We start from the raw sequence: 144,179 nt of genomic DNA, 5'->3' as shown, positions 1-144,179 counted from the left end.
CAGCAGGAGTCTTCAGTGTCCCTTATGGAACATATGTAGATGCTACCTGCAACTTTGAGTGCACCTGAGCCCACTTACAGGAAGAGCCCTCACAAACCAGCCTGCTCCCTGTGGGTCTGAGCCACCTACCACCCCTGCTTGGGCCTTCCTGGCACCCTGGTCTCTCCTGCTCATAGTATCTCCTCTGAGTAGTGCTCCACAGAACCATTTCGTCCTCTTGGCTTCTCTCCATCTGCCACCCTTCAACCCATTTCTTTTCCATTTTTTAGATAATTGTTTTATTTTTTTATAATCATATAATGTATTATTAGTCCCAGGGGTACAGATCTGTGAATTGCCAGGTTTACACACTTCACAGCACTCACCATAGCACATGCCCTCCCCAATGTCCATAACCCCACCACCCTCTCCCCACTCTCCTCCCCAAGCAACCCTCAGTTTCTTTTGTGAAATTAAGAGTCTCTTATGGTTTGTCTCCCTCCCTCCAAACCATTTCTATCTCTCAAATTCTTTCTCTTCTTTCTCTTCATATATATATATATATGGCACTCAATCACCCAATTTCTGGAGGAAGGACAGTGAGCTAAATATTGAGAGTTTTCATTTCTTCCAAGCTTTCAGGAAAACATAATTTCCCAGGATGCAAAGCCACACCATGATCTGTCCATTCTGCCCTGACAAGCCAGTGACTGCCTGGAGATAGCCATTGGACAAAAGGGGGATGCATAGGGATCATAAGGGCTTTGAGTTCCATCCCAAAGTGGTCAGATAAATTTACATTTAGACTAGCTCACCTTTAAAGAGTTTAGACTATGCTATCATTTTGTTGATTATAAGTGGAGCTAATTCAGTTGTCAGACCATTTCCCCAGGGGCAATAATTTTCTTCCAGTTTTTCTAGATGGGGAAACTGATACTGAAGGATTTGTCTTAGGCTGACTCAGGCAGCAGAGCAGGACTCTCATTTCAGTGTTTTTCTAGGCAAAGTTGTCCATAGGAGAAAATTCTAGGAGACAAAATCAAAAAGAGAATAATATATGATCTAAAGAAGTGAGCGAAAGGTGGTGGACAGTAGTTGAAATGCACAAACAGATTCTTGTGATGGTTGCATTGATGATGATTTTGATATTGGTGATGATAATCAGTAGTGATGTTGGTGGTTTCAAGGATAAAGTTTAGGTATCAGTCACTTACCTCTCTTCTGTAGTGTTCTGGCCAGTTGGGGGAAAATACTCAGTGCTACTTAAGTGGTTATAAAGTATCAGTCCCTTAGGGGTTCCCTGGTAGGGATAGTCAGGTGGAGCCTGGAATGTCCACCAGCAGTGTATTTATTTTTAGGCTCAACTAGACACTTAGACTCACAGAACTACTGGAGAGTACACTTGGCACTAGATTCACTTAGAGGAATTTAGGACAGGAGCCACAGCCTCCACAAGGCAGTTTCAGCTTACTTCTGCAGGTGAGTCCTTGCTGCACTCCATATCCTAGTCCAGAGCTCATCTCTCAGTGCTCAGATAATAGCTCAGGAAGAAGGAGATGATAGCCACAATACCACCTTGACATAATCTCCCCACAAAAGTCATATGCAGTTACCAGTGTCCCTGTACTCAGGGACACCCAAACTACAGCCTCCTACCAGGAATTCATAGTAAAGCAGCCACCAATCAGGGGTTACCTCCACCCTAGGGAATGTTGCAACACAGCTGATGCTCCACCTTCCTCAGAATTCCAGGGAAACAAGCCAGAATGGCAACACAGGGTCTAGTTTGTTTTGAGAGAAGGAGCAAGTATACCGTCATCTCTATCCTACCACCTCCTGCCTCTACCCATGAATCTTGACTTCTTGACACACAAACCTGTTTCACTGAACCAATACAAGACAGAGGAGCTGGAACGTGGAAGGAGACTGGGTAGGTAAACCAGAAGGAAGCAAAATGTGGTATTCTTAGTGCACAAAAATGAACAACATGGACAAGAGAGTCACAGGGCAGCACCTCTATTACTATAAAGGGGGTCATTAATTCTAAAATTCAGTCAATTAGCTTATTCCTATGGGAAAAGTGACATTTCCCATCCAGAGCTCCTAAAAAAGTAGAAGACGGTGATGTGACAGAGAGGACAGTGGAAGAGATGATTCCTTACCAGAAAGTAGATGAAGTGATAATGGGAGAGGTGAGTATTCTCAAGAAATGTTGGTTGAAAAAAAAGTTGAATGAAAAACTCCATACCCATAGATCCAAGGTCCTTGGATGGATGGAGCAATTCAGTGCTTGGATAGAAATTTATCATCCGAAGAAGGAAAATGAATTTAGTCCTAGGAAAATGAGTGCTAGCTCCAAAGGCTGAGTAAGAAAGGAATAGGACCATCTGTTAAAATGAGTCTTTGGACTTTCTCTGTTTTTCAGACACCAATAACAGTTTGTCTATTCCCTAAGACTGTTAAATGGCCTCAGACAGTAAAGAATCTGAGTAAACATGAAATCTATAGCTTTAAGTAATCCTTAAAAATAGACTTAGCTTTGATCAGAGCAGTCTTCTAAGGGAAGACTCGCAAGAGTGGAAAGGACATAAAGAGACACTCCATTGGGTGCCAACACCAGCTGAGCAGATATTCTCTGCCATTATGCCAAGAGAATGCAGAGCGTGGGACATGGTCACCTTGCTGCCCATGAAACCACATTGGCTCCATCAATGGCTATGTCTACCTGGCTGACCTCCTGGTTCTCACCAAAGAATTTTGCCTAGGATGGTCTGAATTTTGCCAGGAAGGTCTGGGTTCTCTGTTGGATACAGCTTGGGTCCAGGGTTGTGGACAAGGCCTCTAGACTTAGTTATATCAGAAGGTTGTCCATTCTGGGAGACAAAGCTGGCCCTACAGATTAAACGTCTCTTGAGTAAAGTCTTAACTACTAGACCAATCCATGTCACTGTGAAGACTAAAGCTAAGTTACTGTGGACAGAACAAACCACCAAACCCCTGCTAGGGCAGAGAAGAACTGAGAAAGGTCACAATCTCCCTAAAAGATGAGCAGGGTAAGTATTATGATCCGTATTTAACAAGTGAGGAAAGGCTTAAAGTAATCGTGCTCCAGGTCACATAGCTAAACAAATGACAGAGCTGAGACTTAGACCAAAAATCTTGGACTCCAATTCCAGGGCACTTTCTACTGCATATTTTATCTCTGACTGCTGTGAAATTGTATATGCAGAGCTTGGATGGGGAGGCAGGTTGAAGGGAAATTGTTCCGGTAATACCTTGACCCATAGGGTAATGACTGAGCAATAAGAAATTTAGTGAGCCCTAGCTGCTCCTGTCGTTTATTCAGGGTCTTGGAGTTTAGTCATTGTTGCACTTCTCTTTTGATCAGTGCTATTCTGACACCAACTGAGTGAGAGGATTAAGAAATTGAGGTGAGGAGCACCTGGGTGTCTCAGTCAGTTAAGCAACTGCCTTCAGCTCAGGTCATGATCAGGGTCCTGGGATGGAGCCCATGTCAGGCTCCCTGCTCAGCAGAGAGTCTGCTTCTCCCTCTCCCTCTGTGCTTTCTCTTTCTCTCTCTAATAAATAAATAAATTCTTAAAAAGACAGAAATTGAGGTGAAATTTGGGTGGTTTGTCTCCTTGTGAGACACTCTGGTGGAAGGAACTTAGGGCAAGGGAAGCTACATCTCTTGGTTAACATGAACTTAGGGAACCCATTCATCACTAAAAAATATTTATTGAAAGGGCACTCCCAATAAGATAGTCACTTGCTCTCAAGGATCTTATATTTCACTGGGAAGGCAGACAAGTTAATCATTTATCATTTATGAGTCAGAAGATCCTCAGGATGGTCATGTTCATTCACTCGGTAGCATTTCCTGGCCAAATGTTTTGTTCCGGAAACTAGGGAATTTTAATAAAGTAATGAACGAGACACAGTCTTTGCCCTCAAGGAGCTCCCAGTCTACAAATAAAGTACAGCACAGTGGAAGCCACTATAACATACAGAGAAATATGGAACAGAACAGAGAACAATTAACTCCCTTTTGGAGGGGTCCAGCAAGGCTTTTTGAAGGAAGGAACTCTATCCTTCAGCTATTTTTCAAAAGATAGGGCAAAGTTTTTCCAGAAGAGAGGAAAAGAACATTCCAAGCAGAGAGACTAGCATGTATAGAGGCACAGAGACTTGAGAGAACCAGGGACCCTTGGGAGACTCTGGGAAGGTATGTATGGTTCAGCATCAAGAGCCAGAGTGGGAAGGTGTGTAATGGGCCATAGGGATGTGGAGGTTGGCAGAAGCCAAATCCCACAATGCCATGAATCATGGGCTAAGCAGCTCAGACTTCACCCTGTTGGTGATATGGAGGCATTGATAAGATTTTACCCTTGGAAGAAGTGTGGTCAGATATATGTGTGCTTTAAAGAGATAACTCAGGCAATGGTGGGGAGGATGGACCAGAGCTGGAAAGACTAGAGGTAGGGAGGGGCCAGTGGGAAAATGCTTGTAAAAGTCCGAGCAAAAGGGAAAGAAGTGCAAAACAGCACAGTGGGAAGAAGTGTATGGCATGACCTTGAGAAGCACTTAGGATGTGGATGAGGTAAGACTGTGTGAACTTCTCTGAAGTAAGTAGGAACCCTTGGGTCTGGCTTGAATGGGGATACCACAGCTGAGCACGAGAATGGGGTTGGCGATGGGAGAAGCAAAGGGGAACCAAAGGTAAGTCTTTGGCAAAAGCATCAAATGAAAAGTCCATCACAAGCCTAAAATCCAGGCAGTGAGGTAAGAGGCAGTTCCTAACCAAAGAGTTTGCAGTAGAAGAGAAGCAAGAGACAGGGGGTACATTATGGGTTGCAAAGAGGGGAAGGCATTGCCAGGAAGGAGTCTCTGTGGGGGTAGAAAGAAGGAAAGGGCATTTTACGGCTTCCTGTTGATAGAGGAAGATTTGAGGGCACTGGACTGGTTCTGAAGAGGATCGGTGACTAATGGGAAGAGGGGGGAGGAAAGTAAGGAAAGGTTTCTGTAGGCAGTTGGCTAATAAAACTGTAGGAAGTTAGATAATAAAACACGGGTTTAGGGGTCAACAATGAGGTGGGTAAAGCTGTGGGTTTTGACAAGACAACTTAGAAGGAGCATTCAGAGAGTAGGTGGATAAGGATGGAGACCTGGAGAACATTATACACTGAAGAGATGGATGCTGAGAATGAGAAAAAAGGGCGGGATGGAGTCACAAAAGCCAGGGTGGTGGCTCTCTGGAGCAGCAGGAGTGTGCGACATAAGGGTCTGGACCCCATGCTCCTCAGTTTCTTACTAACCTTAGGACCTTGAGTGATTTGTGTAACCACTCTCTGGTTCCCTTCTCTCATCTGTGCAATAGGCTAATAATACCATCTTCAGAGCATTGCTGAGAGGACTGAATACAATGGCATATGGGAAGGAGCAGGCATCATAAATATCAGCGACCAGGCTCGGGGGGCACTTGATCTGGATAGATTCCCCTTGGAGTAGGCACTCATTAAAGGTTTGTGGAAACTGTTAAAACTAGAAACCAATCACAGCCTAGAGAGCCTGACCCCCTGCCCTCACATAATTGAAAGTCTGCTGTTATATGGAGCAGTGCCTCTTCTTGAAGGCTTTTAGTTCCCTCACCCATGTCCCTTCAATGAGAAGATCTGATTACATAGAATGTCCTCCTGCCACCTGGCTCCTCTTCCGTCACCTCTAACGACGCTGTCTGCCCCAGCAGAAAAGCTGACAGAGCCTCCCAGCAAACAAATGGGACAGTCTCTGCTCCAGTGGGTCAAGTTATTAGGATTTAACAAGAGCAAATTAATTAAGGTCTTTGGCACCAAAAACATTTTTTTTCACTCCACAGACTCAAGAGATTGGCCACCAAAAAGTCAAATCTGCAAAAATGAGGACCTCATCCTTATCATGTTTATTTTTTCACTTGTGAGTGGGATGTGGTCAGGGAGGAGAAGGGGAGCATTTCTGAGATTGTTCCAAATCTTTAAAACAGTGGAAGATGGCAATTTGCAGAATTATAGAAAATCTTTTGTTAAAGCTTCTTCTGTCTGCTGTCCATTGAAGTTCTTTCCTATAATTTAGAGATACTTGGTGTCTGCCCTCTGAGATAAAGGAATTCAAATTCTAATTTATAGTAAATGGGCAAAGGGTAAGGGTGGCAGGACCACAAAAACATGATTTTTCAAACTTAATTTTTTTAAAAGATTTTATTTATTTATTTGACAGAGAGTGAGATCACAAATAGAGAGGCAGGCAGAGAGAGAGAGGAGGAAGCAGGCTCCCTGCTGAGCAGAAAGCCTGAGGAGGGGCTTGATCCCAGGACCCTGAGATCATGACCTGAGCCAAAGGCAGAGGCTTAACCCACTGAGCCACCCAGGCACTCCCAAACTTAATTTTAATTCACATTAATTGAAAAACAACTGGTAGAAATATTCCTTCTTTTCTTCCTTCCCTTGGGTTAGAAATGACCCCATCTGTCAAACCTTTTAATTCCCTGATTAATAAACTGAAAATCTAGAGAAGACAGCCTGGTACCCCCAAAGAGACTTGAAGGTAGAAAATCTAGGTCTGAAGACTAGATTCTCCTTGCCTTCTGTGGCCTTGGGCAAGTTGCTTCTTCCTATTGTAATTCAGTTAAGTCATCTATAAAATGAGACAGTTGAACCTGATAACTTGCAGGGTACTTCTAGGTCTGACATTTGAGGATTTTGAAGTCACTTCCATGATAAGAAGATGTCATAATTCTCAGAGGTCGACCACCATGGTGGTGGGGGGATTCCCAATCATGTTTGGCTAGACCAAACAACTGATAAGCCTCAGCCATGTAAATGGGCAAGATGATGTTCAGTCTTGGTTCCATTAAATGCATATGGCTTCTCCAACTCTCCAGATTAACTGTTAACTCATATTCCACCCACCCCCTACCTTCCCCGACCGGGGCTTCCTATGCAAGGCCCCTTCTCTTCACTGCTGAGCTGCTAACTGCTCGGTAAATGCAGATGACTGATTTAGAAGCAGACACACCAAATGAGCCCTGTCCTTCTCAAAGGAGACCCCTTGGGAAGCAATTCATTTACTCCAGTGTGCCAGTGGGGCTCAAAATAGTGTAGAGACACCTCTTGGGAACTGTCTTCAGTGCCTATAATACAGTCATGGGAACAGCTTCAGGAGTGGCATGTCTGTCTGTTGACAGTGGGTCTATGGCTAGGAAAGAAAGCCTAATCTGGTAATACAGTTCAGTGATGACATGAAACATGCCATTGAACCCAAAGCTGCTTTTCTCTGTGACCTCTACCCTAGCACATGTATTTTAGAGTCACCCCAACAGATATATATATAATTTCAGTGGTTAATACAGTAGAAGTTCCTGATCAGTGGGAAGTTTTCCTCCACAGAGAGACTCAGGGACCCAGGCTCCTTTCATTTTGTGACTACTGTCCCCTAGGCTTTTTAATCTTTAATTTCCAGTGAATAGAAATTAAAATCAAGAATGGATAAAGCGCGCGCGCACACACACACACACACACACACTCACACACTTTCTCCCTCAATACCCATTCTTCAACCTTGACCTGACTCATGCTCACATGTTAGTCTTGGTCACCCTGCTCCCCATGGGTACAAAGTGCTGAAACGTCATTCGTTCTCTGTGGCAACTCTGGACTAAGGAAGAGAAGAGTTGGGATTTGGTGGACAGACAGTCATGTCTGTCACAGGCTACGTCTTTGAGAAATTTCCAGAGAAGCTCTGCACTAGTACAGCCTAAGAAAGAATACCCAGTTCCAAGGGTAGTCCTTTTTTTTTTTTTTTTTTAGATTTTATTTATTTGTTTGACACAGAGAGAGAGAGAAAATACATGGAGAGGGAGAGGGAGAAGCAGGCTCCCCACTGAGTAGGGAGACCGATGTGGGGCTTGATCCCAGGACCATGAGATCATGATCTCAGCTGAAGGCAGATGCTTAACCAACTGAGCCACCCAGGCACCTCTCAGGAGTAGTCTTTTAAAATCCTGGGATTTTGAACTATTTTTAATTATAGAATTCTGGCACATTTGCTTAAATAAACTACTTTTGTAACTTTAACATAACTTCTTTAAGATGAAGTCATATTATTTCATAATATGATAATAAAATAATTAAAATTTACTATTCATTATGTACCAAATGTTAAAAGTGTTTTATGTGCATTATCTTATTTCCTCCCTACGAACTTATATGTAGGTATTATTAAAATGCGCATTTTCCTGATAAAAATAATTAAGGTTAAGAGGTAAATCAACCAAGGTCATACAACTAGAACCTAGTTTCATCTGATTTCAAAGCCAATATCCTTAACCACTCTAACACGGTAACACGTTTTGTAAATGCATAACACAAAAGACATCTTATTGTGAACTGATATAGAAATTGTATACTCATACATAGAGACTATAAAAAATTATCTCCACAGCTTCTCTCTCAGGGAGCCCATGACCTGGAACATAGAGGAGGAAGGAGTCCAGACACATGGCACCATTCTGTTTCAAGATGAACCTAAGTTTATGTCCCATTACATGTACAAGCTGTGTGTCTTTGAACAACACCTAAGCCTCTCTGAGCTCAGTTTCCTCTTCTGTCGAGTGGAGATAATACCACCTACCTACGGGGATTTCTGTGAGATGTAGACTATATTTGCAAAGCCCTTTTAGCGTGACAAAACATGGTAAGAATTCCATAAGTGCTATCATTGCCATCACCATCATCACCATGACCTTCATCACCATCATCCAGAGTGGCTGAGAAATGCAATTCTGTCTGTATCTTTCCAGATAGTGATAGCTCTGAGCTTTTAGATAACGCCCACAGAAAAAAATCCATAGTTTCTTGGGACATAGCTTCACACACACACACACACTTCCAGGAATGGATTCCTCACTTATACCAATGCAGGGTTATTTGGGGCCCCAGGAATATTTTTCTTCCCTACCCAGTCCCACTGAGTTGGGTTCATTCATTTCAAGGAGTCTCAGCGCTCTTATGATTTTCCTGCTAAGGTCTTCTAAGGGTCTCCACAATGCCTTGAGTGGGATCGGGATGGTCCTGGCTCTGATGTGCTTAGAGGCATCCTGTCCAGCTTTACCAAGGTCAACCAGTCCAGCAAGAACCCTGCTGGGAAGGGAATTCTAATAGAAGGGACCGCCAAGGGGACAGCCCCTCCCTGGACATGGACGAGGCATCAACAGGATAGAAACACAAAGGGAAGCTAGTTTTGCTTCACCCACATTGAAATCTTTCATTGGGTCTTTATTGCTGAAAGAGTAACTCAAACTAAGACCCAAAGCATGTGGGTCAAGGTGAGCCTGCCCAAAAGAGGCCTGTGGATCCACATCTCGCCACCTCCTCAGAGGGGCTCCCAGGAGCCCAGCCTAGCTACACTTGTGAGGAGCACAAAGTTGTGACCATGGAGAATGGCAGATGGCATCTCATGACAGCACCTCCTAGTCCCCGGCCCCCCAGCACTAGCCAGTTAGATTGATTTCTTTTCCACGCTTGCTTGATAAGTTCTTCAGTGAAGGTTCTGACAGGGCCAGGCCCTCAAGGGGTTGCATCAGGAAGTTGAGCTTGGCAGTGGTGAGGCTTCAGGGTGAAGCCTTGCCCCGCAGCCGTGTGACAGCAGGGGACTCTGCAGGCGGGGAGCACCCCTCCCCTGGCACTGTGGAAGGCTCTTCGTGGTAGGAGAGGAGCCAGGAGTGCAGGCTAGTCACCACATCTGCAGAATCAGCTGGCCCCTAGCGCTGTTCTCAGCTCCAGCATCTTATTCATGTATAAACAATGACTCAGACTGAGGATTGGGAAGGGCAGTTTAGGAGTCAGAAGAACAGGTGTTTGCACTTGGGAACCAGGTTGGCTATAAAAGAGGAGGAAAAGATACCAGTGGGCTTTTTCTGGCTTGTAATTTCCACCCCCACCCCCACAACAATCAGTATCACATGGCTTGGGCTGGCTTGGGCATAGCCCCAAGCAAGAGCACACAGGACTCATTTCCTCTTTTTAATCTCCTAAGCAAGGAGGTATCAGTCCCATGGCTGAAGAGCCTGGGGCTTGGGAAGAGGTGGGGCTTGGGAAGAGGAAGTGACTTGCCCAAATCCCTATGGCTAGTACGTGGCAGAAACTCTGAATGTCCGCTATGTGAGGTGACTCTGAACTGTGCGACCCAAAGTCTTCTGGGTCTAGAAGGGAAGTATCCATTTCTTTAGCTGTCTCGTGTTTCCATGTTTGTCTCATCTGGAACTAGAACATTTTTTTAAAAAATTACCTATACCTCTTAGGGCGCCAGACTGGCTTAGTGGGTTGAGCACCTTGACTCTTGGTTTCAGCTTGGGTCATGATCCCAGGATGGTGAGATCGGGCCCCACACTGGGCTCCATGCTCAGTGGGGAGTCTGCTTGGGATTCTCTCTCCCTTTCCCCCTTTGGCCCTCCCCTCCCCTTGTGCTCTCTCTCCCCCCAAAATAAATAAAACTTTTTAAAAAATTACATACAGCTCGGGCGCCTGGGTGGCTCAGTCGTTAACCATCTGCCTTCAGCTCAGGTCATGATCCCAGGGTCCAGGGATCAAGGCCCACATCAGGCTCCCTGCTCAGCAGGAAGCCTGCTTCTCTCTCTCCCACTCCCCCTGCTTGTGTTCCCTCTCTCCCTGTGTCTCTCTCTGTCAAATAAATACATAAAAAAATCTTTTAAAAATCTTTAAAAAAAAATTACATATAGGGGTGCCTGGGTGGCTCAGTGGGTTAAAGCCTCTGCTTTCAGCTCAGGTCATGATCCCAGGGTCCTGGGATTGAGCCCCACATCAGGCTCTCTGCCCAGGAGGGACCCTGCTTCCTCCTTTCTCTCTGCCTGCCTCTCTCCCTACTTGTGATCTCTCTGTCAGATAAATAAATAAAATCTTTTTTAAAAAAAATTACATATAGCTCTTTCTTTGACCAAAATTCAGATCCTTCCATGAGGTAGTAGGCCAGGTAAGGACCATGTTCTAGGCAGGGCTGCTCAAGTGTGGTCAGTGGGCACACAGGCAGCAGTGGCTTAGAAATGCAAATCCTTAAGCCTCATCTAAGACCAACTGATTCAGACTTTCTGGAGGTAGAGCCCAGGACCCGGTGTTGTAACAAGCTCCTTGGCAGATTCTGATGCATGCTAAAGTTGAGAAGCACTGTTGTACAGTTGTCTGTAACTTTTTTTCCACCGAAATCAGGATACCAGCAGGACAGGAGGAGCGCGAAGGAGGATTTGGGCATTGGTGAGGGGACAAGAGGCTTCTCTGCAGACTTCTCAGTTAGCCCTCGCCTGTTAACTCCATACGTGATAAGAACCAGTTCTTTTGTTCCATCACATATGCTCAGAGAAGCACATAGTAGGTACTCAGGAAATATCTTAATAGAGTTAAATGGTATCTCACCACTTTGGACACAGCAAGAGCCATTAGCCAATATTCAGCATGGCAGGACTGGGATGGTAATGCCAAGCAGGGGTTGAGGACTTCCTGAGAGTGCTGGGTCAGCAGTGAGTTAGGGGCAGGGGGAGCCAAGCAGACAGGACCACCCACTCACAGTGGCCATTTTGCCTCCCTTTTCATGAGCTAACCAAAGGGCCACTTCCACTGGAGGCTAGTGGGAAGAGAGATGATGACAAGCAAAGTGTTCTGAGAGTTATGGAACCTCCAGAGATGTGAAGAAGAGCTGCCCCCAAAGGTGGGGAGATGTCAGGGAGATGAAGGTGGAAATTCTTCTGGAACTGGATTTCCCACAAATACAGTCCAGGGTTGGGCACCTTGGAGGTGGTTATGAAGTCATTGTTAAATGAAACAAAAAATGCCAGAGAAGGACCAATCAAAACACACTGAATTTCCCATATTGCCATGTGTTCTAATGATCTATCTTTTTCTATTGCCTCTCTGTCTCCCTTCACCAGTAGTTTTCTTTCCTCCTACTCTAATTTCAGCCTCTCTCTCCATCCGCTGCCACTTCCAACCCATCTTCCTTCTCTCCCATCTTGTCAACTTGCCTATTTTCATCCATCCCAATCAGATGAGCCCCGCCCACCTTACTCCATTTTTGTTTTGCTTTTATTCTGCCATCCAAGGAATCAATAAGTAATTTGTAGATCAAGAAGCAGAGAGAGCTAAGAGGAGTGGGTGCGAATGAGGTAGTTCGTGCTTTTCCCATTTTTGCCAAACAAGCATTATCTACAAAAACAGGTGCACCTTCCCCCCTTCAGCCATCTATCCATTAAAGTGGTTTAATTACTTCCTGAACACTAGACAGTTAGATAATTAGAATGCAGCATTCAGACCAAAAATTTAAGCCACCCTCTTCAATCAGGGTAAAATTGTCTGATCAAGAAGCTAATTAAGAATCAAGTGTAGTGGCTGTTATTGGAAAGAGTTAGTTTGGGGCTTCAAAAGATCCTGCTTCTCTTTCCCCAAGGCCCCCATCTCTTCCATTGTCACTGAGGCTTTGTTAAGCTCCTGCTACTGTGCTGACTGCCCAACCCTCAACCATTCCTGGCCTCTGTCCTCGAGGGTCTTGCAGTCTGGGAAAAGAACATTGAAGTGCTTAAACAGGCTTTTGGAAATAATGAACACAGAACACATATTCACAAGGTTGAAGGAAGTAAGTGGGGTAGGATGATGAAACGGGGCAGAGAAGATGTCTCCTTGTCCAGTATCAGACAGGCCATATCAAGGAGCCCATTGGTGGTCTTCAGATTTATGAACTCCTAGATTCATCTGTGTGGCTTTTGTTCCAGGGAGATGGTCCTTAGCCTTCATCAGATCCTCAAAGGGGCACATGACCCAAGAGATTAGGAACAACTGGGCCACAGGGAGATTGTCTCTCTAACAAACTCTGGAAAACTTGATGCCAGAGTGCAATTTCAGGAACTGTTGTCACATTAGAGGAAAGAGTGGCAGTGGGTGGCTATCTTGTCTCCTAGAATCACAGTGTGTTCAAGATTGGAGAAGCTTTGAGATGTTCCATCCCATCTCTGCTTGACATTGAGGAGGCTGGAGTGACTCATTGTTATTTGCTGTGAGTCAGCTCTTCCCCCCCCCAGAGGCCAGGCCAGCAGCCTCCCTTCCACTGACAGTTGCTACGGGGTAAATGCCCAGTCTTCTCACTCCCCAGCACAGGGCCCAGCCTCCCAGACTACCTTCATGATATAGACAATCACCCCTTTCCTTTTATGTGCTTCCCTTAACTGGCTCCATCTTCCTAGCCCTTTCTCTGGACCTCACGGTCCATCACTAGCAGCTTCTGTGAGTGTTTCTTTCATTGAAACAGCTGTCTTCTGAGGACACTGTTTCTTGCTGTCTCAAGTGGTAACTGCTTTTTCTCCCATATACTCTATTCTACGGGTCCTGGAAGTGAAGTCCACATCCTCCTTCTCCCCATTACCACTTCCATACTGCTTCTCTGCCTTTATCCTTCAGAAGCTTCAGTCCCTTTGAAGTGCATGTAACCATATTTGACGACACTTTCCCCTTCTTGATGCTATTGACTGCTGGGTGCCTACTCTTTCCTCACATTCCTGGGAGCACCTGGTTCATACACTCCCTCCCACCATTCCTGTCTGCAGCATCTCTGTGATCAGTAGCTCTCAGGAGAGGTGGTACCATCCCCTAGGGGACATTTTGGAAATCTTTGAGGTTTTTTTGTTTGTTTTCTAATGTAGTTGTGTCCCAGAATTTGTGTTGAAATTCATACTGTCTGGTTATAAATGACTTCTCCTGTGTTTTTGGTTTTTTACATTATCTGTTTAGGGCATCACATTAATTTATTTTTTAAAAAATCATGGTAGCTTATTTATCTTATGAATTTCACTTCAGGATAAGAAAGGGTATATTAAATTATATTTGTTTTAAAAGCGGGGCATTTGGTCTGATAGCATTGAGGATGGTTGATGCAGATAATCTGTCCAGCTTTTTGGTTACCTCATTACGCTACAGGTCTTTTCCTCTAGCCCATCTCAGCCCCTGCTCAAGTGGACATTCCCTAGACCTCATCATCACCAAGAACCACACCATTCCCAAAGTCTGGATTTAAACACCCTACTCTCTGAGCCCCAACCCCCCAATCCCATTCCCATAGTTCATTGACTCTAGCAATTCTGTAACTTCAAAGAGACCTCTTGGCATTGACCCTATCACGTTCCATTTTTCCTTATCCCTTTTGTGTATCACTTTCCTCCTCTCCAGCCCAGACTTCATGGGCCAGTGTGACAACCACTCCCTTGCAAACATCCATAATTCTGTGTCTTCTCTTGCCTGTCTCACTTGCCTGGGAAAAGTCTATCCTGATTAAACTCAGCTTTCTCACTCCATAGGTGTACCTAGCAAGCAGTTGAAGGAATGGGGAAAAACCATACAACTCTTTTCAAATTTGTGGCCACAAACCTCAAAGGGACACTCAACACTGTTAGATAATTATTTCATATCTCCTTTGTAAATTCAGTCTTCCACTTTCTAAGATAATGATTTCCCTCTTTTCTTCTATCCATAAATCTTCAACACTTCCTCCCATATCCCTTCCATCTTAGCTGATGAAATTATAGAAGAGACAGAGGTACTTGGATGAGAACTAACTGATTTGTACATCTATCATCCTTCCTCCACCTGTGCCTACTAAGCCAGTGGCCACTCCTGATTCCACCTGAGCCACCCGCTCAACAGAATCTGAGAGTTAGCACACATTCTTTCTTGAAATGTATCCTTCTCTAGACTTCTGGGTCTACACACTTGCTGGTCTTGTGTTTATATCACTTATTGCTCCTTCAGAGCCTCTTTTGCTGGCTCTACCTCCACCAAACCTCTACACACGAGAAGGCCCAGGATTCTGCCATTGACCCTCTTCTCTTATCTGTCTACCTTCTCTCCCCAGAAGATCTGGGCCATTTCTAAGGCTTCAGAGTCTACCTCTACACTGATGACTTCTACCTCCAGGCCAGGATTCTTCCTAAACTCAGACTCATATGTCCAACTGCCCACCTGGACCTTCCAGTGAGATTTCTATCAGTCATTTTAAATCACCATAACCAAAATATAACTGCTAATCACTGTGGCAGGCTGAATAATGGCCCCCAAAGACATGCAGGTCCTAATCCCTGCAGACTGTTAATGTTACCTTATATGGCAAAAGGGACTTGCAGATGTGACTAATTTAAGAACTGTGAACTAGGGGGAGAATCCTGGATTATTTAGGTAGATTGAATGCACTCCCAAGTGTTCTTATAAGAGCAAGACAGAGAGAGACATTGACAGAAGAGTAGGAGACGTAACATTTGAACAAAGATGCGGAGCCCTATAGGTAAGAGACAGGGAATGCAGGCAACTTCCAGAAACTTAAAAGCAAGGAGATGGATCCTCTTCTCAAAGTTACCAGAAAGAACCAGTCCTCTGACACCTTCACTTTAGACTTCTGTCTCCAGCACTATAAGAGAATACATGTGTGCTGTTCTAAGTCACTAAGTATATGGTCACTTGTTACAGCAGCAACAGGAAACTAATACAGTCATGACCACTGCCATATAAATCCATCCCTCCTACCCTCCTGCCATCAACATATTAGCAAATGGCACCACCACCAAAAGCTCCTGAGTTGTCCAGATTTTTCTCTTGCCTCCTCCTTACCTGTCGGCAAACCTGTGAGCTTTACCTCTACATATGTCCTGACCACACGATTTCTCACGGAACCCTCTGCTAGAACCCTAGCCTGGGCCACCATCCCTTCCTGCTTGAATCACTGTCACTTCCTGCTCCTGTTCGTTTCCCTCATCCAGTTCCATAGGAGCCAGGATGAACTTTCTGAAGGATAAACCAGATCACATCACCCTGCCGCCCATTAAAACCCTTCAGTGGCTTCCCATTATACTTAGGATAAAGTAAAAAATCCCTTGCCATGGCCTATAAGGCCTTATCATATTGGCCTCTGCACCCCCTTCTCTCTCTTTGTACTTCCCACTCATCACTGCACCTTGGCCACACTGACCTTTCTTCTGACCCATGTGCATTCCATTCCCATTTCCTGGCCTTCACACTTGCAGTTCCTATCACTAACATGGCCCCTCTCCAGATTTTTGCATGGTTTCTTCCTTCTCATCATTTACATATCAACGTAAATATCACCTCCCCTCAAAAGGCCTTTCCTGCCACCCTCTCCTCTTGATGATAAAGCAGGACCCTCAGTGTCTGCAGCCAGTGCCTCTTTAACCCTATTTTATCTTCCCCGTAGCATCTGTCAGTGCCTGAAACAGTCTCATGGGTTTGGTTATGAGTCTGCTGCATGTCTCTCCACTAGAATATAAGCTCTCGGAGGGCAGGACTCTGTCCTGCTCACTGCACCAGCCCTAGTGCTTGGCACCTACTAGACACATAATCAATCTTCATCTGCCTGGTTGTCTGCTGTGGCTTCTTTCTGGCTCTACACTGCTTCTGGCCATTATAATTGTGTCCAAGTTGTCTTTCCCAGGGATGTAGTTCAGTGCCACTGGGCTATTTGTTAAGCAGCAAAGAGTTAACTGGTGGAATTCCAGACATCAATTGGCAGATACGGAATGCCCGTGGGTACCATTCATGGTGCCTTTGAGAGTACATGGTTTATTCAACATCTGCCAAGTGCTGGGGGCCGCAGCTATGTGGTAGAGGTAGGAAAATTGTCGATGGATGACGATTTGGGGTTTTGTCAAGTCAAGAAGTGGGAGGGGTGGAGGAGAGGTAGGCAAAGGCATTGCACATAGGTACGCCACCATTTCATGAACTAGGTATGGCAGCCTTCCACCTTCTCCTTCTGCGGATTCACTGAGCCTAGAAATACAGGGATGGTAGCCCTATGGCTCAGAGCTGAAAGAGAGGCTTGAAAAGAACAAATCAAACTGGTACAAATCTAGTTTGCTCCGACATCTCTCAGTTGATACGCACAAGGAGACACTTTTTCCAGCAGTGACTTCCGGTCTCTTACTCAGCTTTTGCTTTCCTCTCTCCCTGGTGCCTCAGGTCTCATCGTGCATGAGGGACCCTCTGTCTACCGCATCTTTAAACGCTGGCAGGCTGTCAACCAGCAGTGGAAAGTGCTGAACTATGACAAGACGAAAGACCTGGAGGACCAAAAGTCAGGAGGCAGGACAAATCCCCGGACCTCCTCAGCCACCCAGGCCAATGCCCCCTCCTCGGAAGAGGAGGCCGGGGGCACTCCGGGCCCTGAGGAAGGCCCTGCCAGGGTGGCCAGCTACCCCTCAGGCCCTCTGTCCGATCACCACTGTGCTTATACCATCCTGCACATCTTGAGTCACTTACGACCTCATGAACAGCGGAGCCCCCAGGGCGGGAGCCGGGAGCTCGTCATGAGGGTCACGACAGTGTGAGACGAGAGACCTGGAAGCGAGGCCGTGACCATGCACAGAGATGGGAAGGCTGGGCCGGGAAGGGGCCGGGGCCTGCTGGGGCCGCAGTCTGGGGAGCAGGTGTGGGGAGGCCAGGGGGCACCCCAGGGGCTGGAACAGAGGACAGGCAGAGAGCGGTGGGCCTTGAGGAGGGCCTGCATGGCAGGGTCAGAGTGGGAGTGAGTGAGGCTGGTGGCCAGTCAGTCGAGCCTAATCTCCCAGAAGAGCAAGGAACTCCAGGACAGACTCCACAAGGAAGTGTGATCCAGCTGGAAACGAAAGGAAACACAAGGACAACAATTTCGGACGTGCCCGTGCACACAACACCTGGGCGAAGAGGGGGCTGGGGAGGGTGAAGCCGGGGAGTTGTTGGTGGTCATGCCCTTGTGGGCATGAGGGCTGGGGAGGAACAATGCAAAGGGTGCGCGAAGGAAAGGCACTGTGGCCTGCCTTGTTTCCCCCTCGAGTTTGCTTTTGTTTCCCCCCCGGGGCTGTGTTTGGGGCCGTGGTGGGGAGGGAGAGGGACGGGTGTGAGCTGGCAAGGATGACAGGCAGCACTGGTGGCCTCTGAGCTCATCTGGGTGGGCAGGATTCCCGACTCAGATGGCTTTAGGGACTCTGGGGCCATGTGCAGGGAGGGAGGTGCTGGAGTGAGCCCCCAGAGGGAGGGCGATTTTTGGCTTCTCCCAATTTCAGAGGGGCTCAAAGGGGGCTTAGGTTTGGAGATGGGTGTCTTTTTGTGCCCTTGTTGCTTTATTTTATGGTGGTTTGGCTCAAAGATGTTTACAAGAAACACATACACAACTAGAGAAAAGTACAGGTTTCCCGTGGGTATCTCAAGCACAGTCCTGCTTTGGCTTCCGCCTTCAAAGTTGTCAATCGAGGAGTGACTTTCCCAAGTACCCAACCCTGCCCATGGCCAGGACACGCTCAATGTCATGCCTTCTCCTGCTTTGGCGCATGCAGAGACCCAGGGCCCCCAAGGGCAGGGCACCTCCCATCCAGGATAGCTGCTACAACAGATGGGAGAAAGTTGGCTGGACATGCCCCAAGGAGTGGAGTGAAGACCAATCTAAGTATTCCTTGTAACTCGGGACCCTCCCCGGAGGGCGGTCATCCCTCAGTGCTACAAACTCCCTGGTCCCTCCCATGTAGCTAGGCAGGGTGCAGGGACCCTAGCAAGGAGCACTGCCCTTGAGCCCACCTGCCAGTTCCTGGGACCTTGCCAGGAAGGCCATGGGGGGCGGTCACCTGCAGAGTTTCTCATTGTCAATGCACAATGGCCGCGCCATCCATGGGTATTGAAGGGACACTGTCAAGTACTTTTTTAAACTAGTTTTTAGGGTTTTTTAAAACTCTCTGTTGTTTGTATTATTCTCTTAAGAGCTTGAAAATAAAATTTCTTTCCCTATCATTAGTGTCCTTTTCCATGTGGGAGTTTTTCCTTCCTTCTTGATTCCCCTCTTTTCTTTATCGGCTCCACACCTGGTGTCTTCTTCCTTGCAAGAAATCATTTCTCTCTGAGGGTCCAGAGGGGGCAGGTGTGGGGGTGTATGTGAATCAGTGACTCTGACCTCTCACTGTCTTCCCAGCACATGGATTCCTTCAAGTCAAAAAAGAGGACCAACTCCCAAACTCTCTTTAAGTTTCTGCCTAGGAGTCCTAAAAGCAGAAACCATTAGTGCTTGAGGAAATCTGAAGAGACTTTTTACCCCATCGAGTCATTTCAGAGAAGCTGAGAGAACCACGGGAGAGAGGTGTGTTAGGCCTCATTTCCCCTGACAGTCTTCCACTGAATATCAGAAAAAAAGCTTCCAGTGCACAGCTCTGACACAGGGCAGGCACCAGGCAGCAGACCCTTCCTCCCTTCAACTTGCCTGAGCCCTCCGCCTCAGGCCAGCAGTCGGTCAAGCCAAGTCCTCAGTGGGATGTGAGCTAGGAAGGTTCTTCCTCTAATGAAGCTCACAAGCCAGCAGGTCAGAAAAGAAATAATAATTGGCACGAGACCAAAGAACACATGCAAGGAAAACATAAAAGTGAGAGAAAACCATCAAAATGGTACAAGTAACTTTTGTAGTGTATGTCTACTTCTCCCTGTGTTCTAGGAATGGACCATCCAGTTTAATTCAATAGTTGTGGAAAATATCAATGTGTTGGATAAACCATCTATTTCTAAAAAATATCAGGATGCAACAAAATATGCTTGTCACTATAGTGACCATCACGTCATCTTTTTTTTGGTAATTCACAGGGCACCTCAGAAACTTATGGCCATCTGGGGACATCCAGAATATGCTATTCTGAACAAGAGGTGACTAATAGCATTCTGGAATTTGTTGGGTCTTGTTTACTGTCGGCACCTACAGTAGTACCTGGCACACAGTAGGTGCTTAACAAATAGTCTGAATGAGGGGCACCTGGGTGGCTCAGTCAGGCATGATCGCAGGCATGATTTCAGGGTCATGAGATTGAGCCCCACGATGGGCTCCACAGTCAGCAGGGAGTCTGCTTGAGATTCTGTCTGTCTCCTTCTCCCTTTGTCCATCCCACCACTCTCTCTCAAATAAATAAATCTTTTAAAAAATTTTTTTAATATTCTGAATGAGTAAAACTCCTGGAACAACACAGTCGTACCTTTAGCATGGTGGAAATACACCGCCTCCTTTGTTAACTCACACTCTGGCTCTCCATATCAATCAGAGTAGAAAAGAAATGTCAGCTTTTGACTTCTCTACCCAATAGTCTGGTAAATTCCCTGTGCCTTGGGAAATGGAACTTATGGGTACAAAGATGAATGGACTGGGTTTTTATATTTTATATGCACCCCTGAGGAGCAAGTAGAAGAGCCCTCTGACAACCAGAGACCATTGCCCCCTGCCAAATGTCCAAATCACCCTTCATGCCATCAGACAAATGTCTAGACTTCAGAGAACTCACTGCGTGTCATCTGCAAGTATGGCCCCAGGCATGGGATAAGATACTAGCTAATACCTAATGCTCTCAGTATGTGCCAGGCATTAAATTAACTATGATATATGTATTGACACACTTTGCACGCCAGCGACTGATGAAGCAGATACCATTATTACCTTCATTTTATAGATGCAGATGCTGAGGCAAAAAGGTGAAGGAACTGGCCATAATCAGACAGAATTCAATCCCAGGCAATCCACTCCACTCCACTCCTCACCCCTGCAGGACAACAGACACTAATTTAAGGGAAAACTGGATCGGCCCAATGTAGGGAGGTCGTCATGGTGGAGGTCTACTGAAAAATTTTGGAAGTTGGGGAAACTGGGGATAAATAATTATAAACTATTTCTGTCTCCTACCAAAAAACCCCAAAACCAACAAATCAAGCAACCAAAACCCCATAAACTTGAGTGTAATCAAAAATCAATTTTTGATGCTGTCCAATCATATTGTAGTTGAATAGATATCTATGTAATGGAGAGTTGGCTTTATCTGGGCACTGGAGAATTCTGAAAAGACAATGGACACAGTTCAACCACATTTTTATGGACAAAGGGCCATAAAAAAAATCACAAAGTACTCTCCTTCTAGGAAAAAAAAAAAGTTAAAAAGTATCCTATTTGAAAATTAGATTTTTGGTCCTGGTTCCAGGTGAGTGGTACAGAGTGGATAGACTGGGGGCTCTAAGCATAGCCACAAAATTTTGAAGAGCCCCAGTCAAATCTATCACCAGCTTACAACACACACACACACATACACACACACACACAAATCATAGAATTTTTTAGTCTACGAGATAATCTGCTGCTAATTTTGTTGTTCTGCCCACTGGATCCAAGGACTCCTAGCAAAGAGTAGGGGCTTGCTTTGCCTATAACAATAACCAATTCCTAAGAGTAATGATGTGCTTTTATAAGCAGAATTCATTATACTGTGGAGGTGAGGAAGCTAGGAAGCAGGGGAAAAACACATCTTGCATTATTCCTCCTCACCTTTTCTCAATTACCCTGTTCCCTAGTAATAAGCAATCAAGAGTGATTTTCACCTGTAAGGGGCTGAAGCTATAGCGGTGATATAATGGTGAACCTTCCCCCTCACACGTCTCCACCCACCTTTATCGGCAGAATGACAAGTGGGAACTGGGAAGTTCTTGGGGAGCCATGGACAACTGGATGACCCTCCAAGATAACTCAAAGCAATCTGAGTCCAGGGTCTGGGCTGTGTTGGGTTGGTGACCAGCTGCGTTGCTAAGAACCCACCTGTGGCACCATACGGAGCCACAAGTCCTTCTTCCTTCTGCCTCTTCCCGCTCAGTGGCATCTCCTCTCCACTCTTCACCCAGCCCACCATGGAAATGAGAACCCATGGGGCGAAGGTTTTCCTCCTGCCCAAGCTCCAACCCGATGAGAACCACAGCCCTCATTACCCTGTCGGCCTCTGGTTGCCCGGCTGAGTCTCTTCTCTTTAAACAGGTAATGCATAACCAGGTACCAAATACCTTACCATCACACTCAGTTTTGATCCAAAGCCTCAATAAACAATCAGGGAAGAAGAGGAGCCATGGTCAGGGGGATTCCAGGAAGAAAAGGAAGTGGGCTTACCCTGTGCCTGTGCCCTCTTTGTCAGAGAGGGAAGAGTCCTGAGAACAGAGCAGCCTCCACGCCCCCGGTGCTGGTCCCAGGCTGGTCCTCGGCATGCTTGCAAGGCCCGGCTAGCAAGGAAGTGCATGGCACCTTGAACCGTCGGCAGCACGGCTCAGAGCACCGTCAGAGCATCCGCAGTCCTGGGGGTCCTCCGACCGAGGGGCAGTCCTCTGCTTCTGGGACTGTTAATTAAGCGGAGACTTGGATTCTGCTTCTGAGGATACTGCCCTTTCCCCTAGTCATGTAGGGGTAGTAATAAAAAGAGCAAAATGAGTATCGCTTGCCCTATGTCAAGACTTATCATGAACTTTTTACTTATGTTAACTCATTGAGTTCCCCCAAACCACCCAGCAAGTTGAGAACTACAATTACGCCCATTTTTCAGATGAGAAAACTGAGGACCAGAGACGTTCAGTGCCAGGCTGGGGTCGTGTAGCCATAAATAGCTGTGCTGGGATTTATACCTTAGGGGGACTGGTGCCGTGTGCTGGGCTGTTAAACGCTACATTATACTGCCTTTCAGGAAAATGGGAACGCATATAAAAGGTTTATCCTGATTTGAGGGGCATGGGAGGGGAATGAATGAGCCCTATGTCAGCTGGGTGTAACCCAGATACCATCTGCATCACCTGCCTCTAAAAGTCAGCAAACGTCAGCAGGATTCTTAGTAATTTAGATCTTCATATTTCTTCTGTTGCTTCCTACTCCCATTTCCAGAATCTCCTGAATTCAGGGTTTCTGTCCCATTTTACAGTGATTCCTTCCCTGTAACTCTAGGTTAAACTCCACCCTAATGGCGGACAGGATCTCCCCTCTTTGGACCCAAAATACTACCACTTACCGTTCTGTATATGATAGCTTTACTGGGAATTTGAAGGTAATTGAAGAGTATTCATATAAAAACCAGTAGTGAGTAACAGTTATGTGGAAGGTTCCCCTGAGGTGGACATCTCCAATGCCGATCAGATACGGCTATCTTCAAGGGTCTCACGGCCTAGTTACTAGACACTAATAAGAGGCTCCACATTTCACATCAAGAAAGCTTTGTTCATGAAAGAGCCTGAAGAACTCACTCTTACTAACTGTAAATGAGTAAATTAACAATATTGCCTCTCCTGGGGAATTATCACTTTTAGGAGGATATCTTTTTTTTTTTTTAAGATTTTATTTATTTATTTGACAGACAGAGACCACAAGTAGGCAGAGAGGCAGGCAGAGAGAGGGGGAAGCAGGCTTTCCACTGAGCAGAGAGCCTGACGGGGGGCTCGATCCCAGGACCCTGGGATTATGACCTGAGCAGAAGGCAGAGGCTTAACCCACTGAGCCATCCAGGTGCCCCAGGAAGAGATCATTTTTAAGGAAAAACTCTGTAAGTGGTGGTATTTCAATCCCCATTGAGCACGTAGAGGGTTGTGCTGTGTTCTTTAGGCCAGGTCGATCACAGCCGTGTACATGAATTTGGCCCAAAGGCACACATGCAGAAGGACAAAAACACAGGAAGTCTATGACAAAGGCATTCTCTTGAAAGTGACCCCAATTCGAGGCCTGTTGATGGAGCTGCTCTTCAGATGTCCTCAGGAAGATGGACGGACCCCCTGTAACAGGGGGAGACTAGCAGAAGAGGAAGATTTCTCTCAAGCCCCCTGAGCTCTGGAATGTCACTTGGTTTGAACAGCCTTTGTGCTGAGGCTGGATTTGGGTTATTACTACTCTGTCCCAGCCAGTGGCCATTCCAAGGGATAACTAGTTGAGAGGGGGACCCTCTATACCTTCCAAGACAGGCTATTATATCTTTTCAAAAAATAGATGGAGAGGGCACCTGGCTGGCTCAGCTAGTTAAGCATCCGACTCTTGATTTAGGCTCAGGTCATGATCTCAGGGTCATGAGATCGAGTCCTGCATCAGGCTCCATGCTCAGTGGGGACCCTGTTTGAGATTCTTTCTCCCCCTCTCCCTTTACCCCTCTCCCAACTCTCTGAATATGTACATACATATATACATACATACAATCTTTAAAAAAAAAAAAAAAGAGAGAGATGCAGAAATTCTATAGTTGCCACATCCCTGAACATGCTGAGAGCCTACACCTGGTGAATCGTGGTGACATTATTGTAAGACCTAGCCCCCTTCAAAGCCTCAGGGCTGAAGTATTATCTCATGTTATCCATCAGTCCTCAAGTCATTTTGGTGGACACATGCTGCTTTTGTCCATCCAGTGCACAGAAATCCTCTTTCCCCCATAATGTGTGGTTTTGGTAGGGCTGAATCCCTAAACCCACTCCAGCCATAGCAACGGGACTGTGACTCTGGCTTAGATGACCAAAGTATCTTATTTCTTGGTCCGTAGGAATTGGTTCAGAAATGCGCACGTGCCCAAAGCCAACCCAAGTCTTCCAAGGGATTGTTCCATCAAAGCTGGTAGGAGACACTGTTTCTCTCCACGGTGGTTGTTAGGAACCTGGGAGTCTGGGAAAATGAAAGACCCCACTTTCTGCTGCAGGGGAAGCACCTGTCTTCAGTACAAGGTCAAGCAGGGATGTGCAACACCAAGGGCAGGAGAGACTCTTCAGTCTGTGACTGAGCCTGTCCCTTCACTGGATTTCCCGGGACATTTGCTGATTAATTGAATTTTTGTTTATATTAGTCTAAGCTATGTTTATGTAATTTGCAACTAAACAAAAAATTGATGAATACAAAGATTTCCATACATCCCAAAACAAAGCTTTGGCTTAAATCCATGGCACATTGGTTGAGGGGCCAAAGGAACCAGAGTGGGTTGCTTCTCTCTCCTATTGATTAGGGCCCCAAATTTGCATTATGACAGTGTTCGCAATTATTCTCCCCTAATCTTTAGGAATCTGCTCAGGGGTATCCAATGATTAAGTAAGAAGATAATATGCATGCAGAGAGGGTTCTTTTAAACAGCATCTTTTAAAATTTTTGTTAAGATTGCTTGGGGGGGTGGGGGGAGGACACAGTGAAAGGACCTAAAGAGAAAAACAAGCCGGCCTTAATCAGAACTCTGACTTAAGGGCTTAGGAATGGGAAAGACCCAGGTATGAGGCTATAGGACCGAGCCAGGGTGCCAGGATACATAGCAGGAGCTGGGAGGCAACCCTGAGAGCAAATCTTGACCCACTGGTCAATGCCAAAGGGGCTTCCATTATCCTTGGCATTGACTATATATGTAGTACGGCCCCCCACGTGTGCCTCTACGTGTGTTGTTAGTGCTATTGTTCTTACTGGATTAAGAACACCTGGTTCTGCACTTCATGAGTGGGGACCTACAGAAGCAGCCAGAATGAGACCATAATCCCTTGCCTTGTGGGCAAGTAACTTACTTTTTCCAGTCTCTGGTTCCTTACTAAAATAGAGATAATTTGTCTCTCAGGATCTTTGTAATATTGAAGATAATGCATATAAAATTGGCAGTGAATAAGTTATTGCTATCATCATTTTATTGTTCAACAGCATTTTAGGAAAGTTATAGCATTACCATAATGTATAAAAAGCACGGCTAAATCCAAGCAAATATGGGTACCCATCACCAACACACAGTGTCTTCATTTCAGTTTTCATTCAACTACAAGTAACAGATACCCAACTGGCAGGATCTTAAACAATTAAAGGTGTTTTGGTTTTGGTTTTTGGGTTTTTTTTCTGTAATAAGGTATCTAGAGTAGGTGGTTGCTGGCATTGTTCCAACTGCTCAGTGATGACACAAGTGACCCAGACTCGCTCTTTCTGCTCTGGCATCATTACCATGCTTCTTGGTCCCCTGTGGGTGTAACCTCACCATCTCAAGTGGGCAGCTGTAGCTCAATGCAAGAGAGAAAGGACAAGGGCAGCCCTGGGCACATCTTTCCTTCCCATCAGGAGAGCAAAAGCTTTCCCAGAACCACGCTTCTACTTCTGGATGCTTTTGTGTTGGCGTGTGCATGCAGGCATGTGTGTGTGTGTGTGTGTGTGTGCGCGCACGTGTGTGCGTGTGTACTGGCCAGAAAAGTATCGCAGAGTTCCTCTTAGCTATAAGAGAAGCTGGGAAAGCGATCACTTGTCTTTTTCAGCTCCTGCTGTGGGTTGCACCAAGGGAAAAGCGGAGGAGGATGGGTGGTGGGAAGCTGGCCAGCGCATCTGCCCCACCCGGTGGGTAAGCAGATGAATTAGTGCGCTGCTTTGGAGGGCCATTTGGTAGTATTCTATTGAATTTAAAATGCACATACCCTTCAAACCCAGGGATTCTATTTCTTTGGAATTCTCCTGGAGAGAGAGTAGCAGATGTTGCCTTCTCAAGTAGCTTGGGAAATGAGGATCAGAGCGGTATCATTGTAATCATGAAACAAATTGGGGGGGGGGGGGAAACTAAGTGTGTATCAACACGGGAGTGATGAAGTGTGAGATACTGAAACCATGGGATGCCATCCACTATCGGAGAAAATGTCATAGACCTTGAAGGACTGACAGGGACAGAGCTCAAAGTCACGCCCTCAACCAGAAAATATAATCCGCAAAATGACAGGCACAATGATCACATATGTATAGAAGAACCAAAAAAGAACCCTACCCTTGTTTCAATTTTAAAATGCTGTGTTCCAGAGAAATGTGGAAGAGATACTACCAAGCTGATCAGAGTCCTTTATTTCTGGGAGAGGATGAGGTTGGGAATGTGGAGATCACACTTTCCCTCTGTTTGTGTTATTTGCATTTAATAATAGGGATGGCTTCGTGTAGTATTTGTGTCATTTTTTTTTAAAGATTTTATTTATTTGACAGAGAGAGATCACAAGTGAACAGAGAGGCAGGCAGAGAGAGAGAGAGAGAGAGAGGAGGAGGAAGCAGGCTCCCTGCAGAGCAGAGAGCCCGATGTGGGACTCGATCCCAGGACCCTGAGATCATGACCCGAGCCGAAGGCAGAGGCTCAACCCACTGAGCCACCCAGGTGCCCTGTTTGTGTCATTTTTAAAATTATGGTACATATTTCACAGAGCGAAATTTTGTCAAGCAACCACTGAAAAAAAAGATTAGAAACCTTCTAGAAAACAGGTGCCTTGTCGTTGGAGGAAATCCTGGCCCATCCTTCCTGAGAACCTTGCTTTGGAGGAAGAGCTGCTTTGCAGGCGGTGGGGGGAGACGCAAGGCAAAGGATCCCAAGGGGCTTCCAAGTTTCTGTGCCTCTGTCGTTCTCCAATAAGGAAATCTGAGCACAAGGAAATTTGCCATTGAGAGTTCTTTGCTGATCCAGTGGAGGGCAAGGATGGGGAGAAGGATCTCAAGTTGGATTCAAGAGTGGCCTCCCCTACCTTCACTTTGGCGATGGGCCTCCAGACCAGATGTTTTCTGGAGAAGCCTCTGCAGCAACTGGAGATGGGGAGTTTTTGCTGCCAGAAAACATTCGAGAGAAGATCCTGCCTGGCTGAGAGCACAGAAGACATCTGACGAGGTGGCTGTGAGAGTGGCCCAGCCCTGCCTCAACAGAGCTGTAGGCAAAGCCGGCCAGCAGGACCAGCAGCCTCCAGGAGGCTGCTAGTGGGTTCTTTTCCCCTCTCCCATGCTTCTCTCTCTTCCCGCCTTCCAAATCCTCGCCAGGCAAGAGTTTTCAAGAAGCAGCCAGACTATGCCTTCTAATAACAGATGACGGTGGACAGAGCAGACGATACCAGTACCCCGCCTCCCCAGGCCCAGAGCAGGCTCCAGCCCTCGGGAGCCGTGGGGCTCCGTTTGCAGGAGCCAGTCAGTCCTCTGTCCCGGAGACGGGTCAGCTGGGCACAGCCCCTGAATGCTGCCCCGTGTCCGGCTTCCCAGGCGCCAGTCCTGGCCTCAGAGCCTGCCGGGTGTGACACAGGAAAGTCACTCAAGGAGACTGACGATGTGGAGAAGCCGGGGAGGGCTGCTTTCCGGGCTCAGAGGCAGACGGAGAACTAGGGACTCAGGCCGAGAAAACCAACAAACATCCAACAAAGAGTTCTCCAGCAGCAACGCCGAGAAGGGAAGGCACAGTGGGTGTTTCAACATTTTCATAATAAAATTGGGAAATTTTCAAGATAAAATGAACAAAATAGCCCCCCATCACAGCACACGGGTGTGTCCGTGTGCGTGCCGTTTCTCTGGCCTGGAAGGCCCTTCCCCTCATACTCTTCGTGCATAAACCCCGCAGGTGACACGTGGCCCCCTTGGAATGCTACTTTCTCTAGGAAGCCTTCCCGGCTGCCTCCTCCTTCTGCCCCCACCCGGAAGAATCAATCATGGGTTTCCCTGGGTTCTTATCTCATTTTGCTCACATCATTGTGATAGCAGCGATTCCGTTCTCATTTATAAAACAGTGATCTGCATGCTGATCCCATCAACCACCCTGAGAGCGCCTTTGAAGTCGGGACCGAGATTCATTCATCTCTCTACCTTACACGTGGTCTAGGACCACGGGAACTGATCACTGAATAAAGAGCTCAATCATTCATTCCTTTTATAAATCTCTATGGGGAATCGGAATATAATGGGCACTGTGCTGGGTGGTAATATTAACAAGATAAATAAGACGGTGAACTCGTTGGCCTCTTAGGGTCTACAGCCTGGGAGGAGAAGGCAGCCATACAAACGGATCATTCTAGGGAAGGGCAGTTGGTGCAATCATGCAGAGTATGCACAAGGTGGGAGGGGCTGTGAAGGAGAGAAGCTTCAGTTCTACCCCAGCGAGCTTAGGGTAAGTCTGCAAGACAGAGGGGCTACTAATTTAGTACTTCAGTTCAGGTCGGTGCAAAGAGAACATTAGAGTCACGGATTCGCTGGTGCGGGGAGCAGAGGGTGTAAGGAAGAGCCCTCAGACCACAGGGCAGGCCTGACACCTGTGAGAAAGAGGAAGGGGTAGAAAGAGCTTCAGACATCAGGTTAGTTTCAAGGATGGTGTGGCCAGACCAACGAGGAGTCCCTGAGCCAAAAGCTCCTTGCTGGAGGACTTTCACATCCCATTGGACGGGGCTGCCTTCATGACCCACTGTGCCCCGCTGTTGGCCGGGAGCAGCCCACAGGACTCACGGCCTTGGCACGTGGCGGCCACTGCTGAGGGCCACAGGAGAGATGACTGACACATCTGTGTATGTAAGCATCAGCAGGCCTACAGGTGAGGGTATGTGGGAGAAGACAGAAGGCAAAAAATGCTCCAGGATGATGCTTCCGCATAAGCAAAGACCCCAAAGCATGGAACGGGGTGGCTCATTCGTGGCCTGTAGGAGTTGGGCATGAACGCGGTGTCGGCTAGGAGCGCTAGGAGCGTGGGGAGGGATGAGGAAGTGAGAGACGAGGCAGGCTGGGTGGCAGCGGCTCCAGCTTGGAGGGGGCTGGTGAGGAGTCATTGAAGATCGGGGGTCTTGGAGCAGATCAGGGCTTGGAAGGAGGCCCTGGCCACCACGTGGAAGAGAGTTCAGAGGAGGCAGCCTGGAGAGGAGGCGCTGGCACACGTTTGGGAGTGACGTACTAAGGAGGTAGACGGGGAGAAGGAGAGGGAGAGAGGGATGCGTAAGTGGCGGGATGGAAGAGCGAATGCAGGCGGTCAGGTGCAAGCCAGTGGACCGCAAGCCGGTGGTGCCTGTCCCTCGGAGACTCCGCTGTCTTCAAGTCCCTGCCCCCGGCTCTGAGGCGAGATGGAGACGAAGCTGCTACTCGGACTCCTTGCCACCCAACAGTTCCCATTAGGTGAAAATATGCCCTGATGTATTACCAAGGAGGAAAAAAACCTCTCCCCAACATCTTGCTCTGCAGAAACGCAGGAACACTTGGCCCCCAACGCCCTCCACTCTAAGCAGACATGAACATGACTCCACTCCCAGTCCGAGCACGAATCCCCAGGAGGCGAGGCCCCCTTTCTCGCTCCATTCATTTTCAGGGCCAGATGGTGTTTGCCTCATTGACTTTCACTGCTGATGTCGCCTTGTTTGCTGTTTTCACAGGTTGCCACGTTTCGTTTATTGCAATCCATTCTTCCACTTGCCCCACTTTGGCTCCCTGTGTCACGTTCATCACGACCGCAGGGAGACAAGAGGGGCTCCCAGCAGGCAGACACCTCCAGGGAGCAGACCGGATCTAGTTTCCGCAGCTCAGCGCCCAGCCCCCACTCCACCCGAACCCACCTTCCCGCTCTGGAAAACACGGTGGTGGGAGCCCTGACACCGGTAAATGCAGGTTTTTGTTTTTGTTTGTTGATGGGTTTTGTTCTTTTTCTTAAACACCGCTGATGAAGTAAGATGGCCAGGCCACCAGTAACAGCCATGATCAAAAGGATGATTTCTGGTCCAATCTCCTTCCTCTGGGCAAGCTCTCTATTACCATCTTGTATAAAACAGAGTCTAAAAAGCAACGTCAAGGATGTTCCCCACCCAGGTGCTCCGTTTGGTGTGCCGCAAGGACAGTCAGCTTATCCACCGGCTCACTGGGACCCCAGGCCTCAAGCGCCTACCCCGAAATCCAGAGGCTCCATCCTCTTTCTGGTCAAACAACCAACAAACATCCAACAAACAAAGAGTTCTCCAGCAGCAACAACACCGAGAAGGGAAGGCGCAAGCAAGGCATGTTCTACCTTCTGCTAGAAGCCATGTTTCCAGCAGTCCTGTTACATCTACCCTCTGTCCACTTGCGCCTCGTTGTTACCTTGACTTGGTCTGAGTTCTCTTGACTATTAGGTGTTTCTGTTCCACCTTTTCCACCACCTCAGATCCTCAAGAGTGGGAACGGAGGCTCTTTCCTCCTTTTGTGTCTCCAAGTGTCTGGGGAATGGCGCATCGCCAGTATGCGATCGCAGGTGACTTGCAAGGCTTAGCTTCTATTTCTCCTCTAGGTCTGCTCTGAGTTCTCAGGCCAGCCTCTGACCCTGTCCCTCCATGGAAAGACCAGCTTCTGCTTGCCTACATGCCTTCTCAGGGCTGGGCTTCAATGTGTGTGACCTGTGAAGTGTTCGCAGATCTTAAGAAGAAATAGGACAGTTGGACACCTGGGTGGCTCAGCTGGCTGGGCGACTGCCTTCAGCTCAGTTCATGATCCTGGAGTCCCCAGATCGAGTCCTGCACGGGGCTCCCTGCTCAGCAGGGAATCTGTTTCTCCCTCTCCTCCCTGCTTGGGCACTCTCTCTCTCTCTCTCTCAGAGAAATATATAAAATTTAAAAGTGTTAAAAAAAAAAAGAAAGAAAGAAAGAAAGAAGAAAGAAATAGGACAGAGAGACTCATGGTCATTTTCAGAAAGTGACCAACACTGTCTTCCATTTTTTTTCCATTTTCAGCATCCTTGTACACCCTGGTCCTTCTTACTTGGCTCTGCCACTTGCCTTTCTCAGCCCTCCTCCATGCAAGTCTTCGTGACATTATGTAGCTATCTCACTTGACTTTAATTGACTCTAAGTGTATTGCTCAAAATCTCTTACTGAAGAACCCATGGCCCCCTGGGCCCTGAGACTGCGCTTCGGTGGCAGTGGCGGTGGTATGTGTGCGTATGTTAGTGGAACTCAGAGAAAGAAACAATCCAGCAAATGCCAACTGGCAGCCTCTCTGGATCAATAATATTAACGATTTCAGAGACTTCCAGAGAGCGATTGCCAGCTCTTTTGGCTTTTTTCAATACCATTATCACTGTTACAAGGACACCCTAAGGCCCTTTTACTTGAAGTCATGACAAAATGCCCCGAGTGAGAGTGCTGTCGAGTTCTGTCTGTAGGGGCTACAACCTCAACGTTTCTTAGGGGGTGAGTGGTGGAGGCCAGGCTTGACCTTAATCTGGGGTCAAGGTTTCAGAGGGAGGGATGACACCATCTTCTGAGAGCTCACTGCTTGGCTAGAACCCATGTGACCACTTGCTCTGCCTCACCCTGAGAATCTCCTCTTGCCTTTATGAACATGTGCTTAAAGAGACCTGGGGGCTCCCTGGCAAAATGAGGTGGTGTTTAAGTGCCCAGTCTCTGGCCCAGACATTCTGGTTCCACACTCTGCTCTGCCGTTTATTGGCTGTGTGCTCCTCTCAAGGCCCTCCATGCCTTGGGGCCTTGTCCCCTGTTCCATGGGGTGTGGCCATGGGAGGGCCTAATAATGAATGACAGCTGAGAATCTGGGCTGGTCCTTCACTGTGGGAGCAGGGGAGCCTGAGGCAGGGCATATGACCCAAGTGAGAAGACGAAGGCCTGAGAAATCTATGGAAGTCATTTATTCTTTCACCCTACGGGCACACGTTTCTTGAGGGCCTGCTCAAGGGCCCTACGGTTCTGACTCCAGGTTCCAGACCAGTGCTACCCAATAGACATTTCATGTGAGCGACATACGAGCTTCAAACTTTCTAGTAGCCACATGAGAAAAGTAAAAGGAAACAGGAGAGATTAATTTTGATGATCTATTTTAGTCGACCCACGATACCCAAGGAATCAAGTCAACATGTAATCAATACATAGAGTCCGACCAAGGTACCCTATGTTCTCATTTTCATCCTGACACTTGGAAATCCCACGTGTCCTACTCTTACGGCATGTCTCAGACGATGGCGACACAGGCTTTGACATCTGAAGACCTGCACTTGGACACGGCGACGGCTAACATTCATTGAGTTCTCATTAGGCGAGAGACATTGGGCTAAGCACTTCCCATACATTAAATCATGGCCTCCCACAACACAGCTAACAGGTATTGCTTCCCTGAGAATGACAAAAAATGGAGGCTCAGAAACTCGAAGTTGCTCCAAACCATATGGCTCCTGAGCGCTGAGCCAGGGAACCCGGTCCGTCTGACGCCATGTACTTGGGCATGAATTTACCATCCCATTTACTGTGTCCCTTTGGGCCAGTTAGCGCATGTGAATCTGTTAACAGCACGCAGCTGCTTCTAGCTCGCAGGGCCATGGTGAGGGATGAAGGAGGACTGTTGAAGGGGGCATGAGTCACTTCATCTCCCTCACTTGGGACAGCCAGAATAGTCAAAGCCCTTCGGGTCCTCCAATTTATATGAAAACTACCCATACACTAATAGGCAGAAATTCCGTGTCAGCCTTTTTGGGGCCTCTTGGTCCCCTTGGTCATGGAGTTCTAAAGGACATCACCCTGGCCCCATGGCCACCTGCCGCTGTCCCCGTGTGTCCTGCGGGGCTGTGGAGTGCTGGGCTTCCCCCAGAGCTCGGCTCACCCTGAAGTCGACCCGAGCTAACGCCACAGGACACCACCCTCCACGGTGGGCTTTTCAAGCCACAGCTCAGGGGCAGCATGTGAACTTAAAATTTCAAACTTCGGAGCCCACATTAAAAAACCACATTAAAAATCTTTCCATGTAAAAATTTAGATTTATAGTTTCTCTCAAAAAAAAAAAAAGAAAAAATGAGGACACTAAGTCTCTAGTCCCACAAGACTACCACTGAGTAGCAGCTGTCCCTTTCAGAGGGGGCATGTGTCACCACAGGCCACCGTCCTCACCACTCCCTACTGATTCCTGGCACCAAAGAAGATGAGACTTTTCATTTATCATCACACGTTCGCCATCACTTTAGCTGTGGAGACCCAGCTGTCCGTGCCCGGGTCTCTGCAAGCTGCGAGGCCCCTAAGGCCGGCGGTTCTACCCTTCCCCCGCGTCCCCGGCACACTGGCACCTTGCTACACCTGCCTGGTCCCCGGGCCTTCAGCTGCACACACAGCCCCTCTCCTCCCCCTGCGCTGTGCCAGGGATTCAGCCATGCATCCCTCCAGAACCTGCAAAATCGCAGCTTCCTTCTGAAGAGCCTTTAAAACACTGAGCACTTGGTCTGTTCTCCAATGATACCATGAGTATGTGAACACGTCTCTATGGGGGCTGACTGGAAAAACCCCGGTGGTCCACCTCTCCTCTGCGGGGAGTGGGGGGAGCAACCACGGTGCCTCACGGAGTTGTCCTCCGAAGGAGACCACGCAGGGAACATGCGAAGAGCACGTATTCGGAAGCCAGGCCACCCAAACCTGAACTTGACTCCCAGCCCTCCCTACGTGTGTGAACTTGGGACAGTGACTGGGTGCCTGTGGACCTCGCACCTCCCATAGGGGACTGCTGAGGTAGAAGGTGCTTGCATCGGTCCGTCCGTGGAAGGCAGCACCCTCGTTCTCACAACAATGCAGATCAGGCGACCTGCTGTGCTATTGCAAGTGCCTGGCACATGGGAGGCATAGACAAATTGCTCCTGTCTTCTCTCCTAGTACCATCGCCACTGAATGCCAACTCCAGGAAAGGCTTCTTTTAGAGAGTTTTATCTCAGAGCAGGGAGGAAAGGCACTTCATTGCTTTCTTACACTAGGAAATATTCATGACAGTCAGCAAGGAGACAGGCTCAACCGAAAGTCCACGTGTCCTCTGTGTGGGCCCAGCAACACAGGAGAGGTGGACCGCAGGGTACGGACACTCGGACTCTTTGCGCAAAGAGAGGCCCAGGCCTACCTCCACGTGCGAACACACACAAGGTGGCAGCCCGGCTTGGTGCCCAGAGACACCCACCGAGTTCAGGCTACCGCAGGCCAGGGGGAGCTGGGCAAAGGGGCTCTCCCCTGCACATTCTAGAGGGAGACTAGAGGGATTCCTCCCTGCAGACAGAACACAGGTGCCAACACGAACGGCAGGCTAAGCACAGTAAGGGACCAAGGTCAGGGGCACCCAGGTGAGCAGGTTGCAAAGGGGATTCAGGAAGCCTGGAGGTCTGGGTCCGAGGTGTCCCAGTGCCGCCGACTAGGAGAATGACTTTAGTTAGATGAACCCTCCGCTCTGCTCTGCCTCCTCAGCCATGAGGGAATGGAGTAGGCTTCCTCTACTGTCCCTCTGGCTGTGACACTCTGTGCTCGTTCCCTGGTCTTCCATACTCGAGTGGCCATGTTTGCTGTGTGTTCTGTCTGCCTCAGTCCTGGCAGAGGCATGGAGTCATCTCCCCAAGCAAGAATTAGGTCTGTAAGGTCAGGGGCTCCTTCGAATCGCAGACCCAAAATGGGCTCAGTAGAAGCTCCCCTCCCCCACCCCCCGCGTGGCAGCTGGGCACTCCACTCTTCTTATTTATTCATTGATCCACCCCCCCCCCATTTCCTCAATAACAGCACATACTCGTCACACGTAACATGGAATGGACACTAGGGAGAATGTGTAAGACAACCCGGGACATAAAATCCAGCAACTCGTCCACAGGACACGACCCCGGAGCTCTGCGAACTGGCATGTCAACACATCCCGTCATGTCCTTGCTTCCGAATACATGTCATGGCTACCCCACGCCGCCCGACCTTCATGAGGCACGTGGGTGCAGTGGGGACCGGACAAACCAGGCCAACCTAGCGCCATCGAAAGCACCAGGCTCTCCGCTCGCTTCCTCCAGCCGGAGCCACCGACCCTGTCCGTGCCACACTCTTCCTCCCTCCTTAGCGCCCGGTGGATGGTCTGTCACCAGGGCATTTCCAGAGACTCTCCCTCCGAGGCCCGTGTTGTTGTGGGCTCTGGCGTCAGGAGCCTTCTCTGCTTTTCCCAGAAGCCTGTGTGGCCTCCCACTGACGGAGGCCGGTAATAAATGAGTTCATTACCCCGGCTGCTGGGGCCCATGACAGCCCATCTGCTCGCGTGATTAATTAAAACTTTGACTGGCGAAGGAAGTGCCATCTCAGGGCCGGCAAGTAATTAGCTGGAGCATCTTCGAGCCCGTCGTTTCAGACCGATGCCTGAAAGGGAGTGGGGTCTTGGTGGGTCAGTCCTGTCGCCTTCCTCTCCTTTGTGTTCCCCGCAGTCTCCTCCTCCAGAAGCCCCCCCGCTCATTAAGCGAAGGCACAGTGGCGAGGCAGATCTCGGATTCTCCAAGTGGGGCAGGGAGGCCATTTCCTGAGAAATGGATTTTTGCACTCCTCCCAGGAGCGGAGAGTATTGGGTTTTGAAAAGAGGGTCTCACCCTCTCTTCTCTTGACCTGTGTGTTCGGGGACGTTCTCGTCCCTGTCTCTGTCTGTCCTGCCGACTGTGTGGGAAGCATGTCTGCAAGGTAGGCCTCGGGCGCAAGCAGAGCTCTTCAGCCCACGGCACCAGAAGCCTGCATTTGGGGGGATGTTGGTGTCTTCCTGCTCAGAAATAATGCTGCCCCTTTGGGCCCCCATTATCTGTGATAATGGTCTGCTTCCCTCCACGTCAGAACCCAGAGAAGCTAAGTCTCGGACTCCAAGAATGAACCCCACTGCCTCTGGGACAGAGGCACCAGACTTCTTTTTTGGTGTAGCCCACAGGTCCTGCGATATTGGACTGAGATCCAACCTGGGCTTCTGGCTTGAATGAAACCTTAGTACATACTGATTTGCGCCCTCACAACCTAGAGCCACCTGTTGCCTTTGGCCCACAAAAATTCTGTGTCTGTTTCTCTATCACTTCTTCCCCCACGTCTGAGGCCCCAGTACTGTCCCACTACCCCTGAGACGAAATTTGCTTGGGATCTATCATTCGCGCCAAGATAGAAACAGCTGGTAACAGTTTAAACCATTATCTCTATTAGGAGCGTCTCCATTTTTAAAGACCAAAACCTTGAGCTGTGGGAATGAGACAGGTGCACTTTCAGAAAAGGAACCAGGGAATGGAGGGAGGCAGCCTTGGTCTCTTTTGAACCTCCTAGGAATGAACTTTCATTTTCGAAAACGCATTAAAACGGCGCCTCTGTTTCTCTATATCCTCAACGGTGTTCTCCCGCGAGTGGGCATCATTTCACCATAGTACTACCAGGAAGAAAGGGGGGTGGCTGGGTCCCTCCTCTGGATGGCCTGTCATGTGAGGCTCACCTACTCTCAGGAACAAAGATGGAGATGTCCTAGAAATGACCTTGAATTATATATTCAGCTGCTTCCGGTCGGTGTTTGTGCTTTTTGCTACTTTGAAGTGAAAAGGACATGGCTGAGGGGCAGGGTGGGGGTCTGGGCTGAAGCGAACCGTGAGTGTGGTGAGGGAAGGTGGGCAGGAAGCCGTGGTCATCCGTGTGGGACACTTGGACTCACTGAGAGATGGCTTCAGCGGTCCAGTTTTGCCTTCCCTACAGGGTCACTGTGGGATTGTAAGGAAAAGTCCCGAGCTCTCTGCATCTGTATCTTTTATGTGTCTGTTTGCCTCCTTGTATGGAAATGGGGTGACAATCAGGGAAACGGCATGTGATCCAAGGGCTGAATTTTAACAGGGGAGACCTGTTCCTTTGTTACAAAGCCTCAGGGGCTCCCTGAGAATGGTGAAGGTGCTCAGTCTTGGATATTGGGGTATTTGTCAGTTTTATTTATTGATATGTCTAGAACAGTGCCTGGCACACAGTAGGGACTCCATAAATCTTTGTGGAGGAAATGAATGAAAATCAGTTGGAAGTACCTTTCAAGCCTTCAGGTACTCCAGTGTTTTTGAACTTTGTAAAGTCACGGAGCTCTATGATCAGGCAGTATCTTGCGCATCCTCCCAGTAAAGAAAGTGGAGAAGGAGCTACTCTGGTTCAAATGTGGATGGGAGGAGGGAATTCCCTCTCCCGCATCCCATTCTGAGTTTACAGGTAAGAAACTTGGGGCCAACAGACGGCGTGACCTGTGGAGCTAGCTCCAGACCCAGGGGCTCCTCTCCTCCCCTGGTGACTTCCCCACTACTCTGAGGTTGCCCCGCTGCCCGGGGGCGGGGGGGCGAGACCGGGGGGGTGGGGGGCAGAGGTACCCTGCCTGGCCACCAGGGATTTTCTCAACGGGAACAGCCCCACTGCTATCTGTCATAGAGGTTAAGCTTCTGCACAGGCTTTCATTTGAGGGGAAGGATTACAACGCTTAAAAAAGAAAATCATTGCTGGGGAACCAAAGTTGGAGGGAGACAGTATTGAAACAGAGGTTGGTTTCCCTTTACTGTAATAGGACTGTGTAGAAGTCAGAACAGACATGCGCGAGGCGGGGACTAGACAAGCATTCTCCCTCTGCTTTCCTTAGGTGTGGGGGGGTTGCTTTATTCTGTGTGGGGAGGAGAATACTCTTGCCTCCCTGGCCAGGATTTAATTAGGTCGGAGAAAGGGAAGAGAAAAGGAGAAGCCAGGAAGGAAGGAGACCAAGGAAGAATCCCGACCTTGTGCCCTCCCGCTCTGAGACACACAAGACCAAAGGCCTCCAAGCTACCTAAGGCGCAACCAGCCAGCCTGCTGCCAGCGTCCTCCGGGCAGATATCTAGAGGCAGATATTGCCAAGAGTAGGAGGAAAACAGCAGGAGATGGTGCCCAAACTCGGTCACATGTGGAATCAGCTGGCGATCTTTATGCACAAGGACGCCTGACTCCTGAATTCGGATTCAATCAGCAGGTCCATGACCTGGGCCATGGGGTTTCTAAGAGCTCCTGGGGGTGGTGGGGTTTCTATGTAGAGCAAAGTTTGGGGCCCACTGCCGGGGGGAGCAGGGGTCTGTAGCCCCGCCCAAAACTTCCCCAGTGAGCAGCCCCTGTGATTCTTACCCCACTTCTCACGAAGCCCAGGGGCTTCTCATGAAGCGTGGACCCCAGGGGACAGGACCCCAGACAGGATGGAGTACACAGAGGTGGGGCGGGCCGGCCAGCAACCTCATGCTTATTATTCTGCTCCACAGACCACAGGGAAAGGTAGAGAAGGGTGACGCACAGCCAAGAGTTTTGCAGAGGTGGCAGATTGTAAGCGCGACCCTGAAAGGGGGGGAAAGGTCAGAGAAGGTTGTGGCTGAGGTAGGAGGGGGAGGGACAGGTGTGTCAAGGTGGAGCAGTGAGCAGCCAGGTGGCCCGGGGAGAGGAGGAAAGGAGAGAGGCTGGGGGACAAGCGAACTCCACCTGGCACCTGCACAGAACGGCGCAGAGGGGCACATGCCCTTGACGCTGGCCCTGGTTCCCCACCATGTCAGGACCCAAGGGGGAGGGGAGAGATGGACTTCCACTGCCACGTGGCTGTTGGTGGCCGCCCACGGCATGGGCTCTCGGCCACCCCTCCTCCCCACTTCCTGGGGGCCTGTCTGGACCCGCACTCTCTCCCTGCAGGCTTCCCCGTGGCTGCCCAGCAGTCCGCCCTGCACTCGCCCACCCTTGCTGCGCGCCACTGGGCTGCACTTCTCTTTTCCAAGACGGCATTTCCCCACCACTGCCCATCCCCCGGCCAAACCAGACCTTCCCGAACCGGCCTGAACCCCGCCCCGCTCTTCCCTCTTTACTAGATTCTGTCCTATTCGTGGCCCGGCTGACACGCCACCAACTCCAGAAAGTGTCCCCGCTTACCAAGACTGAACGTCATGTCTCCTTCAGCGCCCTTAGAGCTCTCTGGGGTCCCTTCTGCAGCCCTTCTCAGCGGGCAGATTCTGGCTGTCCGTGAACTTCTTCAGGACGAGCAGTACGCTGTCCCGTTCTAATCTCCTGGGGGCACAGGGGTGTTTTGGAGACCATGGGTGCTCAGTGCATGTTCACTAAACTGAATATCGAAGACAAAGATCCTAGGACACAGGTCAGGGAGAAGACATGCATGGGGACCTGCTTGCAGGGTAGCCGGACTGTCAAGACAGGCACCCCCTCTCGCCAGATGCAGTCCCGGGTAAGATCCCACACGACGCGCAGAAGAGCAAATGTGAAGGGACAGGGCCACAGGGCTGGGACTAGACACTGACTAGGTGACTATCTCCCTCACGTGCAAATTCATGAACATCAGGACATGAACTCACGTGCACAGCAATCACCGCCAGCATTTATCGAACACTTGGGCTCACACTCACGTTCTCAATAAGCCCTTCACAACGGTAGATCCTTCATAATCCAGCCTTCTGACCCCTTCCACTCACACAAGACGCACAAACATTACCTCCCCATTGAGCGAGAACAGCAAACTCATGAGTGTAGGCACACGCTTTTTTTTTTTTAAACATACAGACTAAACTTACTGAGTGCCTTCGGTCCTTCAGGTGCTGTCTAGATAGCTGACAGACACAAAAACACACTCCCCAAAGGCCCCACTCACACATGCCTCTGTGTGGGTCCGACTCCACCCACCTTCTCTCCGCGCCACGCCGCTCTTTCCTGTTGACTCCACGTCTGTCCCCTGCAGACATCACACCCAACCTCCGTGGCTCTTATGGGTTGACTCTGGTTTCCCACGAAAGCGAGGTTAAAGTCTAATTCCCAGTATTTCAAAATGTGATCTTCTTTGGAAATAGGGTTGTTGCTGGTGTAATTAAGATAAAGTCCTACTGAAGAACAGTGGGCTCCTCACCCAAGGACTGGTCCCTTATAACAAGACGCTCTCAGAAATGAACGCAGTGGCCCAGCAAGGGAATGTGTGCAAGGACGCGTGCCTGCGGGCACAGGCATATACCTGTAGGTGTAGTGTGTGAGTGCACGTGTGCGTGGTGCCTGTTAAGTCAGGAACTGTTGTCACCCCTCTTCCTTCCCTCTCTCTCTCTCTCTCTCTCTCTCTCTCACACACACACACACCCACACACCCCTTTCAGTCCTAAAACTCTGAATGTCTTCTTGGTCTAAACTATTAATAAAAGTCGTGTTCTCCCTTGCCTCCCTTTGCCAGGGGGCCCATAGCAGCTCAAGAGTGGTGCTTAAATCCCTATCGGGACACTAACCAAAATAGCCTATAAAAGGCATCCAACCCTGAAGCCGTTGGAGGACCCAGGGCCCACGGAGCTGGAGATGGGGGAGGAAAGTCGTTAAATCAAGGAGCCAAGTGACACATTGTGATGTGACCAACCTGCTGAGGTGCCAAGACTTGAAACACATAACACACACACGTGCACACACGTCTCTGCCCATCTAGAACCCAAGTTGCCCTTTCTCTGAGGGAGCTTCCCATTCCTTGTCTTCTCCAACACTCCTGGAAAGGCAGGTGTCCATTCTGTAAAAGGAAGCAGATGGCGTGCCAGGGGATGTCCCTAGACCACAGAGCAAGGGGAGGACAGAGATGGAGTCGTTTCTCTGAACATTGTCACTGATCCACGCAGGACTGGGATGCCCAGTAGTGCAAGTGCCGGGCAGTTTAAAGCCGGACAGATGCTGGCGTAGAGGAGGAATAGAACATCGGAGAGGCTGGTAATGGGGAGTATGTACTGTGCACTTACCAGGTGCCAACCATTCGTGGGGGTCATCCTCCTTCAGCCTGGCCATGGGGGACCACAAACCCTGTCTGATGGCTCAGAAACCAGGGCTAAGAGCCCGTGAGTAACAGGGCCACAGTCTTAAGACCAGGCGGTGTTAGTGGCAAGATCTGAAACGTCATCAGTCTGATGCGGGGCTCGGCTTTTACTCGTGACTTCTGGTAGAAATTAAATTCTAGGGGGAAGACGGATGGAAAAGGACTTATGAAATCACCGAATGCCCAGACTGCAGGCGCATGAAGCCCTGGACGACAAAATTGAAATCCCAGGTCTGTATGCTTTCCTCCCTGGTTCTCCAGGTCCCACAGGCACCCGCCTTGGGCTGGTGGCTGAGACAGGCGGGACAGCAGCCTCTCAGGGCACTCACCCACGCCCTGGTGCAGGGACAGCACAGGTGGTGAGGGACATGGCACGCCCCCCAGTGGACCCTAGGGACGGAGATCCAGGAGAGGCCTGGGTGTAGTGGCAGGACCGGCTGCAGCTCTATCCAGAGACCTCGGCAGACTCTCTCTCTGGCTCTCACACAGGATGTGTGGGTGTGTGACCAGGAGGCTGGGAGGCCTGAAAGGGAACAACAATGGCTTACTCTGTGCGGAATGTGACTTCAGTGAAAGGAGTTTAAATCTCAAAGCCACCAGTCGCTATACATCTAGCAAAATGGAAATCTAGAAGGTACAGCCACTTCTCTTGAGTTCAGAGCTAGTAGGTAAAGGAGCTGGATGAGAGAAACTTCTGGCTGGCTAACGGTTCTCTTCCCACCTTCTTTCCTGCTTTCAATAGGAGCAAGGGGAGGAAAAGGCCTCAAGAACCGAGGTCGCTCCCGAGACGCTCCTGAGCCACAGAACTACCCACAACTGCCGGCTGGTGCCAGCCTTCTTGTAAGCAGAGAAAATAAAGCCTAATTTTAAGGCAGTGTTAGCTGGGATTCCCAACACTTACAGTCCGAAGTTCTCCAGACTGTTCTGTGAAGCGCACATCTGTGCTACCGTGTCAGTGAGGGGAGCAAGGCACAGGTCCTTTATTCATTGCTCCCAAGAGAAGATTTTAATATTGTAAGAAGTGGTATGCAGCCTAAAGAAGACACGGTTGGTTTTTTCCCTTTCTTAACATAATTAATGGTATTTTGGATTTGAAGAAATACTGTATTTGAAAAGATCTCATGCCATGGACTGCTAGACCCATCAAGCTTCTGGGTCCCCAGAGATCTTGTTGCCTCTAAGTTGTCCAAACCGAATGGACAGTGGGATGGAAAGTTGAGTCTTTACTTCTGGGATGGGAGTCCACACATCTGTTTCAACAAGGCCCTAGCAACCCTCCTGCTGCCTTGAGAACGAGGTCCTTTTGAAAGGAAAACTTAAGCCATTTATGCCAAAATATTTATGCTACCAGTGATAAAACTTTTTTCAAATTGTCTTTGGGCCTGTGATACATCCTTCCGGATACCTGAGGTGTGGTCTCCAACTTTTGAGAGTATAGTTGATGTTTGAAAACACGGAAAGGTCACCTCTGGCCAAACCCTGTGAATAAGGATCAAAACAGGGCAGATGGTTTGCTCTAAGTGGGTGACTAAAATGAGCATGTTGCCTCCCAAGATGACTTTGAAGAAGACCAGAAGTCTAGCCCTTTGCTTCTCTCTTAAGTCCCTACCCACCACCACTGGCTCTGGACAATCTGCAAACATTTGCTCCTAAGTGTCCCAGCTCTTTCCCCTTGCAGGACCTGGAGGCACAATTATCTTGGTTTGGAATTATTACTATTTTTAAACTTTTATTTAAATTCAATTTAGTTAACATGCAGTACACTATTAGTTTCAGGGGTAGAATCAGTGATTCATCAGTTGCATGTAACACCCAGTGCCCACCACATCCCATGCCCTCCCTAATGCCCGTCACCCCGTTACCCCATCTCCCCCGCCACCTTCCCTCCAGCCACTCTCAGTTTGTTCCCTTGGTTTAAGTCTCTTATAGTTTGCCTCCCTCTGTTTTTACCTTATTTTTCCTTCCCTTCACCTATGTTCATGTTGTTTCTTAAATTCCACATGAGTGAAATCATATGGTATTTGTCTTTCTCTGGCTGATTTATTTCACTTAACATCATACCCTCCAGTTCCATCAAGCGGCAAGATTTTTCTTTCTGATGGCTGAGTAATATTCCATTGGGGGTGGAATATTCTTTATCCATTCATCTTTCAATGGGCACCTGGGCTCCTTCCATTGTTGGCTGTTGTGGACGTTGCTGCTATAAACACTGGGGTGCACGTGCCCCTTCGGATCACTGTGTGTATCTGAGTAAATACACAGTAGTGCAATTACTGGGTCGTACAGTAGTTCTATTTTAATTTTTTAAGGAAGCTCCACGCTGTTTTTCTGAGTGACTACACTGGTTTGCATCCCCACTAACAGGGTAAGAATGTTCCCCTTTCTCTGCATCTTCGCCAACATCTCTTGTTTCCTGACTTGTTAATGGTTTGGAATGATTTTTCCTCTTTTAGTAAAAAAAAAATAAATAAATGAAAGCCAGAAGTAGACTAGTATTTCTATGTTACTTCTCACAGATCTCATTCCTCAGCTTTCTGTCTGGTCCAAGTTAGACTCTCACCCTCTCAGAAGTGAGTACGTTCTGTTCCACCCACTTCATGGGGAAAACGTTGTGATGCAGGCCACGGGAAGTTGGGGTTGACAAAGATGGTTCTTGGGTGTTGAAGCTGCGGAAAGGATGGGTCACACTCAGGGCAACTTCTGCTGGTTTTCTCCAACCCCCATCAGACGTTCTCAGCCGGGGCTGGGATTTCATACCACTGGCAGCAGAAACGCCCCATGACTCCCTTTGACCCCCACCTCTGCCAGCTGCCGTCAATGCTAACGGATAAGAAATGGAATAGACTTTCCAATCTTTTTACTAGGATTGTGATGGAGAAAAGTGACACATATTAGATGGTCTAGATTAGATGGTTTTGCTCTGCCTCTGAGCAAGAGTGTTTCTAAGGCAGACCAGCAGAGAAGGGAAGAAATCTCCTTCCTGTTTTTGGAATCCCTGGAGATCCCTCCACAGGGTGGGAAGAGTCTTCACACCGAAACAGACACAGCGTCCCAGGAAATACACAAAAGCCACGTGGCCGCAGGGAACGTGCGTCTGCCTCTTTGATGAGGTATCGGATCTTGCCCCTCTTTCCCCCAGTTAAATAAATCCACACCCAACAGCTTGGAGTGAAACTTTCCAACTATGAGCAGCAACAAATGTGTCACACACGCTACCCTTCTGTGTTTTCCATGCCAAGCTGTTATGGACGGTTACTTTTAAAGATAGAAGTCATCTGCGTTCTCACTTCTGGAAGGGGAGTTACAGATGTTTGCTTCTGGCTACAGAATCAAGGCTTGGGGGCCACAGTGTTACCTAAGGAAGGGGCCGGGTTAAAAAGTTGCGTACATGTGACTGATTTCAAGTTGAAACCTTAAGGAATCCATGTCATCCAGAGAGGACTGGACCACCCCCGTGGTCAGCCTGTCTCACCCCTGCCTTCCCTGAAGCAGGTCAGAGTTCACAGCTCACATGCAGCCCTGAAATAACTGACTTCAGACACATTAGTGAGGAGTGAGTATTTCACTGAATGGAGTGGGGAGGCGGAAGACTCCCTCCCACCCCACACTGGACAGAACTAAGAATACAATGCCTTAGGGACGACTGTGCTTCCCTCATCACTGAAGTCCCCCTTCCTGCCAACTGGCCAACCTCTCCTCTTTCTCTTGACCACCCCTCTACACCTCCCCCCTCATTTATAACATAACGTTCATCAAAAGAAAGGGTGGAAATGAGCCAAAACAAGACCATTGCCATGTCTGTTTCCTCAAGCTTCCCCGCGGCGTCACCTTCCTCCATAGGTCTCTCCCCACCCTGCTGTCCCACCGTGTGCTCACGGATCCTCACTCTGGCCCTGCGGGGGCTCCCATCGTTCCCAGCATCCTGAAATGGTGAGAGGGCAGACAGAAAGTCAGAGGTTCTCCCAAGCTAAGACATGATAGAAGACACGTGCTCTGGGGCTTGGCAGAGCACTTACCCACCTGCGATGCTGCAAAGCAAAAGGCAGGCGGGCCTGGGAAATGTAAACTGTAAGGCTGGGAATGAGACACGTGTCTTGGTCGCCTCTTCTCTACCTACGCCACCTGCTCCGTTCCCATTATTCAAGCAGCCCCTGCAAAGCTATAGATATGAACCCCCCTTTGACTGAGAAGGTCCGGTCTTCAGGACAGGACATTTGTAGGCCACCCTGCCCACAGATGAAACACAAGTAACTCCGTTATTCTGTTGCTCACAGAAGTTAAGGGACTTGCTAGGGCCACAGAGCTAAGTGTTACTGACATTAGGAGTCTCGAGCATGCAGCACTATGGAAACACTATGGCATTATGTCTCTCTAAAAAACAGAAGTAAATGGAGTCTGGAGTTAGGTTCAGATGGAGAAAAGAGGTGCTTCCTTTCTTTCCAAGGTGACCACAGGAAGCCAACACTACCAAGCTGGGATTTTAACTGCTGAGCAGGGGGACTGACCTACACGGAAGGGCCAGTGTAGGCTGGAGGAAGCCCCGTGTCCCCATCACCCTCTGGATACTCTCCCACTAGAGGGAGGAGGACTTACAAATGTGACTGATGACTGGATGGTTTATTAGGTGTCATTAAACCCAACAGGTTATATGGACACTAACCTCCATAGGCATTTCTACTTCTGCTCCATGCTGCCGGCCAGACAAGAACGATGTTCCTGCTCTGTCCCAGGCCTCGCAGCCAGCTGGGGGCAAGACCTGGAGGTAGGCAGCAGACTATTAGATGAAGCCCTGAGCTGTTCTTCTGTGCTGGTTTCCACTTTGCTGTCTGCTGTATGTACTGAGTTCCCGCAGGGCATTAAAGGGAAAGGGGTATTTGGCAAGGCAGGAGGATATGGCCATTCCTTGGGCCCTGGTTTTGATACTAACTTAATATGGTCAAAATCTAGGGGGACAATATAATCTAAAATCCCTATTAGAAGGCCACTTTGGAGAGTGAAAAAGGGCATTATGAAGATGATGATGATGATGACGTCTGGACAGTAATGCCCAAGTAAACTGGTACACATGGTTACCTTACCAGACCATCAACACTTACCCTGGGCTCTAACCCCCTACCTTAATCACACTGAGACTGTAATTTTCATGTAATAACTAGAAAGAAAGCCTAAGTAAAACAGCAACAGATAATTATGAAACATAGCGCTGGTATATTCAAGGTTCTAAAAGAAAGAAGACAGAAATAAAGACAGGAAGGCGGACCTACTCAAAAGTTCTGCCCGTACCCTCTATTTTGGGTTTTCATAAGACCATAAGGCTTTTTCTGAATAAAGCATGTTGCAGTTTACAAAAGTTCGCTCACAGGCATGCTCTGAGGCCGGTAACCAGTCGGGCACAATGACAAAGGTCAGACAGCACGCACCAGAGGCAGAACCGATTTCAGATCTGGGCTAGCCTAGTGTCTTTCCCTACCCATGCTGCATCCCCTCCGGGCAGCGACTCTAAACGAGTGACCAGCTTGGGCTCTGAACCTACAATACTGGGAGCAAAGGGGGCCAAGGGGAGACAGTGGACCAAACAGAAAATCTGTTGCTTCAATCGTATCAGCTGCAAAGACAAGTCATTACCACCGCACATATTCCAAACAGAAATATGTACGTGTGCACTTATTTTCAAAGCCATCAGGGACTAGGTTTAAAAAAAAAAAAAAAAAGCCTATTCTCAACATGGTTTTCTAAATAATTTTCCAAGATTCTAGTTTTTTATGTAAATTAAGTGGCAATCAAACTCCAACATTTAGAAGTGGTTCTTAACAGGGGGGCAGCACGTACCCTAGAGGGGGCATTTGGGTTGTGATTGAGGGGCCGTGCGGAGTCCCCTCCTTTAGCTCCACCTCCTCTCTAAGTCAGTATGTGTTGGTGCCACAGAAGACCAAAGGTGGCAGGAATGATGGCCTGTGACTTCCGACCACCACGCAAACCTATCATCTGTGGGACAGACAGGCCTCCGAGGCCTAGCCGTGGCTGGCAGACGATCCTGTATTACCACTTGCTGCTCTCTAGGTCACAGCGGTCAGAACGCCAGGGAGTTCTCCAGATCTGCAAAACTCGTCTCAGGGAAATGGGACCTCGGGGCGCCCAACCGGAACATCACGCATGCCGTTCCTCACGAGGGTGTGCTCTGACCGAAGACACACAGCCCGTACACTGTACCTACAGAACATGGATTCAGACACTGCATGGCTAATTTTATCCTTTCTCTCCCTAGAGTGTTAAATGCAACTCTTTCTTCAGGTATTTGGATAATTTAGGTAAAAGTGGGGTTAGAGAAGCACAAATAATCCCACAATGCACAACACAAATCAGCAAGTATCAGATCTAAAGGACTAACAGGATTCAAACTCTTCCTGGTCTGAAGGGCTGGAGACAGAAGGGCTGTCTCCAAGAGGGAACTATGCAAACTGCCAAAGACCAGTGATTCAATCTTATCAGGCCATACCCACTGACCTCATTCATACCCCCAGGTGGGTCCGATGAGCATAATACAGACTTTAGAGTACAAAGTTTTCCCTCTTCATACGAAATGGTTCAGATCTGTCCAAGTCACAAACATCCCCTGGGCTCCAACCACCCAACTAGACAGTAAGATACAGATGGCATCCTTCATGGGGGTTGCTTCAAATGGGCACCTGGATATCAAGACTGACTAAGGTGGGGGCACCTGGGTGGCTCAGTTGGTTACGCAGCTGCCTTTGGCTCAAGATTGTGATCCAGGGTCCTGGGATCAAGCCCCTCATCGGGCTCCTTGCTCAGCGGGGAGCCTGCTTCTCCCTCTCCCTCTGTCACTCCCCTTGCTTGTGTTCTCTGTCAAATAAATAAATAAAATCTTAAAAAAAAAAAAAGAAGAAGAAGAAGACTGGCTAAGGTGTGCACAGTATTGAGGGGGTGTCCTAGAGGCTCAAGTGAACCACTCCTCTCTCAACTCAGCTGACTGAACAATGTTCCGTTGTGGAGGGTTGTTTTTAAGCAATGCATAGAGGGTCTCTAATTCCCCAGCACAGCACTCAAAAATTCTTTGGCAGATGATTCATAATGAGTGACAACCATCTATTTATACTTATATCCAGCCATTTATACCTTTAATATAACCTTTGCAAAATGAAGGGAAGCAGTGACCGTTTGCAGGGGTGCAGAGGATAAGGGAGACTGGGCACCGTGGAGTTTGGGATACCAAGGAAGGAGTTAGAACTCAGGGAAGGAATGAGGTCTGGGGGGATAAAGGGGGGTTTTGCTATTTTCTAATTTTAAGAAAGGAAACATCACCCAGACAGAGCGCAAAAGAGACTCGGGTAGAAATGGAAAAGAATGGGACAGGAAGGAAGAAGAAAGGAAGAAGAACACAACCTTACCTTCTCCCTGTGAGACTGGTAAGTAGGCAGTAATGAAATGATAAAATCCTAACTAGGGGGGTGAACCTCTGCATTTTGTTTTCTTTTCTTTTTGAGGGTTTGCTGATATGTCAGAGGCTGGGCCAAAAGGGTGTCGTTTCTTCATGAGAGCACTGCCACAGCTCAATACGTGGGGCAGTGGTGCTCCCCCCTCCCGCCCTGCTTAAGGAAACCACCTATACACACAGCTGACGTAATGTGGGGACTCAAAGGCTTAAAGAAAAAGAGAGCGCCAGCCCTTAGCCATGATTTCCCAAACCCACCCTTCTGCTGGTAAGAAACTAATGCCACCATTGGATCAGCACCGGTGTGACTGCCGCTGGAGGATCCGACCGAGGACTCCACCTCTGGGGGAGAACTGAGGAACTCACCAGTGACATGCCAGAGCTGTGGACAAGACAGCTTCATGGGGGCCGCAATCCTCACCAACATACCAGGTCAGGAGGAAATCCATTTTCCAGAAACTTCAAAGTACGGGCATTATACACTGAGATCAATAAAGACCACAAAAGAAATAATACACCGATGAGAAAATAACAAGGATTCTTTATAAACGTGGGACTGAAATTATCCCTTACATATGTAAATATTCATTCCAGAGAATTAGGAGAGTCACTTCCACTTGACCTATGGGGACCATCTCCAGAGCTTCCTGTTCCCCTTGAAGGGCCTCCTCTGGACAGAGCTCCCGGCGTGATAGCGATGGCAACTCTCGTAGATTCCCCACGCAGCCACGACCTAGATCAAGTCCAGCTGTGAACAAAAACAACACTTTCAGAAGGGAGCCAACTCTGGACCACTGCCTCTCCGGTGGGAGACCATTTAACAACAACGGCTGTCCTCACCAGTGGCAGAGCTGGGCTTGCGCACCGACTCACTGCTACCTATTGTAGGCATTAAATACCAAGTATCTCATTACCAGCTAAGGATTTCTCCACAAAAGGACTGAGAGTGTTTACTGGAATCAGCTGTCACGTGAGGCTTATAGGCAGGAAGTCTCCACCCGTGAAAGATGGATACAAAGCCAACACTGACACTGCCTCCCAGGTACCCAGACGTGGCGTGAGAAGGTCCAGAAACCCCCAAACGCCTATCAGCCAATTTTGTTTACATTAAGTTAATTGAGAACATTCAAGAATTAGGCTTCCGAAAGGCTGTTTTTATTTGTCAACCCACACAAACTGCATGTTGTATTGTTTATTTGGGTTGAGAGCAATTTCAGTAAATTATGACATTCTGCTACTAAAGGAATGGCCTCGCCAGCTCTTTCCAGTCCTTCACAGGAGAGGATTAAGCTGAATGAACAATATAAGTGAAACCAGAGAGCACAGGAATTTCCATTATGAAATTACCTATCTGATTAAATTTATAATGGCAATAAATAATAGTGGAGGGAGCTTCTGGTGTGTCATCAATTAAAACCCAAACAAGAATCAAGTCCACGGTAAGCAGTGCTGTGGCTGTGTTTACGGCTCGGGCGATGTCAATCCAGAGAACACCTGGTATGTATTAAAAGCACTTACTAAATCATCCACGTCACCACCTTCTGCAAATACGGCTGCTGTGTCTTCTTTTGGATTTTCTTTAGGCTCCAGGAACTGTGAAAAGAAAGTCAGGGACACCACAGTGACATTTTTGCCTCTTTGGATGGAGGGCACTGTCTCCTAGCAGCGCCACAGGCAGATCTAAGAAGGCCTACTCATCCCCAAAGTGTCACTGCAATGGCCTCAAAGAAACCACGCCTTCCTCTGGCCCTGGAGAAGAATGATTTTGAAGTTGAATAGCCCACACTCACTCGTCACCAAGTGAGTCACCCACTCCCTCTTGTGAAGAGGGAAGAAACATGGCTCGCCAAGGCAGTGACCCCACGGAGGGCCCATACCAGGTGCAGAGGACACCCAATATTCCCATTTCTGCTTCCAGAGAGGATATGTGTGCTCATTTAGGGTTAGGAAAAGAACCAGACTCCCCAAACCAGTATGTCTTGGTCTCTCCTGAAAGGAGCCTAAGAATCAAGTGTTTGAACTCAGCAATTAGAATCTCATTCCTCAACTCTACCGAGGACAAAAGGAAGGACTTCCTGTAAATGATGTGAAACACAAAAATGGGGGAGCTTTTAGAAGGCTGGACAATTCCTTTTCTAGAAATCCTTCAAACAGTGTTAGGAAATAAATGAAAAGGAAGGTGGATGAGGAAGTTTCTAGTGCATGCTTCTGCTCAGCATTAGTATTCAAGACCTGGAGCTTCTAAACAGCAGATGTGCAGAAAAGCAAGGGCCTTGAATTGAAGTCTGCAAGGATCTAGGGATGAATTTCAGGTTTTGAAAGGGTACTGGGTGCCCTTGAAAATCATCTGAACACTTCTGCTCTCTGTCCTGTCCCTCCAAGAAACAGCAGTGGGGTCTCCTTTCCTCAAGGCATGTAGTCACTGCATATAAGAGCTAGGTTTTTGTGAGCCACTTATCTAACACCCAAAGGTGATCTACCTTCCGGTATCATATCTGAAATGGCAGCAGAGCCAAAACTGAAGGAGTGTTTTTAAAGGGGTGAGCTGGAAGGGGGGGCATCCCCCTCCCTGTCAGCATTCCTCAGGGTCCATGTGCACGGAGCGCGCACACAGTGAGCCAGACCCCGAGCCCCCTCTGCTCCCCCGCAGCTGCCTCCACCCAGGATGGAAAGGTGTAGTTCTACTCTTCTCACTACCTCAGCATGAAAACATGGCAAGAACTGCCTTCCCTGTACATTCCTGTTATGATACAATGGACACCACTGAGGCCTCTGAAACCTCACAAATAGGTTAAAATATGTCTCTGACAAACCGTGAACTCATGTCTCTCTTAAACATTAGGCTCCAGTGCCGCAAGTCTCAAGTGCAAATCTCAAGTCTCAAGTGCAGACCTGTGCAGCAAGTCTCAGGAAGCCAGTGCTGCAGGTCCTTCTGTCCCTCGTGTCCAGAAACTCACGCACACAGGGAACAAGAGGCGACAGTGGAGGCTGTACTGGCAGAACTGGAACCGCGGACATGGCCATGATGGTTTGCTTTTGACTCAACCTCCCTCCTGGACTTTGTTTTCCCTCAGTCAAAACCACCTCACCATTCATTAACTACAGTTTTGACTGAGAGAGCAAGGAATTAACCTTCTAAGGACATTTATGGGTCTCTCCATAGCCCCTGTTGACCTTACATTGGACCATGCCCAACACTGGGAATCACTGGTATGAGAGGCAGGAAAGGCGAGCAAGAGGGGTGGAGAGCTCTGGTCTGCAACAGAACTGTAAAGGAGCTTCTGTATCACTAATCCTATTTACGTACTTTGGCTGATGATTAATAAAGACATCTGAGGGCCAAGTACAGAAAAATTATTCACACATGTATTTGCATGTGGTGTATGTCTAAAGATTAAACTCTGTTCTTGCCTAGATTCCAAGATATCTAAGAAACTCTAGATTGTGATCCTGATTATCATTACTAAAAGTGGTTTTTACTTTGTTCTTCCTTCTTCTTCTTTTTTTTTTTTTTAAAGATTTTATGTATTTATTTGACAGAGATCACAAGAAGGCAGAGAGACAGGCAGAGAGAGAGGAGGAAGCAGGCTCCCTGCTGAGCAGAGAGCCCGATGTGGGGCTCAATCCCAGGACCCTGGGATTATGACCTGAGCCGAAGGAGGAGGCTTTAACCCACTGAGCACCTTCTGAAGACCGACACACTCCCTGGGCTCAGCAGTTCTGCCATCCACCACATCCTTTATCATCGCTGGTAAGAGGCGGCATGGTAGGTCCCAATCCAGGAAATCCCTAATGTTTCCTGGCACACAGCCTCTACAAGCCCCCAACTCCATCTCCTCCTCACCGCACAGCCCCTTTCCCAGCTGCCAGATAAATGAGGACAGGACTGTCGGCACAGTGTGACCGCGCTAAAGTTAAACACAACGGCACATATTGGAGACTAGGCTAAGGTCCTAGGAAGGCAGGAGCAGCAGCAGGCAAACTCTCACTTCCATCAAGTTCTTTAAACAACTGCAAGTGATTTTCCTGGCAGATCTGCTCCGTACTTCTATGTAAGCAAATGATGGCTAAGAGCTGGGCCGCCATCGGTTATCTCCTCAAAACCCCAGGCAAGGCTGATCCCTTACACATATCACTCCTCCTCATCAGTTTTTAACTGCAAGTAATTTGCAGGCTGTGCAGTGTGACGGGAAGCTAGAGATACAGCAGAGAATTCAGTGGCTGGCCTGCTTTCTCAATAAAAGCAGCAGATTCTCTGAATGCAGCAGGAAGGGGCAGGAGCCAGCTCTCATCTTCTCTTGTGTTCTTTCCCTCTGCAATGCTCAGAAGTCGAGAACAAACAGAAAGGACACTTGTGTGACACACTCCTCCTTCCTCAAACCACCAGGATTTACTTGGGGTTACCAAGAAAGAGTGTCCTTACTTGGAGAGCTTTATGAAATGGATGAACTATTACTTTGCAAGCACACTAAAGTACGATCCTGGATACAAGCAGAGAAATGGAGTCGATAACACCTGTATAGAAATTTCCGTCTAATCTCTCCAGAAGACTAAAAACTAACAATCACCTCATGCTCAGATGGTTACCAATCCCAAATTAAAATCACATGGCTTCCACTGGGCTGACTCTGACACTATCAGGTGATTCCAAAGACTCACCCATAATTCAGACATATAAAAGCATCAGGAAGGACAAGTCTGTTTGCATGTATTTTGTCTAAAAGGACATACTTCTGATTTCAATGTTCAGTGTTATAAAGGCAGCATTGCACAGGAGAGAAATCCTACAACTTAGTGTAGGAGAACAAAACCCTAACCTTCGCTGTGTCAGTTCCTCAGTAACCCTGGGCAAGCTGCTTGACCTTTCTATAATTAACAAAATAAGACTACTACTACTCACCCTATCGCCTGGGGTTATAGCGAGTCTCAGACGAAATAAAGTATGCAAACTTGCTTTGTCATATTGTAGACTGTATGTTCCAATTCCTAGGAAAATGCCCAATACATGTCCACCAAATGACAGGTGCAAGAATATCCATAGCATTTTTAGTGGCACCTGGGTGGCTAAGTCAGTGAGGTGTCTGACTCCTGATTTTGGCTCAGGTCATGATCTCAGGGTCATGGGACTGAGCCCCATGTCAGACTCTGACCTCAGCAGGGAATCTGCTTGAGATTCTCTCTCCCTCTCTCCTTCTGCCCCTTCCCCTGCTCTCTTTCTCCCTCTCTCTCTAAAACAGATAAGTAAATCTTTAAAAAAGTATCTACAGCATTTTTACTCATAATTGCCAAAGTGTGGAAACAATCAAATGCCTATTATAGGAGAATGCATAAATACATTGTGGTATAACCATAAAAGGGAGTAGTATATAGTCATAATACAGAAAGAACAACTCTAACATCATGGATGAATAAAGTTAAGGATAGGCAAAACTGCTCTCCAGTGACAGGTGTCAGAAGAGTGGTAACCTCGGGGGCCGGGGGTTCCTGACTGTGAAGGCTTCCAGAGAGACTTAAACGTTCTGTATTTCGATCTGGGTGGCGAACGCCCACAGCTGTGGGCTTTACCAGGTTACACATTTGAGATCCGTGCATTTATTGCATGTTATGTTCTACCTCAACAGTATTTTTATAAAATTGTATATTAAAAGCACTGGCTGAGGTACATAAACAATGAATTTTGGAATATACACACAAAAAATTAAATTAAGTTTTAAAAAAGTATCAAGCTCTAAACAAATATGAGGTAAAATTGCGGTACTTTCCTTATTGCTTTTCCTTGAATTAGCATACAGAACAACTCCACCAGAGATTTACGGCAGAGAAGGAAAGTGGAAAAGAGCAAAGAAAAAATATCATGGGGTCAACGGAAGACAGTAGTTAAAGAAAACTGATCTCCAGAAATGATTCTTGAACTTTATGTTGTAACCCTCACAAGACTTCGAAGATCTCTTACAAACTCACACACTGAAAGCCGGGTGCACTCCTGCGAGAGGGACCGCGAGCATCTTTCCCGTGTGTGGATGTGGCTGGTAGCGTTCTAAGGTGGAGGCACGAAGAGGTGGCATCATGGTGTGGCAGGAGGAGGACTGTCCTAGGACGGCAGGGCTCTTGATTCGAGTCAATTCTGCCAGCCATCAACTAGCCAGGAGACACTGCAAGTCAACGTCACCTCTCTAGATGGAGTCTGTAAAATGACCAGACTGCTAAACTCCTATGACCTATGAGGCTGCGGGGGGAAAATCAATGTCAACAACAATAAAGAAGGCCAGATTGGGCAGCCACCAGGAAAACAGGTGCTAAAAAGATACCTGCCCCCCTTCCAAGTTCAAATCAAATGATTATTTAGATACAGCTTGGCCCCTTGGGATCCTCTGAGATACAATACGACAAAGCCACAAGGCTAGTCCTCTCTCCCTTCTGTGCTATTACTATGGAGTAAAAAGAATGGAGGACCCGGGGTCAGTCCTAGAACAAGACTCCTCGCCAGGGACTTACTAAGAGATCTCAGCCATGTTATTTTCTTTCTCGGGGCCCTCAATTTCTTCATCTGCAATATAAGGAGTTTGGACTAGATCAGTGTTTTTCAGGTTCTGTTCCTGGGTAATCCCACCCCGCCGCTCCCACCACCCACCGACTGAGGAGCAGCCCCTTTCTCTGTTTCAGAGATCAGGCCCCCCCGTAAGCTTTAGTTTTAAAAATAAAAACTCCTTTAGAAGATCATTAGAATTCTTTCCAGCTGAATAAAATTATATACAACTTAAGCCAATTTCCTCTGCCTGAGTTAAGGATCTGGCTTGTTTTAATTCTTCTAACCCAGGGCTTCCTAACATCATTATCAGCATATTGGGCCAGATAATTCTTGATGTGGGGGCTGTTCGGTTTCCCAACATCCCTGGCCTCTGGTCACTAGGAGTCAGTAGCAGCCCCTGTGTGATCATTCTTGGTTGAGAGTCACTGTCCTAACCCTAACACAGGTTAGCAAGAATAAACTTATTTTAAAAAGGAAAAGAAAAAATTCTTTGATGAAGAAGATAAACTTCAAATGATGAATCAGCCTCTTCTAACCTCCCACCAGTTCAGGTGTTTTACTGATGGTGGCCTGAGGCAAAGAACCTTCCGGATGCTCCTGGAACGTGCCAGGATTAGCCACACGACACAAGTCCACCTCAGAGCCACACCCTGAGAACAGTACCGAGATTACCAAACACCAAGTGCTAATGGTGCGCCTAACAGGAACAAACAGAAACAGAAAAAGTGAAGTGAAAGAATGGACAGGTTATAGCAACAATAAAAATGTGAAAATGGCATCATGGTTATGTCCAGGCTTCAAAATGAAGTGAGAGCGGTCAGTGAATTTAAAAGAAAGTGGCTATTTAAAACTTACATCGTGGAAGAAATTTCTATTTCTGTAGCAGGATTGACTTACCTAGATTTCTCAGAGTCATAAAATCTACTTTCTCAGAGTCATAAATTCTATTTTCTAGAATACACCAAAGACAAATGGCCCTCGTTAAGAGGTGCAAGTGTAAAGTTATGATCTAATTTTCACTTAAAATGGACATCTCTGAATAATTATTTCCTTTCAAATCATCAACATTTAATACAGATAATTTGACAGCTTGCTAACTTTAAATAACTTACGTAAGTGTCTTGGAAGACTTGAAATGGGCTGTGAGTACTGTTCTTCAACCTCGATTATAGTCAGGTTTCCCTAACTGATTTTATGGGGATCGATCAAACTTGACAAACGCCTCCTTTGAAGGCGATCTACTGCAGTGCACTGTCAGAAGGGACTCCCCTCCCTGAGCGGGCTGAGGTGTGTCCTCTCTCCTGGAAACCACATGGAGCGGGCTGCTCTGAGCCAGACTCGCCCCCAGTGATTGTCCCCATCACCCCCGACGTGCGCACACTCTCTTCCACACTTCACTCCAAAAACCTACAGGTGCCAGTTAAAAACATTTTTGATACAAACGATTATGTCTCCCCCCTGAAAAACAAAATAAATGTTTTGGAAAGAAAAAAGATGACAAGTTCTCAGAGCTGTCTTCAATTACGACCAACTGAAATCAGTGCCGCTGACACTGGAACCACTCAAGGACACCACCCCAAACCTCGTCATTAACTCAAAGTCCTCTCTGCGGCTGAATGGACAGCACAATTCCCCACGGTTAGGCTCTGTGTCCTGAAGTTCCAAAGAAGACACTGCCTTTGCAGCACAGAACAAGCCTCAGACAATTTGCAAGAAGCACGTCATCCCTTCTTAGATTTCTTGCCTCTCTACTATTCTGGACTCACTTAGCTATGACACCTTTGGTTAAGATGCACTACACTGCCGGGAGGAAAAATACAACCTTTTTTAGATCGCTGCTCTAATCTTCCTTCAATAACAATAACATGTACTTAACTCTCACCTCGGTGACAATTTTTTAAATGCAATAATGACGAGGGCAAGTGAGTGGCTCAATCAGTTGAGGTGACTGCCTTCAGCTCAGGTCATGATCTCATGGTCCTGGGATCGAGCCCCACATTGGGCTCCCAGCTCACTGGGGAGTCTGCTTCTCCCCCTGCGCCTCCCCCTGCTTGAGCTCTCTTTCTCTCTCAAATAAATAAAATCTTTTTAAAAAATTAAAAATAAATTAAATTATTTGTCTTGACTTATTTTACTTGTTTAGCAAAAGCTAACTGATAAGCCTTCATGCTAAGCGATGGTTAATTTTATGTGTCCACCTGGTTTGGACCACAGTGCCCAGCTGTGGTGCTAAACCCTAGTCTGGATGTTGCTATGAAGGTATTCTGTAGATATGATTAACATTTACAATCAGCTGATCTGAAGTGAAGATTACCCTTGGTCATATTGGTGGGTCTCATTCAATCAGCTGAAGGAAACCTGCCTCAGGACGGTACCATGGAAATCTTGCCTGAATTTCTAGCCTGCTGGCCTGTCTTATGAATTTCAGATTTGCCAGTCTCTACAATTTCACGAGCCAATTCTTTAAAATAAATAAATCTCTTCCCAACCCACTCACACACACACACCCACACCCACATCCATATATATAGTCTATTGGTTCTTTCCCTCTGGAGAGCACTGAATGATACACTCCAGTTCCAAGGGGAAACATTATCATGCCATTGTATGAAGTAACAAACAAATAAAATCAAGCAGTTAAATGACATCCTCTCGAGTACTGATATATTTATAGCCCTGACTGGTGGGAGAGGGTACAGACACAGTGGAGCCCCTTCTGAGACAATCATCAGCATGTTAGTGTGTGCTTCTAAAATTCCAGGATTTTACTTCCTGAAAGCAGGGACCATATATGTTCTTTAACAAAATGCTTCTGCCAGGCAAAGTATAGTTAATACAAATTCTCATATAATCTAACTTCTTTCCCCCAAAATACTATGGTTTCTGCCAAACGCCTTTTTGAGTTGAAACTATAAGGCATTTTTAAATGTAGCCTGAATTTCGCCCTAAGCTGAATACTTCTAGCCTTGTTCCTGCCATTCCCTCACTCCCTCAACAGACTCCTGTCCGCCAGCCCAGACCAAACTCTCCGTGAGCATGTGTAGTTAAGTTTTTGAATCTCCGTTATCTTCCTCTGCAAGCCTACAGTGAGTTTCTAGAGGGCAGGAGTGTTGTCTTGTTACCCAGCACAATGCCTAGCAGACGGCTGAGGCTTTAGCCCGTGACTGAGAGCTGCTGGGTGCTGTCCCAGTAGGACTGGCTCAGTTAGAAACCATACCTGAAGTTCAGTGTTATGAACCATATACTTTTTTTTTAAAGATTTTATGTATTTATTTGACCAAGAGAGACACAGCGAGAGAGGGAACATAAGCAGGAGGAGTGGGAGAAGGAGAAGCAGGCTTCTCGCTGAGCAGGGAGCCTGATGTGGGGCTCGATCCCAGGACCCTGAGATCATGACCTGAGCTGAAGGCAGATGCCTCACGACTGAGCCACCCAGGCACCTGAACCATACACTCTTGAGGTATGGACATGCCTTACTCTGGAATACGAGGGTCTCTATCTTGCTTAACATTTTAATCACCTGAGGGGCTTTAAGAACTCAAACCCTGCCCCCAGAACTCCATTTTGGACTACCAGAATCTTTGGGGGTGGGGCCTGGTCATCAGTACTTCTTAAATGACAGCTCCCCAGGTGACTGAAGTGTGGCCTTGTGGGAATCACTGGACTACCTGGATTTCACAGCCTTTACCAAGGTCTCGGCTATGCTTGGTACGCACTAAGGACCTCAGGAGCTCTAGAGCTAATGACACTGTGGTTCCGGGTGAGTTCTAGAATGAGGACTGCAGTCTTTGGAAGACTGAGGGAGTTTACAATTTCTCCTACAAAAACACTGCAGTTGAAGGAAAAGGAACTAGCCAATTGGTCAATTAAGAATGCTGGGAGTATACTAGTTCAGTTACTCTTAAAATTTAAAATTTTTAAGGAGGAATGGGCATCAAGAAAATAATATTCATTACAATACTTCATCTAAAGATGGTGTTATTCTGCAATACCTTTTTGGCTTCCTCAGCTGTGACGGAACTTCCAGGGGCTTCATCTTTGGTGATCAGAGTAATTCCATCTAAAAAGTAATTCAGAGTGAAATCTCAGTGCAAAGAATCAATCCTGATCGGATCGTACCTTCCTCTCCATCACCCCCCCATCTTCCCATTAGAGATTTTTAAAACTCCACAGGTGCTCTTCTCTATAGAAATGAAGTCTGTGAAGGCACTTAACTCACACTGTTCCTTCCATCTTATAGTATCCTGTTTCCTACTTAGCCTCTGTAAAATGAAGGCCACATCTCAAGGGCTTACCTGCTGCATGAAGTCTTCCCTGATTAAACCTCTCCTTCAGAGTTTTTAGCTCACTTTGTTTATGCCTTTGAAATGGCTGTCATCATATCTTACCTTGTATAAACTACGTGTACACATGTTCTCTCTCCTAATGGACCATACTTTTCTCAAGGGTAGGGAATGGGTTTTATTCATCTTTCAATTCCCATCAATGTAGGCATGGACAAGCTTAGTAAATAAATAAGTGAACGACTATATACTTAGGCCCAAACCCATTAGATACCCAATATAGGAATCTGCAGACATTTTGACTTCTAGTAATGTTACCAGCTACTGATGGAATGGCAAGAGGCCCCAGCTGGGAGGCAACATGCTCTCACAATGGTTATGTCTATCATTTAGCACATACATCAATTTTAGCTCAGTGAGAGCAAATCAAGGATAGAAAATCTACCCTTTAGTTTTCTCTTCTTCCTAAGATTTTCTTCTGCCTCAAATGGCTGATGCATGATACACTTTCAGAAAAGCATATACATTTAACATCCATTTGTACCTAGAAATGGCACAGGTCATGTGTATTCTCTCAATAGGATATAAGCTCTCAGAAAATGCGTACCTTGTGTATGTCCTGTAAGTTTCCTTTCAGCCAACAATATGCTGGAGGCAATCAATAAATACCAAAACCAATCTCCTTCATCTACTAGGCTGGCAGCAGAGACACCAGAGTGATTTGAGTAAGTCCCATTCACCACCTATTCTAATTGCTTTTGCTCCCCAGTGTAGAAGTTAAAGGGCTGAAAAATTAACTGTCAGGGAAATAGTTGCCTGAGTGATGAAACGCTGCCCCTTAGAAGCTGGATAGACAGATATGCAACTCCTTTTTACAGAGTTTGCCCAGAAATACAGGTTCAAACTAATCTGAGGGTCCTACTTCAAGTGAAAAGTTTCAGAATCTTCAACATCATTGTTTTCATAAGAGGTATTTTTAATAGGTAGTATCTTATACTTGGTTCTGAAAGAAAATCAAGTCAGGTGAAAAAAACCGGGCACAAGGCATGAAGGAAATCCAACATCAAGCCCAACACTGAAAGAGTATGTGTTGCCCTCTTTCTAGGTTAAGTTTGCACTGGTCTCTGTGAATAAGTAAGGGAATGGCTTTGGTGCACGAAGATGCTCGTCTGCTGATATGGAAAGCCCAAGAACACGCTCACGAAAGGTGGTAGAAGGGCAAAATGTGGGTGAGGTCAGTGTTAGTGCTGTGGGTCCGGCAGGATGGAAGGGTCTAAGAATCTGAGAAAGGGGGCAATGTTTGCCCACGCGGGTTCTTCCAACTAACAGAAAAGGTACCATCTTGGAAATGGGTCATGCTGCACAAAGTTTAAGATAGGACCTACATGTTCACTATTTATCACTTTTTATTTATGTTCATTAAGCTTGCTTCTAAGCCTTGTTATTTTCATTCACTGGATCCCAAGCATTTTCCCAAATCCACAGGGAAAGTCACCAGGTTGCCACGTAACACACCATACAACATAATTTATGTTTCGATTTAGAAAAAAACAGCATAAATATTTGGAGAAAATGATAAAAGACACCTTACCCTGAACGACAATTTCCCAGAAATGATTTAACTGTTTCATTTCCACTTTCTCTCGAAGCGCTCTCAGGAAATCGTTAAAGCGCTGCTCCTCTGAAAACTGGGGTGGCATGTGGGGGCAGAAGGGCATCAGGTCAGAGCAAATACAGAAACAAGTCACTTCCAGGACAAAGCGCTACGTATCCCAAATCCACTGTTATTTGTAAGAAAAATATATCATGTCCTTCTTTGGTAAATGGGAGATCTGGTCTGGCATTCCAAATTTCAGCTAGGTTTGCGGCGAACCAGAAATCCCTCCATCCGTGGAAGGTACACAGCTGCTCAGAGCTGCACCGGTTTTTTTTTTTTCGGGGTGGGGGGGTGCCCAGTGCTGTGCTTTTTAACTTTCAATATGGACAAAGTCAAACAAAAATAGAAGAGTTTCCTGAATTCTCAATATACCCAACATCCAACTTCAACAACTGTCAAATCAGCCAATCTTGCCTTCCCATACACCGACCTTCCCCCACAACCTTGGGATTGTTTGGAAGCAAATGGGGAGCATATTATGTCATCTGTAAATATGTTGGTATGCAGCTTCTAAAATACAGAGAGGGACTTTTTAAAAAATACCAAAAACTACTAAAAATTCCTTAACAGGAGTAAATGACCAGTCACTATTCACTTTTCCCAGTGATAAAACCCTTTTCTCTGTTGTGTGTGTGTGTGTGTGTGTTGTACAGGTTTGCAGCATAAAAAGTTCTCTACATTAAGAGTGGCTGATATGTCTCCAGAGTCTCTTTTGATGCTCTTTTCTTTTTTTTTTTAAATTTTTATTTTTGAAGAAATCCAGTGACCTGGTAATTTCAGCTGGCGACAACAGGGCACAAAAGTGTTACTGGGTGCCCCGTCTAATGGGGGCAGTGCGGAAAAAGCAATACATTTTCACCACCTTTTCCCAACTTGCCAGATCCTTCTTCACCTGCAGGATCCTTAGGCTTTTACTGACTTAATTTGGCCCATATTCTTCTTTATCTGTAGGGCATCTGGATCATCTACTTCTGTATCTTCTAATTTTAACAGTTTTCTCATTTTCTTATCATTCTTTGTAAGAACCTAAACAACTCAAGAATTTGTTCACTCTCCCAGCCAATACTTACTAAGCACCCACATGAGAACACACACTACAACTGCGCCTACTTTAAAAATATACTTTCTAATTTAAACTTGTTCACTCTTGCCTAGAGCTTACATATAAAAGCCTAGAAATAATTTGGAAGATTTTCACAGTGTTTTCTCAAAATTCCTAATAAAACAAACAAAAAACCCACATCAAAAGTAGGGTGTGGTTCTGAGTAATTAATTTTCAGCATTCTTGATTTTTCCTGGCACTCCAGATCCCTACTCCCATCTTCATAATATCCTTCTCAATAGTTATACCAATATATATTTTCCATCAATTTCTTTAAAGTAGTTAGCCAGTCCTTTAATGCGCGGGTCATCAGAGACGACAATGTAAATCTCCCTGGTTCCCCAAGTAGGAATCATGCAGCCTTGGCTCTAATGTCATAAAAAGCGGACTCCCAGGGATGAAGCAACCCACTCAACCCACCCATCTTTATACCCCCTCAGAAATGACAGTGATAGTAAAAAGACTTAGTCATTTCGGCATCTCTTGGCCAACACGGCTATTCACGGTGAGAACAATGATCTGCAAAGCCTGTGCTTACTTGTGGGCTGCCGTATGTCTTCCGTGAGATGATGGCTAACCGTTTAGGAAGAGGAAGGCAAGCAAGGATAGCTAGCGTTACCTGAATGGCTTCTTCCCGGAAGACTGTAATGCAGTCCATGCTCTTCATAAAATACGGTGTTTCATTAGTTTCCAGAAACTGCTCAATGCGATTTATTAGTTGGTGACTTGCTAGAAAAGACAACAAATTTACTTTCCTCATTTTGAGTGATGCTGGTTAGAGAGAATATATGCTTTGTGTGCCTGTAAGTACGTACTAGGGTTCACGAGCTTCATGGTCAGTAGGCACAAAAGCTATTCTTTGAGAGGGGGTGGATGGGAAGGGCAGGTGAGATGCAAAATGCTGATTCCCAAAGTCTGTATTTGACAAGTTTGGGTAATACTTACTGGTATCTGTCAAGAAATAAAATGTAATTTCTACAATGCTTAGAATTATAGCTAAATGTTCATTTTGGGACTAACACTAAATGTTTTTTTTTTTTTTTTAATTGTGGTTTTTATTCCCCTTCCCCCAGAATTTAGGGGACAATTGCATAATTCCAAACTGTCTTTCCTAATATGGTCACGGAAAACAGATCCTCTAGTCTCTCCCCTAATCCCATTCATGATAAATGTCAAACAGTGCCAGACAGAGAAGAGTAATGAGCCAGGGATATGCCATCTTCTACCAATCAGAGGTCAAATTTGAAAAGACCAGCCCTCGTCTTAATTTAGTAATATCCCTTTAGTACGAGGAATCATTGCTACATATCTTCTGCCCTTGAACCTGAACACTCTCTCTGTTGCTCAGTACTCTACAAGCCATGAATACTTAATAAACAATAACTGTCAGCAAGCAATGTCATAAATTCTACAAAAACATTAATAATGTTATTGTTTCTAAGATAGGTTGCAACTTGAGGCTGTCCCACACACAAGTATTTTTCAGTGTGAAAAAAAGTAGAGGAAAATAGAAACAAAGTCATTAGGGAATATAAATCACTGAGCAGATTGAAACTGACCCTTAACGACTGGTAAAGAACAAACCAAGGAGATGTACAGATTCAGGGCATAAAGGCTCACTCTCAGTTATGCCCTGAAACCACTTATTTGCTGGCTGGGCGGGCAATTTATGCTGAACGGTCAAGGTGAGGCCACAGTCACAGCCTCATCTGAGCATCATAGTAATTATGAACAGGTACATGCACAATACTAATGAAACTACTTTCAAGGCTCGCCTATAAAGGCTCGAGGCCACTAAGTGAATCACAGTGACCTGAGCACTGTTCGATGCCTTATGAAAAACAGGAAACTCAGTGCCATCAATTTACTTCCTAAGGATCCTATAGTCTATGGAAAGGATTAAAAAGCTGGGCAAAGTGGGGCACCTGGGTGGCTCAGTCAGTTGAGCACGCAGTCTTGATTTCAACTCAGGCCAGAGTCTCAGGGTTTTGAGACTGAGCCCTGTGTCGGGCTCCACGGCGGGGAGACTGCTTGGGATTCTCTCTCTCCTTCTGCCCTTCCCCCCACTTGCATGCTAACTGAATAAAATCTTGGGGGGGGGGGCTAAAAACGGACCAAGAATTTCTTAATATAATCATTCTGCAGCGAGAGAAAAATATCCCCAGTAACTATTGCATCTCTGCCACCAACTAAGAGATTATGATCTCCATTATAATAAAGTACTTAGCAAATTTGAGGGATTAAAGAAACACTTCCCTGCAATTTCTGAAATCTTTACCAATGTATCCTGCAGTGGTGAATTAATACCCAACAGTACCAAGGAGAGAAAGGATGTCTGGATGAGTCTTTTAAAAAAAGGTAAATAACAAAGCCCTGATTAGTAGGCAAAGCGGAAAACCAACAAGAAGCTCAAAGCAAGAGAAGCTCTCTCTGTTTTCAGCTTGGAGAGGTGAGGCGACAGAAGGGTTTGACGGTGCTCTCCACCACTTACAGCAGCCCGCTTGCTCTGATGAGCTGGACATAAAGATACTCAGAGCTACCAAATTCGCCATCAATAACAGCACTCATCAGCCAAGGGTAGTAATCCTAGAGACTCAGCTCCTCATTTCTTTTGAAATGAGAGGGAGGGACCTTAGTGAGCTACAATGTAAATGTTTCTCTTTATGCAGTGAGTATTTTCATTACTTCGACCTAGTACATATTTACTGTGTGACTGTTACAGGGAAGACCCTGGAGTATGTTCTGTGGAAGACATGAGGTTGAAGTCCTTGCTTTGAAGAGCTGATAGTCTACAAGAAGATATAAGACATATACAAAAATAATAATAGGAGGTAAATGTGAAAAGGACTATGACTGATACAGCAATATGTCAGCTGATGTGAATTTTTAAAAATCTCTGGTGACCGATTATAAGATATTTTCATGAATTAACATGGCTTTTTCGCTGAGCAATGAAAAATGGAGTTGGCCATCACAGAGCAGAAAACAGAATGAGCGGAAGTATGAAGAAGAGATGTGGGAAAGCACAGGGTGTGTCTGAAGAGAAGCAAACGGTCCAGCACATGGAGTCCAGCACAGGAGGGGAAGGAGGAGGAAGAATCAGCTAGGGGAAGGTTGGAGGGCAGGTGGCTCAAGAGGACAACAGTCTGTGTGAGGGTCCTAACGTAGGATGGAGCTTGGCTCTAGAGCAACTGCAGGGGAGAAGGGCTGAAGACCAAGCTTTTAGGGAACTGCAACATTTAGAGCTCGTAGAGAGGAAGGGGAGCTGACAAAGTTGCTAAGAAGACGTGGTAAGGGAGACAGGCAAAAACCAGGAGGGTATAGCGCCACGGATGCCAAGAGATGAAAGAGGAGAGCTATGTGTTGTGTCCAAACACTATGACATAAAGACTGCAAGAAAAAGAGTATAAAAAGCACAAGGGATTAGGTACTGAAGCTTAGGAAGTCCATATATCAATGAAATAGGGACTTAGCTGCTTTGGGGAAAAAAAAAAAAAACAAAAAAACAGAAAACCAGTTCCTTGGCCCAATTTATCTTGACATGTGATGGAACACACACACACACACACACACACACACACACACACACAATTTGCCATCTTACAGAGAAAAGTATTCAGGAGACTAAAATAAAGCAAAAGTTAATAATCCATATGCAGTAATGACACAGTTAAGGGACATAAGGAAAAGGAAGTAGGAGTCTGAAGATGTACTTTCTATTTAAGAATGAAGTTCTTATGTATTTGTGGGCCTACCTGGATGGAGTTTTCTGATTTATATGTTAGACTGTCTGTCTTTTCCTCCAGAAGTTCAGGAACACAGAGAGATAAGTATATCCAAATTGCAATAAATCCAAAGAATACACAGAACCAGATTTCGCCCTTTCAGGAATCATCGGTTATGTGGCCTGGGCCTCTGGCTCATGATTCTGAATTCTGTCAGTCTATCCAGACTATTTTGTGGTTCACTGACTATCATGAACCATTTAACACCAGCAAATATCCATGATGGAAGATGCTTTAATATCCTGAATATCCTGAATAACATGTGGATGAGACTTCCCTTCCGAAGTTTGGTGGCACTTCATGTTTTCCTGCCATTTTTAATAAGAGCAATCCAGAAATGGCAGACAAACTGATATTCTACTTTGGCTAGAGGACGCTCTTGAAGCCCCTGTCCTCCTTGCCCCACATCAGGGAAATGCTGATCATCACGGTGCTTGTCTCTGCTTCTACATCGATTACAGGGTATGGCATGGCCTGTCAGTCTTCATACTCAGTAAATCACAGCCCCAATTATAATTCACCAAAATGCTTTTCAGAATTAGTCAGAGGCTCAATAATACCCATTAGTAGCTAATATAAAAGATGGCCATTGAAAGGGCCATCCATCTTAGGCAAGGGCTATCATTTATTTCAAGGAGTCTTCAAAATCAAAATGGCCTAAATTTTGAGATTTTAAATATGGGCATTATATATTAGCCCAGCATCTCACATATGTACAGACTGTGGATAACACAAAATTAGTCTCAGTAATACTTTAGTGTTAACATTAAAAAATGCAACCCAGATACAAAACTGTTATGTATAGGGAATATGGCAGGTTTTTTGTTTGTGTTTGTTTAATCTGAAATGTATGCTCTCCCCCTCTAGAGACAATATTCACCACCACCGAAAATCCCCCAAAATGAATCACCTCTCTTCTTAATGTACAGTCACAGGGGCCGAAATACCCCGGGCCATGTGCTTGTCAGTTTCCAACTTGACATTTGCTTACTACCACTGTTCTCTGCAAAGATGTTTCTAACAGAATGAAAGGAAGTCATTTATTATGGGTTCTTTCCCCTCCATCGGACAGAGCCAAAACAGCAGTGGGTTCACTCATCTGTCACACATTATTTATAAAGGGCTATAAACTCATCTCAAATGATTTTGCTCAACTCAGACATCATTCAGGACATTTCCCAATTTAATCTTTCTCACTATCTCAATGCCTCCTGTGAAATGTACTTATTGGAAGGGTACACACTTTATAGAAGTCGGCAGTTAAATTATTTGTAAATGTTAAGAACAGATTTATGCAATGGCAGTGGCATCTTCACAAAACAAACTTAAAAAATGATGATATAAATTAAGCTCTTAAATAAGTATATGGTCAGGTCAGTAATTAAGAGAATAAAATAATAATAATACCTATTGGCAAACAAAACTCAAAGCAAGTAGTCCAGTAATAAATGCACACATAAATACAATGACCATTTTAAGCCAGAAATGTGTAAGCAACACGTGCGTGATAAGAAAATGAGTCTGTGTTTCAATACAGGCAACCAGAACAAAAATGGATTGCCAACAGGCTTATGGCTCTTTACTGCAGGATATAAACTGGTCATTGTGGGTAGAGGCTGTGTTCCTATCAGTCAGGGTCCAACGAGAAGAACAGAAATCACTCTGAGTATTTCACAAAGGAAGTGTAATGTGCACAACTGTTAAACAGGTGATGAAGGGCTATAAAGCCAACTGAGAACGGTTCTGTCATCCAGAGATCAGAACAGCAAGAAGCCCTTAGCACCCCTTGGCAGTGCAGGGTGAGGGGAGAAAAGAGCAGAGGGAAGTGCAACAGCTAGAGCTCACTCATGGGTCTGTCCAAGGGGAGCCGAAGCCATGGAGGACTGGAGATGCTGCCTAACACAGACAGGGAGGAAGAAACACCCCAGCTTTTCCCTCCCTCCTTCCCTCCTACCAATTTCCCACCAGGGTCTCCTAGGGGCTGAACCCTGTAGGAAGCCAGTAGTCATGGGAGGCTGGGAAATACAACCTGCAGGGGTAGCTCTGGCCCATCCCCACCCCCACCCACATCTGGTGCACACAGGGGAAGGGTGAGGAATGGATTCAGGGGCCATTCCACACAGTGTTACTATGAAGCCATAGAGGTGGATGGATGCCCCATTTTATGCACTGGATAGATCCTGGAGATACAAAATTAACGAAGAATTCTTTAAATAATAAAGGAAGATAAAATGTGAGGGTTTTTTCTTCTTTCTAATGAGAGGATGAGAGGATACAATGAAATTCAATAGAAAGTTACCGAAAATGTTCATAAGCATTTACTTAAAGCTTTTCTCAGCCAATTTTGTATATATATTGTAAATATATATATAAATAGATATACACAATATATATCAAATTTTATTTATACACACACACATACAGGAGGTACCTGGGTGGTGGCTCAGTCAGTTAAGCGTCTGCCTCCGCTTAGGTCATGGTCCCAGGGTCCTGGGATCACATCCTGCATTGGGCTTCCTACTCAGCAGGGAGTCTGCTTCTCCCTCTCCCTCCACCCTCCTGCCCTTGCTCATGCCCCTTCTCCAGCATGCTCTCTCTCAAATAAATAAAATTTTTAAAAATATATATATTTAAAGTATACTTCCACAAAACCAGAATTACATTAAAAAAAGAGAGAGAGAGAGATTTTCATGTTTACTTGAAACATCTTTAGCGCTACAGATACCTCCCTTTCCTTCAGGTTTAACCCTGTGAAACCCAGTGCACAGTGGCCACACAACTGTGTGGACAGCGATGACAAACCAGAGGAGCGGGAGTGACTGAACCCTTCCCATGGTGCTTCTCTCCTTTCATAGAAGTCAAAGCATCTTCTAAAAATTGAAGTACAAAAAACTTACCCCAAATATTTTCCTTTCCAAGACAAAATATATGCTGACTTATTTCTTAAATGTCCTTTCTACTTCTATTTCCAAAAAAGGATGGATATAAGACCTCAGGCAGAATCTGCCCTCAATGCTTGTGGTTCTCGGTCTGGCGAATCTGGTATTCCTCATTTTATTTTAGTTTTGTGGTCTTTAATGAAATATATTTTGTTGAGGGAAAAAGAAATCACCGGGTGGCACCAAAAGAAACTGAGAATTAGGAAAAAAGGATAAGCTTCACGTAAATGATGTGCAAACGTATTACTCTGAAGAAGCTGGACTATGAAGCGGACACAGCTCTGTCCTGCTCTTTGCCTCTGCCCTGATCTTCCCCCTTTTAGAAACTATTGTGCAAGATGATTTGCCCCAGAATTCTCCATTGAGCAGAAAGAGCTGCCTGCCTCCCTTCTGAGAGCAGAAACAGTCCATGGCCCTGACACAGAGACCACCACAGCCACAGTATCACAGGTGACCAGTGGCACAGGAAATCGAATGAAGGATATAAAATGCTGACCACCTCAACAACACACATACAGCCTTGGCTGGCTTTTTATTATTATTATTATTATTTTCTTACCAATAACTAAAAAACCCAATTAAAATCTCACCATTTAAGCTCCACAATTTCAGTCACAGCCCATTTTTTCATGCTTAACGATTTTCTCATTAAATGCAGTAATTTCTTACAAATTGCACTAATAAAAGCAAGTCCTGCTGGGTGTTCCCCCCCTTTTAAATGTTGCCTTTTCATTGATGTGTTAAATTAAAACCCCAGGCACAAGGAGAAGAGTAAATGCAAAGTCTTTATTGTCAGAATCCATTCCTGCAGACTGAAATCTCTCACGTTTTATTTTTGTTTTTTTACTTGAGCTAACGGTTGAGTCCTACTTTATAGCCACAGAAAGGTGTCTTGGTCTTAGCTCACTCTAGAAAAAAGGTGATAGTGCAAGCTAATGAGAAACTAGAAAAATGGCATCCAGAAAACCCACTAGTAGTAAGGTCACTTTATGTAAGAGAACATTACAACAAATCTTCATTCTGGAAGAATAACAGCTCTCATCTTAAATAACTTGATGATATAACTCAAGTCTACAAAATTTTAAGTTTCCTGGTCAAAGGGTGGGTTCCATGGCATTCTATGGTCTTTTTGTTTTTTATTAACAACATTCAATTTAACCACTGAAGACCCACTGAACATGTCGCACAAAACCTGAAGGTTATAATGCATATTTACAGATTTACAGGGCATACAGCAGTTTGCTTAAAAGAAAAAAAAAGGACATATTTTGGTCTTTAAGTGTAACTAATTTCCCCAATTCCAAAATGAAGTGCATTTAAAGTCCAAAATTGGGACACGATGCTAACATAAGAAAGAAGCTAAAGGAAGACTTTTTCATCTAATGAAGTGACTTCTTTGGCTCCTTTATGTAATGTATATGCCATATGTCTGGAGGTATGTGTTAGGTGTGGGGCTAGGAGTAGAGAAAGAGGGTCTCCATAATTTTCTAACTCTAAAACTTGGTGAAGCTTCCTAAAATAAAAGTGATATAGAAGAATTAATAACCTTACCATGTGGACTTGATCCTATTCCAGATGGGCAGTAGGAGGGAGGCAGAATGCAAGACGATGGTGTTTGGTACTATAGCAATTTTACAATATCTGTCTAGCTTCATACCAGAGTGGATGTCATCCACCTAATGCAGGAAGTAAGTAGAAGGAACCAAGTAGCCATAGTAACAGTGCAGCCAAGAGGAAACACTCTGGAACAGGAGACCAATCTGGCGATGGGATCCAATTAAAAGTTGGTAATTGAATAGGACTGAAATTCATGTATCAGCTGAAGAGATACAGTGAGTGGTGACTCAGACTCCACAGAAAGGAAGAGAGAGGTTGGTGGCCACCGCTTAAATGTGCTTTTGTGGACGATGGTGGGATGGGTGGCACAGTGTCTTATGATGCCATAAGAATCTGAGTCACTCTTAAAAGGACATATCAAGCACCAGAAAATTTAGAACAACTATGTTTCATGTGGTAAATCTTCCTACGAACTGATAAATAATGATGCCCTCTGTTTATATGGCATCCTTCCTTCGGATCCTTTTTCTTTCTTTCATTTATCCCCCTCTTTTTCGATTTTTGGGAAGTAAGTTGTATATTTTAGAGCTCAAAATATTGAGATATGATTCTTCTACCACTTCTCCTTCAGTGGGGCTAAGATTTATGAATTGATCCAAAGAAACTAAGAATTAATTCCGCTGTAATTACTACCAGTCCCAAGCACTGCTTTGTTAAAATCAATAATAGAAACAAACAAAAAAAAATTACTTAGCAGTATACAGAGAACATAAAAGCAGATGGAGGTTATCAGTCCCACCGATGGCAGACCACCAGCATCTCTGATAATGTATCACATTACAATAAAACCATTACTGGGCACAGGTATCCCAGGATACACTAGCTCTTAAATCACAAGCATCTCCTTAGACTGGGATTTGAGGGTGAGAAAAAAGAATGGGCATTCGTTGTGGAAGGAATATCATGAGCAAATATAAAGAGGTAAGAAAGCCAGTGTCACAGGGTATGAGCGGGAATACGGTTTGGTCTGAGTACAGAGTTCACAAAGGGGGCCTGCAATGGCAGAAAGGAACCAGGTTGTGGAAAGCCTTGAAATGAGGGACTAATTTCAAAGACATGGTGAGTGTCTGATTAAGGGCTGACCCTTAATCAACTCTGGGCTGTAAGAAGCTAAGCCTGGGGGATCCTTGCTGGCTCAGTCAGTGGAGCATGCAAGTCTCGATCTCAGGGTTTAAGTTCGTTGGGTGTAGAGATTACTTAAAAATAAAATTAAAACAAAAAGGGGGGGGGATAGCTAAATCTGTACCAACATATGGGATGAGCTGAACAAGAACAACGTTGAGGATAATTAATATAGGATGCTATAACTATCCAATGGTGAAGTAATGAAAGCTTGAATTAGGATACAGGTAGTTAGGATGGAAAGGAAGAGACAGACCCAGAATGTGACAGAAATTAGGAAAGAATTACACAGGGCTACAAAGTGGCCAGAAATGCTCAACGGTCACCTCAGCAGCAGTAACAGAAAACCCTTACTTCTGGGGAAAATCCTGTTAGCACGTTGAGGACCAGGACACCCTTAGGCTGCCATCACCTGGGATACTTTTCTTTGGGCTCTCTCCTGTCCAGCCTCTCATGGCTCAGGTTATGCCAGACTGGTCTCTGAATTCTTCCTCAGACTGGTCACGCACCTGCATCTATACCCACACTGCCTTGTGTCCCACTGCCTTGGATGAACTATCTGTGCCTCGAAGTGACCCCTTCCACTGGTGCCCCAGACACCATACCTCTTCCCTTCTCAAAGATCTCATTCAGTCTCGTACCTTCAGAGAACACCTCTAGGTGACTTCTTCCAGATTTATATTTAGAACCCAGACCTCTTTCCTGAAGTCCAGACCTGCATAACCCACTTAGCATGTCTCCCCCTTCTCAGCAAAAAGCAATTCCTTCCAGTTGCTCAGGCCAAAAAACTTGGGAGTCATCCCTGGCTTGTTTCTTTCTCTCACACCCTACATTCAAATAGCAAAACCTACCAATTCTACTTTTAAAGCGTATCAAAAATCTGACTTCTTCTCACTTTCTCACTTGTATTACTATGGTAGCCTTCTAACTCATCTGTCTACTTTCACCTTGCCCATTCTCAACATGGCAGCCAGGGCACTTTTAAAACATAAAGTCAATCAGACCAACCTTTACCTGGAATTTCTCAGTGGTTTCCCATTTCACTCAGAGTAAAAGCAAGAGGTCTAGGAGGCCCTATTGTGATATGTAACCAAGATACCACTCCCCCCTCCCACCCCGAATCTCATCTACTTTACTTCAGCTACCCTGGTCCCCCTGATGCTCCTAAAAGCAGCTAAACACACTGCTTCAGGAGAACATACTGCTCCCTCTGTCTGAAGAGTTCTCCCCAGGGATACCCACTAGGTTCTCTCCTCCACCTTCCTTAATTTTCTATTCAAATGACACCCCAAAAGGAAGCCTTCCTTGATCCTCTATAAAATCATAAGCCCATCTCACCGCAGCACTCAAAAATATCCCACTATCCTGTTTTAATTTCTTCTGTAGTGCTGTCGTTAAGTTGAATACCATTCTCTGAAAATTCATGTCCTTTCTGAAATCTCAAAATATGCCCTTATTTGGAAACAGGGTTCTTGCAGATGTAATCAAATTAAGACAAGATCATAAGAATGGGCCCCAATCTAATCATGACTGGTGTCCTTATAAGAAGGGGGAAAACTTAAGAGCACTTGGGTGGCTCAGTCAATTAAGCACCTACCTTTGTCTCAGGTTATGATCCTGAGGGAGTCCTGGGAATGAGCCCTGTAGTGGGCTCCCTGCTCCATGGGGAGTCTGCTTCTCCCTCTCCTGCACTTCCCTCCTTCATGCTCTCTCTCTCAACCACTCTCTCTCCCTCAAATAAGTAAATAAAATCTTAAAAAAAAAAAAAAAAAAAAAAGGAGGGAATTTTGGACACACACAGTGAGAGAGCTCCCTGTGAGGAGGAGCCAGAGACTGGAGTGGCGTGTCTACAAACTAAGGAACACAAAGAGCTGTCAGCTGTCACCACGAGCTAGGAGAGGGGCACGGAACAGATTCCCCTCAGAGTCCTCAGAAGGAACCAACCTTCTTGACATCTCCACTTTGGAATTCTAAACTCCAGAACTGTGAGAAAATAAACTCTAGTTTTAAGCCAGAGTGGTTTTTTGTTACAACGCCCTTGGAAACAAACACAAGTCCTTGCCACCATTTGACATTTATTTTCTTATTTATTTACTGTCTGTGTTTCGCTGCAGTGACTAGCACATAGTAGGATGCTGGTCACTTGCTAAATGGAAGAATGAACTGCCTAAGCCTCACTGGTTTACTCCTGCAAAACCTCTACAAAATGAAGATGTCTTTCTGAATGCCTTCAGTTTAAACCCCCACACTGCATTTTTACAACTGGTCACCACTAAGGGGAATGGACAGTCTACAACTTTTTTTTTTTTTTATCACCACCCTTCACTTTAATTTTATAGAAATGGAGATGGTGAAAAGAAAGCTCTATGGAAGGGGAGTACACAGAAAAAGAGTAATAGGCTGTGTAAGAGAGTGTGCAGGCCTGTGTGGAGAAGAAACCACTTTTTTTAATAGGGGTGGAGGAAGAGGAAGAGGGAGAAGGAGAATCTTAAGCAGGCTTCACACCCAGCGTGGAGTCCGACACAGGGCTCGAGCTCACAACCCCAAGATCATAACCTCAGCCAAGATCGAGAGTCAGATGCTTAACCAACTGAGCCATTCAGGTGCCCCAAAGATACCATTTCCAGCACTGCCCTGACTACGCGGACACAGGCATCTTTATTGTCGTCACCTACTATTACTCAGCTCCATCCCATTTTGCTGGAAGCTCTTTTTTCTCCTCTTAGATCATGTTGCTTGAGATCACTGGGATTTGGGGTGTACTGGGGGGGTGTTTTACAAAATGTACTGTCTATGGCTATAACCCCAATTTAGCACACCCTAAAATATTAACCATCTTGACCACAACACAGAGCATTGCCAGGGATTAACAGGCTTACTCCTAACGGCAGAGAGTAAGAAAGCAAGACAGAATACGAGCTGCCGGAGGGACTGGAAGAGAAGGGGACAATGGAGGAGGAGACTTCCTTTTCTTAACTTTTACACACTATTCTGTTACTATTTGATTTTTTTCAATGAGCATGTATTTATTTTTTTATTGAGGAGAAGTCTAAGGAGCAATAAACAACTGTTTCTATTTTTAGTGAGTCTTAAACGGATAGACATTTTTCATGGGTTGGCATTTACTGATGATGAAACTCAGAATACTTCTATTTCATGATCCTTTTATTTCTTTTTTTATTTTTTTGCACCATCTACTTTCCTCATTCTTTCTGTTTATTACTCATACACCTAAAGGACTGTATTAAAAAGGACCTTCAAATTACTTAACTTTACCCACTGTCCTCAGGAAAGACTACCAATGTGAATACGGATTTGCTACAGGCAAATCTTATCTCTGGTTTATATATTCACCTCCCCCAGCCTATACATTTAAAGTTTCAATGTATAAGTCTCGTTGGCTTCATTACAGTCCATCTAAGAGTAATCAGAAATGGAGACGATTACAGGATAATCCAGCCTTAGTTATTCCATATATTTTCTTCTCAATGTATGAGACAAAGAATGAATCAAACAAAATAAACCCATGCTTGAGAAAAATGGCACAAAAGAAGAAACAATGAACGTAAAAATTTTCCAAATCTGTAAGCAGTGACCTAAGAAAATAGAGACTTAAATACCTACTGTCAGGGCACTTGGGTGGCACAGTCGACTCTTGGTTTCCTCTTAGGTCCTGATCTCAGGGTCATGAGACTAAATATTGGGCTCTGTGCTCAGCGGGAAGTCTGCTGGAGATTCTCTCTTGGCCTCTTTCTCTGTCCCTCCCTCGACTAGTGCTTTCTCCTCTCTCTCACTCTCCCTCTCTCTCAAATCTTTTTTAAAAAAATAAAATACCTGTTATCACTAAAATGTAAACTGACTTTTCAATACTTACAACTAATCATCTTCTGTGCTCCAACAAGTTCCTGAATCTATAGTTTTCCTGTACAGAGTAAGGTGGTCATTTGTTAAAGTAAATGAATTCCTCATGAAGCAGAGGATTATGAAACACAAACATAATCTTGTGATACGTTATCTAAGTTTTTTTTTTTTAAAGTCCAATACCTGAAGACTTTTATTTAAAATATACTCTATTACCTGAATTGATAATATTTTCTTCACTGGTACTCTGCAGAAATTCACTTGGGTCTCCAGATTTTTGTTTAGCTAGGGTCAGGTAAAAATTATAGAGGTCTTACCAGTCCATAAGGTCTCAAGGGGAATAACTTTCAATACTCAAAACATCATGGAGAACAACTAGACAGAAAATCAACAAGAATATAGATTTGAATAAACTATCATCTAAACTCACCTGACATTTGCAGAACCCTCGACATAACGACAGTAAAATATACATTTTTTTTGAATATACATTATTTTAAAGGGCATGTGGAACATTTGTCAGAACAAAGTATAAGTTAAGCCATGAAACAAGTCCCAATATATTTATAAAGGTTGAAACCATTCAAACTATGTCTTACAACAGAATTAAAATAAAAATCGGTAACAGAAAGAAAGGTGGGAAATATTTCAGAGATTTCAGGTAACAGAAAGAAATACCTTCCAGTATCTGCAAATTAAACACTCTTCTAAATAATCCAAGGTAAAAGAGGTAATTGCAAAAGTAAGAAAGCATTTGAACTGAATGATGATAAAAACATGATGTATCACAATTTATGATGCGCAGCTAAAGAACTGGTTAGAGGGATATGTATAGCTTTCAACGCCTACATTAAAAAAGAAATGAGGTTTCAAATCAATAATCTAAGCTTCTACTTTAAGAAACTAGAAGAAGAGGATCGAATTAAATCCAAAGTGAGCAGAAGGAAGGGAATAAAAAGGACAAGAGCAGAAATCCATGAAATAAAAACAAAATAATGGGGAAAAAGTAAGAGCAGAAGTTAGGATCTTCTACAAAAAATAGGCAAAACCATAAACCGTTACTCAGATTGACCATGAAAGAGAAAAGATACAAGACACTAAATCAAGAAGAAAAGAAGGGAAATCACTATTAGCCCACAGAACTTAAGAGAAAAATAGTATGAGTAATGTGAGGCCAATAAATTAAACAATTTAAATGAAATGGACAAATACTTGTAAGGACATAAATTACTACAACTGACTTAAACAGAATGGAAGATCTGACCAAACTTATAATGTGTAAAATAACCAAGTATTAGAAAGTGTCCCACAAAGAATGCTAGCCTAGGTTTCACTGGAAAATTCTATCAAATATTTTAAAAAGAAATAATATTAATCTTAAAGGGGAAGAAAGAATACTTCTCATCTCATTCTATAAGGCCTATATTCCTCTGATATTGAGGCCAAAGATGTTGCAAGAAAGGAAAACTATGGAAAAGTATCCTTCATGGACATATATACAACTATCAGCAAAATGAATTCAGGAACATACAAGAAAAATTATACACCATGATGGACTGTAATTTATCCCCACATGCAAGGCTGGTTTAACAACTGCAAATCAGTGAATATAACACAGCCTATTAATAGAAGAATCAAACACAACGTAATCATCTCTATATAGAAAATGCATCAAAAAAAAAAAAAAAAGAAAATGCATCTGACAAAATTCCACATGCATTTGTAATAAAAACTCTCAACCAACTAGGAATGAGAAAAGAAAATCTTCAATGATAAAGGGACTGAGAAAAACCAGAACATCCTATTAACGGTAAAGATAAAAGCTTTCCCCATAAGACAAGGAACAAGGATAATCACTTCTATAATTCTGTGATTGTTGGATATAACAGCCAATACAATGAAGAAAAAGAGTGTTAAGGCATACAAATTAGAAAAGAAAAAATAAAGCTGCGTTTATTTGCAGACAGCACCATCTGCATGTAGAAAATTCAGAGTACAGGGCACCTGGCTGGCTCAGTCAGTTAAGTGTCTGCCTTAGGCACAGGTCCTGATTCCAGGGTCCTGGGATCAAGCCCTGTGTTGGGCTCCCTGCTTGGCAGGGAGTCTGCTTCTCCCTCTCCCTGTGCCTCTCCTCCTGCTTGTGCTTTCTCTCTCTCCACGCACCACCCCCAAATAAATACAAAAAATCTTTTAGAAAATTCAAAGTATATAAAAATAATTAGAAATATTAAACAAGTTTAATAAGATTGCAGGATATAAGGTCAATATACAAAATCAAAATTCCTATATATTGGCAACAAACAATCCAAAAAATAACTTTAAAAAAGTCCAACCACAACAGCATTAAAAAGAATAAAATACTCATAAAAATTTAACAAAAGAAGTGCAGGACTTGTGCACTAAAAACCACAAAACACTATGGAGAGAAAGTAAATAAAAACCTAAATAAATGGGAAAATATCCTGTGTTCGTGGGTTTAAAAATTCAATATTGTTAAGATGGAAATCCTCCTTTAACTGTTCCATATGCTCAATGCAATCCCTATTAACACCCAGTGGGCTTTTTTCTGTTTACTGAAAAGCTGAATCTAAAATTTACATGGAAATGCAAAGGACCTGGATTAGTCAAAACAATTTTAGGAAAAAATAAAATTGAAAGACATATGATAGTATATCAATGCTTACTATAAAGCTGAAGTAAGTAAAATAATGTATCAATGAAGAACAGACATAGATCAGTGTAAGAGAATTGAAGAGTACAGAAATAAAAGGATGGTCTTTCCAATAAATGATATGCTGGGACAACTAAGGTTACCCTATGAAAAACAATGAATCTAGGACACTCACCCTCATAATAATTTATAAAAATCAACTCAAAATGGATTATAGACCTAAAACTTTCAGAAGAAAATCTGTGTGACTTGGCTAGACAAAGATTTCTTACATAAGACTACAAGATGATAAGCCATAAAAGAAAAAATGCTAATTAAGAAAATAAAAATTAAGAACTTTATACTTCAAAAGACACCACTGAAAAGATAAATCACAGGCTGCGAAAAATATTTGCAAATCACATATCTGACAAAGGACCTGTATCCAGAATATATATAGAATTCTCTACATCTAGATAAGAAAATTGAATTAAGAAATGGGGAAGAGATTCAGATAGACATTTCACCTGAGGAAATAAGACATATGAATGGCCAACAACCATCTGAAAAAAAGGTCAGCATCATTAGTATTTAAGAAACTGCAAAAAAGTCCCACACAGGGATGCCAACACATAGCCACCAGAATAGCTATAATTGAAAAAACAATACAAGCGTCACCAAAGAACTCTCAGTCACTGCTGCTGAGATGTTAAGTGGTAAAGCTGTCTGAAAGGAGTTTGGCTATTTCTTAAAAAGCTAAACATAAACTTCCCAGCAATTCCACTCTCAACTAAGAAAAACAATAAAATACAAACACTTGTAATTTTCATAGCATTACTTATAATAGCTAAAACCTGGAAACTATCCAAATATACCCATCAATTAGTGAACTGATAAACATAACATGGCACATCCATAAAACAGAGTATTATTCAGCAATAAGAAGAAATCAATTACTCAGGATGCCTGGGTCGTTCAGTTAGTTAAGCGTCTGCCTTTGGCTCAGGTCATGATCCCAGGGTCCTAGATCGAGCCCTGCATTAGGCTCCCTGCTCGTGGGGGAGCCTGCTTCTCCCTCTGCCACTGCCCCTGCTTGTGTTCCCTCTCTTTCTCTCAAATAAATAAAATCTTAAAAAAAAAAAAATCAATTACTGATACATGCTACATCAACAAACTTCAAAAACATGCTAAGTAAAAGAAGCCACATGCAAAAGACTGCAGATTGAGTGATGCCATTTATGTGAAATTTCCAGAAAAGGTAAGCCTGTAGAAACAGAAGTGGTGACCTGGGGTGGTGATAGGAAAAAAGAATGGACTACAAATGGTCAGGGGGACCTTTCTGGGGTGAGGGAAAATTTTTAACTGGATTGTGGTGATGATCCCATAACTATGTAAGTTTACAAAAGATCATTGAGCAGCACACAGAATTAGTGGAAAGACTTGTGGAGATCTACCACAGATGGAAAGGAGTCCTCCACTACGTTTCCATGACAGAATAACTGCTGAAGCTCAGACGGTGAATTTTATCCTCAGTGCCCCAAGGAAAACACTACTAGATTCCAAGGGCAAGGGAACTGTCAAAAAGATCGCTCCCAAGAGAAATGGCTTCTGACTCCAATGGCCTACAAAGGCTAGCCTCAGTGTTTCAGCTGCATCTCATCACCACGGAAAGATATGAAGAGATAAATTCCAAAATTTCAGCAGTTTAATCTGACAAAGGAAATGAAAATGGGCCTGTAGCAGTCAGCTCTGGCTGCCATAACACAACACCATGGGCTAAGGAGGCTTCAATGTAAGAAATTTATTTCCTCACAGTTCTGGAGGCTAGTGCTAACACGGCCAGGTTTGGGTTGAGGGCTCTCTTCCTGGCTTGCAGTCAGTCACCTTCTCACTATATCCTCAGATGGAAGAGAGAAAAGACAGGAAGAGAAGAGAGAAGAAGAAAGCATAAGCCTGATGTCACTTCTTATAAGGTCTTCAATACCATTATAAGGAGGGATCTACCCTCATGTCATCTGAACCTCATGACCTCTTCTAAAGGCCCCAAATCCAATATTATCACATTAAGGGTCAGGGCTTTAATGTATGAACCTTGGGGAGACACAGTTCAGTCTATAACAGGACCTTTAATCACTATTCACTGAAGATTTTTCTCCAACTGTCCATAACAAACCACAAAAGATTAAAAAAAAAAAAAAAAGTTGGGGCGCCTGGGTGGCCTAGTCAGTTAAGCATCTGCCTTCGGGCTCAGGTCGTGATTCCAGGGTCCTGGGATGGAGTCCTGCATCAGGCTCCCTGCTCAGCACGGGGGCCTGCTTCTCCCTCTCCTGCATACCCCCGTACTTGTGCTCTTACTCTCTGTGAAATAAACAAGCAAAAATCTTAAAAAAAAAAAAAGGGGGGGGGATTGTTTAAAAAAAAAAAAAGTTAACTATTCTCTTTTGCCCAAAGGCATCCATATTGAGGACAATATCCTCAAGCCCTCCTGAAACTGTGCTCCACATCTGAACAAAACTCCCTTCCTTTTTCTAGCCTAAAAAACAAGCATGCCATTTTTAAAACTTTCATGCAGGCGTGCCTAACAGACAGGACTAACTGTATCAAATTATACTTGCCACTTCTTTCTGTGTCAGCATATTTTTTGCCTTGGGCTTGCAATTTGAAAGGGGAGGGCCCAAACACTTTTATTGCATTGAAGTGGGACTCCAAGCTGTTTCTAGGCTCCTCTTAACACATTTCAGCTGATTAGTGACTATTTTAACAAAAGCCTAACATCCTTTCCTAAACATCTTAATTGGTTAAGAGCTTCTGTTGTTTGCCACGAGCAGTCCCTTTAAGTCATTGATTAAAGCAGTTTGCACATCAGCACAATCTGAAATCCGTTTCCTTCCTCACCCAGCTGGGCGTAGGAAGCAATCTTGAGGACAGCCCAATTCAAGGAGAACCAAGTGCAACGCCCTGCGGGATGGTAACACACCATGCAAGCAAGAGGCGCAGAATGTATAAGAGGTTGAGGGCAAGAGCCTAAGCACCCTAAGGAAGTACTTCCCCTGCTCCCTCCTCCCACATCGAGCTCCTGAGCCCACAGCACCAGCCAGCTGGAGAACACACCCTCTCTGGGAAGCATCCTAGTCCTGAGCGAGCCGCCTGTGAGCAGCCTCCTCGCAGTCCGGCGGGCAGGGTCATCGCGGCAAGCCGAGGGGTCCCACATTCAGTGGGGCCTTGAGACTAGACTCTGCTCTTCTGGGGGCTCTGACGTGGGGAAAATGCTCATGTGAGTTCCCCATTTTCAGCCAGAGGGAAAAATACCCTTTCCATGTTTAACACAAAAAGGGGGGAAAAAATCACCCAGCAGGTTGAAGGCAGGAACTTCGGCCTGACAGCAAAGATCGGACCGCTGGAGGCGGGGCGCTGCCGCGGAGCACATCTGGACTCCCTGATCGCTCTCCGAAGAATCTCCGCGCGCTCACTGACAACAGACCCACAGCAAACAGCCTTTTATTTTTGTACTACCAGTTGGCTCTCTTTCTTAACGGATAGCCAGGCTACATTTTACAAGAACCATACCCTGTAATTAGACATCTTCTGATTCACAGATTGACAGGAACTTGAAAGAATTTAAAAAGCTGAGTAAGAATGGATAGGAGCATTGATGAAAACCGAAAAGATCTGAGAGTGGTTATGTGTGCATGATGGCCTTTGCTTCCTGTGTCATGTCTCTTTTCTTTCTTCTTTTTGCCTTCATTCAAAGAATTTCATTTTAATTATTTGGCTGACAAGTTTCATTATATTAAAATGTAAACTGCAGGGCAGTGCTGTGCCATTTAATGAAATGTATGCATCCTGTGAAGAAGTTTAAGCCACAAGATCCAGTGTCCTCCCCACACGTGCAGTCATCAGTGGAAAGTCAACGGCTCCCGGCCTGAGTCCACCCGCATGAAGATGTGCGAGTGAGACCCTCGGAGTCACGGCTGCATAATCATCCTGTCAGTTACTCAATTACTAACACACCCTTGCAGCGGGTCTCCTTTAAACTTCCAAATAAATGGATCGCTGTTTCCAAATATGACTTGTCATCAATAAATGAGTCATAAAATAACCCTAAAAGTCAAGTTCCAGAGTTTAACAATTTAAAACCAAATCAGTCAAAAGGGAATCCTGGGAAGAACAAATGGCATATTTAATAAAAAAAAGATGAAGTATGGACTAAGCCTCTAGAACCCATAATCATGTATTTTCTCTCTCTTGACTAGATGTGTCACAGCTGTTTTGTGACAGGACTAAGAAAGTATGTCACACTGCTAAAAAATAAGACAGAACTTTATAGGGCTTAAGATGTTTACAATTTCAGTTGCTATTTGTATTTTGTATCCTTCTTTCAAGACGTTCAAGGTATCCAACAGAACTTATTTTTTTTTAATTCACCAGCTCTGTGTAAAACAACAGAAAAGGGCTATATTCTTATCTTCCTCTATTTATCTGGAAAGAGAAGCTACATAAACCATACCCAAGATTACATTAACACACACACACACACCCCCAATGGGAAATTTCTCCTAGATCTCAATTCTTGGGGATCCACAGTTTGGGTTTGCCTCATGGCAGAGTCATATAATGCACATAAGTAAACAAAACTGAAAAAAAAAATGTCTATTTGGCTTTGATGAATGATGTAATTTTATCATGAACTGTTATCACTTTCTACCTAGTGTGGTAAATTTTAAGAAACACCCTAGGTGGCTCAGTGAGTTAAACCTCTGCCTTCGGCTCAGGTGATGATCTCAGGGTCCTGGGATCGAGCCCCACATCGGGCTCTTTGCTCAGCAGGGAGCCTGCTTACCACCCTCTCTCTGCCTGCCTCTCTGCCTACTTGTGATCTCTCTGTCAAATAAATAAATAAAATTATTAAATAAATAAAGAAAGAAACACCCTTTAACACTTAAGGGATATTGTTTGATAATCAATGAGAAAGAGGTACACGGGAGAACAAAGGCAAAAAGACTTGAGGATGAGAAGTGGTCCAAAGAAAGTGAGACGGAACAGATACAAGAAATATAATGAAAGGCCTCAGAGCCAGAAAATAAACTGATCCTCACCTAATCAGAATGGGTATGTGCACACTCCTGCTCCCTGTGCTAAAATCTAACGGTAAATGTCCATACTGGTCCCGCTTAGGATGGTTCTTCTTGACAGGTTTGTTTTTTAAACCACCATGCTCCTGTGAGCTCAGGTGGGTGGAATGGAGCTCTACCACCCTGTCACTATTCAGAAGCCTAATACAGAACCTACAATTATTTTCTTAAGTGAACTTTTTTCTATTTATTTATTTATTTATTTGAGAGTGCGTGCTCGTACAAGAGAGAGCACGGATAACGGAAGGGACAAAGGAAGAAGCCGACCGCCTGCTGAGCAGGGAGCCCTTTGGGGAGGGCTCGATCCCAGGACCCTGGGATCATGCCTGAGCCCAAGGCAAACACTCAATCAACTGAGCCACCCGGGTGCCCAGAACTTATCATCTAAGTGGCAAAAACAGGGTCCAGGGAACAAAGCCTCATTTCATTCTTTTATCTGTCTCCACAGATCCAGATTTCTGATTTGTAAGGTCCTCAGAGAACCCATTTTTGACACACCAGGTACATTCAAGCTACTTGACATAGTATCTCATACTTCGTGCGAACATCTCAATTCGGACCCATCTTGATCACATGAATTTAAAGAGTTGAAATAATGTGGCTCTTCCTCCTCCTCTAACCTGCTGTCTTTCAACCATTATACCATTCTTCCTAAGTGAAAGCAGGGAAGGGACAAGGAGTTTGAAATCCATGGTGTTCCTCCAGCGGCTGGTGTTGGACTGTTTACATAAAGGGATCCTGGATTCAAGGAGTTTCTGAGAACGCTTTGGACTCCAGTTCTTCCAATAAGCCATAAGTGCAGACAAGAGACATCCCGGATGAGGGCGCTCATGCGCTTAGGACTACCGTGTGAGAGAAACAAGTCTACTTTCACCACTGAGAAATGATTATTATACATATGGCTGTGGTCAAGAATTTTTCTCTTGTAAAACTGCAGTGACAGAATGGTGGGGTGGGCAGGGTGGGTGAAGGAAAGGCACCAGAAAAAGAAGAGCACCTCAGAACCAGAAGCATCAGTAGCCAGAAAGAACACATTCCTGGGGTTCAGTGTCATCTCTAGGCCAATAAGCTTAAGACAAGAAATATCCCTCACACTGAAAACCAGAAGGTAAAAAATTGCGTAGATGCCTAGTTTAGACGGTTGGTGTCCAGGGGAGGATCACAACACTCTCGCTATGACTATTTAAGCCAGATGGAAAGAAATTATACCCAGGTTTCAGTTTATAATTATAGATGAACGGGTAAAGTTCTAAGGGTAAAACTATCTTACTCTCTGTTACTGATCATGCTTTTGGCAACTGAATTTAAAAAGATCTCCTGGAGATGAGAGAAGAGCTTCCCCCTCCTTGCCCTAGGCACAGATTCCTGGCAGGGACAGAGGAGAACAATGCCAGAAAGGTAGCTTCAAGTTTGGAGGACAACTTTGGGCTTTGGGGAAAGTGAGTCTTCACCACAAAGGGCCTTAGTAGAGATGCCCGAGCAGAACAAAGCTAGGAGAAGTAATGAACAAATGAAACTCCCGGAGCTTGAAGCAAGGCAAGGGAGGATAAAAGGGAAGCCAGGTTAGGACCACAAAACAGAATCGGTTGCTCACAGGTGGGCTGTCTCATTTCCCCACAAGCTCTGCAGAAAGTCCACCTTTGTGAGGTCACTATGAAACTCTGACCCAGTCCTAGACAGAGGAACAGAGGGACACCATCATCACACCAGCAGCAGCGCACCAGGACTCAGTCATATTCAACATAAAAGGTTGGTCTCCTCCTCAGAAGTCCTACCTACAGACACAAGGTTGAAAATACATGACCTTATTAAGTCTGAAAAACAACAAAAATGTGTAGGAAAAGAGGGCATTAGGAATCAGGAGAAACAGTCAGTTAAATAGAAAAATCCAGTATTTGAAAAAGACATGGATTTGAATCCCTATGTGATTTTGGAGGGAAGTTCATTTCTCCTAGTCGTACAGTTTGTCCCCCAAAGTGGGGAGAATGCTACCTATTGTAATTTATATGCCCTGTAGGGGTTACCTGCCCTTGTCACTTTCATAAGATTGCTTTGAATCCCCAATTCCACGGCCTGGGGTAACACTGTTTTCTGGACATGTGTGCAAATTCTTAAGAATTTATGCTCTCATGAGCTCTTCAGACTCTGGTCTCCTATGCTCTCAGGTCCTTTCTCTGCTCTGCCTGAAGTAATTCCAGACCCAAAACTCTTGTCTCTTTACCAGTTTCCCCAAACAGAGCTCTCAAACCAAGGAATCCAGAATTTTATTGACACTGAAGACTGGCAGTTATGAGTTGGGAACACATTGCTGAACAGTGTCCTTATATACATTCATTCACTTCTTCTCTACCTTTACTTTCTTTCTTTCATTCTTTTTTTTAAAGATTTTTATTTATTTATTTGACAGAGATCACAAGTAGGCAGAGAGGCAGGCAGAGAGAAGAGGAAGCAGGCTTCCTGTTGAGCAGAGAGCCCGATGCGGAGCTTGATCCCACGATCCTGGGATCATGACCTGAGCTGAAGGCAGAGGCTTTAACCCACTGAGCCACCCAGGCGCCCCACTTCCTCTCTACATTTTCTACTCACCCCTTTCTTTCCTGAACTAGCTCCAGTTTTTCTACTTCTATGATGTTAATAGATTCCCTCTTCTCTGAACCCTAACTGGCCAACCACCAAGCCGAGACAGAGACTTAGCCTCTACCCTAAGCAGTTACCAAAATATTGTTCCAATTAAAAAAAAACCAACAAGCCGAGTTTTCTCAGAAAATTCTAGCACCAACTATTAAAGCTCTACCGTCTTCTCCATTTGCTCACATGACTGCAAGAGTGCTATGTGGGGTAACGGAGACAAAGAATATAATAGCTCAGCATATGCTATTACATACAGAATATGCTGGCACAATGACTTTAACATAGCAGACACTAGTGGCTGCCTTTACATTCTTGATCATGCCAGATTTAGTCCCTAAAGAGACCACGCCTTTATCAGCCAGAAAGACTAGTCCCTTCCAAAGGGAGGACCCCTGCCTTTGGCCAAGGTAATCAACAACACACAACCGAAAGCTAAGAAGGCCTCCATCTTTCTTCAAATACATGATAATCATGATAGTCAACAGCTGGCTGACTTCTGACAGTAATGACTGTGCATTCTTCCAAACACAGTCACAATATGCAGCCAAGCAGAAAAAGCACAGGCGTAAATGCCGTGAACGCTCCCTTCTATCACCCCCATACATGAAAAAGAGAAATTCTGAAGTACTGTTTCCACCAATCCTTCTCGAAAGCTGTCACTTTAATTTTAGAGCCCACTCATCTACTGAGTTGTAGTTTTGCTTTGTGTTAAACTCAAGAGATTTTCTCTTATATGGCAGCTCTTAACAGGACAAAAAGCTCTGTCCCCACCTCAAAACACAAAACACAAAACACATACAGAATATCACAGTAACAAAGCTTGTCTTCGGAAATTCTCAGGGGCTGGCTTCCGGTGTCCCTGCCAAGATGGTGGTCCAGGAGACCGTATGCTCTGGGGCTCAGCTGGTCACGACTTCCTTTGGGCAACAGCACAGCAAGCTGAGGCATCTTGCTAGGATTCTTGGAGTCTCAAGAAGTAACCTACACCTATGCCACGCACTGCAGAGGTCAGTCTAGAAACTGGAGATTTTCCTAGACATTTGGAGTCATTTCCCCTGCTAAAATGTCAAGAAGCTGGGAGAGAAGTTCTGTGCACATGTTCACATAAACACAGAGGAGGCAGCTCAAGACAGGCCTGACCCCGGGTGGCAATAATGAACACAATGTTCTCGTATGCACAAACCCGCAGGATTAGAACTGCCAGCCACCACTCCTTAAAGAGTAAATAAACACAGGAACTGGAACAGTCAAGTGAATGAATGTTGGTCCCAGATCCTCTGTCCTCCTAATATGAGCCCAAACCTAAATGCAATTCCAGGTTATAATTCATAAAGAGAAAGTGTGAGGATGTAGTTAATTTTAGAAAGATCAAATCTAGTTGCAGCAGCAGAGTGTTCTGGGACTTGTGTAAAGAGGCTCAAACCCTTAGGCCTAGAACAAGATTTATGGGTCACTGAAAAGAGGAAGATATGACACAAAAATGTTTTATTCCAGGGACACCTGGGTGGCCCAGTCATTTAACCATCAGACTCTGGATTTCGACTTAGGTCATGACCTCAGGGTTGTGGGTTCAAGCCCCGCACTGGGCTCTGTGCTCAGCTCACGGTCCGTTTGTCCCTCTCCTTTCGCTCTTCCCCCCTGCTTTCACTGGCTTTCTCTTTCTCAAATAAATAAATAAATACAAAATATTTTTTAAAAAATATTTCTTTAAAAAATATTTTATTCTGGGGCGCCTGGGTGGCACAGAGAGTTAAAGCCTCTGCCTTCAGCTCAGGTCATGGTCCCAGGGTCCGGGGATCAAGCCCTGCATCGGGCTCTCGGCTCAGTGGGGAGCCTGCTTCCCTTCCTCTCTCTCTCTGCCAGCCTCTCTGCCTGCTTGTGATCTCTGTCTGTAAATAAATAAATAAAAATCTTAAAAAAAAAAAAAAAAGTTTTATTCCAAGCTCATTCACAAGACCCCAGAGAACTTCAGTGAAGTGGAACCAAAAGCTCTAAGGTTCTGGCCTACGGTTTTCTTAATAAAAAGCCCTACAGATTAGCTCTTTCCCTGCTTGGGCAGACCTGTGCTGAGTTCACCCTGTGCTCAGAATGTTGCTCTGATGATCTCACCAGCGACAATCACAAAGGCCCACCAAGAAAGAAACCCACTATATAAGGTTACCAACAAAAGGCTACATACGTTTCTTAATCTAGATTATAAATCTATTGCCCTAATTACATATCTTCCCTTAAATGCAGAGCCAACAGCGCAGCACTCACCTTCCTCAAAGCTGGCCTTCTTCTGCCTCACTAGAACACGGAAGTTTTCAGCAGGATTCACACTTCCAACCTAGAACACATGCACGGACAATAAACCCACAGATCACTTCTCTTTTTGGCAGCACCTCAGGCAATATGAGATGGCTTAATGTAGTAAGTTTGCTCTTATAATATAAAACCAAAGACAAAGAGAAGGTCCTTTCTATTCATTTCCCTTTCTGGGGTTGTGTTCAAAGCAAGCAGATTCCTGTGGCCAAAGAGCTGCCATCTGTACTTCCACTTACCTCTCTTTCTGGAAGCTGACTTCTTTCTGGAGAGGTCAGAAGTATTACAACCTAAGTCACCAGTCAGCTCAGCCGGAAAGCTTTATGGGACACAATGCTGGTACATCCAGACACCAAACCAACTAGGAAGGGGAGGATTCTATGGTTTGGGGTCTGTCCAGAATATATCCGCCCCACGGAAGATGACACGAGGTATAACTGCCTGATACTTGGTTTGCTGAAATGCCCTTTTGTGGGGACTGCTGAGGTCTCTCTGGCATTAGAAGTTCTAGTAGAACATGCAAACATGTCCAAGCTGCCCATGTCCCCCCAGAATAAAAGCAGATATTGTGTAAAGATTTACCATAGTGCAAGGGGGTAAAGTTTCAAAGATGAAACTATGCCACACTATATAGCACTTCCTGATCCTGGTCTTTAATCTTCTAGTCCCAACCTAGAGACACCTGGATGGCTCAGTCAGTTAAGCAACCGACTCTTGATTTTGGCTCAGGTCATATTCTCTGGGTTGTGAGATCAGGCCCCGCATGAGGCTCCACGCCCAGGGGAGCCCCTGCTTAAGATTCTCTCTTTCCCTGGGTGCCTGAGTGGCTCAGTCATTAAATGTCTGCCTTCAGCTCAGGTCATGATCTCAGGTCATGATCACATGAGGCTCCCTGCTCTGTGGGAAGCCTGCTTCTCCCTCTCCCACTAACCATGCTTGTGTTCCTTCTCTTGCCATGTCTCTGTCAAATAAATAAATAAAATCTGGAAAAAAAAAATAGATTATCTCCCTTATACCCTCCCTGTCCTACCCTCTCCTTAAAAAAAATAAAAACCAGAAACAGAAACAGGGGTGCCTGGTGGCTCAGTGGGTTAAGCCTCTGCCTTCGGCTCAGGTTATGATCTCAGGGTCCTGGGATCGAGTCCCGCATTGGGCTCTCTGCTCGGCAGGGAACCTGCTTCCTCCTCTCTCCCCTGCCTGCCTCTCTGCCTATACTTGTTCTCTCTGTCAAATAAATAAATAAATTCTTAAAACAAAAACAATAACTTCCAGTCCCAACCTAATAGGCCCAAAGTATCACTCAGTTCACAGGAGAAAAGATGACAGGCTTCTATTATTCCTGGTAAACTTTGATACAAAATGTACTAAAGTTTCCAGTTGGCTCTGGCATAGCAGTCAGAAAAGCTCTCAGAACAACTAAGGTCATGATCTTTTTTCCTTTACTGTAAAACACAAATAAAAAAAATCTAAATCATTTTAAGATGTTCAGTTTTCCTGGGAGCCTTTCTTTTTAGGGTGGAAAAAAGGCATGCCTTAATGCTAACTATCCTTCCTAGTGCATTTGGCTAGTAAGGGACAATTTTTAAGGTTCACTGATTCAAAATAATGCCACTTAACAGAAGGCAATATATTCAAGTTCCAAAACCTTCTCACATTAAATAAAGTGTCAAAGGATCCCTGGTTTGAGAAAACCCTAAACTTGTGAAGCCTGTTCTGAAGTTATACATCAGAAAAGAAATAGAGGAGTCATGCTCTTAAATTTTACATATTCAGAGACTAGGACTCCTCTCATCAACCTCCACTTCTCCTATCATTTTAACTAAACAGAAAGCTGCAAAGTAAAGCCAACCAAAAATTCTCTCCTGGAAGTGCTACTACTGAGCTCTTCCAGGTGCTGCACACTACATGTGCTCTGCGCACATGTGTCACGGAGCTACTTCTGTAATTCATTCCCTGACAATAAAGGAAGCAGTGTGGGAAGGAGGTACATGGTTCATATATTAGAGACACCAGAGAAAGTAAATTACTAGTGGACGAACAAAAATTGCTGCAATCCTCCTCCCACCCCCAAGTCCCAACCTTCCAGGAAGGCGGAAGCACCCTGGGGAAGTTCTGCTTACACTGGTGACGCTGCCTTCAGCAAGGCTGGAGACGCTAAAGTCAGCTGCCCCTTCCTCAGTCTTCAGTTTTTTAGAAGTGGGTCCCTCTTCATGGCTGGAAAAAAAATAAATGGATTTTTTTCTCTTAAAACAGACTAAATAATACTAAAACCAGACATGGTTGACCTGTGAAGTATACATTTATTTTTCAAGGATCAAAAATCAACAGCCCTGCTTAGTTCTTCTTGACAAGGAGCCTGCCCCCCACAGGCCCAGAATTTCTGAAGGCCTGCCAGGAGCAGCCCTGGCTCTGCATCACAGAGCCAGAAAAGTCATAATCAGTAGCCGTAGCACAGGGCCCCCTACAAAGAGGAAGCTACAAGCAAAAGTAAAGGAAATCCGGCATTTCAGGAAGAGACCCATTTGCCCTTCAGATACCATTTGCTAGCTTCTACCTCAGAATCGATAGCTATTAGCTTTCCATGGACATGGATGACCTTTGTTTGGATCTAATACCCCATCTTTTCCACCATGTATGCGACAGCTTTATAAGCTTCTACTCACAGCTGTTAAAACTTACTAGACCATCCCTAATTAAATATGCAAGACCTTGTTCTTAGAGGAGTCCTTAAACTATAAAAAACTACTTTCAAAGAAAGCCTTTTAATTTGTTCTTTTATAAACCTAATTCTGTTTTGGGCAATATGTTAACAGTCCAACAGCATCTGTGTAGTAAGGGAAAGATGATTCCAAGGAACCGTATCAAACATCTTGTCTCAAGTAACATGCTGGCTTCTACAGCCTGCCTTAAAGTCAAGAGGAGGACAAATTAATTGCAAAGGAGAAGAAAATCAAATTCAAAGACTCTGCCTATAAGCTCCCTTAAGCTGCTGAACCTAGAGATACGAGAATTTTTCTCCCAGACAAATAATCAATCTGGGGTGAAAGCAGCTGTCAAGAAATGGCTGAATGAGAAGGAAAGTTAGCAACCAAGATCTAGTATCTCTAAACGTGGTGTGTTTCTGTTCAAAAGCCCAACCTTCAGAGAATGAGCCTTGAAGAGGTTATCCTAAAAACAAAGAAAAATGAGGCATAAGCTGGCTTATTCAATGATATTTCAATAAAGAATCTCTGTGTGAGAAAAAAGAACTGGAGTAATTATTAGAGCCTCACAAACATGAATTCAAACTTTTATTACTTGACATCTTTCCATTCACCACTTGCCTTTTCCCTTTGAAAAGTAAAGACAGAAAGACAGAGACCAAGAAACATGAAAAGGGGTGAGTGATTCAGAGTAAGAAATAACCACACAAAGCCTGGATGGCAAAAATGGGAGGAAAAATGCCTAAGCGCAAGGAAGCATGAAATTCTGTCAGAACTGGAGTCCTTTTAAAAAAGTCACAGCCATCTCAGTGAACCTTTCCCATTTCTTCCCAAGAGCAATGCAATACTCCTGGATTCAAGTCTCACGTTTTCCACTAACCCTGGACCCTTTAAGCTGCCCTAAAGGTATTGACTGGTATTTTAATTCTTGTATATCTAGTCTTGAATATCTAGTCTAGCAAGTGACTCCCCTCGCTGGTCTTCAGTTTGCTCCTCAGGAAAACACTATGATGAAAAGTACCATGAGCATATGACTACTCATCAACAGTCTCCAAAAATAAAAATCACCTCATACAGTGCTGTTAAGAAGCATTAAATATATAAAAGCCCTACGCTAAGTTCTGTGAGAACACAAGGTTGAATCGCATCAAGAATTTCTTACACCTTCCAAAATATGGTTCTAGCGATGGAAGGACAAAGAGACCTATATACCAATCCTCCAGGACTGGGCAGGTAAAGGCAATACGCAGAAAGTAGTGAAAAATTGAATATGGTTAATCTTCTCAAGACTGAACCATTTAACAGCATTATTAGGAATTTAACATATATTAAATGAATACTGTCTCTCTCTATTGGGAAAGGGCAATGACTCTCATCCCAAAATTATCTAAAGAAGCCGAACTCCAGGAAGATAGAAATTATCCACGCAAGACCGTAGCAGACATACAAAAGTCAACACCTGCTGCAATTGGATGTCAGAACCATGGACAATTTACTATTCTTTCTCATTTTATTATTGTCTTTTATAAGTATGTATATATTTTGTAATTCATCTATTTGGCCAGACATTTACCTAATAGTTACTATGTGCTGGCCACTATACTAGGCTCTAGATTGTAAATGTGCAAAACATAATGCCCAACCAACACTTTCAGGAAATTCAGCCAAATAAAAGAGATAAAGATACAAACAAGCGATGAACAAACTACTGTGGTAAGCAGCAAGTCCCTCTAAGAGGACGGCCAGTTGCTGTACTGGGCTGGGGCATGAGAGGCAGGCGGGGAAGCGGTGAGAAAGGACAGGAAATAACAGCAGTTCTCCCTTATCCATGGTCTTGCTCTACCGTTTCGGTTACCCGCGGTCAACTACAGTCTAAAAGCAGATGATCCTCCTTATGACTTATGGTCCAAAGGTCAACAGTAGCCTCACGCTACGTCACAATGCCTACATCACTGACCTCACTTCGTCTCATGCAGGCATCTTATCATCTCACAGCATCACAGGAAAGATGAGTCGAGAGGAACCACATTCACAGAACCTTTATTACAGTATATTATTATAACTGTTTTCTTTGATTATGATTGCTGTTGATCTCTTGCTGAGCCTAAGTTATAACTTAAACTTTATTGTAATTATTTAATACATATATAGGAAGAAAACTTAGCAAGGATAGGGTTCAGTACTATACATGGTTTCAGGCATCTGCTGGGGGTCTTGTAACATATCTCCCTGTGGATAAGGAGGGACTGCTGTATCTAAATCATGGGACACAGAAACTACAAGGAAAGAAAGTGGATCTCTAGGGAGCTAGACTATGAATAAGTACTTCTCTTGCCACTTAACTAGGTTTTCTCATTTGTGTAACGGAATTTGATCTTAAGTCAATGCTAATGGAAAGCCACTAAAGCAAAGGTTTTTAATCAGGGGTCCAAGGACAGTGACAAGGAATATGTGAATCACCTGAAATTATATGCAAAATTTAGTATATTAGGTCATTTTCCTGGGAGAAAGGGTTCATAGTTGTTTGGTTTTTATTAACATATAATGTATTATTTGTTTCAGGGGTACAGGTCTGTAATTCATCAGTCTTACATAATATACAGCACTCGCCACAACACATACCCTCCCCAATGTCCACCACCCAGCTGCCCCATCCCTCCCACCACCCCCTCTACTCCAACAGAGGGTTCATGGTTTTTATCAGATAATTGAAAGGGTCCATTATATGCACACACATACACACAAAGATTTAAGAATCATTGTGTTGATGTGATCAGATTTGTTTAAAAAAAAAAAAAATTCACTCAGGTCACACGATGGATTGGAAATAGGTAAGACCTGAAACGGAAATCAGTTCAGGTTTTATCTCAGTAAAGCAGGCTAAACTGAGGCCTGTAGAAGGGCACTGGCAGTAGGGGAAGCTAATTAAGAGCTAACTTTTTTTAAACATTAACCACAGGCTAGTCACTACACAAAGCATATTTAAAATACCTCAGTTAAACTTCACAACAACCTTATATAGAGTTAGCTCTCATTACTGACCTTTTACAAATGAACAAACCAAGGTTCAAAAGTGCCTGACCTTGTCTAAAGCACACAGTTAGTAAGGGGGCCCACAAGGGAATTCTGTACTCTAAGCCACTCTCCCGTAGGGCTCTGAAAGGTACCTATTTGTTACCTCAGATAGCGCAGAGCAACTTGTCAATTTTTATCACCGTTGAAGGGAAATGCATCAATTTAGATCCAACGTAGAGTTGGATGACTGCAAAATCAATGCTATTAGCCACTATACTAACCGGAAGCAAAGGAGGAGGTTTGAGGTAAAGCTAACACAACTTGGTAAACCAATTAGACATGAAAAGTAAAGGAAAGGTATTGACTCCCTGAAAATTAAGTGTCGTTCACTGAAACACAGAATAAAGCATGAAGAGGGTTTGAAGGGAGCATGGAAGGAGACAGAAGATGATAAAGTCATTTCTGGACACACTGAACTCGAGGGATCTACAGACACTTCAGATGTCCAGAGCCCAGGATGGAAGTATATGAGAATAGACAGATACTCAGTAGTTTTTGAAAACCTGTACGTGAAGTAACAAAAGGTCTTGGGACACGCATTGCTAAGGCAACATGGCATAATGGCTGGGAAGGTAAGCTCTGGAGTCAGACTGTATGTAAACCCTTTTTCCCAGTATTTAACCTACTGTGATCTTAGGCAAGTTTCTTATCTTCTCGAAGCCTCAGTATCCTCAGTTTTAAGAGGGACTTAACAAAAGAATCTACTCCCTAAGACGGCCAAGACGGTCCACACAGGTAAGGCATGTTTACAACACACGTACCTGTGTCTAAGACACGTCAGCTCTTTCTGAGGAGGAGTCCCTACAGGACAGAACATGAACACTTAAGATGCGGCGGGGTGGGGAATGGGGGGGGTGGCAGACCCCAGAGGCATCTTAGAGGAAACTGCAAAGGTTTAGAAAGAAAATTCTGGAGAAGCTAAAGTTAAGGAAGATATAGGAGTCCCAAGGAGGAAAATAACTGACAATGTCAAGTGCTACTAGGAGGTCAGGAAAGGAAAGGACCACCAGGCTGAAGGAAACTTCACAGTCAGTGTTTTATGGAAGACAGATTGCAGGGAAATGGCTGGGAAAAGCAGCAGTGCAGACTTTTCTTCCAATATGCCTACCTTATACAAGAAAAGAAGATAACGGGCAGCAATCAGAGGGAGAAAATTGAGAGCACGATTGTATTTTGGCTTAGAGGAAACAAATACAATCCCAATGTGTAGAGGCAAAGGAGTTGGTCAGAGGGAAAAGATGAAAATACAGAGAGAGGGAGGAAATCATTAGTGGACTAAGGCATCAGATGAGACAGAAGATGACATCCCAGGACACAGGTGAGAAGGACAGATTTTGGATAGGACAAGGCACACCCTTCCACTGAGACCTGAAAGAAGGAAGTAGGGGTGCCTGGGTGGCTCAGTTGGTTAAGGGTCTGCCTTAGCTCAGGTTATGATCCAAGGGTCCCGGAGTTGAGCCTCCCATTCGGCTCCCTGCTCAGTGGAGGGTCTGCCGCTCCCTCTCTGTCTGTCCCTTTCCCCCACTTGTACGCACACTCACTGTCTCATTCAAATAAATAAAATCTTAAAAAAAAAAAAGAAACAAGGAAAAAAGTAAGTGAAGACAGATGCAGCACAGGTATATTTTTAGAGGAAATGGGCCACAGAATTGACGCATTCTACCTACGGGCCTCTATCTTCCTTATGACATTGTTATCACCATCGGAGTCATCTCGAACATGCCAGGGACATGACAAAGATTTTGTAAATCGTTTCCTCACCAACACTGTATTCTTTCTATGTGTTAGGCACTGTATTGGGTTCTAGCCCTCCAGTAGTCAACAGCATATATTACTCAATTAACCCTCACGACAACTCCATGAGAACTATACCCAGCAACCCTATTTACCCAGGTGGAAACTGAGGCTTAGTGTGGACAAGCAGCTTGCACCAACGGTCACACTGCAGAGCGAGAGGACCAACTCACACTGTCGGACTCTGGAGTCTGAGGTCTCTACCAGTAACCAGGTGAGGCTGGTCACTGAGGGTATGTGGGGAGGATCTTAGGGGACTTGAAAAGAGGAGAAAAGTTTAGATTGTATCTGCACAGAGACAAAAAGAAATCAAGATCACATAGAAGTTAGAGGCACAAACAGGATTAGACCTCCAATGTCATAATTCTCACATTCGAGTTCCCTGTCCAAGAGACATTACTGTTTCAAGGGTGTGCAGCAACAGAGAGAGGCAATGCTTTCATATGGTAGGGGTAAAAGTACATTTTGGGACTACATTGTCAGGTGGTGCTCTTACCTTCTTGAAATGAATGAAATCACACCTAATACTCAGGCTTCAATAGGTCCAGCATGAGTAGTAGATCTCAAATATTTGATGTTTTACTGGATAATGATACTATTACTGCTTTGGGTTTTGACTCCTGCCTTCCTTTCAAATAGTTCAAACAGCTTCAGTATCTGTAATTTCATGTTTAAAATATCTCGAGATGAGGCTGTTTTTACGTAGAGAAACTCTCGTAAAGGTAAATCAACCAAAATCAGATCGAGAGTGTCAAAGCTGGAATAAAAACTGGTGATTCCCAGCTCAGGACTCCTGTCTTGGCCGGACACCTCCTCACAGACATTTGCCCACTCTCCAATCTTAGCCCCTCACCTCTACAATGGAACTATGTACCGTGAATACGGAGGTGCTGAGTAGACACAAAAACATGGCTGTTGTTAGCAATTTTTCCCTGGTAGGGAGACCACCTCTAAAGCTGACTGAAGCCACATCATTAAAATTGAGGGGTTTAAGAACCTTGCAGAAGGGACTGAGTCATTCTTCATAAATACAGGAACAACTCAATAAATATTTGTTAACTGAGTCATTTCTGCAGTTCTTAAAAACCTGAAAGATTTCTGAGAAGAAAGGGCTGAGAACAGGCGTGTGAGTAGGTGTGTGTGAGCGAGATAATTCCCAGGCCCCCAGCCCATAACTTGGCCCTGTCGCAAACCACTACGGGAGGAGAGCACCAGCAGCCCGCGTGCTCTGGCTTCCTCAAACAGTGAGCAGGAGAAACAGAGCTGAAGGTGTCATCACTGTGGGGATCAAATCACAGAACAACAGTCTTCCCGGCCCTTTTGTGGTGTGTTTTTTAACCAGCTAATTTACATTTTAATCAACAAGAGAAGGGAGAAACGGCCCATTTCTTTCCCACAACACCAGAAGGTAATCAAGATCATGAACTGGAGCTTTAATACACAGAGAGAGAACAGCCACACGACTGCAGCGAAACCACAGCAAACCTGTCTCGGGCAGAAAGGGACTCAGAAGTACACAGAGCTGTTTTAAAAGCCCAATCCAGAGGGATACACCAGATGAGAGAAGAAGGAAAAGTGGATTTTTAGTGACAGTCTTCCTGTGTAAAGAGAAAGAAACACCTCTCCAGGATGTGTTAGGAACACACATGATAGAATATACCAATGCCATGATTTTTTATTTTCAGTTCCGACAAAGCCTGGGGTATTAACCTCTATAAAGAGTCACAGATGATGCACAGCTTTCTATTCAACTTGGGAAGTATTTCAATAACTTAATAATTTACAGAACCCTGTGATGGTTTCTGAAATTATTCCGTACTCTTCCAATGGGGTATTTACAAACAATATGCTTTAGTTTGTCAATAAAGTTTTCTTTCTTTGGGAAAGAAATCAAAGAAAAAAAGGGAAAAAATTATGGTCTATAACGGACTCTTAGAATGTAACCTAAAGAAATGAATAGATCATTTTGATTTGGGGAGAAAAGTCACCAATAACTGAACCCACACCTGGCAAAAATCAATGTTATACACCTAAATGATTCTGAATCATCAACTATAACTTCTTATAGTTTTTGTTTTGCTTTGAATGGAAACTGACACAGACTGTAAACAGAATCTGATGAGAGAAAAAACTTTATTCAGCTACTTCAAAGCCTGACCATAGGAAAAGCATTTTGCAGTCCTTAAACTACAAATCCCTTCCTCCTGGCATACCCAGGTACATCACTGATCCGGTATGAGCACAGCTAAAGAGCTAGGTTTTCATCCTCCCTTCCAGTTTTCCTCCAAAAGCCTCACTGCTATTCTCGGATGCCAGCCTCCAACTGAAACACCTTATGACCTTGACTCCTGTCCTCTCATTCCCAGCACCCTACTTTAAAAACAATAAAGGTTAGTCTTAGATGTTCAAAAACTGTTTAGCCTTCCCATTAAACATAAATCACCAAGACTGTGATGCTGATCAAAATATCAACAACCCAGAAGACAGCTCTAAATTCCAGATAGAAAAAAAAAGAAAGAAAGAAAGAAAGAAAAAAAAAAGAAATTCCAGGTGAATTTGTAAGGGTAATAGATCTACAATGGACAGATAGGAGAAGCGACTACTTTCAATGCAAGGGTCAAACATCAAAAGGTTTCCTCCTTCAAGCACAGGCAACCCTTAATTCTAGAGGTCCTCTAAGACCTGCCCAGTCTCACATGCTCCAGTGTCAAGTGCAACTACATCGAGTACTTACTTGTCTTGGAAAATGTCCTGAGCAGTCACTTGATCCTTTTTCTTGATGGCTTCAGTCAGTGGGAAAATAGTCTTTATTTTAGAGAGTGGAATTTGACATTGAGCTGTCACCTCAGTGGGGGGGTCCAGCATATTCAAAATATGCTGCTGAATTGGGGGCAGACGCTCCCGGGGATGTAAAGCTCTGTGTAGCAGACACTGTGGAAAAGGAAGAAAGGTTTTGAAACACAGATGTAGACATCATACATGACTTCACTGCAATTTTTGATCAGAGCTCCTGCATGTTTAGTTTGCGAGGGCTACAGGATTCCTACCACATGTAAAAGGGAACAAAGACGTGGCCTTGGAAGCACCGGGGTTAGCAGGACACCAGCTCTGAGCCTGGAAGCGACATCAGCTGGAGGCCTCTTAGAGAAAAGGCTCATTTTACAGAAAGAGGCTGCTGTTTCTACCACCTGGATGATAGGCGAGTCTCCCTAAGACCCATCATTCCAGAAGCGTCTAATCCTTCTAGCTCCCCTCAGCAGAATGCTTTCTCCCTTGCATAATCTTAGACGACGATGTGTTGGGGGGGGTGAAACGGGGCTCAGGCAGAGCTGCCAAGCTCAGTGAGTCCCAGGAGGAAGTCTGCCGGAGAGACAGAATACTGGTCTGTCCCAAACCCTCCCAGAGTGCCGAGTTTGGGCTCTTCTCCATCCACTTCTGTCCACGTGCTCTCCCATCACTCTTGTCTGGGGACCATCTCCTCTCGTGGGATCCACCACGATCACCTTCTAACGGGTCTCCCTGAATCCATTTCCACCATCTGTGAAGCCGAAGCGGTCTTAAACCAAGCCCTTCCCACACCTGAAGAAGTGACACACACCGCAGCACCTCCCTCATGTGCCTCCCTCCCTCTCACACCCCAACTAGGCCAGGCTCTTCCTGCTTCACCCCCATGCCAGTGCGGCCCAGCCTTTGGAGCCTTGTTTATCGCTCTCTCTGCCTCATAGGGCTTCCCTAAGATCCCCACGGAGTTGGCCCTTTTTCATCCTTCTATTCTCTGCTCAAATATCGCCTGCTCAGAGAGGCTCAACCTGACACTCTGTGAAGGAGCCCCTCTACTCCCATCCTGCCGCCCAGCTATTTCCTGTGGCCCTGTTTTCTAGTTTGTAAAGCATTTATCATTATCTAAAGTTATCTTATCAGTCTTCTCACTTATTATTTAACCTCCCTTCTTAAAAGCAGAGATCTTGTTTGTCTTGTTAACTGCTGAATGTCAGGTACCCAAAACAGTGGGTGGCAATGATAAGCAGCCAACGGTACTGGTGGAAGAAATAAAGGATTCTTTCCTAGGATTCTATTTGTTGACACAAGTGTCAAGAAGCGGCCCCAAGAACAAGGCTGGGATAGAGTCTAGGGCTGGTTCTGCCCTGCTCCAGTGAGTGGAGACCTGGAGAAACCACTTATACTCAGTCCCTGGTACTGCTTTCTGGCTGTGAATGCTAGCATCTGCCCAGAAAAGCAAATACTATCAAAGGAACACAGGAAGGTAAGCAACAGGAGGAGTACAGGGAGGTAAGCAAAATGAAACTACCAATTCACTGACCTTTTCTTTCCTTTGCTCTACATTCCAAAATTCAGTTGAAGAACAAGACTCCTATTATTCCCACCTTCAAAGACTTAAACATCGGTAATTTTTTCTTTTTTAAAGATTTTATTTATTTATTTGACAGAAATTACAAGTACACTGAGAGGCAGGCAGAGAGAGAAGGAAGCAGGCTCCCTGCTGAGCAGAGAGCCCGATGCGGGACTCGATCCCAGGACCCTGAGATCATGACCCGAGCCGAAGGCAGCGGCTTAACCCACTGAGCCACCCAGGCGCCCAACATCGGTAATTTTAAAGAAAAAAAAACAAAAACAAAAACAAAACTAGAGAGCTGAAAATTTCTTATAATTCAAAATACTGTTTAATATCCCAAGGTATATATGATTCATACTGCCCCACTACAGGTTTTCCTACCCTGTAGAAAATGTAAGCTGACGTATCCATTCTAAAGAATAAAAAACTGCAGCTTAAATAGTAAATATTGTCTAAGTTGACACCCTCTAGAACTTTAATGTGCCACCCCCTCATCCCAATACACCAAACCACACTCTTCCTTCTCCATATTAGATTCATTTGTCTCAGAGTCTGATTCCCATTTTCCTCTTTCCTAATTACTCAACGTTCCCTTGAGCAACAATAACATCAGCTTGTTTAATGTGAAGCAAAAGGAGAAACCAAAGTGATCCCAAACCCTGTGAATCTACCCCCAACCTTCTTGTGCATGATTCTTTTTTTTTTTTTTTTAAAGATTTTATTTATTTGTCAGAGAGAGCAAGCGAGAGCGAGCACAGGCAGACAGAGTGGAAGGCAGAGTCAGAGAAAGAAGCAGGCTCCCTGCGGAGCAAGGAGCCCGATGTGGGACTTGATCCCAGGACGCTGGGATCATGACCTGAGCCGAAGGCAGCTGCTTAACCAACTGAGCCACCCAGGCGTCCCTTGTGCATGATTCTTAATTCACAGTGCTCTCCCTCAGGTCATTAAATTATCTACAAAGCTTAGAAAGCCCTCAAGATGTAAGCAGTAATCCAATACCCAACATAACAGACTATTCTGGAAGATTCGGGGATATTCAATTGACATTTCTGGGAAAAGAACTAGGGCAAACAATGGACAAATATCCTACCCAACCTCCCCACCGAACAATATTCCAGATCTTCAGTATGAATTCCAGGCAATTCTTTCAAATAGTGTCATCACCCTACAGGATGTGTTCTAAAGCATCAACCACTCAGGTTTTTTCAAAGGATATGTTTTAGATGAAATTAAGCAAGATACTTATCAAATTCATTCACTCAAAAAACCTCAATTCGTTTAAAATTGGAAGTTATGAGGAAGTAACACTTTTTAATAGAGGAGCTGAGATTACAATCTTGAATTTATTTCTCTTTTACAAACTGTTTTTACTTCATGTGATCTTTACAATTTGAAAAAGGAAAAAAATCCACGGGCCACATAGTTAGCTTATAAGCTACCAATATGTTGATTTTACCAACACTGTATCAATGATTTAATAAGAGGCTGGTGTCAGGGTATACTTCCCCTAAAATGTATCTTTCAGCACTTCTTTTCAAAATTCAGAATTAAATTAACCTGTTGTCAACAAACTGACGGTTAACCTCTCCATCCTTCTGCCCCTTACTCCCAGCTCATTTCCTCTCAGCTATGAAATGTTTCATTTATAAAGGGAACGTTCCTGGACCCCACATCCTTGTTAGCTTCCCGTGTCCCCTTTCTCTTTCCCCCGCTCAGTGGAGCCTTCTCCCCCAGCATTGGACTGTGCCACTACTGGTCCCCGGCCCCCTACTCCACTGGCGCCCCCACCCACCCTGCCCAGGCCCTCAGTCAGCAGGGGCCCTCAAGGTCAGCGAAGGCCCTCAGCATGTGCTCGCCCTCACTTGCCAGTGTGCAGCATCTGACTTGTTCTTTCCTTCTGGACATGCTTCGCTCCCTGTGCTTTCCAAGGCACCAGCTTCTCCCTAGTTCTTTCAACCTCTCTGACTTTTTGTGGGTGGGGGTAGTGGTGGTGACAGGAACATTTCGTTTTGTCTTTTAACAACCCTTCTTTTTCTGTCTATCCCTAATTATTCACTCATACATTGGTGTTCAGGACTCCATTCTCTTTTCTTCTCATGCAATATACTGTCCCCAGGGGATCTCATTCACTTCTATTTCTTTTTTTTTTTTAATATAATTTTTTATTTTTTATAAACATATATTTTTATCCCCAGGGGTACAGGTCTGTGAATCACCAGGTTTACACACTTCACAGCACTCACCAAAACACATACCCTCCCCAATGTCCATAATACCACCCCCTTCTCCCAAACCCCCTCCCCCCAGCAACCCTCAGTTTGTTTTGTGAGATTAAGAGTCACTTATGGTTTGTCTCCCTCCCAATCCCATCTTCTTTCATTTATTCTTCTCGTACCCACTTAAGCCCCCATGTTGCATCACCACTTCCTCATATCAGGGAGATCATATGATAGTTGTCTTTCTCCGCTTGACTTATTTCGCTAAGCATGATACCCTCTAGTTCCATCCATGTTGTCGCAAATGGCAAGATTTCATTTCTTTTGATGGCTGCATAGTATTCCATTGTGTATATATACCACATCTTCTTGATCCATTCATCTGTTGATGGACATCTAGGTTCTTTCCATAGTTTGGCTATTGTGGACATTGCTGCTATAAACATTCGAGTACACGTGCCCCTTTGGATCACTACGTTTGTATCTTTAGGGTAAATACCCAATAGTGCAATTGCTGGGTCATAGGGCAGTTCTATTTTCAACATTTTGAGGAACCTCCATGCTGTTTTCCAGAGAGGTTGCACCAGCTTGCATTCCCACCAACAGTGTAGGAGGGTTCCCCTTTCTCCGCATCCTCGCCAGCATCTGTCATTTCCTGACTTGTTGATTTTAGCCATTCTGACTGGTGTGAGGTGATATCGCATTGTGGTTTTGATTTGTATTTCCCTGATGCCGAGTGATATGGAGCACTTTTTCATGTGTCTGTTGGCCATCTGGATGTCTTCTTTGCAGAAATGTCTGTTCATGTCCTCTGCCCATTTCTTGATTGGATTATTTGTTCTTTGGGTGTTGAGTTTGCTAAGTTCTTTATAGATTCTGGACACTAGTCCTTTATCTGATATGTCGTTTGCAAATATCTTCTCCCATTCTGTCAGTTGTCTTTTGATTTTGTTAACTGTTTCCTTTGCTGTGCAAAAGCTTTTGATCTTGATGAAATCCCAATAGTTCATTTTTGCCCTTGCTTCCCTTGCCTTTTGCGTTGTTCCTAGGAAGATGTTGCTGCGGCTGAGGTCGAAGAGGTTGCTGCCTGTGTTCTCCTCAAGGATTTTGATGGATTCCTTTCGCAAATTGAGGTCCTTCATCCATTTTGAGTCTATTTTTGTGTGTGGTGTAAGGAAATGGTCCAATTTCATTTTTATGCATGTGGCTGTCCAATTTTCCCAGCACCATTTATTGAAGAGGTTGTCCTTTTTCCATTGGACATTCTTTCCTGCTTTGTCGAAGATTAGTTGACCATAGAGTTGAGAGTCTATTTCTGGGCTCTCTATTCTGTTCCATTGATCTATGGGTCTGTTTTTCAAGACAGCATGGTACTGGCACAAAAACAGTCACTTCTATTTCTACACGAAGAGGACTCTCAAGTCCCTAATTCTCTCCTGGGCTCTGTACCTCTACTTCCAACTTCCCACTGGGTGCCTGTACCGGGATAGCTGACAGCTCAAATTTAACCCCTGCAAACATACACAAACTGCTTTTTCTGTCTGTTCATTCTGTATTCCCCATCGTCATTGACAGTGAGGCCATCCTTCCACACTTCTTCATCCAAGCTAAGATCCTGTTCTCTCCAATTGCGAGTTCCTCTGCCTTCAACATTTTCCCTCTCTGCTCTCCCTGTCACCATTTAATTCAGGCCTTCACAGGGCCCACTGCACCTTTTCTAATGGGTCTCTGCTCCGTCTCCATGTCACGGTCAAATCCCATTTCTACAAACCCATCACCCACCTGCTGACAAAACCCTGCTGGGACTTCCCACTGCCTACAGGGTAATGCCCAGGGGACCGGCTCCTCACGATCCACCTGCCGCTTACCTTCCCTGACCCCCTTCCCATCATCGCCCCACACAGCCTATGCTGCAGCCAAGTGCAACTATCTGGGAGTCCCCAAGTCCAGCGACCTCCTCCCCGCTCCCATGCTTCTGCACATGCTACTACTTCTGCCTGCCATGTCGCTGTCACTTCACACATCCCCTTTCTTCTTCAGTGAAGCCTCCCTTCAGTCACCCACTTGTAAGAATCTTTTCCCCACAGTGTTTTATACCCATCACTGTTGTACCTATTGGCTTTGCATCTCCATTCCTCTCACTCTTCTGGGGGCAGGAGTCTCCTTTTAAGAAGTGAACTTATTCTATCTTTAGCTCATGGGACAGTGTTAGTCCTCAACAAATATTTGTTTTAAAAAAGAAAAGTGAAAAGGCGCACTATGGGACGCCTGGGTGGCTCAGTGGGTTAAAGCCTCTGCCTTTGGCTCAGGTCATGATCCCAGAATCCTGGGATTGAGCCCTGCATCAAGCTCTCTGCTCAGCGGGGAGCCTGCTTCCTCCTCTCTCTCCGCCTGCTTCTCTGCCTACTTGTGATCTCTGTCAAATAAATAAAATCTTTAAAAAAAAGAAAAAAGAAAGAAAGGTGGGTAAGCTGTAAAAATCAAAGTTGCCAGTGCCTACAGCTTTGAAAGGTATCAAATACCTGTGCTTACAGCCTGTTATCTGTCCACCAACCCCAATAAACACATATTGAGGCAGGCAGAACCCACCCAAGATAAATCTGCCAAGTATCAGATGTTTCCACTTTTCACTACAGTGACCAGATACTTTTGCAAGCTTTCCACACCAAGTGGTCTGCTCCTCCCTTCTCACAAATGACAAAGAGCTTCAGGTCTTGAAGTCCACTTGACAAAAACACCAAAGAAGTTTATACGAGTAGTATATACTTAGAATACTGGAGAAGTCACTGAGTCAGCCTTTTCCATGTTAAGCTTTATATTCTAATTTTAGAAGAAAAGATTTTAATTCACTACTTAAAGCAAATGTAAGCATCAAAAAAACCAGGCAGTTTCTTCTGAGTAGGAGATCCCTTAAAATTACAATAGGCCCTGATACAGACTTGAGACAGTTAAAGATGCTTTGAGAAAGGAGTAGAGAGGGATAACCAGTGGTGTCTCCCTCACCTTCCCCACCCCTGCAAGAGGAGGTCGTCCCCGCCCCTGTGGGGAAGAGCATGACTGAAAAAGCTGCGTGTGAGGTCTGTCAGCTTCGTGGGGTTCAGAAAGGCCTATACTACTGCCACCAACTTCACCTGGGACTGGAATAGTCCTTCAGGCCATCCCTCCCCTGTTTCAGCACAAGTCAGCTCTCTTGTCAGCCTTCTGGTTCCCTTAATCCAATCTCCACCTTCCAACTCCTTCAGGTCAATACTCAAAAATACCTATTTTACAGTTTTCTATATTATAGATACTCTTTAATAATTTCATACTATAACCTTTTGATCTGACCTCCATACTAACTTTAGTTATGAAATTTTGACAGATGTGGTACTGAAAAACCGCTTCTCTAATACTGTTATACAGTTCATAAAAATTCTCCAACTATCTGGATATTAAAAACAAAGCAAAGTCTCATTTGTATAAAACAGAGGAGGAAATCCTAGAAAAGGCATAAAAGAAGAATCTGCTTTTTATTAAAAAACTCCCTTTTAAAAAAAAAGAAAGAAAACTAGGCTTCCTCCAGAAAAACAATTTTTCTTTTTAAACATTTTTAATTTATTTATTTGAGAGAGAGAGAATGTCTGAGAGCACAAGCAGGGGGCAGGGTTAGATAGAGAAGCAGACTCCCTACTGAGCAGGAAGCCCACAGGGCTCAATCCCCAGACCCTGGGATCATGACCTGAGCCTGAGCTGAAGGACTCTTAACCAACTGAGCCACCCAGGTGCCCTGAAAAATAATTTTTCAAATATCCTAATTTTTTTTTCTTTTTTTCTTTTTTTTTCCCTTTCTTCCTAACAGTTCAGAGTATTTTTATCTTTTTTAGAGGAAGGTTATTATACTTCCATTAAATAATGCAACTGAAGCTCTCAGAGAACAAAGACGCTTGTTTGGGACTGACCAATTACACTAACTTTTCACTCAGGTCTCTCTCATTAAAAAAAAAAAAAAAAAAAAAAAAAAAGACTGGTTCAGGGGCGCCTGGGTGGCTCAGTGGGTTAAGCCACTGCCTTCGGCTCGGGTCATGATCTCAGGGTCCTGGGATCGAGTCCCACATCGGGCTCTCTGCTCAGCAGGGAGCCTGCTTCCTTCTCTCTCTCTCTGCCTGCCTCTCAGTGTACTTGTAATTTCTCTCTGTCAAATAAATAAATAAAATCTTTAAAAAAAATAAAAAATAAAAAATAAATAAAAATTAAAAAAAAAAAAAAAAAGACTGGTTCATCTTTTTTCTCTTACCTGAAATAATCTCTGAAATTGAGGATTTGGGATTTTGCTGGTTGGAAACAAGTCTTCAATGGTGTCCTCCTTGTCACCTTTCTTTACCAAGCTCATGGAGTCAATCAGGGCATCTACTGCACTCAACTGAGCCTCTAAAACAAGCATAAACAGAGTACACAAAGGAAAATGATTACCTCCACTGCTCTTCACTAAAATAAATGCCTTCCATTCAGAGATCCAGGATTACCAGCAGGTTATAGACAGTCCGGGCTTAGCCAGAAAGTAGTCTCTAGTTACGCAAGTCACTTAACCTGAGTCGTGGTGATCTCTTTTGTAAAAGAGCTATTTAGAGTAGCTGGTCTCCTAGGTCCACTCAGTGAACTTCTGCAGTGTAATATCATCCCGAAAGGCAAAAAGTTTGTTCCAGAGGAAGCACCACAGAGATACAAAACCCAATCTCTATATGGAGACTCAAAATATTCAGTATTCAATGAGTTTGTGATATTCAAAAAATTAGTAATTAGCTAAAAGAGAAAAACATGAAGAAGAAAAAGAAAATACCTTTGGTGATGAGACATAAGCTTCACAAGGATTTCCTATAAGTTGTATCAGGGTAACTAACAGGAAGACAGAGAAACCTAATGGGAAGACACCAGTAGACCTGAGGGAGTAGACACCTTCCCAGTCTCCCAAAGTCAGAACAAGCTCTCTCCCCTCACAGACCTCACAGCCTGTATGCACACCTGCATCCATGTCTTACCCCGCTCCATTCAAACTGTAAGATCCTTGAGAGCAGAAACATGACATCTTCGTTACCTCTCTCCTAATACCTAACAGAAAGCAAGTGCTTCTCTATAAAAATCTACCAATGCAACAAAAATGGCACAGTCCAAGCAATGGGGATAAAAGGCAACGCTTTCCAGAACACTTCTACCTAAACCACCATTGTGTAGCTTCCATTCTGCTGATTCATACAGCTGTTAAAAGCTGAAGCGCTGTTTTTGGATCATTCACAGCTATTAGGCAAAAAGTAGAAAAGAGTAAGCAGTTCCTAAAAAGCCCATTGTGCTTCTGTTCTTCATCTTTTCAAGTATCTCTTGTACTACAAAATGAAAGAGCATACTACAGATTTTTCTCCTGATACATTTCTATCCCATTTTCGGACTTTCCAGGGGAGATTTCAGACACTGGCATGGCATCACCATCTTAAACTGACTACCGCAGAGCTCCCCAGGCAACAGGCTGGAAGCTGCACCTGCATGTGTGAACATTCGGTGACTTTCACCTGCTACGTCAAACGAGCATCCGGACACCTCTGTGTAAACAGCAACTGGGGCACCGGTCCAACAGTTTCAACAATCCATTTCCCAATGGGCAACATGCAAATAAAAATATGCAAACTCACAGAAAACAAATCAAGAGACTGAAAGATACTTCACATTTTAGATCCCAAGCGAATGATTTATGTCCATGTGATAATTTCTCAACAAAGTTCTCTTTTTCAAATGTCTACTCATTTAATGTTTGAAATTATCAACACGGAGAGAAATAATATTGTAACACAGTGGAGGCTTCGATACATTCAAGTCCATGCCTGGCCCCACCATGATGCAGAGGGATTCATTTCTAGAAGGTGAAGACACAAACCCTTGGGCCTATTGGATTATCGGCTTTGCTACAGTGCACTGCTCCTCAAGGATCTAACAAAAAAAAAACAGAGAACCCATCTCTGAGACTCAACTCACAATTCCCTAGTCCTACAATGACACAGATTTAAACTTTCAAACCAAAACATCTACTCACTATTTTGTGTTCTTTTTGGTATATATATTCTCTACATTCAGCCCACTCTGATATTTTATTGCAGCTGTCTTAAACTATGACTAAGATAGGATTTGATACCTATGTGAACCATCCCAGGAGGCACCCTGACCCTCATTGCCGGATGCATAATAAAGGCCTTTTCTCATCACGCTCAAAGTAACTCCTAGAAGCAAGGAACAAAGCAGCCTGGAGGGTTAGTATAAACTGCAAAGAAAGAACAAAGAGAAAAAGTAACTTACAGAACTTAACTTTTCGGTTCAGTTAGTTACATCATATTTTACGTAGGACACTACAGTCACAGCTTTGACACTGCACGTCAGCTCACTTCAGCAGAGGGCAAACTGGTATGGCACTAGAGAATGCACATCCACTTCCAAAAAGCTGCTCCCTAGCTACAAGCTCTGTGTCAGAGCAGGAAACCAGACAGTGTTTGGAGAGTTCAGGGCAAACCCATCCCGACTACGAAAAAACATGATGCATCCCCTTCATCACCACTGTGTATGAGCACGAGCATGGCTGGAGTCCAAGAAATTCCACCCTGTGGAGGCCCCCAGCCCCAATTAGTGACTACAGGTAGGTGATTTCCCAAGGACAGTCTGCCTTTAGAGCCAACTAATGAGCAAAATGAAAATAAACTCACCTGTAGGAATGTATTTCTTATTATTTTTCAAAGATGAAAACATGTATTGTCGCAAGTCTTCCATAAAAGGCAGCTGCACATATATTAAACACTAAGGAGAAAGAGAGGAGGTAAAAGCAGAAACCAAATTAATGGAAAAAATACAAAGCTGGTCCCAAATGCCATGCAAGTGGTGCAACAAAAGTATTCTCAAAAATCAGACAAGTCAAGTCTGGTACTGCTTTGCTTTCTGTTTTCACTGTATACAACCATGAACGGTACAAGAATATTAAACATAAAAAAATACTTAACAGAAAGATTATCCAGAACACCTGCAAAATGTGTGACCAATACAACAAATGGAAAAGTCATGGTGACTGGAAGGCTGATCAGGAAGTCAAGGTATTTGCCTTCTCTTTTCCAGTTCTACCACAGAAAGTTCCCTGAGAAACAGGGAGACGGTCAAGAATCTAGGCCTGTATTTTCAACAAGAGAACACCAAATAAACTGAATTTTTCAAGGACCACAAAAAAGGTCCTTGAAAGGACCACCCTTGACCTTTATCCATACTCTTCATTTGTAAAAGCAAGGGCGCTCTCTATCCCCAGCAGGTTCTGCGAAGTCAAGAAGGGTGAGAATGGAGAGGTCACCGGATTAGACAAGCAGAAGGTTACAGGTCACCTTCACTGATTTGGTTTAATAATAAGCTCCTTACATTCACGCTCTTTCATTACAACTGGAAGTGTGGTTCACAGACCATCTGCGTCAGCCTTATTTGAGAATTTGTGAGAAATGCACAATTTCGGGCAGTGCTCCAGACCTACAGAATCTGAACCCCAAGTCATTCCCAGGCACATTACGAGCTGAGAAGCACTGTTTGGAATAAAGGAACTGATGGAAAAAAATTAACATGAAAGAACTATGGGTTTTACCTCATAGGTGTCCTTGATATAAGGAAACGCCATGCCAACTTGAGGATTAGCTCTTTTGTCATAGACATATCGAACTACGGCCACCATGTCCAATTCATCCAAAGCATGAATCAGGGAGGAAAGTGCCACTGCTGCTGCCTGATAAAAAAGCCACTGCATGAACACAGAGCCAATGTGTGTGAACTTCCCCAACACACCTAAATACAGCTGACCTTTGAACACACGGGTATGAAATGCACAGGTCCACTGGCACACAGATTTTCACAGTATTATAAATGTATTTTCTCTTCCTTATGAGTTTCCTACTAACATTTTTTCTCTAGCTTACTTTACTGTAACATAGTATATAATACACACAACATACAAAATACATATTAAATGCTGTTATTGGTTAGGCTTCTGGTCAAGAGTAGGCTATTGGTAGTTAAGTTTTGGGAGAGTTAAAAGTTACACTGGATTTCTGACTGCTTGGGGTGTCAGACCCCCTCACTCTCTACCCTTGTCCACTGTTCCAGGGTCACCTGTACTTACAAGATTTTTACCTAAGAAAAAGAAAGTCCTTTTGTTTTTAAATTGTATGTTAAACTATATGTTATTTCTACTATGCTTACAACCTATATTATAGCTTTCTTATCAATGCTACTGAAAATGAAAGTGTCCATTGGCAGTTACAGATTATCAGTATAGCAAACTCCTAAGCTCTAGTGCTATAACATTTTCATAAATAATTTGAGTTCTGAGTAAGTTTTGTGCTTATAAAAATTACTCTTGGACCTTACTGTTGTTAACTAGATCAAATATATAGACCGAACAGGAAAACACTGAGTACTTTTAGTGTTTCCAAAGCCTCAGATGGAGTTACTAGTATTATAATTTGAAACTGGTAATAAAATAGAAAACCATTAACTTCTTTTTTCTGGACCCTTTTCATGCCAGACATTAAAGAGGTTCTGCTAACTCATTTCCTGGCTTTCTCCAGAATGAAAATATTTAGAACAGTGTTCCTAAAAAGCCATTCTTGCCTGGTTCACATTGATTTTTGAGTCTCTTCAATATATATTGATCATGTATTGATTAATGCTTTCCCGCATATTTTGGTCAGATAAATTCAGATGTATATAACAGAATAGCTTTTCTTAATTGAACTACACTATGATATCTACATGATTATACAGTAAAGAAAAATAACTATACTGAACCTTAAAAAAAAAATCATCATCCACCTTATTCCAGTTTCAGATTTCTTAAGTGCCCCTCTGTCTACTTCAAGGCCACACCGTACACACCTCCATTTGATCACACTAACTGTAAGCTCTTCTGGAACTTTACTTCATTATATGTCTCCTCTCTGTCATCACTTCAGTCTTTCGTCTCTCAATTCATACCCTCATCCTCCCAATCAACTCCATCCAGTCTCAGCCTTTCTAAACACAATCTTTCTTTGGCCCCCTCTCTCCAGAAATTACTATCTCTATCTTTCCATTTACCTCTAAATTTCATGAAATTTGGTGTTTTCACCAAATGGTGTCTTGGTGTTTTCACAGCTTAGAACACAATTATTCTTCAATCTAATACAGCTCTTGCCCTCATCTTATTTACTGAAATTACTCTCCAAAGTCAGCTATGACCTCCTAACTGCCAATCCTTGGTTCCCATTCTATTCATTTGACCTTTCAGCAGCATCTGACCACGCCCCTTTCTCTGCACTTTCTCTCTGGCTTCAGAAACAATACTCTTCTGTGATTATTCTACTTTGTGGATCATTCCTCCCCTAACTCTTCTCTTCTTCCACTAATCTTGAAATTTTGGTCTTGGCCTTTCTCACCTTCTCTCACTCTGAAACTCTACTTCGGAATTATTTTATCCAGTCCCATGAGTTGATGAATCAAAAATCTGTATATTCAGCTTTAAAACTCGAAGATCCAGACTTACACTGCCCACCAGCTGGTAGTATATCACAGGAATTGAAACTGTTTATGACCAAAACTAAACTACTATCTTTCCCCCGTTCTCCTCCAGTACTCCCTACCTCAAGAACTCTACCTCCCATACAACCAAATGAGAAGCCCAAAGTCTTCAGTAATGCCACCCAACTCATCCTTCCCCTTCAAGTGTTTACCAAATTGTACTAAATCTACCTCTCTCTATCTCTCTAATCTATTTCTTCCATCACTGCCTCTCCAGTTCACAGAGCTGATCACGTCATTCCCTTCCCTAAGAAACTCCAATGGTTCAGGGCAGCTGGGTGTCTCAGTTGGCTAAGCATCTGACTCTTGATTTGGGCTCATGTCATGATCATGAGATTCAGCTCCAAGCTGGAATCTTGCTCAATTGGGATCTTGCTCAGCATGGAGTCTGCTTGTCCCTCTCCCACACCCTGCTCAAGTATACATGCAAACTCTCTGTCTTTCAAATAAATAAATAAATAATCTTTAAAAGAATCTCCAGCGGTTCTACTATCCCAGCCTCAGTTAGCTGACCATTATTCCTAAACAAGTCTTATACTCTCCCTCCTCTGTAGCTTTCTACTCTTAAAATTTCCTCCTAGCTAGAAAGCCCTCTCCTTATCTCTGTCTCTTGAGCTCCTAACCTATTCTCAAGGCCCAGTAAATTGATACCCCATTTTAGATTTGCTTTAGTCTCTCCATTTCCGTAACTCCCCAAACACAGTCTGAACTTTTCTCAGTATTATAATTACTCTTTATCCAAGTTAGCTACGTACATTTTCATTTCCTCCACCAAAAACCTATGACCTCAATACCTTGTCATCAAAATCCTCTAAAGGTTTTGTGGCAGATTCATTACCTTTCTAGTTCAATTCACGGAATATTTACTTAGTGCCTACTCTTTGCTACACAGTCTTAGACCCTATAAGAAAACAAAGGTAAGTCCCTGATTTCACTGAGCTCATACATTCTTTCCTAGCACAAGTGAGATACGTACCAAATACAGAATGTGTACAGTCTAGCAAGTCCCATTAGAGACCAGAGAAGCACACACAATGGGAGTCTGAGGACAAGATTACTTCCAATTTATTTGCAAATTTCTATCTGGGTATCTTTGACAGAACCAACTGGGATATTAAAAAGAAGGAAAGAAGGGGTCAGGAATGATTGTGACACTGTCAACACAATGCTACCTCTGTGGGAAACTCAACTACAGCTCTATTTCCTTTTCTTCCTTTTCTCCTCCTCCACACACAGTACAAATTATGTGCAAGTATAGATTCTCTATACAAGAAAATTGTATGCTAATGACCAGAGAAGACACATTTTTAAAAGGAATTATTGACAGAGTCATAGAATATTTGAGCTGAAAAACAACAGTATTTATTTAGCTTAACCACCCACATGATGAAGAAATTCCCTCCCCCAAATCTGACTGGCACAAATAAAGACCCTGCTGAGAACTATTCAGGAACAGAGACCTGACTGTCTCACAAGAAACCAATTGACCTGGAGGTAGTAACCCTTTTGATAAAAATAATTCTTTATTTTGAATAAAACTGCCACCTGTTGGAAGGAAAACTAGTTAAATTTCTATTCCACATGATAATCCTCTAATGTAAGAAGGGGGCTATTATGTCTGACGTCCCACGTCCCTAATACTTCCTTTCCGACCTACAAAGTTTTCTTGGAAGTCATCACCTGACATAACTTCCCTAACCCCCCTGCCTATCTCAGTAGATCCCATTATTAGTACTGTCCTTTGAGTAGGACATCAAGAATGACACCAAAGAGTGAGACCCTTTGCCATTAGCAGATGATTTTTTTTTTTCCTTGAGTGACCTCGAAGTAACCCAATGATCTATAGGGTCTGTATGAGGTTGGGCTGGAATGATGCATGCCACAGGCTGCCCTTAGCTAGCCAGTTTAGATAACCACATAGGTGATAACACAAAGATGCTGACAAGAGTCTTTATGACATACTGGCAATCACATGAAGTGATCAGAGTTTTCTACGTGCAGGAATGGTAAGCTGGAGTTAAAATTCAGTTTAAAATGCTGTCAAGCTATGATGACAACATATACTACAAATGTATAATTCCCAAGAGGATTTGACTTGGGGAAAAAAAATCCATGAACAAAGATTCTCATGTAAACTAAGATTCACAAATGCTTACTATGCTGACAAATCCATTCGGTACTGCCAGGAAACAAAGCAATTCTCCTAAGTTAACTGTTCCAGTAATGGCATGGCCACTCATTAGATCGGCAGCCAGGTACCCCTCGGAAGTGAGGAGAAAAAGCGGAAAAGGAGACAAGGAGGACGAGACCACTTCCGCCACCGCCCTCCCCGCACCCCAACAAGCCTCGGACATCCAGTTTACTAACTTCAAATGCAAATATATCCGGAACTTGGATCCCTGCTTAGGTGGTCTCAAGCAGACCTGAGACTGCCATATCCCAGTTAAGATCAGTATCTCGATAGGACAAGTTCCAGCTTGGAGGCTGAACAGGAAACATTTACAGAGAGGGCAGATACGACCAGGTAGGATGCGATGGCCATGGGTTGTTAGCTGGGCTAAAACCAGCCTGAAAACAGAAACTCCTAGGGAGGTGGGGAAAAAGTACAGAGAGAGAGAGGGAAGAGGACAAAGACGAATTTCTTAATGAGGGAAGTGGCCCAGTGAATCACTAACACTCATCTCCAGGATGCTAAAGCTAAGCACTAAATGTTCAGTGCTTAATGACAATGAAAATGTCACCCTGACCCCAAGCCTCCTCAGCATCTGACCAGGAGATTCCCACATGTAAATGCATTTGTTCAAATGTTCTTTTTAACACGTACCTGGTCTCCAGCGGCAGGACTATGTCCTCAGGCCTTGTGCTCACGCTGTGACAACTTCATTTATCATTTCTCCATTTTCAGAGTTAAGCTCAGTGAACTTTCCCACTGTTGTTGCAGGAATTAACCTCATTTTAAACCATAAAAGCCCCAAACAACTCACTTAAAATGACATTCAATTCTGTGGCACTACCTCAAAGGCCCACTGTCAACTCACCTCATCATCTGCTGCTGCAAAAACCTTTAGGACTTGATTTCCCATAAAATATCTCCTGTGGACCTACAAGAGTTAAGTGAGGAAAACAGTTGGGTTTTGATCCATAATAAGTTAACACCTATAGCCATTATGCCATAGTTACTAAGAAATTCTTATTCTCTTAGTTATTGTGCCACAGTTACTAAGAAATTCTCTTCAAAATGTAAAAAAACTCATGGGGACTAGAAACAACTTTTTATTTGAGGTTCAATCCAATTAAACACAAGGACATGCCAAGCATTGTTCTGAGAGCACTGTAAACAATAATGAATAGGGCAGAGTCTGGTCCTAAGGAGCCTGGACAAATATGAAACCAACTGCCCTGCAGGTTTAGGGAACCGCACTGCAAAGGCACAAGAGTGCAGCATTCTAGCTCAGGGCCCTGAGAGCACATGAACAGGGCACCCAGCTTGGTCAGGAAGGGTGAGGGCAGGCTTCTGCAAATGGTGACACCCAGGTCAAGACTTCAAGGATGCACAGGAACTAACAAAAAAGTCTAGCACAAGTGTGCTGGGCAGAGACACTAGTGTGAATCGAGTCTGGAATGACATAAGAACATAGAGTAGGTGCAGTACCCTAGCATGAGGGGAGAGGTGCAAAATTAGAGTAGCAAAGATCATATCGTGAAGTGTCTGTGAGCAAAGTTAAGCAATTTGGACTTCATCCCAAGAGCAAAGACGAAGCACTGCTAAACTGCAAAGGGACCAGAGTGAAAAACTACTTATGAGGGGCAGGGGCCATACTGGAGGAGGGGAGACTATAGAGAAACCAAAAATAAGTACTGCATGTCCTCCTGTCCCCCTTTTAGTTCAGTTACTTCTCTGGCAGGGTATCAGAGGAATCAAAGCAGCACCACTGATACCTGCTTAGAAATGAAGACTGAGGGCACCTGGGTGGCTCAGTGGGTTAAGCTGCTGCCTTCGGCTCAGGTCATGATCTCGGGGTCTTGGGATCGAGTCCCGCATCGGGCTCTCTGCTCAGCAGGGAGCCTGCTTCCTCCTCTCTCTCTCTCTGCCTGCCTCTCTGCCTACTTGTGATCTCTCTCTGTCAAATAAATAAATAAAATCTTAAAAAAAAAAAAAAGAAATGAAGACTGAAGAGTTCCTAGCATCATAACCAACCCCCTGCATCTACTGACCAAGATCAACTTCTCTCTGCTCCAGGTAATCCTGACCCTGGAGCTTAGCTCAAGAACATGCCATGTGCTGCACAGGGCAACGCCCCTCAAGTGTTCTTCTGCCCTCCCACCCCTAAAGCCAAGACACTGAGCACAGTTACTCGGGTCATGAATTTCAGATCAGTTGTTTTGGATAGGTCTTTTCTAGCTAACTGGAATTAGGAAGACCCACTTTCCAACAGGCCAGCTTTTACACACAGGCCTGAAGAGAAGTTCTGCTTCACTGGAAAGACCTAGAGGCACTGCCATTAACAACCTAAGTTTTAAGTCTGTAGAACTTACAAGGTGAATACTTTCATTTTTAAGAAATAAGTATTTAGTGTAATTTGTTAGAGAACTGTTAGAAACTCTCAACTTCCAAAAAGTATTTTTGCCATTAAAATCATATCAACTTTCAGTAAGTACTCCCAATTTGCAGCTTAAGAAGTTTAAAAACATACCCAACAGTTCGGGCATATCAGGGAAAACATCTCTGTACCGTTGTGGAATTATTCTAACACCAAAGCATACAGAGACTATATCCCACAGCAACACGAAGAAGCTCAAATTCAGTATGCCAGGTAATATTTATTTTCATTACAATTCTCAATTGAATTTCTTTAGAACCAACAAACATTGCTTTATCCCTGTAGAGCCTTAGAAAATACACGCTACAAGACATGCTTATTCATTTTCTCTGGTTGCCTACCTTAAGAACATTTAATCTAAGATCTCCAGGAATCTTTAATAGCCCTTTCTAGAGTAGTATATGATAGCCCAGAGCCCTCAGTGAGTTACCACATTTCCCGCTATGTGTTTTGTGTATCTCTGCATCGGTATCTAAAGAATGTATGACTTAAGGACAGGCTTCAGATCCTAGACCTCTTTGTTGGGTGTAGAGAAGGGTGCCCAGCATAAACCAGTGACATTCTAAGAGGCCTGGGGTCATTCAAAACCCAAGCAGACCTTCATTCCTCTAAGACACGCTATCACACATAACAGTTTAGAGAAAGCAGCACAGTAGCAGAGAACTGAATGATGTTTCTTTAAGGCTACTGTAAGCCAAGACTGAGAGCCAAGCTAAGAAGTGACTCTTAACAGACTATATTCTGATTCATGCTAAGACTGCTCAACTTTTCTGTATCTTGGTTTCTCTATTCAAAAGCTGATGATAGTTGACACTAATCCCCAAACTATACTCAAACAAATCTAAAAGTAAAATAAATACACATCATAAATAAAAGGACCAACTAAAAGCATACCCTCTCAAATAACACTAAGAGAAAAGTTCATTTCTTTTGTTGCCAACGAGTAAGAGTAAGTGCCATACCTGAGAAGATCTACAAAATCCCAAAACAGAGAAGCACTTCCCCTCTGATTTATACTTCATGAGTTCCTCATCCACTTTAGAGAAAGGAACGATATCACTTCCATAGCGGAACCCTGGAGAACAAGAGAAGAGCATCAGTTAAGCATATGGGGCCTAATTTTCTACAAGTTGAAATTAGCCCTACGCATACATTAACAATACATGCATACTCCAGATCAAGCCTTCATATACTGTTCCCTGGAATCAAATTACTGCCCCTTGTGATCAGTGAGGAAAAAGTAGTGGCAGATACAGAAACAACATATACAGTATAGAGGTGATTAAAATCTAATTACATTTTTTAAGTAGCATCTTCTGCAATCTAGTTACCTTAATGATTATCCAGCCTAGAAGAAAGAATGTAGCAAATGTAATGTATTAGTTATCCTCCAAAGATAAACTATGGTTGACTGAAGTACAAGTGTGATTTGTAAACATAATAACAAGAACACATTTATTCAGAAACCTGGAGACCCGCAAAGAAAAATGCCCAAAGGAAATTTTCAGAATAAAATGTTCTCCAAAATGCATGCTGAAGACATACAAATGCCTAATAGGAGAAGCCAAAACTCTTCTATTTAGGAACATTCAATTGATAAGTTGGCTATTTTTATGCATTTAAATTTACTTCATTTCTGGGATTATATTATGTTTTTTCCTTTTTAATTACTTGGTTATTCATACAAATTCATATAAATACAGGCTCTTAGTTTCTTAAAAATAACTCCAGTCCTGTTCCAAGGCCTCTGTTCTATGGAAAGTTGTACCCTTTTGATATATAGTCTTCTGTATTTGGTGGGGAGAACGAGTATCAAATCTCAAGGATTCTGGCCTTCGGCAAATGGAAAGGAAAAGCACGTGCACCTTTATTCCGAGAAACAAAGAAACTTATATGGATAAATGGGTAAATGGAAAGGAAAAGCACGTGCACCTTTATTCCGAGAAACAAAGAAACTTCTTTGTTTGGGGTAGAATCTGTGATCCAGTTTATCTGTTCCTGTTAATCTGTTGATGCCAAGCATTTAATTAAAAAAAAAACACACATTTGTATTTTCATATATGTCTTTTTAAAAAGCTGGTGATAAAAATAAAAACCCCAACAAAAAATTATCAGGGAGAGGTGCCTGGGTGGCTCAGTTGGTTAAGCGTTTACCTTTGGCTCAGGTCATGATCCCAGAGTCCTGGAATCAAGTCCTGCATCAGGCTCCCTACCCAGCAGGCTACCAGCCCAGCAGGGAGCCTGCTTCTCCTTCTGCCTCCAGCTCCCCCTGCTTGTGCTCTCTCTCCTGCTCTCTCTTTCAAATAGATATATAAACCTTAAAAAAAAAATTATCAGGAAAATGTATGGCACGTGACTAATAGTGGTTTTTCCTAACTCTTGCCAGTCACGAGACATCTTACTTGAATTTTTTAACTTGAAAATTCTAATTAAAACTGCGTGCTGCGAAGTGTGTAAACCTGGCGATTCACAGACCTGTACCCCTGAGGATAAAAATATATTATATGTTTAGAAAAAATAATTTAATTTAAAACAACAACAACTAATTTTTAAGGTATTTAAAAAAACAAACAAACAAACAAAAAAAAGACCTGTCTTGTGTTTTCTGGTTCATCTACTGAAAGGAAAAAAATCAGTACCTAAATTTTGTACATGGCAAAAAGCACAGAATAGACTGCAACATAAAACCGTATTCGTTTGCACACATAGGTCTGCTGGGCCTGTGTCTGCCAAGAGGGGGCAGAGAGTGGAGGAGAGGCAAAGGAAGAATGTGGGTAGCTGCACCAAGGGACAAGACAAAAGCTGCCTCTGTGCCCTCTGAACTCAATGTTTACTTCTTCCCTCTCCACTGCTCCAGCAATAAGTGAATAAATGTCCTTTTCGCCTAAAATAAACAGAGATGTGTTGCTTTTGTTTTTTGGGTTTTGGTTTTTTTGCTTGCAACCAAAAGAACTGGCACCTTATCTCCATCATATTAATCTCCCTAATACACAATCTCAATGACACTCTATTCCTCCAAACTAGAAACAGCTCCAGGTTGCTTTCACGATTAAGCATCAACTCTTCAGCCTGTCATTCAAAGCCCTTCCTAATTCAGAACAGTCTGCAGAAACACAGACTCTGAAGTAGGGCAGTCCTGGGTTCAAGTTCTGCCCGTTGCTAGCTGCAGGACTTTGAATACGTGAATGAGTGTCTTTCAGCCTCAATTCTTTCATCTGTAAAACGGAAACAAGAATGTGATGCCTGTTTCAGGAGGCCGGTCTACGGGATATCACTTCCAAGTACTAAACTGTGTAGGTGGACACACCAGCCCAACTACCTGCTGTCCCTGAGAAGGCCTCTACTTTCCTGGTCTTATACCTTTAAACATCCTCTTCTTTCTTTCAGTCATTATAGGAGGATCATACGATTAGTAACTGATGGAGGTATGATTCTAACCGAGATCTGACTCCAAAATTCACATTTTGTAACCACACTATCATATGGAACTGAATTAAAGAATTAGTAGGGATTGCAGCATACTAATTACATTTTCTACTGATAATCGATCAGGAGAAAGAAAGGAATCACAACCACTCTCCTCCACACTACACACAAACACTGAGAGTTAGTGCCATAGACGAAAGGCTTTTCTTCAAGGCTTGCAAATTAACACAAAGCCTGGCAATGAATTTACCTAAAGACTGGCTTCTATCTTAACCATCTTGGTATCTTCTAATTTTAGCTCTTGAAAATTCAGACACTCTCAGCTAACTTGTAAGCCCTCTGGAGAGAGGTGCCCTCCAGACATACTACACAGATCGAATGTATCATACAACTGTAAACAACCTTGTGAACATAAAGCCATATAATGGACACAAATGTTTCTGATCCCCTAAACTACCTGAAGGGAGCGGAGCTAGCAAGATCTTCAAGACCTGAAATTGGCACTCAGAAGAATAATCACCATGGAAGTAAACAAAGAAACTCGTTCGGCCACATTAATAGAAGTACTCTTAGCTAGTATGTTTCAAACTTTAAAATAAAACCAAGTATTAAGTCTTGTCACTGGAGTACATGTTGATCCCAGAGGGAGTACCCAAGTGCATCCTGGGAACCATCCTGCCTCGGACCCAACAGATGAGCTCATGGTCCCTCCCATGGTCATGTCTCTAGAACTGAGAAAAACATCCACCAACACTACCAGCACAAACCCAAGCTGGCCTCCCACTGCCCTGAAGCAGCTCTCTCACAGGCGCACCTTGAATAGTGTCTTCCTTCAGGACCTCTGTTTCATTGTCATCATTTAAGCAATAAACGGTTTCTTTCTGTAGATCTTCTTTCTTGAGGGTTCTGGCATCCACAACGGTCCAAGACTTTTTAACTCTCTCCTGTATAATCTTAATTCCAAAAAGAAAAATAAAGGGAAAACAAGTAAAGCCAGGATTCTAATGAAAAAATGAAAACCCCATATATTCTCTGCTTTATAAGAAAAGTCTGTAACAATTACTCTAGCTAAACCATTCTGTTTGCTCTGGCCAACTGTGGAAATTTTCACTTATTTCATAACTCTTCCTGCATTTAATTTTCCCCCCAAGGTAATCCACATATAAATATTAATTATTTATATACACATAAGCATTTTCTATACAAAACCTTCATATTCATAAAATGGGACCACACACTGTTACTTGTCTTCCAACAGAGAGAAAAGGGAGAGCTGTCTATCAGAAGCCAGAACTCAATAAGGAAATCCAGAAAGAAAACTAGAAAAAAAAGAAGAGAAGGGATGCCTGGGTGGCTCAGTCAGTTAAGAATCTGCCTTCAGGGGTGCCTGGGTGGCTCAGTGGGTTAAGCCTCTGCCTTCAGCTCAGGTCGTGATCTCAGGGTCCTGGGATCGAGCCTCACATGGGGCTCTCTGCTCAGCAGGGAGTCTGATTCCCACTCTTTCTCTGTCTGCCTCTCTGCCTACTTGTGATCTGTCAAATAAATAAATAAAATCTTAAAAAAAAAAAAAAAAAAAAGAAACAACTTTCAGGGGTACCTGGGTGGCTCAGTGGGTTAAAGCCTCTGCCTTCAGCTCAGGTCGTGATCTCAGGGTCCTGGGATCAAGCCCCACATCAGGCTCTCTGCTCAGCAAGGAGCCTGCTTCCCCCCACCCCGCTCTCTCTCTCTCCCCGCCTCTCTGCCTACTTGTGATCTCTGTCTGTCAAATAAATAAATAAAATCTTTAAAAAAAAAAGAATCTGCCGTCAGCTGAGGTCGTGATCCTAGGGTTCTGGGATCAAGTCCTGTATTGGGCTCCCTGCTCGGCAAGGCATTTGTTTCTCCCTCTGCCTGCTGCTCCCCGTTTCTGCTTGCTCTCTCTCTGACAAATAAATAAATAAAATATTTAAAAAAATTTTTTAAATCTCCTTTAAAACAAAAAGAGAAGACTGTATTCTATTCCAGGCCTTGATGGCAGCTGAAAAAAACCAGCACCCTCCAAGGTTTTCATGGATGTAGCATGTGTCTTAGAATTAAGGCCCTGATTATAAAAAGATTACTTGATTATATAAACACGTTTTTGTGTATTTTCTACACTTAGATGTTTGTTTGTATGTATTTAATTTGTTCATTTAAAGAAAACAGGCAAGAAAGGTCACACAGAGGCACAGATCACAGACTCCTACTCAAACTGCAATTTCACCAATAATCACCAAAAGCAACTTATTTTTGAAAGTGTACTATTTTGTACACATATAAAGAGATTACAAAAGGCAATTTCACAGTCACAAGTCAATAGTTTTTGATAGTTCACAGATGCTGTTACTGCCAGATTATTAATAACTGAACTGGGTGAGACTGAGTTTTCAAAATTCTGGACTTCTTTAGTGTATATCTGTATTTCTGCTATGATACTACAGTGACATGATTTCATGCATTCCATTTTCTTTCAAAAAAGAAAAAAAAAGTAAGAGAAAGGAAGGAATCTGGATTACAGATGATTTTTAAAATTTTCTATTCTAAATGCATTTTACATAAAAAAGCTAAAGAGAGATGAGATGAACAGGGAGAACAGTTAGAGAGGCAATAATTATGGTAGTAATAACTCACAAATGAATTGGCAGTTCCTTATATAAGCATATTTGCCTGCCTGATGCATTGCTTTAAAAAATATGAGTTGGGGGGGGTGGTGCCTGGCTGGCTCAGCTAGTAGAGCATACAACTCTTCATCTTGGAGCTGTGAATTTGAGCCCCATGCGAGGTGCAGAGATTACTTAAAAATAAAAAAAATTTGAAAATTAAAAATGTGTAAGTACCACCTACCGATTTATAAGCCACGATCTTTATAGACAAACTGGAGCCGATGGTCAGAGTGCAGTGCCAAGGAATCGAACGCTTCTCAATTTTCTTAAAGACACACAGTTGTCTCAGACTCTCACTTAAATAAAAAATAAACATATATGTAACTCTCACTTAATAAAATATTTATATATACAATGAAAAAATACACATGTAACAAAAACAATTTTAAAACATTAACCTTGCTGGGGGTGATGCAGTTAATTTTCCAGAACAAGAAGCGAATTGTCATTTATCATTATGAGAGGAACAGCAAGGGATGGCAGGAAAATGACAACCACCAGTTGGGAGAGAGCCAGAATACAACCGAGTTGGCTTAGGAGGAAGAAACTGAATTACATTACCGACAGGTGAAAAAGAACATCTCTCTCTTCCCCTACTCAATCTTCTCTTTCAATTCAGCCCCTGGTTCTTAACGATTTTTTCAAGACCAAGGACATGTTGAAGATATGATAAAAGCACACTTCTTAGAGTTTGCCCACAATTTAAAGGGATCACCAGCTCCCTGAAAACCATGGACCTAGATATAAGAACCTCTGGCTTCAGGATATTAAAAGGTGAGTCCCATCCCAAAGTATCGCTGCTCATAACTCTCTAACTTACTACTTCATTCCAATCACCTTAAATAAAAGTATATATATATACACAATGGAGAGAGTTAAATAAAGACCCTCCAGGGAATAAAGGAATTTAGTCCATATTTAGTCTTAAGATAAAGCACGTTAACTCCAAGTTTTCTACTGGAAGGGATGGGGAATTGGGAAGTAACAAACACAATGTAAAGGGTTACTTTATTTGAAACATAAATAAGGATCAATTCTATTTTTATCTGGTCCCTAATCAAACACAATAGACAAGATTATAGGAAATATTTGGAATTTCCTATATTCACTAAGAAAGAAACCAATGACCAAACACATTCAAAGCATATAATCCAGGGACGCCTGGGTGGCCCAGTCAGTTAAGCATCTGCCTTCAGCTCATGTTATCATCCCAGGGTCCTAGGATTGAGCCCCACGTCCAGCTCCCTGCTCACTGGGAAGCCTGCTTCTCCCCCTGCCTGCCACTCTCCCTGCTTGTACTCTCTCTCCCTCTGTCTTTCTCACAAATAAATAAATAAAACCTTAAAAAAAGGGGGGGGGGCGGTAATCCAGACCAAGATCAATTCCCTTGGCGCAAATGCAAAACAAATCTACAAAAAGGTAGAGAATTATCTGACGTTATTCAGAGTTAAGGACAAAGAGGTTTCAAAAGACTCCAATTTTCAGAAATAATCCATAACAAACAGTAGATATTCTACCAGGCACCCTACTTCTAGTCTATGATAATAAACAAACAAATAAACAAAGTTAATGATATTTCTTGGCTTTGGACTGTTGAGGAATGAAGGGGTCTGAAACAGATCTAACATATCCATAGGACATTACTTAGTTTGAGTCACATGTAAAACCACTGTAAGTTTTGAATTCAGCTCCAAGAGAATTTCTAAAAATTAGCATCTAATACATAACATCTGAGAACAAGTGGATCATTTCTGCAGTAGACCTGAATCTCCTCAAGCGAAGTCTGGATGAGGACAAGTCTGGCCCAGGGCTGTCCAGTACAACTTTCTGCAATGATAAAAATGTTCTATTTCTAACCATGCCTGTCCAAAAGGCTGCTGAGTACATGAAATGTGGCTAGAGTGACCAAGCAACTAAATTTTTAATTTTATTTAATTTTAATGTATTCAAATTTAAGTAGCCACAGTGGATAATGGCTGTTGTATCAAATCAAAGTATCTTCAAATTGTGAGGACATGAGGACAACACATGGTAATTTCCCTCCCGGCTATGATACAGGAAAATGAACTTTTTAAACATTAATTTGTTTAGGCCTACAATTTTTATTTATCACATCATGGTGAATTTCTTAGGTTAAGACCTATAGTCTGATATCAGAGCAAGCCATGTCCAAATTTGAAATAAAGAAGTTAGAAGCGCATATCTGCGCACAGTACAGTAAGAACACGTATTATGATAAGAAACGTCACTTTACAGGATTCCTTCCTGATTCCTTTTCCAACCCCTATGGAAACTACAATTCAATTTCTAAAATTCCCATTACCCACAGTCTTTCAAGGGTGTATGTATTTAGAAAATCAGGATTACTGTTTGTATTTCTTGTAATATATTAAAAATATAAAAATTTCAAAATCATAGCTGAGAAAAAAATTGGGGTATGTATCACCTAACTACTCAAAAATATCTCAATTGCTGAACTTTTATTTCAATTTAGAACTTTGCTCAAAATGCCTGTATTTTGTGTGTTGATTGATGAACAGGAATTAAGGAGTACTCTCCTGCAGAACATGAAATTCCACAAGCCATACTATACAGTGTTCTACTGCTACTTTTCCCAAGTCAGGCTCCTCAAACCTTCTTGGGTTCTTTGCTCAGAATAAATCCATGTCCGATTCCAACCAAGAATACTAACATGGAGACTAACACAGTCTCTCCCATTGTCTCTAACTGAAAGGTTGCAAAGGCAGTTTGTTTTACTGTTAATCAGTACTTCAAGGATTTCACATTTTTAAAATTGTTTTGCCTTTACAAAACCCACATAAAAGATATAGATTATAAATTCATTATATTTTGGATGTTTTGTTTTGTTTTGTCTGAACAAACTATTTTTTGACCAAAAATTTTTTTTAAAGTCTTTTAAAGAAAAAAAGTCTATTACAGTTAAGTATGCCATCTCTTAAAACCTAAATCAGAGATTAAGAGGATACCATTTCAGATCTGAAACCACTTTTCAGAATTAGGAATGTATTTTTCAGGTGAATAAAAAGGGCCCACGAACTGTGCCCCAAACTTGGCATAAAGAAGAAATCTACTATCTCATCTTTTACATTTTGATTTGTTAAATCTTTTGTGGTATCTATACATTTCCAAACTTCAAACACACTGTCCTGGAAATAAACCAGAAGTCTTGTTCTGACCACACAAACAGAAAAGGGGATAGGGGGTTGGTGCACTGTTTCTTCAATAAAAGTCAGAACATTTATTGAATAATGGCAGCTAATTCAAGAGTAGCTAATTAGGGAGCCCCGATCAAAAGAGAAATTTACATGGTCACTATTGAAAGTTGCAATCAATGTTTTCACTTCTTACCTGAAGGAATAAATTTCATCTAGCCCATCTTCACCTTCTAAAGACATCATCACCTTTTTCACCATCCGAACACCTTCTTTTTGCTGCTCAGTAATTCCTTTTAGAGGAAAGGAGGGTCCATGGTGGTCTGAGCGTGCGTTCCCATCTCCCCTGTCCCCAGTTCCATCCTCCTTGCCAACGGGGAAAGGCAAACTATCAGGAAAAAATCAGCAGTAGTTAAGAAGACAAGCTTTGAAGTCAAGAAATAAGCTGGGCTCTAATCCTGTGACTGTGGATCACTAGCTATGACAAAACGGGCATGTCGGTCATCAGAGCTTTAAATTTCTCATCTGTCAGATGGCACTTACCGAACTTAGTCAATATTCTATTAGTTTCAAGTGACTGAGGCCTTTTTGGTTTGCTGAAGGGGGGGAATTCGTTGGTTTACATAACCAAATAATTGGAAGTGCAGGGTTGCACATGCCTTAGGAGGACTGGATCCAGTCTCAACCACGTTAAGGACTACCTGACCCTCTCACTGTCTCCATGTTGTCTCCATGTGCCTTCATGCTGGCTTCACTCTCTGAATGGCTTCCTCCACATCGTCTCTGAATGCCTTTGAGCACACACTGTCCAGCTCTACTACCAAAGAGGAGTGGACTGAGTATCTAATGCTCTAGCATCAGTCATAAATTCAGATAAGCCAGGTAGAAGTGGTAGCCTGGGGACTAAGAAGATGTTGGCTCTCAGCTGAGTCATGAGGTTAAAGTGTAGGAAGAACTGCTTCCTAGAAAAAGGTGGGCACTAGTCTAGGCAGCCAAAAAGAATAATAAAAAATAAAATAAAATAGCCTTTAATGATCCCTTGATGTGATTATGAAGAATTAAATGATAGAATGTGTACAAAATACTTAAATACATGTTACCTTTATTACTGTAGATCTAGCATTCCCATATAGACATCACTTAATTGCTGGAAATAGGGAAAACCAATTTTGTTCTTGTGTTCCACACTCCAGTTGTTTGAAATGAGACTAAAACTAGATTGTGACTACCAGTCACAGAGATTCAATAATCAATATACAAAATGAAAAATCAACCAACCAAACAAATTTTATGGTAATACTGTATATGGCACTTTCTAAATGCTTTCATGTAAACAACCTCATTTAATCCTTCTAAGTGGACAGAGATTTCTATCTCCACGTCCTAAAAAGCAACTGAAGCTACAGAGGCGAAGCAAGCTGGCCAAGCCACACAGCCAGTGAGTGACACAGCAAAGACTGTCCCCTGATCAAACGATAAAGTTCTTTCCAAGGCAGCGTATCACTTCACTCCCCCTGAAACCCAAAGAACAGACTTTTCAGTTCACTCAGCGTCACCTACTGGTCACGCCCATGTGGATGGTTATTTTATTTTATTTTTTTTAAAGATTTTTTATTTATTTATTTGACAGAGAGAAATCACAAGTAGATGGAGAGGCAGGCAGAGAGAGAAAGAGAGGGAAGCAGGCTCCCTGCTGAGCAGAGAGCCCGATGCGGGCCTCGATCCCAGGACCCTGAGATCATGACCTGAGCCGAAGGCAGCGGCTTAACCCACTGAGCCACCCAGGCGCCCCGTGGATGGTTATTTTTAAGGTAGTTTCTTTACTATTTGATTTGCTATAATTAAAATAATGCTCCCTGTTTAAATGTTTTCTACATGCACTCCGCATGACAGGCACAGATGTCCTGTGAGACCTACTGGATAAAGAGCCTCCAGGAAGCGGTGTATGGCACACAGGTCCTGTACCAGGCCACTGCTGTTTCTACCACCGTAACCTGAACAAAGAGGGGAATGAGATGAAAATCGAGAGTCGGGAAGTTCTCCAACAAAAAGAAGTTACAGTAACATTTCTTTCTACTCTGCTTTTGACCACATTGACACTTTCACAACAGCCAACAGAAGAAACTAAAACAAGGTCCAAGGAATGAGATGAGCCTGCTCAGAACTCAGTGCTGCTTGGGCCTGTTCCAACTGGAACAAGCAGTCATATCTGGGTTACATCAAACAATAAAACCAGAAACTTCATTTTGTTGTGCTGGAGATTTATAGCATAGGAATAGAGCGTAATGCCCAAGGAAAAAAATGCAACCTGTCACCTAAGCGGAGATAGACGACAAGGCTATACTCCTTCTTCGACACACTTTACAGTATCACTCAGGCAAAAAAGCCCTTTCCAATGACTTTGACAGAAGTGCAGTAGGCTTCAACCATGTAAAGGCATCCTGAAATTATGAACAGGGAAGAGGAGCCAGGCAGGGCTTTTGAAGTACTGTGAAAACCTCAACTCAATACGAAGAGAAGTGTCACTTAAAAAGCACTTAATTTCTCTGAAGTACTATCTTAACAAGTATCAGTTTGATGGGTTACTCTGAACTATTTTTCTACAGTTCTACAGAAAAAAGATGCCCCTCTGCAGTCTTAAGAGATACATACATGCAAGAGAGGTTCTTAATTCCCCACGGCAGGCCTTTCAAAGAAGCCAAAGGCTTACCGTTCTAAGCTGGAGGCTTCCCGGTATAGCTCTCGATCTGGAAAATGAGTGTCCCCAGAAGACTAATAAGTCAACATCCTATACCATCACTCTGCTTTCACCAAAAATAGGACAAGATAAGACAAGTTTCAAATGCAGCAGGAATGATCACTGTGGTAAAAAAAAAAAAAAACAACTTTCTTGTTAGGGACAGAAGATAAAGTAAATGCCTGGGATGGGGCGGGGCATTCAAGTTATTGGGCAAGGAGAGTTTCTGTCTTGCAATAAATGGTGAAATATTTTGTGAACTTTTTGTTTTTTTTTTTTTGTTTGTTTGTTTTTTTTTTTTAAAGATTTTATTTATTTATTTGACAGAGAGAAATCACAAGTAGATGGAGAGGCAGGCAGAGAGAGAGAGGAAAGCAGGCTCCCTACTGAGCAGAGAGCCCGATGCGGGACTCGATCCCAGGACCCTGAGATCATGACCTGAGCCGAAGGCAGCGGCTTAACCCACTGAGCCACCCAGGCGCCCCTGTTTTTTTTTTTTTAAGAGAGAGAGAAAGTGTGTGCTAGCGCTGAATGGATGTGGGGGGAGGGGCTGAGGGATGGAGAGAATCTTAAGCAGGCTCCAGGCTCAGCACAGAGTCCACTGCAGGGCTAAACCTCACCACACTGAGATCGTGATCTGAGCCGAAATCAAGAGTCAGAGGCTTAACTGACTGAGCCACACAGGCACCCCTTCTTTGAACATTTTTCCCTGGAATCTGCATACCCCATTTCTAAATACACAAAAGCAAATTACATTTTACATACATGTGCATATCCTTTAGATTTGAAAAAGACTTAGAGATAAACATTCTATGTGTTTAAAATGATTCTCGTGTTGAAATGTGTCTCTACCCTAAAAACAGCTCCTGCCTGGGGACGCCTGGGTGGCTCAGTTGGTTAAGCAGCTGCCTTCGGCTCAGGTCATGATCCCAGCATCCTGGGATCGAGTCCCACATCGGGCTCCTTGCTCCGCAGGGAGCCTGCTTCTCCCTCTGACTCTGCCTGCCACTCTGTCTGCCTGTGCTTGCATGCTATCTCTCTCTCTCTCTCTGACAAATAAGTAAAAAATCTTAAAAAACAAAAAAACAAAAAACAGTTCCTGCCTGCAAAATAGAGTACTCTAGAGCTATTGAGCAAAAGAAATCACCAATCTGGGAATTGTTTGGGTAAAGTCCTCTACATAGGCAGGGGATAAACTGACTATCCTCAAAAGTTTCCTCAGTTCTTTGAGTCTAAGAAGAGCCAATAAACAATCTGCTAGTGAGCTAAATTCCCATTTCATTGTGACTTTCATCCCTTCATCACTAAAACTCAAGGGTTCCTGGAACAGCGGGAACTCTCGTGAACGTTTGCTGAAGTCAGTCATCTGACATATTTCGACTCTAAGCACAGAGAGACTCCTGGGAACCAAGCACTCTAGAAAGGGGCCCCACTCCCTGTGTTATGGGAGTGCAGGACTGGTCTTCAGACATTATTCTCATGGTCTTACAAGAACTGCAGGGAGATGCCAAATTTCTTCAAGTTATGGATTATAACGTCCAGCTGATCTTTGCTGAATGGGCTGCTGAGGTCAGTGAACACTTCAATATGCCTCTTCTCAAACTTCTTTCCTCTAAAAGAGAGAGTTATTACAATAAGAAATCATTCTCTTGAATTTCTACCCACAAACTCAAATATACTTGGTCAACGAGCAGAAAGAGGTTAAGAAACTAATCTAGATAGTTAACAAATGTGATTACATTCTAGAATCCCACGTATCATTGATGCTCAATTAAGATCCTACTAACATATAATCAAGTAACTACAACCTACGAAACATATAATCAAAATTTTTGAGCAATATGGAAATATTAAATCCCTGATTTACGAACTCTAACTTCAGTTAATGATGTGGTCATTGTGATTAGAAAGGATCCCTTTTCCAGCCTCCACTTAGCCAAAATGTAAACAAGGAATTCTCCCAGGAACTACATCAGCCTTGCAAGGGTTCACTTTCCAAATACCCTGGTCAGATTCCACTCACAGGGCCAGGGGCAGGACTTTATACAAAATGTAAAGAGATTGAGAAATGATAATACAAATCTAGGCCCCAGATTTTGTGCAAATGTTCTTCCTAACAGTCAAGGGATGGGTGGGTGTGTATATATTCAAAGACCCACATTTTAAAGGCACAGCAATTAAACAAGTAATGAATTAAATTTTTTTTTTAATTTAAAAAATTTTAATTTAAAAAAATTTAATTGTTTTAATACTACAACTTTAAAAAATTTTTTTAAGTTTTTATTTTAATTCCAGTTAGTTAACATATGGTGTTATATTAGTTTCATGCATTTAATTCAGCAAGATTAGGAACAATACCATCTAACTTTTTTTTTACGTTCCTGGTAATTAACTTAAGTCAAATAAGAAAGGAACTTGAAACAAGCCAAACATTTATTTCTCCCAGAGACATTCTCATCAACTATAGCCCTTCCTCTTTTTAAACTTAAAAAATAAAGGGCGAACTGGACCACTGAATTCTATCAAATGTTTCCTTAGCCACACAAACATGCAGCTCAATTACAATGAAATCACACAACACACAGAATACATCAACATGTAATTTTAGCCGAGAAGCTCATTTCCACCTCTCTTCAATTGAGACACTTACACAGTTTCTTGTTGAATCACATCCATGCACACAATGAGTGCATCCAGGACTTGGCTAGTTAAGGGCAGAAGATACCACTAAAGAGTCCCTTTATCCCAAGAACACGCAACTTCTTTACTTCTTTCCAGTGAGGTCAACAGGGCTTGAAACTGTGGACTCTGGGCTGACTCTGTGATGATTTAAAAGTACTTGCCAAATTGCCCTTCTTCCAAAGTTTATCTGGAAGGTAATCTACCATATTCCCAATTATGGAGACAAAAATTATGAAGCCATTTTACTATCTCTAAATTCATTTGTGCTGATTACAGTCTACTCTTAAAGATGAAGTGAGGTATAATTTAGCATTTGCAAGTCACTCAGCACAGGAACACCTCCCAGTGACCAGGGATACCATTACTGTTTACAAAAGTAAGAGTAAGCCCTTAAAATCATAGCATCTGTGGAAGAAATTGCAAATCTCGGTTTAGATATCATTTATCTAAATATATATTTAGATGACTTTTGCAACAAAAATACCCTCTGTCTAGGAAAGCACTGAGAACACTACTGCTTTATTCTACTATTATCTTCTCTGCATCCTAACATCTCTAACCATCTCTACCAACAATCCCTCTGCACATATCAATAGACAAATATACCCACAGGTATCTTTCCCTTATGGTACTTCCCAAGTCCCCAATATCACTAACAGAGCGAAAGGGTAAGTGACTGGAGGGCCAAATCCAAACTGATTAATTTCACATTAAATCCTAACATACACCACCTCCATGTTCCTAGAGCCAAAAACATCCATATTCTTGGGCTGAGATTCTAGGGAGCCTCACCATAACTAGATTATGATTCATAACTAGATTATGATTCCCCAGTATAAAGGAAATTTCGTAGGAGTCTTCTCTGGTTGAAAAAGGATACAGTCAGCTTGTTGGGAACCTGGTTGGATTTTTCTTTCAATGTCCTCCAGCAAGTCAAAATCTGGTAGCATCAGGTGTCTGTGCACTGTGATGTTCTGATACTGATCCTTACCAGCAAGGGCATTCTCGGTGCCATCTGTACCAAAAAGGACTAAAGCAATTTCATCCCTGCTCTCAGCAAACACCTAGAGAAGAAAGTTAAAAGGTTAAGAATCATTGAGTACCACCTGGAAGCCATTGGATACCTAACCTTCAGGGAGTAAGACAACCATACCTATGGCATGTTCCTGGGGTCACTGTCAACAACAGAACACTAGGCCAGATGGTCCACGGGATGATGATAGACAATTCCTAGCCTCTAAGAAGACTTTCACTGAGTATAGATCTTATCATTCATTTCAACAGAATTTGGACATAGGGGAGTAGAGACTGGTAACTGCTCTTGGTGTCGTCCAGCCAAATCAGACTTCAATTCTCAATGAAAATAAATTATGGATAATTTGAAATTATTTTAATCTATCCTTCTGGAATGATGACTCAAGGTTTCAATTTTCCAGAGGATTAGAAAAATAACTGCTGGTTCATGTCCTGTATCCCAGCAATTTCACTCACAGGTATATATACCATAGAGAAATTCTTGCATATGTACTGGAGAAGAGAGTACACTTCAAGAGAGTTCACTTGGACACTGTTCATAACAGGAGAGAAGTGGAAACAAACTAACTACCCATCCACAGAATGCAAAAACACACTACAGAATACTTATAGAACAAAATATTACACCTCAATGAAAAAATGAATAAATTTGTGCATGCTTATCAGGATGAGTAAATCTTAAAAACATAAGGTTGAGAAAAAATAAGTTGCCGAATTATATAAAAACATTACACACATTTTTGAGAGTTTCATATGATACTAAATATTATTTATGAATATGCTTAACATCCAAAAGTATAAAACATGCATAGTAATTACTGCAAATTCTGAGGAAAAGAGGAAAGGAGAGAACTGGGAAGGGATATACAGAGCGCTTCAAGTTTATCTGTAATTATTCTGTGTGTGTGTGTGTGTTTAAGATTTTACTTAATTATTTGAGAGAGAGGGTACATATGAGCAGGGAGAGGGCAGAGGAAGAAGCAGACTCCCTGCTGAGCAGGGAGACCAACACAGAGCTTCATCCTAGCACCCCAGAATCATGACCCAAGCTGAGAAGCTTTAATGACTGAGCCAATCAGGGGCCCCTATTTGTAACTATTTTTAAGAAAAAAAGAAAAAGAAATCAATCAAATGTGGCAGAACTTAAGTAGTGTATAGTGCTAGATAATGGGAAAATAGCTTTCATTATATTATTCTCTGTATTTGCCTCTTTTATGAATCATTTCTTCTTTTTAATTATTTTTATTTTAAATATTTATATATTTGAGCGAAAGAGAAACAAAGATAGTGAAAGAGATAGCAAAAGAGAAGGAGTGGGGACGAGAGGGAGAAGCAGGGAACCTGACTTGGGACTAAATCCCAGGATCCTGGGATCATGACCTGAGACAAAGGCAGACCCTTAACCAACTGAGCTACCCAAGTGCCCTGAAACAGTTAATAAGAAAATGTAAAAATAAAAAACAATATCTGACCCAAAAGGCAGTCCTGTTCCCACCTACCTAACCCAAGACTTTTCCATCAGTGGGAAGAATGCTGCCTGGGAAGAGGATGGAATCCTATCCTTCTTTATTATTGTTTGGTCTCTTAAAGTACCCAGCATGCTAATAATTCCAGATACAATTCCTAGTTGCACCAGGCAGAAAAAAAATCCTAGTTATTGAGGTTCAAACATGTCCAGCAATGGGGCAGCCCAACTAGAATTCTACCTCTGTCCTGGACAAGACTTCATCCTAAAGCAAGGTAATCTTGCTCAACAACAAAATCTCAGCCAGGAAAGGGAAGGAAATTTTGAATGCAGCAGGAGACAGGCACCAAGTGCTGTTACCCAGTCTTCCAGATTCAGACTCCCAAGGAAGAGGCAGAGCCGAGAAGAAAAAGTGCAAGAATGGCTTCTCTTAAAAAAAAAAAAAAAAAATCTAGGGGCGCCTGGTTAGCTCGGTTGGTAGAGCATGCAAGTCTCCATCCCAAGGTTGTGAGTTCAAACACCACACTGGGCAAGGAGCCTACTTAAAAAATAGTAATAATAAATAAATAAAATAAAAAACAAATTAAAAAAAATCTATACATTGAGATATAGGACCATTACTTAAATGCAAATAACACAAATTACTAAAACTAGGAATGGGGTTAGAGGCATTCTCTTCTTGACACATCGAGGACTCCAGGTCATCAAAATTTGTTAAAATCAAGGGTGACAGGTGGGATGTCATAGTGCCTAGTGAAAAGGGCAGCACCCAGAAGAAACAATGGAGGTGTCCAGGAGGAGTAGGAGCTGCCACTGAATAAGGCAGAACTTCATGGCTTTAGGAAAAGTAGCAGTCATACCAAGAAGGGACAGAAATCAACAGGGGAGTCTTATTCATCCCATTCCTGACCCCCCTGAATGTGAACTAGTCTAAGTGACTTGCTTGGCTGCTAACAGCAGAAATGACCTCCTTGGATTTCTAAAGCTAGGTCATAAAAAGCCATACAGGCAGGTCTCTTGGAATAACCACTCTTAGAAACTTCCTTCTTAGAACCAGCTGCCACCCTGTAGGAATCCCAAACTACATGGAAAGACCACATGCAAGGGTTCTGATGGACAGCCCCAGCTGAGCTCAGAGCCAACAGAAGATTTAACTTCTAGCCATGAGGGTGAGCCAGCCACCTTAGGAGTCCAGCTCAGTTTAGCCTTCAAGTGATTCAGCCCAGCCAACATCTGAATGCCCTTGCATAAGCGACCGCAAGAAGCCAAACTGAGCCATCCAGCCATCCCTTAAAACCAGGAGAGATAATTTAAAAAAAAAAAAAAAAAAGTAATTTAAGACATTAAGTTTTGGGATAATGCGTTATCAGCAAAAGGTTACTTGGAATAGGCACAAAGTAGCTGAAGTACTTAATTAAAATCACGAGGTTAGTAAACGTCATGACGGAGCAAACCCAGGCCGCCTGGCTCTAGAGACTATTTGTAAACATTTTTATTTTGCCTTGTTTCTGATAAAAAACTATAATATCTAATGGAGGGGCCAAAACAAAGGAAGAAAAAATGTCAGGCTCTAGTGGTAGTTGGACTTGTACATAAGTATATGTTAAAAAAAACTCAGATTCCCAAGACACTGAGGTTGGGGGTGCCTGGGTTGCTTAGTTAGTTAAGCATCAGACTCTTGATTTCACTCCAGGTCATGATCTCGGGATCCCCGTGCTGGGCCCTGTGCTCAGCATGGAGTCGGCTTGGGATTCTTCCTCTCCTCCCGCTGCCCCTCCCTGGCTCATGTCCTTTCTCTAAAAAAAAAAAAATTGAAAAAATATAAAGTACCAAAAGTACTGAGGCTGGACATCCTAGGCAGGCTGGTATCTTGTGTTACTAAGTGGAGACAACAAGCAGTTAAAACAAGAGTTATAAGCTCAAAACTTACCTGTCGCTGCACAAACATGGTCATCACCTTCCTTGCTAGTTCAAATGGGGACTCTTCGCCAGGAAGGGAGTTACTCATGGCGGAGCCCACATCCATACACAGTACAACAGCTGCCTAGAAACAATGTCAGAGAGTGAGAAAATGTTAATAATGGTCATTAAAAATAAAAAGAAAAGAAAAACAGGTATGGCCTTTGCTTATTTCACTCAAAGAACCTGTCTGTACTCTAGGAGACTTAGGGACTACAGGACAGAGGGAGGGAGACTGTTCTACTTAAAGAATGTATGTAAGACATATAAATGTTTATGACAGTGAAACTTTAAATAGTCCTAATATTTTTTGAAAAATAGAAAGCCAGGATGCTCCAGGATGCTGCTGTTGCTCAGCCTGAGCCCAGGAGTAAACCCAGAGGGAGCAAACCTAAAAACAACCCACAGACCAGAGCTAAGTCCAGTGCAGCAGACCCCAAAATACATCAGACTGTAGTTGACATGCAGAGCCATAAGCATGAGAATAGATGCTTTTTTCCTAAGCCTCTGATTTGGGGGTAGCCTGTTATGAAGAAGCATTTTTGAGGCAAAAGGTGACGGCTACAACCTATACATACTGAAATGCTATACCCCATCAATTTGAATCAGTTCGTAAACTGGGGTCTAAAATGAAGACTACGACACCAAATCTATCCTAGTAGAGGACAAAGACACACAAACAAATAATAATGGCAGAATATTCCGTGACAGATGCATGCGGTGGGCACTGAGAGAGTAAACAGGAGGGGCATCTACCCAAGACTGGTGGAGGGGATGGTAGAGTAGATAAAGGAGGGGTAAGGAGGCAGGAAAGCCTTCTGGATGTATGTGATCTTTGTGTAAGCCTTAAAGAAGAACAGGATTCAAACATGGGAATATGGGGACTTACAGGTAAGGGAACCACAGAGACGCCTCATCAATAGACAGCAATTGCATACATCGGGACTAAGGGAATAGGAAAACAAACTAAAATAAAATAGTTACATGCAAAATTTTACATTTGGCATCCAGAATTCAAATGAATATGAGTTGGAGACCTGAACAAATGGCAACCCACGATTTCAGTGTGGATTATAACGTGAGTCACCAACATGACGGCTACAGCACTACATTCCCCACACCTATTTCATGTTTTTAGGTTGTATCAACAGTGTATTGAATTCAAGGAAGGAAAACCAAGAGTAGATTAGCAACCTGGAGATCTGAGATCCAATCCCACCTTTATTACCAATTAGCCTTGAGTCCCTGGCTGACTGTCACTTAACTTCGCTGTTAATTCCAGGCAGGAAGCAGTTGTTGGACTAGATGTGATCCACGGTTTTTTCCAGAGTTAATGTTCTTTGACAGGGAGTCTCACCTGTGCTTTGTACTAATCAGACCACAGGTGACAAACCGTGAGCAATTCTGAGCACATCTTATGAAGATTAATTACAACAGGACATGAGATACGCAGGTTAGAGAAGGATCTACAGAACAGGGTATGTGAGGAACAATTTGAAAAAAACTAGATATTTGAGCCAAGTGAGAAGATTTAGGGTTACATGATAGTTCCTCCCAAATACTTGGCAGCTGTGTTAGAAAAGGACTGGTCAGAGAGAGAGAGATGGAATGGATCAACAGATGGAAGTTACAGGAAGACTGTTATGACTCCATACAAAGGAGAAAAATAACATTAAGAAGTGATCAATAGGGGCACCTGGGTGGCTCAGTGGGTTAAAGCCTCTGCCTTCCGCTCAGGTCATGATCCCAGGGTCGTGGGATCCAGCCCCGTGTCAGGCTCTCTGCTCAGTGGGGAGCCTGCTTCCTCCTCTCTCTCTGCCTGACTCTCTGTCTGCTTGTGATCTCTCACTCTGTCAAATAAATAAATAAAATATTTTTTTAAGGGGCACCTGGGTGGCTCAGTGGGTTAAGCCTCTGTCTTCGGCTCAGGTCATGGTCCCAGGGTCCTGGGATCGAGTCCCGCATCGGGCTCTCTGCTCAGTGGGGAGCCTGCTCCCCCTCCTCTCTCTCTGCCTGCCTCTCTGCCTACTTGTGATCTCTGTCTGTCAAATAAATAAATAAAATGTTTAAAAATATATATATATTTTTTAAAAAGTGATCAATAGAAGAACCACGGTCTTCTGAAGCAATGATCTCCTGACTCTAGAAGTGTTTGAAAAATCTGGGATGCCTGGGTGGCTCAGTCAGTTAAGCGTTCAACTCTTAGTTGATCTCAGCCTCATGAGTTCATGCCCCACATTGGGCTCTATGCTAGGTATGGAGCCTATCTAATAAAAAAAGGGGGGGTGGAAAATCTGGATGCATTCCTATGAGAGAAGTTACAGATGATTTCTAAATTTGGTTATACCTCAGACAACACATGGAAAAGAAAGACTTCAAGTTTTTCCCTAGTTTACAAAGCGTAGAACATAATGCATTAATACTAAGAGATTTCTGGAGAAAAGAGAGTATGTTTGAAAAAAGGTGATAATAAACTACAAAATTCCTTTGCAAACGATAAGGTGTACCCCCCATAGTTTCAATGCCCTGAGCATAAGAATCTTAAAAAATGTAAGGGTCCCAAAATATGTCGTCCATTTATCTAATATAGCAGAAAACGGTTTTAACCAGAAAACTCTAAGGTAAACCAGAAAACTCTAAGCTAGAAGATTAAGTCTTTTTAGTCCAGAGAACTTTTTTTTTAAAAAAGAAAACTATTTTCAAACCAGAAAATTCTAAGTTAAAGAAATAAAAGTCCTTTACTAGGAATCAAGTAACCAAAAAATGGCCATCAAAGGGTTTTACCATACAGAACTTCTTTCTGGAAGCAGAAGAATGGTCTCTGTGATACTTTTAAGTTCCTATCCCGCAGCATTAAGAAAACCAGGAAATGGAAACTGAGCAGCATAGATATAGCAACTCTTCATTTGCACAAGGAAACAATACAGGCTGTTAGAATTTTGCTCCCAGTCCACCAGCCATATACAGCTGCTGCAATGTTTTCAGCAGGTGACAGGAGGAACAAAAAGGTAACATCAAATGTTCATAATTGCTTTAATCAACATTTCCCAATGGGAGTCGTGGGGACTAGGGATCAGTTGCTGAAACATCTATCTTGCTTAACTATACCAGATGCCTACTAAAGGGCCTAGCCTTTCAATGTTTGGATGAACAAATAATTCTCTGGAACACACTTCCCTCTAGTGATCATTCAGAGACAACCATCACTTTTTGTCTATATTGAAAAAAATCATTTTAAAAATTCATCATAATGTGTATTATTAATCTGGGACACTGAGGGTCACAGGTTCCTAGCAACACAGTAGGGCTCTGAAACGAGACAGCCTGGGTTCAAACCTGAATTCCATCTCTTAGGGACCGGATAACCTTGGGATAATCATTTCACTTTCTTTATGCCTCATTTTTCTCAACTGTAAATTGGGAATAATATTTCTCACCTCATGGGCTTGTCGTGAAGATTACATGCAATCGGAAAAGCGTTTAGATCAGTGCCTCACAGAGTAAGCTTTCGATAAATGTGAAATATTAGATTATGATAGGGGTAATAACATGCTACTTTACATTTTATGATAACGTATTTTAGGGGCGCCTGGGTGGCTCAGTGGGTTAAAGCCTCTGCCTTAGGCTCAGGCCATGATCCCAGAGTCCTAGGATCGAGCCCTGCATCGGGCTCTCTGTTTAGCAGGGAGCCTGCTTCCTCGTCTCTCTCTCCCTGACTCTCTGACCACCTGTGATCTGTCTGTCAAATAAATAAAAACAAAATCTTAAAAAAAAAAAAAAAAAAAAAAAAGATAACGTATTTTACTCACGGTCCCTGTCTTAAGTTTTACAAATCTGTGGGTAGGTGTCTACCAAAGCTAACTTTCATTCTCCTATACATTCTAAAAACCCAGGCTCAAAAGAAACGGAGGAGATGGAGAAAGTAATGGAAGAGAAGGGTGGACTACGAAAGTAAGAAGGAGGCAGGGGGAGCGGGGAGAGTGGGGGATGAGGAGGTGAAGAGGGAGTGAGAGGTTGGGAGGGCTAAGGAGGCGGAGTGAATGGGGAGTGGGCGAGGCTCAAATTCAGGTATCCGGGCTCCAGATCCTCAGGTTGTCCCTGCGCGGCCGCCCCTCTGGACCCAGCGGTGGCCCGCCGTGATCCCACGATTCCTGCTCCCGAACCATCCTCTCCGGATCCCCTGCATCCGCAAGGCCCAAACCCGCGCTCTCTCTACCTTATTCCCGGGCCGCGCCATGTTGGGTGCGCCGGTACCGCGGCCGCCTCTTCCGGGCGGGAACCCCGAGCGCCGCTACTGAGGTCCGGCAGCGTCGGAGCCCGAGCGTCGTAAAAAGAGCCGCTTCCCACGGAACCTGGAAGGGGCGGGGAAACTGGACGCCTGAGCATGCGTAGTCCCTGCGTGTCCCAGCCACACTCACCCCCAACCCCGTAAGGGGTTTGTGCACAGTGAGTTGCTCGGGTCTGTAAAACTAGATTAGAGCAATTGACTTCACGGAAACCGTTTCCGTTTCCTGGTGTTGAGATCACCAACACCAGGGTCAGAGTTCTGGAGTTCGATTTCCATGAGTATGAGTATGAATCCAGAAAGTCCCTTATCTTCTCTAAAAGCCTGTTTGTTTTTTTCCGAAAAGGGAAGATAGAGGAAGGCTTCGCAGACGCGATGGCATTGGAACCAACTGCCGAAAGAACAGTTTTCCAGGCTGTCAATAGTGGGATCGATTCCTTCCTTTGCAGAGGAAATGGAATGTGCACAGGACAATGTGCACAGGACGAGGCACAGAACAACACCTGCGAAGGATCTCCCAATAGTTTGAAGCGTCGCCAGTTTGGAAGGAAGGATATTAAGCATTAATACTTAAGGATTTAATTTGGAAGTCCAATCTAGGGAATGTTCTAGAGGCGGCGGTGATCAATCATAATGCCTGAAGGGCTCGCTAGTTTAAAAAATGGTTGGGGTGGCCCACCTGGGTGGGCTCAGTGGGTTGAAGCCTCTGCCTTCGGCTCAGGTCATGATCCCAGGGTTTTGGGATCGAGCCGCACATCGGGCTTTCTGCTCAGGGGGAAGCCTGCTTCCTCCTCTCTCTCTGCCTGCCTCTCTGCCTACTTGTTATCTCTGCCTGTCAAATAAATAAATAAATGAATTTTTAAAAAAATGGTTGGAGTTTTTGAATGTGGATACGTGAGACCCAGACCCCAGTCCAAGAAAGAATTCTTGAGATGTCTTTGGTGCAAGAAGGTTGATTTATTAAAGCACAGGGCCAGAACCCATGGCCAGAAAGAGCTGCCTGGGATCGTGATAGGTGACTGATTACTTACACTTTGAAATTGGGAGGGGACTAGGAGTAGCATAAGTCTCTGAAGAATTTTGGAAGCAAGGTTTCCAGGACCTTGAAAGGGCTAGGTAGTGTTAGGAAAAGGTCGTTTATTACTGTTTAGTAAACCCTCAGTCCTGAAACCCTACAGATGTATATTGGTGCTTGGGGGATGGTTGCAAACATGTATCATTTAATATATGAAAAATCCCTTTTTGGAAACTTCTTTGTCTTTACCCTTCCTCCCACCTTAAAAGTATATAATGAATAGCTCCTCACAACGCCTGGGCGGCTCTTTCTACCCACAGGTACTTTCCCCAGGGTTTAATAAAAACACCATCTCGGAGCACCTGGGTAGCTAAGTTGATTAAGCATCTGTCTGCCTTGGGCTCCAGTTGTGATCCCAGGGTGTTGGGATCCAGGCTGGTGTTGGGCTCCTTGCTCAACAGGGAGTCTGCTTCTCCCTCTCCCTCTGCCTGCTGCTCCCACTGCTTGTGGTGTGTGTGTGTGTGTGTGTGTGTGTGTGTGTGTGTGTCAAATAAATAAAAATCTTTTTTAAAAATAGGGATGTGAGGGTGATCTGGCTATGACATCTGTCACCTCATTGATCGACAGGGTTGATTCAGCTGATCTGGCTTGCTAGGCAGGTATCCCCTCCTCCCTCACCACGCCATGTTCCTGCTTCCCAAAGCTGCCTGCTCAGTCGAAGAGGATGACCTTCCCAGATGCAAGAGAGGACCGTTCTTCAGTCAAGGGTGTAGAAGGAGCTGCACTCCTCTGCTAGAACCTCCAAAAAAGCTCTCAGGGTCTATTTGTAGGAGAACATAGGGTAGTCAAGCTTCCAAGACTACAGACATATCCAGATGAGGTGCTGTATGTGGCAGTCTGCCTTTCTTTAAAAATAATTAATTAATTAATTAATTAGAAATTTAAAGAAGTAAACACCATCTTTTTTTTGGGGGGGAGGAAGAGAGAGGAGGGAAGGAGGAACAGAGAGAGAGGAAGAGAATCTTAAGCAAGCTCCATGCCTAACACAGAGCTTGATCTCACCTCCCCAAGATCAGGATCTGAGCTGAAATCAGGAGTCAGACAGCAAACCAACTGAGCCACGCAGGCACCCCTCAGAACACTTCTTTGTATGGAAAATGTCTCAAGAATTATTTCTTGATTGGTCACTCCTGGCCCATGTCACATCACTTCAAGCTTTTGACTCAAAACCAAGGAGTTCTTTTAAAACTCAAATATTTTTTATAAATTATCTATATAAGAGGTAAATCAAATTAGTAAAAATTCACTATGGTGAAGGAAATTTGTATGTTTCATGTTGATGAAAACAAAACAAAACACCTCTCCAAAGGCCTGATATACAAGGGAAGCCATTTCAGATTTCTAAGTCACTATGACTGTGATGTAGTTTTTGAATGTGTATAGGTTAGATCCAGAGCTGACGGCCAACAAAGAATTCTTGAGATGTCTTTGGTACAAAAAAAGGTTATTTTATTAAAGCACGTGGACAGGACCCTTGGGCATGTGGACAGGACCCTTGGACAGGACCCTTGGGCACGTGGACAGGTTGTGAGGGATGACTGATAATGTACTTGGGAGTTGGAGGACAGAAGGAAAAAGTTTTTCAAAAAAACTTTGAGATGCTAAAGAAGACCTACAAGGTATTGGAGGCCTTGCCGTTGTCAAATGAAGGTTGTTTTTCGTTCTAGTAAGCATTAACAGTAAGACAGTTGGGAGCTTCCTGGAGAAACTTTATATCCTTCCTATCACGAGTCCTTGGCTGCAGGTTATAAGGAAATTTTATTTTATTTATGTTCCCTTTTACCTTTGTTTCCTATATCATAATGGATGGGTGGGTGATGTTAGGACTCCAGGAAATTGAGTCTATGGGTCTCTGGAAGATAGGCTATGGATAAGAATACTTTTTTCTCGTAAAACACTAAGACATTTATAAACTAAGGGAGAGATCATGTCCTCTTGGGCATGATCTCTATTGTTAACCTTTGGTTTTGCCTTCCTTTAGCTTTAGGGCAGCCAGGAGTTCCCAAGGAATGCCAAAGACAACACACCTGGGGGTGAGTGGGGAAGGGACGGGGTAGGTTGTAGGGTGTCAGCTTGTGCTTTGTCCTCAGCTGGCCTTCTGCTCTCTCATTAGTTGTATATGATCTTCGTTCAGACCCAAAACCTGATTTATGGGCTGCCACACATGCATTGCACATAGGCTTTGTGAATGACAAAAAATATCTTGTCCTTGAGTTACTGATCAATACTCCTATTCCCTGCATCCCTTTATGATAAAACTTGTGATTCCTGCCCATATGCTAATCTATAATCTCAGTGGAAAAAGTACATAACCCTGTAAATACTGTTAATTTCCCAGAGCACTCTCTTCCCTGTGAAGTGTGTTTCCCTGGCAGCTGTCCTAACTTGGGCTCGAATAAAACTCTTTCTCACTTTCAGAGATTCTGAAAGATTTGTTCATTTGGTGTCAACTATATCAGGGCTTTTATCTTGTATGTATTTTCTCTCTTTTTTTTTTTTTTCCTCTCTCTCCTTTAGCTCTCTTCTCTCTCCCTCTCACCCAAACCTCCTCCACTATAGGTTTGTTTCCTGGGACAAATAAAAGAGATTCTAGTACCTCTGCTTGTTTGCACCTTGGAGGGGAAGGTGGGGAGGTGGGCAATAATGTTAGCCACTATGCTTTTGCAACACTGCCAAATGTAAGTCCAGGGTGGCCATGAAGGGCACAATGCAACTTTCAGGTCATCTAAACTTTCAAGATTTAGCATCATTTTATTGAAAATCCTGGAGGATAAAGATTTTATTCCCTCTTGGACTTGAACTGATATGAAAATGCTGCTCAGTGTCAATAGACAGATGGCTTAGTAGCAGTGTCATCATGAACCAGATATGGTTTACCCAGCTCGGCATATTATGGCTGTAAAGCCATTGGAACGCGCAGTCCTCCTTGATGCTCGCCATAAAGATTAGGCAACTATGAGCTAACAGAATGTCCATAGATGGTATTAATTCTCTAGGTATTTGCTGATAGCAAAGATGAGATTCCTTTTGATCTCTTTGGTCAAGTCTTCCTCAAGTCTAGACGAGGCTTTTATATACCTTAATAGAGCCCTTGTGA

The 144,179-nt window shown here is 43.9% G+C and overlaps 2 protein-coding genes across 2 annotated transcripts in view; one reads left to right on the top strand and one right to left on the bottom strand.

Moving 5' to 3' along the window:
* Positions 1-18,816, top strand: part of MARCHF4 (membrane associated ring-CH-type finger 4) — a 110,835-nt gene extending 92,019 nt beyond the window's left edge. Inside the window, exon 4 of the mRNA XM_004762710.2 lies at positions 17,028-18,816. Coding sequence (XP_004762767.1) covers positions 17,028-17,395 — 368 coding nt within the window. The 3' untranslated portion in view covers positions 17,396-18,816. The remainder of the gene's footprint in view (positions 1-17,027) is intronic.
* Positions 18,817-49,134: 30,318 nt separating this feature from the next.
* On the bottom strand, positions 49,135-140,087 carry XRCC5 (X-ray repair cross complementing 5). The gene is made up of 21 exons (XM_004762709.3): positions 139,939-140,087; positions 135,694-135,807; positions 132,144-132,327; positions 131,232-131,280; positions 130,071-130,193; positions 126,041-126,232; positions 122,853-122,967; positions 120,805-120,943; positions 117,527-117,639; positions 115,002-115,064; positions 109,997-110,134; positions 109,086-109,176; positions 106,640-106,773; positions 98,531-98,727; positions 90,346-90,439; positions 88,181-88,250; positions 62,804-62,913; positions 61,017-61,113; positions 59,135-59,202; positions 50,132-50,206; positions 49,135-49,361 (listed from the first exon to the last, which is right to left on the bottom strand). The coding sequence occupies exons 1-21, from the start codon at positions 139,957-139,959 to the stop codon at positions 49,347-49,349; spliced, it is 2,202 nt and encodes a 733-aa protein (XP_004762766.1). The 5' UTR covers positions 139,960-140,087; the 3' UTR covers positions 49,135-49,346.
* Positions 140,088-144,179: the final 4,092 nt, after the last annotated feature.

Source organism: Mustela putorius, unplaced genomic scaffold, assembly GCF_011764305.1.
Source record: "Mustela putorius furo isolate JIRA1106 unplaced genomic scaffold, ASM1176430v1.1 tig00000275_pilon_pilon_pilon, whole genome shotgun sequence".
Lineage (NCBI taxonomy): Eukaryota > Metazoa > Chordata > Mammalia > Carnivora > Mustelidae > Mustela > Mustela putorius.
The sequence above is the reverse complement of the archived record's forward strand: the minus strand, read 5'-3'. Positions and strand labels throughout refer to the sequence as shown.

What these genes read in the sequence shown, in the direction of transcription:
- XRCC5 (XM_004762709.3), bottom strand. Translation starts at nt 139,959, where the DNA reads ATGGCGCGGCCCGGGAATAAG. An exon ending in GGCATCTCCCTGCAGTTCTT is followed by an intron (nt 126,233 to 130,070) that starts GTAAGACCATGA and finishes TTTTCCTGATAG; the next exon opens with TTTGCCTTTCCCCGTTGGCA. An exon ending in ATATCAAGGACACCTATGAG is followed by an intron (nt 109,177 to 109,996) that starts GTAAAACCCATA and finishes CTTTCTCCTTAG; the next exon opens with TGTTTAATATATGTGCAGCT.